At 49.5% G+C, this 136740-nt stretch overlaps 10 protein-coding genes and 1 long non-coding RNA gene across 14 annotated transcripts; 4 read left to right on the plus strand and 7 right to left on the minus strand.

The window, feature by feature from the left end:
• Positions 1–5040: 5040 nt before the first annotated feature.
• LOC117844496 (uncharacterized) lies at positions 5041–6823 on the plus strand. The gene has a single exon (XM_034725194.2). It carries the CDS (start codon positions 5357–5359, stop codon positions 6677–6679), a length of 1323 nt encoding a protein of 440 aa, XP_034581085.1. The 5' UTR covers positions 5041–5356; the 3' UTR covers positions 6680–6823.
• Positions 6824–10002: 3179 nt separating this feature from the next.
• LOC117843054 (salt tolerance receptor-like cytoplasmic kinase 1) lies at positions 10003–11675 on the minus strand. The gene is made up of 2 exons (XM_034723619.2): positions 11047–11675; positions 10003–10950 (listed from the first exon to the last, which is right to left on the minus strand). The coding sequence occupies exons 1-2, from the start codon at positions 11528–11530 to the stop codon at positions 10256–10258; spliced, it is 1179 nt and encodes a 392-aa protein (XP_034579510.1). The 5' UTR covers positions 11531–11675; the 3' UTR covers positions 10003–10255.
• Positions 11676–32776: 21101 nt separating this feature from the next.
• On the minus strand, positions 32777–36422 carry LOC117841397 (trihelix transcription factor GTL1). 4 transcript variants are annotated; one of them, XM_034721753.2, is made up of 4 exons: positions 36394–36422; positions 35691–36109; positions 33499–34843; positions 32777–33406 (listed from the first exon to the last, which is right to left on the minus strand). In XM_034721753.2, exons 2-4 carry the CDS (start codon positions 36074–36076, stop codon positions 33140–33142), a joined length of 1998 nt encoding a protein of 665 aa, XP_034577644.1. In that variant the 5' UTR covers positions 36077–36109; positions 36394–36422; the 3' UTR covers positions 32777–33139. The 4 variants fall into 4 exon arrangements, with proteins under 4 accessions (XP_034577644.1, XP_034577643.1, XP_034577645.1 ...); XM_034721752.2 differs by lacking the exon at positions 36394–36422 and adding an exon at positions 36186–36387; XM_034721754.2 differs by lacking the exon at positions 36394–36422 and adding an exon at positions 36186–36387 and having other exon boundaries at positions 33247–33429.
• A 19572-nt stretch (positions 36423–55994) lies between these two features.
• Positions 55995–58650, plus strand: LOC117864561 (uncharacterized). The gene is made up of 2 exons (XR_004642408.2): positions 55995–56309; positions 57696–58650. It is a non-coding gene; the product is annotated as an uncharacterized lncRNA (long non-coding RNA).
• A 16490-nt stretch (positions 58651–75140) lies between these two features.
• LOC117862491 (homeobox-leucine zipper protein HOX24) lies at positions 75141–76435 on the minus strand. Its single transcript, XM_034745984.2, has 2 exons — positions 75868–76435; positions 75141–75749 (listed from the first exon to the last, which is right to left on the minus strand). Exons 1-2 carry the CDS (start codon positions 76273–76275, stop codon positions 75447–75449), a joined length of 711 nt encoding a protein of 236 aa, XP_034601875.1. The 5' UTR covers positions 76276–76435; the 3' UTR covers positions 75141–75446.
• Positions 76436–80280: 3845 nt separating this feature from the next.
• On the minus strand, positions 80281–85570 carry LOC117839217 (embryogenesis-associated protein EMB8). The gene is made up of 9 exons (XM_034719496.2): positions 85022–85570; positions 84064–84192; positions 83087–83218; positions 82624–82766; positions 82422–82519; positions 82224–82318; positions 81692–81745; positions 80644–81021; positions 80281–80554 (listed from the first exon to the last, which is right to left on the minus strand). The coding sequence occupies exons 1-8, from the start codon at positions 85553–85555 to the stop codon at positions 80794–80796; spliced, it is 1413 nt and encodes a 470-aa protein (XP_034575387.1). The 5' UTR covers positions 85556–85570; the 3' UTR covers positions 80281–80554; positions 80644–80793.
• A 3417-nt stretch (positions 85571–88987) lies between these two features.
• Positions 88988–94202, plus strand: LOC117864570 (ATP-dependent zinc metalloprotease FTSH 7, chloroplastic). The gene is made up of 13 exons (XM_034748704.2): positions 88988–90015; positions 90562–90627; positions 90715–90849; positions 90951–91016; positions 91096–91281; positions 91366–91452; positions 91739–91852; positions 91931–92055; positions 92139–92247; positions 92623–92748; positions 92835–93155; positions 93244–93367; positions 93497–94202. Exons 1-13 carry the CDS (start codon positions 89158–89160, stop codon positions 93625–93627), a joined length of 2448 nt encoding a protein of 815 aa, XP_034604595.1. The 5' UTR covers positions 88988–89157; the 3' UTR covers positions 93628–94202.
• A 254-nt stretch (positions 94203–94456) lies between these two features.
• Positions 94457–95696, minus strand: LOC117864592 (cytochrome b5). Its single transcript, XM_034748723.2, has 3 exons — positions 95241–95696; positions 95050–95116; positions 94457–94946 (listed from the first exon to the last, which is right to left on the minus strand). Exons 1-3 carry the CDS (start codon positions 95322–95324, stop codon positions 94684–94686), a joined length of 414 nt encoding a protein of 137 aa, XP_034604614.1. The 5' UTR covers positions 95325–95696; the 3' UTR covers positions 94457–94683.
• Positions 95697–96622: 926 nt separating this feature from the next.
• LOC117864581 (metal-nicotianamine transporter YSL2) lies at positions 96623–100457 on the minus strand. The gene is made up of 7 exons (XM_034748713.2): positions 99904–100457; positions 99607–99779; positions 98654–98751; positions 98381–98515; positions 98094–98283; positions 97896–98010; positions 96623–97806 (listed from the first exon to the last, which is right to left on the minus strand). The coding sequence occupies exons 1-7, from the start codon at positions 100319–100321 to the stop codon at positions 96872–96874; spliced, it is 2064 nt and encodes a 687-aa protein (XP_034604604.1). The 5' UTR covers positions 100322–100457; the 3' UTR covers positions 96623–96871.
• A 5725-nt stretch (positions 100458–106182) lies between these two features.
• LOC117833663 (probable metal-nicotianamine transporter YSL16) lies at positions 106183–109004 on the minus strand. Its single transcript, XM_072291120.1, has 7 exons — positions 108585–109004; positions 108270–108439; positions 108100–108197; positions 107844–107978; positions 107558–107747; positions 107336–107447; positions 106183–107242 (listed from the first exon to the last, which is right to left on the minus strand). Exons 1-7 carry the CDS (start codon positions 108973–108975, stop codon positions 106311–106313), a joined length of 2028 nt encoding a protein of 675 aa, XP_072147221.1. The 5' UTR covers positions 108976–109004; the 3' UTR covers positions 106183–106310.
• Positions 109005–122350: 13346 nt separating this feature from the next.
• LOC140221681 (uncharacterized) lies at positions 122351–124694 on the plus strand. The gene is made up of 2 exons (XM_072291414.1): positions 122351–123887; positions 124525–124694. Exons 1-2 carry the CDS (start codon positions 122351–122353, stop codon positions 124692–124694), a joined length of 1707 nt encoding a protein of 568 aa, XP_072147515.1.
• Positions 124695–136740: the final 12046 nt, after the last annotated feature.

A 136740-nucleotide genomic window follows, 5' to 3' on the forward strand; every position in this document is an offset into this window, starting at 1 on the left:
GTTTGTGTGTCGCACCCTAAACCAGATTGCTTTTGCAAGGCCGTCCAGCTCAGGAATATTCTCCTCAGGTTGTTGAGCTTGTTCTGCAGCTGCTTGCTACCCAAATGCAACCCAGTCTATTCCCTGAAGCTGCGGTACACATTCTTCCATCCCAACTTAGAGAGGCATCTGTTGCTCCAATTGAACTGGTTCTTCTGAGCAATGCACAAGTCCAGCAAAGTTTTTATCGTGCCCTCATCCCAGCTGGCACGGTTATGATTCATCTGAGTACACAGGAGCTGCAATTATATTGCACCGAAGTACGGATAACCAGGAGGCATACAACTAAACAATCTCAGCATCAATCCATATGTTACTTGCCTTAGCAGTTGTCTTGGCGCGTTTGTGGCGAAAATTGTACGGGCACACCGGTGGGGGAGAGCACGACGAAGTCGATGATGATGCCAGTGTGGGCACTGTTGGTACTTCCTCGCGGTTGGCCTGCTAGTAGGCTTGTATCAGTCGCCTGGAAAGGTGAAAAAACCAAAAACAGGCACATCAATTTAGTTGTAGACAAGTTTGGGACAGAACCAGGTACACATACATTTCGTGCTCATGGTCTCTAGTATGATCAAACATTTCTACCAATAAACTGCAATTCCCAAGGATTACAGGATGAAGAACATGACTACCAATAAAATTCTGCCCAAATGACTGAAGATATTCATCCTAGTACAACCAACCAGTAAGAATTTACACATAACTAAAAACAGCACCCCATTTTTCTACTTAGCACAGTGAAAGCCACCAAAAGGGTCCATGTTTAGTGCAAGGGTAAAATTCATGGTCCTAAGTAGAATTAAGCCACAGATCGATAAGTATAGCAGCAGCAAAGATTGCCCAAATAGTTATGATATAGACGACATATCAATTATCATGACCAGAAACTCTCCCGAAGGAAATCCTAATTCTTCCCCCTCCAATGTCACTGACCCACACCAATAGATCAATCAAACTAGCAACCAAACCGCGGCCCCATGCTTGACCCACCCCAAATCTGCATGAATCCGATGGGGGAGCACCATTACCTGCGATCGAAGGGGAGGGAGGGGGCGACGGACTCGGAGAAATTCCTTCCACTCGACGGCGCGACGACCGACGGGAGCGACATCGGCGGCGCGCGGCCGAGCCTGATGGAGCGGGAGACGCGACGGCCCGCCAGCGGCGGAGAGTAGGCGCGAGCGAGGGAGCGGGTGAGCGGAGGGAGCGGCGGCGGCGGATCCGGAGCGAGCGCGACCGGCGGAGGGGGCGAGATGCGGGAGCGACGGTGGCGTCGCGCAGCCGAGCGTGAGGGAGCGGGCAACGCGTCGGCCCGCCGGCGGCGGAGGGCGGGAGCGAGCGAGGGAGCGGGTGAGCGGCGGCGGCAGATCCGAGCGCGACCGACGGAGGGGGCGAGATGCGGGAGCGACGGCGGCGTCGCGCGGCTTAGCGCGAGGGAGCGGGCGACGCGACGCCCGCCGGGGGCGGAGAGCGGGCGCGAGCGGGGGAGCGGAGGGAGCGGCGGCAGCGGATCCGGAGCGAGCGCGACCGACGGAGGGGGCGAGATGCGGGAGCGACGGCGGCGTCACGCGGCCTAGCGCGAGGGAGCGGGCGACGCGACGGCCCGCCGGCGGCGGAGAGCGGGCGCGAGCGAGGGAGCGGGTGAGCGGAGGGAGCGGCGGCAGCGGATCCGGAGCGAGCGCGACCGACGGAGGGGGCGAGATGCGGAAGCGACAGCGGCGTCGCGTGGCCGAGCGCTAGGGAGCGGGCGACGCGACGGCCCGCCGGCGGCGGAGAGCGGGCGCAAGCGAGGGAGCGGGTGAGAGGAGGGAGCGGCGGCGGCAGATCCGAAGCGAGAGGGAGCGACGGAGGGGGCGAGATGCGACGGAGGGGGCGTATGTGGCGTCAGTGGATGAGGATGGGAGGCGAGAGGCATTTGGGAGCGACGGGCGTCGGTGGAGCAGCCGCTCGAATGGCTTCAGACAAGCGCTCCGAACGGCTGGGCTGAAAAGCCCAGCCGGAAAAAGCCCAGCGCAGCAGCAGCCCACCGAACGGGGTGGTAATATCTACTTAATTCTTGTTTGCTATCAGGTCATCAATTCCAGATGACGCTGCAAGTCCTTGTAACCAAACTGGTCTTCTCCTCTTAATGAAATACGTGCTAAGGCACGGTCGCGAAAAAAAGAATCCTTACTTTATAATGGAGCGTGTGTCACAAACTCACAATTCCAGATATGACAATGCTCACTGCATCAGTAGTGTCACCATGTATCAGGGAAGCTATCTCCTTTGACTTTATTTAACATGGTTGACAACGGGTGGTTTCATCTGTCGGTGGTTATTCGCTGACAGTAATAGGAGTCATGGATGGAGCTTGGGATGGCGATGGCAACCTAAAATTGGATGGGGCTCCTCTGCAGTAATGAGCTGCAGCTTTGGTTTACTGATAGGTGGACCTAACCCATGTCAGTGCCCAACTACATTGTGCAATGAGGAGCTGTTTTCCTAAAATTAGTCAATTTGGGGGTTCGCGGCGAGGGTAATGTAAATGTGCAGCCTGAGGAGCAGGCGACAGTGAGACTGAGAGCTCTGCTAATCTGCCGATGATTGCCTGGTTGGGATTGCGAGGATGTTGGAAGTTACTGTGGCTCATGAGCTAGACAGTTTTGTTATAGGCATGGCGGGGCAACTGCATACGGGGGGCTCCTAACTTCCACAAGCCAGACAGTTATAGAGCTTAGTCCCATCAATCTCTTCTTCTCAATCTCTTCTTCTTTCTCCCAGAATTAAAAATCTAACTTCAACATTTTATAAAAATAGATTCAACATTTTTTGAAAAATAGTTCAACAATTCAAAATAATGAATTCAACATTTTTCAATGTTTATTTCAACGTCCTAGCAACATAGATTCAACATTTTTCAACATAAAGATCAACATTTCAAGAGAAAAAAATCTTCAACAACAACAATAGAGCCGGCGTGCATGGGGTTGGGTCGCAGGCGCGTGGTGGCGATGGGAGAGGCGACCGAGCCGCACGCAGGGGTGGCGGTGACACGCAGCGGCGCAGGGAGCGAGGAGCACGGGTGTTGGATGCGGCGTGCATAGTGATGTGGGAGGCAGTGGTAGGGAAGAGAAGGTAGGGTTAGATCGGACGGTCAATAATTATGGTACGAATCTAACGGAAGCCAAAGAAACAAGCTTCCGGAAAGCTAGATAGGATTACCGCCCGCGTACACATGGATCAATATTAATGGGCCGTACGGCCCGGCCTCACCCGGCCTTATACAACAACAAGGACGCCTTTAATGAGCAAATGGGTGCAAGCTGAGGCCCAACAACTTTAACGAGCCGCTTGCGCGCGGGAGGCCTCTCAACAAACGACCTGGCCCGCGTGCTTGCACTTTTTGTCGCTTTGGGCTAGAGTTCCGTAAAAGAAAAGGCTTAAAAAGGAAAAAAGAAAAGAAAAGAAACGGCATGTGCACCAGGTCCTTGCTCTGCGCCGCCATTTCTTGTTGTAAAGTCTACGGCCTTGCAAATGCAAGTGTTCCCTCGACCAGGGCTGGACCCGGCATGTAACTGTTCGATCTGTACGCTTGAATCCAGCAAACGCGTTGTCGAAGCTGTAAATAGTCACAACTCACCAACCGCCGTATGACATTCTGAAGTAAAATGGCAGTCCACACCCTCTCTCGAGCAGTTTTATTCTCAAAACAACCAGCCATGAAAGAGCTGGTTTGAGAGCAATTGCTTGCCAAAATTGCACTAACAACTGGCCAAATGAAGGCTTCCGAGCAACTCCAAAATCTCCCTTAAAATTGTCCCAAAACTTTATTTAGGGTAAAAATAAAAAAAACTTACCTCCAACAGCTCCTCAATCCTTCCCGTAAAAATACGCGGACGCAAAAAATACCTTCATCACCCCACATATATCCGCGAGTCTGGTCCTTCCCCAATCGCCCCCAACTGCTCCTTCCCACGTTGCTGATCCGTTCTCGCGCTCTATTTTTCCCGTGCGGCGCGGGGCTGGAGAGGCCGGCAAGATCGCCGACGGTGAGGCGGGGCCGGAGAGGCCGGCGGGCGTGTTGGCGGTGTGGTGAGGAGGCCAAGAACCAGAACGGAAACGAGCTGAGCGAGCCATTCCACCCGCCAGCCAAATTCACCCCCTCCCCTCTACCATTTGCAAATCGAAGCCACCCACAGCTCCTACACCCGTCCAGCTACCTCCTCCACCCTCCTTACCCTGCGTCATAGCCTCTGGCTCCGGGGATTGAAGCCCCTGCGCCCACCATTGCCGCCAACCACCACCACCCACCTTCCCGGCCTCCTCCTGCCTAAAGCTCCGGTGAGCTCCTTACCCTAAAGCTCTCACCAGTTCACCATCTCCACCAAGTTTCCGCGCTTGATTTCGCGCTCGCCGCCGAAGTGCCGCCGGCACTCATCGTGGGTAGCTTTAGGGCTAGGGTTTCGGGGGAAGGAGTAGGGGAGAAGGTGCGCCTAGATAAAGAGGAGCTCACGGGGTAGTCACCGGGGTGGGGGAAACAGCCGTCACGGGGTAGTCCAAGGAGGAAGAAGGAGACAGGGTGATTTTGCGAGAGGAAAAGAAGTGTAGGGGGTCCACGCGTTGATGTGGTCAGTTTTGAAGTATTGAGGAGTTTATTATTGGAGATCTGTTGTGGAATGATATGATTTTAGAAGAAAAAATTTTTAGTAGAACCCCCACTAGATAGTTTTGGAGAGATTTTTTTTAGACTCTTGGAGTTGCTCTCACCTTATTGACCAATTAACCGCACCTTAATTGCTATATGGCTGTCTCAAATCTTGCTTACGATCTTAGCCTCTGGGTAGCCAGTAATTCCAGCAGAGCGCACCGTCACAACTCACCGACAACCGCGTCGTCTTTGTCTAAGCTGTAAACAGTCAATCCGCCGTGTGACTGAAATTCTGAAGTGAACGGCACTCCACCGCCTCCTCCCTAATCATCATCATCTTCCTCATACGACCGACTCATGGAACGCACCCAGAAAAAGCTGCCATCACCATGCGCACCGAATGCCACACCGCCTAAACAAAGCCCGAAAAGAAATCGGCCTCGTTTCGTTTGTCCCCTTGCCCCCCGGGTTTCCCGGCGAACAGTGACGCGCCACGACACAGGTGACTGTGTCAGCTGCCAAAACCTCATCGCTCTGGTCTCCGGCCCACAGCTCACTCTCCCCTGTGATCCTTCCCACTCAGTCGCTCAAAGCGAGGAGCCAGCCAACCCCTCCGCGACTTTTAGCGCCGTTCTCAAAGCCAAAGCACGACACCGCGCTAGCTAGCGCTCCTCGATCGATGCGACAATGGCCTCGGTTAGCCGTCGCGTCCTGCTAGCGCTGCTGCTGCCCGTCCTCCTGCTCGCACCCCGGCGCGCGGCGGCGCTTCCCGCGGCCACGTTCCCGGGCGACAAGGCGGCGCTGGCGGCGCTCAAGTCCGCGGTGGCCGCGTCCTCCGTCCCACCCTACTCCTGCCTCGCGTCGTGGGACTTCTCCCGCGACCCCTGCGCGGCGTTTCCCTGCGGCATCCGCTGCTTCTCCCCCGCCGCCAACGCCTCCCAACTCCGCGTCATGGCCGTCGCGCTCGACCCCGCGGGGTACTCGGGCGCGCTCCCCGCGGTAGTCCTCTCCTCGCTGCCGTTCCTCGCGTCGCTGTCGCTCGCCGGCAACCGCTTCCACGGCGCGCTCCCGTCGGGGGTCCCGCTGCACGCGAGCCTCCGCATCCTCGACCTCTCCGGGAACGCCTTCTCCGGCGCGATACCGGCGTCGCTCTTCACCGCCGCGTCGGGGCTCCAGGAGCTCTACCTCTCCCGCAACGGCTTCTCCGGCGGGGTACCGCCGCAGCTGGCGCTCCTGGGCGCCCTGTCGCGGCTGGAGCTGCAGCACAACGGCTTCACGGGGTCCCTGCCGAGCCTGGCCGCGATGCGCTCGCTCTACCACCTCGACGTCAGCGGCAACGCGCTGTCGGGCCCGCTGCTCGCCGCGCCGGGCCTGCTGCCGCCGTCGCTCCTGTCCGTCGTGGCGCGCAACAACTCCTTCTCCGGGCCGCTCCGCGCCGCGGCGCTGGCCGCGCTCCCCGCCGTGCGGGTGATGGACCTCACGGGCAATGCGGTGTCCGGCGCGGTCCCGGGCGCCGCGCTCGCGCACCCGGCGCTGCAGCAGCTGCGCCTGGGGTCCAACCGGCTCGACGCCGTCGAGGCGGCGCCCGACGGCGGGTCCTCGAGCCAGCTCGTCGAGCTCGACCTCAGCGGCAACAGGCTCACCGGGCGGCTGCCGGGCTGCCTCGCCGCGATGCCGCGGCTGGCGGCCGTCGCGCTCGATCGTAACCGGTTCACCGGCGGCATCCCCGACCGGTACGCCGCTCGCGTGGCGGCCCAGGAGGCCACCGACCAGTGGGTGCCGTTCGCCAGGCTGATGCTGCAGGGGAACTATCTCTGCGGAGCATTGCCGATGCAGCTGAGGCAGCTCAAGGAGGGCGGCGCAGTGGTGAGCTTGGCGGACAACTGCCTGCCCAGGTGTCCGCACAAGTTCTTCTTCTGCCAAGGGGCGCCACAGAAGGACCACGCCACGTGTCCTCCCAAGTGCGAGGCTTCGGTCCATCGTCAGGACACTCTGCTGCGGATGCCTTGACTGTAAATCCTGCTATACTACTTCCAGTGTTGTTGACTTACATTTATGATCTCATCCTGCAACTCTACTCGCTTGTACGGATTACCCAAATAACAAAAGAAGTGGTACAAGCTCTGCAGATGAATTGAATGTGTTGTAAACCAATTGCCTGGCCTGTTTGAGGGGGTGTTTGGATCTTTAGTCCGGATTATGGGGACGTTTGGTTCCCTTTGCTTTTTTTTAGCACGTGTCGCATCGAATGTTTGGATACTAATTAGGAGTATTAAACGTAGACTATTTACAAAACTATTACATAAGTGGAGGCTAAACGGCGAGACGTATCTATTAAGCCTAATTAATCCATCATGAGCAAATATTTAATGTAGCAACACATTGTCAAATCATGGACTAATTAGACTTAATAGATTCGTCTCGTCGTTTAGTCTCCACTTATGTAATGGGTTTTGTAAATAGTTTACGTTTAATACTTCTAATTAGTATCTAAACATTCGATGTGACGGGTGCTAAAAATAAGCTGGAGAAACCAAACCAGGCCTAAAATTCATGTCAATATTCGGAGGCTAATTAGGAGGACTAAACATGAGCTAATTATAAAACTAATTACACAGATGAAGGCTCATTCCCGATACGAATCTATTAAGCCTAATTAATCCATCATTAGCACATGTTTACTGTAGCACCACATTGTCAAATCATGGACTGATTAGGTTTAATAGATTCGTCTCGCAAATTAGCCTCCATCTGTGCAATTGATTTTATAATTAGTCTATATTTAATACTTCTAATTAGTATCTAAACATTCGATAGGAGTTTTACGAGCTCCTAAACCAAACGGACCTGAGGCGAATAAAAATGTCCTTGCCAAGAGCCCAAGACTCGGTGCAGATTTCAGACACAAAGTCAACATTTCGTTTTTATGAAAAGGCAGATATATTTCATAAACTAGAAGCAGATGCTTAAATAAGACCTCACAAGTCATAAGTCAGAAACAATGGTTACAAATCTGTTTTTTTATTGGAATGGAATTCCACTGGAAGGCTAGAAATGTCCCTCTTGAATCTTGGACAAAGCTGCTACTCCAAATATTCTTTTAGTAAGAATTCTCCAGATAAATGAACATAACAAAGGGTTTCAAAGGCCTACCCAGGCAGGTTTTGGGCCAATAGAACGTTTTGTTTCCAGTGGCGCGCGCGACAGCTTCCTTGAATAGTCCATCATCTTTTGGGCTTCTTTCCTGGCCCAACAAATTTTATTGTTGTCCTTTTTGAGCTCAAGAAAACCGAACTGGTAAGTAAGACTTCTTTAAAAACAACAAAAAAGGAAGGAAAAAAGAGCATGAGAGTCACGCAGCATGGCCGTTTTCAAGATTCCGCAAACTGTACCACAATTCTCTTTTCGAAATGAAAAACCAATAATGCAACACGCAATCCGTGGCCTCACTTAATATACTAAACTAAACTAACCCGGTACGAGGCTGCCCGCGAGCACACAGCGGAGATCTAACAATTCCCCATGCGGCACGAACAGATGCCTGGAGCTTAAACTAATGGCGCCTCCACGCTAAACCAGCCTGGTGCGAGTGTCACCCAACAAATTAAGCAGCCTAGGAACGCCGCAACACCCATTCCTCCCCAAACCACGTTTGGAGCCCTATTAGTTTTCAGGCTAATCGCGAGACTTCCTCGCGCGACGAGATCTGGTCTCGCATCGCATGTGGTGGGCGATCGAGCGAGAGCATCATGCTGAAAGCCCTCCACCAGCTTCGCCGCTCTGAATTGAAACCCACCCGTCGGCCGTCGCTGTGGTATTCAATTGAAGTGGTCTTCGTCGTGCCAGCCTCGAGCTGCCGTCCGCAGCACGGCGAGTGCAGTGGCCAGTGGGGGACGACGAGCAAGTACCCTTCAGGCCTTCAGTAGTCAGTACACAACAGACGTCTTCCGTGTTTCGTTCCACCGAACCGCCACGCTCCAGTGTTTCAGACTTTGAGGTACAGAAATCCCTGTCACCAGCAGCGCGGCTGCACACTGCTCAGGCTGCCAGGGCAAGACGGCAGGTGGTGACTTTTGCCTCGTCCAATCATTGGACCTGGAAGCAAGACAGTTAACCTCGGTGAGCCCAAACTGATAAACCAGACACCAACTTTGCATCTACTTAACCAAAGCTTAGTAGCTAGTAAGCGTGAGCTAGCAGCAGTACATGCTGCCTGCAATATTGGTTGTTGCAGGGACAGCTGCATTGTACTCCATCCCCATCCACACACAGATCAGTGCAAAACGCAACGCATTCCATGCCTTGCAATTGCAATTTGCGATCTGCGACCAGCAAAACTTAAAGTACTCGTTCTGCCCTTTGCTGCAAGTTGCTGCGGCCAGCCGCTGCCGAACCAACTTCTCCGGCGGGTTTGTTATCGGTTACAATTTGTACGGCTCATCCGTTTCGCGTTGGCCGTGTATGGAGGATTAGCTGTTGTTAATTGGCTTTGCAGGTCATCGTCTCATAGGCTGTTAGTTGGGGTGTCACCGGCAGCAGCAGCAGCAACCCGGCCTGCGACTGCTGGCTGCTGCGCCATTTCCGAGCGTTTTTCTTCCCGTGACCCGGTCAGTTTCGGTGCCTCGCCGATCGCACGGCTCCGTTTTTAAAGGCTGAATGACCCCGCACGCATAATCCAGGTCCAGGCCACATGTATGTGCACTATATACAAGCACACGGCGGCCTGCACCATGCATGAATTCCTTTCTGCCTCTCGTGTTTAAAGAAATATGCAGGTTATAAGGTGCATCAGCGACTAAGACAGAACATGATTTATATAGCTCTAGTTCGTGTTACGCCATTTTAAAACTAGGAGATGATGCACATTTAGTTCTGTTTTTTACAGCTCTGGACGGCGACTCTGCTACCAGTCTGATGACGAAATGTAAAGCGAAAGGACATCAAGCATAAGACAAAAAAAATTCTCCAGCGCAACCACATCAGCTTCATTTTCTTTTTTGAAGAAAACATCAGCTTCATTTTGGCCCATGCCGTGTTTACTTGCGTGGACCCATTTAACAAAAGAAGCAGGCGTTGTGGAAGACGTCCAACATTTTGGACGCTGCATTCTATGGACTAGATGAAAAAACTTCTGAAACTGGTAGCCTATGCCCTATTGCATGCAGTTCCTTCATGGAAATTTAAGCTGCTTGCATGTTACATGCAGACCGATCGAGATCTATACAATTCCTTATTGTTGCTGAAGATCAACTTGACTTGCAATCAACAAACCCGTCTCAAAGTACGCGCAAGATCACGTCACATGTCGTATAATAAACTAAATCCCATCAATCTTCAGCAAAATGGACAAGATCAACTTGGCGATTTGATTAACAGGCCACTACAAACCAACTACAACTACAACCTAACCCTCTGACACAGTGACATCATGAAAATTTTCTACGTGATCCAAATGCTTCAACAACTACTAATCCACTACATTAACAAATTGCTACTAACAAACTACTAAGTAAGAAAACATTATCTTTACCTTCTATCCTCCCTAATAAACAAAGCTACTAGTATTTACAGTCTGCAGCGTACAGCTCATGCAGCCATCTTGCCTGCCGGTTTGCTTCCGGCGGCGGCGATCAGCGCCGTCGTCTTCTCCTGGAGCTCGCGCACCACCTCCGCCATGGACGGCCGGAGCCCGTGGCCGTCGCTGACGCACCGCAGCGCGAGCGCCGCCACAGTCGCAGCCTCGTGGGTGTCGTACTCGTCTCCTAGCCTCCGGTCCACCACGTCGGCTACTTTTCCTTCGGTGAGTGTCGGCCCCACCGCGGCGGCGAGCCGGCACCCCGTGTCGGCGCAGATGGCCTCCCGCCCCGTGAGGAGCTCGAGCAGCAGGACGCCGTAGCTGTAGACGTCGCTCTTCTTGGTGGCGACGCCGGAGCGGAGGAAGTGCGGGTCGACGTAGCCCGGGGAGCCCATGACGGAGCGCGCCGACGCCCTGGACGCCGCGGCTTCCGGGGGCTGGAGCGCGGCGGAGAAGCCGACGTGCGCGAAGCCGAAGTCGCAGAGCTTGGCGTCGAGGCTGGCGTCGAGGAGCACGTTGGAGGCCTTGATGTCGCCGTGGATCACCGCCGGGTCCCGGGTCTCGTGGAGGTGCTCCAGCGCCATGGCCACCTGGAACGCGATCGCCATGCGGCGCGCCCACGGGAGCGCCGCCTTGCCGCCGCTGCCGTGGAGCCTCTCGTGGAGGTCGCCGTTCGGGGCGTACTCGAACACCAAGACGCCCTCCTCTGCGCGCGGAAAGTGAAGAAAAATTACGTTGGCTCCTCGACACTTTCAAGCATCCTCTCACTAGAGCTGATATGGTAACCGACGACGAGGTTTACCTCGTTCGTCGCAGTAGCCGAGGAGGCGGACGACGTGCGGGTGGCGGAGCGAGAGGAGCACGTGGAGCTCCTGGCGGAAGGCGCGGTGGAGGCGCTCGCTGCTGCGCTGCACCTTGACGGCGCCGAGGCGGGAGGAGGAGAGGGAGGCCAGGTACACGGTGCTGAAGCCTCCCTGGCCGATGATGCGGGACGAGAAGCCCGCCGTGACGGACTCGATCTCGGCCCACGCGAACCGCCTGGTCGCCCCGCCCTTGCCGGCCGACACGGACGCGCCGGCGCCCGGCTCGTCCGCGACGCGGGGGTCGGCTCGGCCCGCCGTGACGGACTCGATCTCGGCCCACGCGAACCGCCTGGTCGCCCCGCCCTTGCCGGCCGACACGGACGCGCCGGCGCCCGGCTCGTCCGCGACGCGGGGGTCGGCTCGGCCCGCCGCCTCGCCCTTGTCCCAGCGGAGGCACGGGAGGAGGCCGCACCCGTGCAGCATTCTCGCCACGCCGATTCCGAGGGCGAAGCTAGCGGAGTGGTAGGAAGGAGGTTGGGGCTGAGCTGAGCTGTGCTCGATCTGCCGCGCGCTGTTGGAGCGCCTTTTTGGCCGTGCTCGGGGGGCCAGATCACAGAACGGCTACTGGCACCCGCCGAGTTATATACGACGCCACGACGCGCGTCGCCGGGTGGCCGAGTGGACCTCAACTAATCAGTGGCGCGCATAAAGAAAAAGCGCCGGGGCCGGGCTGGCTGAGGTCCTCCTCCCCGTCGAAATGTGTGATGCTTCCGCGCGCTATCGTCACTCACGCCCCCAATTTTTCTTCTGCCGGAGCGTCACACCAGCATTTCTCTCGGCATGTGTTTCGCACCGGTAAACTATTAACCATAATGCGTTTCTGGCGTTCTGCAACTGTGTCCGGAATGTTGATCTTGCTCGTATTTTCCCTTGTCAGCAGTGGGGACGCACCGGATCGGCCTGTGGGGTTTCGTGGAGGGCGACGTGCTACCGGCACCAAGTTGAGGGCATTTTCCCCCCGCTGCTGCTGCTGCCTGTCAGAGCACCCTTTCCCGCAAGTCATGGCCATGTCGATAACTAAACGCCTGCAGTGGACGAATGACTCTGCAATCTGCATGGATGGAATCCGATGGCAGGCAAAACGTCCCAAGTGGAAAATGTCCGCCGGCGACAGGCGTCCCGCTTTTTCAACGGGCCGGCGTGCTCTCTGCATGCTCCGCTCACTTACCGCCGCAAGGGAGCAGTGAAAGGCACTGTTGCGCGGGCACATGCCCCCACTGAGATTCCTGTAGCCAGATCTCGTAGCGCGTCGCCCCCCCTTTGGGTAATGCGGGGGGAGCTCGGCGCCCATTACCATTCGCGCTAGCTGGGAGAGTATGGGTGTTAGTGATTTGTTAGTGTACGGAAGCACATGTTTTCCGGGGTAAAAATAGAAGTGGAGATCACATTCACACACGGAACTGACCACCGGTGAAGAAGGATATCAGAATATGCAGAGGGTTCAGAAACAGCAGGGGAGGACGCCACCGCCACGCCCCGCACATGCACGCGCTTGCGAGGTTGACTGGCTGGCCGCGAGCACAGCAGCAGGTCAGCAGCTCCCTGGAACTGGAACTGCAGGCGCTGCAATTATATACTCGAGCACCCGCGCCCCACGGTACTTGAACATGCTTTGGGCAGATTGAACAAGTCCACCATCTGGAGTATCGATTTTCAAGGTTTATGCGTGCTTGCCGGATGCCGTGAGACGTGGTTGGTTCTGCGGGAAACCTGAAGTTGCAAATGTGCTGCCGGCCGGCCGGCCGGCTGGAAGCTGAAAAGGAGAGCTAGGCCGAGAGCAGCTCGGGGAATTGCGTGCAACTACTCTGATTGAGACGTGTGGCATGCAACTAGGTTACAATGATCTTTTCGTCATTTCGGGATTAGGATTTGGCTGGCGTGTAATCTGCCGGACTTGGGCTTTCTGCATGGTCGGCACACAGCTTTTTTAAGGGAGAAGCGGCACACATTTCGTTGGTTTCGAGAGAAAGCCTTGTCGTTCCACCGTTCCGGTACTATTTGATTTACGGAAAGAACATGTTCCGAACGAAATGATGGTTAGGTTTTACGATGCCGATCGGCGTGTTATGAATAGTGCTGTCGCTAGCTCGCTCGACTCGGCTCATTATTTGTTCGGCTCGGCTCGTTAGAAATTGTTTGCGAGCTGAGCTAGGCTCGCGAGCCAAACGACCCGAAGCCCAACAGCAGCCCAATTGATCACCTCAAGTAGGCAAGATGCTCCAAAAGTCAAAGCCTACTACCGTGCACAGGATACATACACTCGCACAGCCGCAATCCATACGCCACCCCCTCTCTTGTGTGTGCGCCGTCACCATCCGACGAGTCGCAGCTATCATAATCCCACATCTGCCGCACGGTAGTTCGTGAACGGTCATATATCGCACATGCGACATATAGCTGTATGTCGCCTGAAGGGTATCAGGTAAGCCGTGCAGAGACTTATCCGGTCCAATAAAAAGGTAACCAATCAGGTGCACGTGCTCCCCTTAAGTGCATGAATGCTCACATGCTTTGCCCACGCTAGGGCAGCTCTGCACATGCGTACATGCATGATGCATGTAAAGCTGATTGTGTTTTATTTTTTTTTCTTTTTTCCTTTAATTTATTTTCTTCCAAATTTATTTCTCTTTTCTTATTTAAAATTCTCTTCTATATACTCCTCGGCTATATAATTTTTCTTTTATCTTTTTTATTTTTATTTATCTATTCTTTATCTTGTTTTTAGTTTTTACTCTTCTCTTTCATGATTTACGATCTTGCATATATTTTTTTAATAACTAGCCAAGGGTACTTTCTAATTTTATATTTTAAATTACTCCACTATAAAATTTTGGTTGTTACTTAGTATAATTAGTTGTTCTATATAGTTTGTTGTTCCATATACATTGCGACATAAAATTACATGTTCACTTTATAGATTAATTTCTTCGGATTCATTTATTTTTTTATAGACTGAACTACTCAACCATGTAAACTCGTGGATTACAATGCTGTTATATGCACATAATGTATAATGTATTTGTTTCAAGTGTATAAATTCTTATTCAGTGAGTTAATGTAGTTTGTTCTAGGTCACTAGGTGTATAAATACTTGTTCTATGAGTTTATACAATTTGTTCGAGGTATATACATCTTTTATTACGTAAGTTCATATAATTTGTTCAATGTATACAACTATTTGGGTATGTGAGTTTGTCTAATTTATTCCAGGTGTTTATGTATTTGTTCTTTACTTCCATGAGTTCAAATAAGTTTGGTGAGTATAATTATTTTATTTCATGAATTCATATAATTTGTTAATGGGTACATATTTGAAATTTTTTTCCAATTTGATGTTCATATTCTACTATTTTATCCTACATGATTAAAATTTTATTTTTTTATTTGCAGTATACTATTATTTTTACACTTTTTACATCATACAATCATCCTGATATTCAGTATTTTATTCATTGTTTATAGGGGAGAGATTCAAATGCTTCAATCTATTTATTATGTATGCAACATGTACACACATACTGTATGGAATACATGATGGGTGTATCCTACCTGCGGACTTTCCTGAATCTTAAAATGGGACTAAAACGGATTTAATGTACATGATAACTTCTACCATAACTCTAGGAAGTATTAAATCTTAGAACGAGTTCCTGCCTCCACGAAAGCATGCATCGCTCCCTCCTCTTTCTGTATAGAACTGCCCCCATGCTTTGTGTCCCATCTCCTCCTCCGGTGACCGTACTATCCATCTACTCCTGCACTTCACCGGCGACCTTGTGCCTCAAGCACAAGCATAAGATGCACTTCGGTGGGTCGCGACACTTAGCAATGCGGCGGGTCTTTCGCAAGGCAGTTGAAACACCTCCCTACATCTCTGAATCTTAGATGCTCAAGCCAGTGCCCCTCCACAAGGATACTGAGAAGCTCAAGCCGGCTCCCTCCCGAGGTGAGCATGAATTCACTTATGTAGAGGACCAAGCCTAGACCGGACCGAGGATCTGGCTTTTCGCTCTTCCTTCCTGCTTGATGCTTTGTGCCATACTTGTGACGTCTTGTTATGATGAAACCTTGGCTTGTGGAGTCTTGGCTTGCATGTCATGTAGTCCTTGTTGGGTCAGTAGAGTAGCACGTCCTTGTAATCAATACCTTTACCTTTACTCCTGGAATCCCTATCCTAAAGGTTCGGTGTTGCAGCCTGTACGGGCTTTGTCCGATTTCAATGTCTCCAAGATATCACATCGCAAACTTGGGCTATCCTCATAAGGCAGGGCTGGTGCAATGTATGAGTATGTAATGCGAATAATGCTTGATACACTGGTCGGTCATGATAGAAGCTATCCTGACCCTTCATCTGTACCGATTCTCGTGCATTTTTGTCTTTAGTTCATGTATTCCATTCGTATTTTTATTTTCTCTTGCTGTATATGTACCATGAGAGAGAAGTCGTGGGAAATCTTCACTATTTGATTTGAGATATGACATAAAGTTACTTTTATAATGTACCGGTCCAAGCACATACTATGTTATCTGAATATCTCATTCAAATTTCAAAAATAAATCGTTGCCCCAACTAAAATATTATTTGTTAACTTGATCATCACATGACACACCATTTATGTGCATCCTAGTACCGTAATTGTACATCATTGTGCCGGCATGTTTGCCGTACAACAGTACGCAATATTATGACCTCATCTACTCATCTGTTGTACACATGTTTAATTTAAAGCAATTTGACACCCAATCCAAACACGTACACCCCTGTACACTAGCGTACCAATGACCTTCTGCTTTTGTATAGCTAGGTTCAGATCTAAATAAAATCTTTTTAATGAGTTATAATCATGATTATGTACACTCTACAACTGGAAATTGCACAAAGATAATAATATAAAACAACTCCTTTAGAAATTTCAAAAAACATATACTGTAGAGACCAAATTATTGAGCTATGCACACATCGCGTCGATAGCACGAAAGAAAAAAATCGATCAACCTAGCAAAATAAGTTTATTGAAAGTGTACTATATCTATTTTGATAATCTAAAGCTCAAACATCTTTGCACAATTTTATACGAAAGATGTAAAATTGGTGGAGCACGAGATTACGACATGATATCAACCAAATAAAATAGAAAGGCAAATGTAGAAATCATTGACAAAAACAATGATCCTAAGGTCCTGACCAAGCCCAACCAAGAAGAAAAAGTCCTGGAACTCGAAAGCTCCGAGGAAATCAATATAAATTGTACCTATTCAAAACATTGATTTCCACGGAGTCTTTCTCCTTCTTCAATGCATACAGTGGCTTTCTACGTCTTCAATGTCTTCGAGTTGTCACATCGCTAGCTTGGGCTATCCTCTTCGGGCAGGGTTGGTGCAATATAAGAGTACGTAATGCAAAAAATGCTTAGTACACCAGTCGGTCATGATAGGAGCTATCCCGGCCCTTCATCTATATTGGTTCTCATGCATTTTTAATCTTTAGTTCATGTATTCCATTCATATTTTTATTTTTCTCAAGTTGTACGTGTATCAGGAGAGAGAACGAGTGGGGAATCTTCACTATTTGGTTTGATGGAAAGTAGCTTTTGCATGTGCTTGGCTTGACATAAAGTAGAGATATGACATAAAATTACTAATGTACCAGTCCAAGCACTGAAACTCCCCGTTTAAATTTCAAAAATAAACCATTGCACCAACTAAAATATTATTTGTTAACTTGATCATCAAATGGCACACCATTTATGCACACCCTAGTATCTAATTGTACATCATTATACGAACATGTTTGCCGTTCAACAGTATGCTATATTATGACCTCATCTCCTCATTTGTTATACAAATGTTTATTTTAAAGCACTTTACACCCAATCCAAATGCGTACACACCTAGCCCCTGTATACTAGTGTACCAATGATGTTTTTGTTTTTATACAGCTTAGGTTTTGTTGACGCCAGATTTTGACACGTATGAAATCGGCGTCAGGGAAGGAAGAAATCAGGAGATGCGGCAAGACACAAAGGTCACGGTTGGAAATCGGCCGATTGGTGCTACATTCAAGGATCGACCAATTACCCTTTAAGGGTTCAACTCCGCCTCGCCCGACCCCTGAGTCCTGGGGTTGGATGCGCCCGACCCTCCGAGGGAGGATCTCCGCCTCGCCCGACCTTAGCTCCCAGGGTCGGCGTAGTCAGAGCCCCCGACATGTGGGCCGTAATCGGCTGTCCCTTGCCGATGGAGTGGGTAAAAATCGGCCGATTAGGAGGCTGGAGCAATTGGGCCGGTATGGGCTTGAAGTGGATTATGAAGATAAAAAGGGAGTCAGCCCATGAGAGATTGATGATCAACTCCAGTACGAATCGTACTTGTAAATATTCGTTTTCGTTTAAAATTAGAGATAGAGTTCTAGTCGGTTAAGGAATCGTTTGTAACAGGCTATAAATAGCCACCTTCGTAGATCTGTAATCATCATCAAATTAATACAACAAACTACTATTTCCTCGTACTTACTTTCAAGCAGGCGACTTCGCCAATACTTTTCTTCTTTTCCACGAGTTCGTACGAGTTGGCTGGGCTGCATCGACTTGACCTTCGGTTGATTCTGTAAGTTCCGTTTATCGAGTAACATCTAAGCTTTAACTTCGGGCGCATCGCTGTCGTTTTGTTTAGATTTATTCACCAGTTATTGATATTCACTAGAATTCTAGGTTTTACCTGTTGTTCTAGTTTTATCACCAGTTATCCAGCTAGGAATTGGAACTTTCGGCTTTCCTGTACTTCGTTATTCAATATATTTGTTTTACGTATAGCCGATTTAGATCTGTTCCTAGTGTTGTTACTGTAGCGTTGTTTAGATTACTCCAGCAGTCTTCTTTATTAATGGTGCCCGGTAATCGGCTGCATTATAGCCTATTTCCTTATTACGGCAAATCGGCCGATTCGCTGATAAGCTATCCCGAGATCGGAACCTTAGCCGATCGCAACCTCTAGGATCTGACACGTTTCTTTCCTTGCCAATCAGCAGGTCAGATTGGCTGGCACGCCGCGCGAACCGCACTAGGGCGATCACCTGAACAGGAGTTAAGCAGATTCTCCCGGGTCGTGTGTCCGACGCTGGGAATTCGATCAGCCGATTTCTAGCGCCAACACACTTTTGGCACGCCCGGTGGGACCAATACAACCGCCACTATGTCAAAAGCTGCCGAAGTCTCGGAGGACAACGTCATCGAAGTGACAGAAGCAGACCTCAGGGACGACCAGAAGGAAGAATTGGAAAAGCAGATGGCATACTACCGGAAGACATGTCTGCAATCCTTCAGTCGTACCAGGAGCGGGGAAACTGTCAAAAAGACTCCGTTTCCAACTCCCAGCCAGATCACAATCGCCGAGGACTCGGGCAAGATGTCCGAGATGGTTCAACAATCTGTCTATCAAGCTTTCATTGATCAATCCCTGGTGATTTCTAATACGGTATACAATGCCGTCATCAGCTCCTTGGCCAACGGCGTATCCCAAGGGTACCAGGGGTCGGCATATGCTCCACCTATCACGGCCCCGACCAGGAGTTATTCAAATACACCCTACTCGGCTCCTCAGCCGATCCAAGCTCCAATTGGAGGTCCCGGCACCTCATCATCATCAATCCCTCTGGGGCCTAACAGCGCGCCGTATCTCCAGCCGCAGTCTGTTCACCTGTCCTCCGCGCAGTTGTCTCCTTCGAATTCAATGCCTTGGGGGGCACCATCGGCGTCGGCCGTCCAAGATCAATCAGCCAGCTATGGAAGCATTCCAATCCAAGCACCTTTCCAATCGGCTGCGCGGCCAATGATGCCACAATATCAGTCCGTCACGCCGGAGATGAGCAGGGGGGCAGAAGCAACAGAAGCACTTCGGGGCGTTGCGTCGATCGTGCTATATGACGAAGCCGTCGGTTCACTCAGACAGTCGATCCCAACTACGCAACCAGCCACGTCACATCAAGCGCCCCACATTCTCGCCCACCACCCGGTTATCCCGCCGCCGGTCTACCAACACGTGCCGGTTCCCCAGCCGATAGTCCATCAGCAACAACCAGACTGGACGGCACGCACAGCGGAGGTGATTCAAGAGCAATTCGGTTTAAAACTGAAGATGCAGACCTACACTTACAAGACACCATACCCGCCTACTTATAACTTGCTGTCGTTTCCCCATCGGTACAAAGTTCCTGATTTCACCAAGTTTTCGGGACTGGATGACACCTCAACTGTAGAGCACGTGAACAGATTCATCATCCAATGTAGAGAGGCAGCGGCGCAAGATGCTCTACGAGTGCGCCTTTTCTCGTCATCCCTGTCCGGGTCAGCCTTCCAATGGTTCGCTACACTGCCACCTAACTCAATAATTACATGGGCTGACCTAGAGAGACAGTTTCACAAGTATTTCTACGTGGGGGTCCATGAGATGAAGCTTTCTGATTTAACCAGCCTCAGACAGAGAAGTGATGAGCCGGTATCCTCGTATGTGCAGAGGTTCAGGGAGATCAGAAATAAATGCTACTCCCTAGCCCTGATTGATGCACAATTGGCCGACATAGCCTTCCAGGGTCTCTTGCCTCATATCAAGGAGAAATATGCTTCACAGGAGTTTGAGAGCTTGAGCCAAATCGTGCATCGATTGTCTGGTCAGGAAGTACGCCCCTTTGATCCACGAAGGAACTTCCAGAAGAAGGTGGCGTACTTAGAGGAGGTTGAATCCGAAGAAGAAACAGAGATCGGCCTGGCAGAGTGGGTTAAAGGAAAAAAGCCGATATCGTGTCCGTTCGGAAAGAAGGAACCGGAAGTATTCGGATTTGACACATCAAAGGCCGATAAAATCTTCGATCTTCTTCTCCAAGAAGGACAGATCAAGCTTTCGCCATATCATACGATCCCGTCGGCCGAACAGCTAAAGAAGATGAAATATTGTAAGTTGCATAACGCCACCTCCCACGATACAAATGAATGCAAAATCTTCCGACAGCAAATACAGTCGGCCATCGAACAAGGCAGGCTCAAGTTTGAAGTCCCAACAAAGCCGGCCAAGCCGATGAAGATCGACCAGCACCCCTTCCCCACCAACATGGTTGACACGGGGAAGAACTCACTCCAAACCAAGGTGCTGACATCTGAATCGGCCAAGAAGAGCGGCGCCGTCGACCCCAGAAATCAAGCGCCACCCGAAGACGTCAAAGGAAAATGACGGATGGAGGATGAATACGACGGATCAGGAGAACCACGCAGGCCTGTCACTTCCAAATTTTTGTTTGACAAATATCAACGGCAACAGGAACACTCAAGATCCTGAGAAGAGGCAATGCGGCGGCATGAAGATTACTGGCGATGCCCATTCTTCATTCACAGCTGGGAAAGCAACCTTAGGCTGCCGTCGGCCGATAATTGCCCTGACTTCAATGGCCCGTATTGTAACAATCGACCATTCAGGAGATCTCGCTCCAGAGAAGGAAGGCTGGAGGAACTGGCACGAACAAGAAGACCGGCGCCCTCCAATGCGTGATCGGCTGGGGGGCAGAAGTGACCGATATGACCGGTCGGAAGACAGGCGCGAGCGAAACAATCGAAACGATAGGCCGGGGGGCAGATTCGATCGGCACAACCAACCAGAAAACAAGGTCAGCGTTCACGATCGACTTGAAGAGATGGCCGATGCTCGGGTATCAGACGAGAACCCCTTAGGACGCGAACCAGAATGGGAACGCGCTAGGCCACGGACCAAACCAGTGAACCCCAGGTGGTGCCCTGATGGATTAACCAAGTCTCAAAAACGAAGCATCCAACGTCTCCGCCAGTGGGAACAGCAGGAAGAAGAGCAACAACATACGGTGGACGAGAAAAACGGCAGGTCTCAGGTCTGGCGCCCCAAAAGACACGACAGGAGAGATGACGAATCATCAGCTGACATCAGCATGGTTTTCATACTACCGATGGAATTCATGACTCCCGCCGACCGACAGAACATGTCGGCAATAGAAGAGCAGATGGCACAATTGGCTTTAGAGCCGATGACAGCCACGTTCGAGAAGCCCGAAGACGACAAACGACAACACCTAAAGGCATTGTTCCTCAAGGGGCATGTCAACGGCCGACCCATCACCAGATTGCTAGTAGACGCTGCTGTCAACATCATGCCATACGCCATGTTCCAGAAGCTAGGGAAGAGTGATGACGACCTGACTAGGACAGACATGATGCTCAAGGACTTCGAAGGCAACGTGTCTCCCGCCCGCGGCGCACTCTGCGTCGACCTCACCATCGGCAGTAAGACCCTTCCTACTACTTTCTTTATTATTAATGGCAAAGGGTCCTACAACATGCTACTCGGCCAAGACTGGATACACGCGAAATGCTGCATCCCGTCTACGATGCACCAATGCCTCGTACAGTGGGTCGGTGACAACATCGAGGTGGTCACCGCCAATTCCGCATACAGCGTCACGGCAGCCGATACGCAGCAATGGAGCTGCGAGAATGTCAAGTGCATATCCGGGAAGATATGGGACACTGATTTCCTGAAGGTGTCCGATTTTGGCCTACAGCCGATCCGAGCAGTCGGCTCCGAAGATTCGAACTAAATGGATCAGTTCGCCCGGGAAGATGGAAAGCTAGGACACGGGTTCACGTCGGCCGATTCATTAGAAATGATAGATTTAGGCGATGGCACCAAGCCAAGGCCGACGTATATTAGTGCAAATTTGGATCCGGAATACAAATGTAAATTGACAAATTTATTAAGAGAGTTTAAGGATTGCTTTGCTTGGGAATACCACGAGATGCCCGGATTAGACCGATCTATTGTCGAACATCGGTTACCCATAAAGCCGGGGTATCAGCCGTATCAGCAACCTGCACGGCGGTGTAATCCTAAAATCCTACCTGATATAAAGGCCGAAATAACAAGGCTAATCGAAGCAAAATTTATTCGGCAATGCCATTATGCCGAATGGATCTCCAACATTGTACCCGTATACAAGAAGAACGGAAAGCTCCGCGTATGCGTCGATTTCAGGAATCTCAATCAGGCCACGCCAATGGACGGATACGCAATGCCGACGGCCGATGTGCTGATAGATGCCGCCGCGGGGCACAAAGTTATTAGTTTCATGGATGGAAACACTGGATATAATTAGATACTAATGGCCGAAGAAGACATATCCAAAACGGCCTTCAGATGCCCGGGTCACCTTGGTTTATTTGAGTGGGTGGTGATGACTTTCGGTTTGAAGAACGCCGGCGCTACGTATCAGCGAGCCATGAATTACATATTTCACAAACTTATCGGTATACTGGTGGAAATTTACATCGACGACGTCGTAGTCAAATCAAAAGGACACCAGGAACATATAACTGATTTGTGGCAGGTACTGGAATGCACAAAGAAACATGGGCTGAAGATGAACCCGAACAAATGTGCTTTCGGCGTGTCCGCCGGACAATTCTTGGGATTCATGGTTCACGAACGTGGGATAGAAATCAACCGGAAGACCATAGCGGCCATCAATAAAGCCGTGGCCCCGCAAAATAAGACTGAGTTGCAGTCCCTAATTGGTAAGGTAAATTTTATCAGAAGATTCATATCTAATCTATCCGGGCGTATCCAAGCCTTCACACCATTGTTAAAGTTGAAACCCGACCAAGAGTTCGTATGGGGAGAAGAGCAACGCAAGGCACTAGAAGATATCAAGCAGTATTTGGTCTCGCCACCAGTATTGGTCCCACCTCAATCTGGTAAGCCGTTTAAACTATATTTATCAGCCGATGAACGAGCTATCGGGTCGGCTCTGGTCCAGGAGTTCGAGGGGAAGGAACGGGTAATATATTATGTCAGCAGAAGACTTCTGGACGCTGAAACAAGGTATCCCCCAGTAGAGCGGCTATGCCTATGCCTTTACTTCTCATGCACCAAGCTCAGGCACTATTTGTTATCGGTAGAATGTGTAGTCGTATGCAAAGATGACGTGGTAAAATACATGCTGTCATTGCCGATCTTGAAAGGACGAATCGGAAAATGGATCTTGGCCTTATCGGAATTCGATCTACGATATGAATTGGCAAAGGCCGTCAAGGGTCAGGTTATGGCCGATTTTGTTGCCCAGCACTGCGGACCAGAGACTACCTTCGTGGAACCAGTGCCGTGGACCTTATATTTTGACGGTTCGTCATGTGGGGCAGGATCAGGAATCAGCATCGTTCTCATATCGCCTCGGAGGGCAAGCTATGATTTCTCTCCCCCGATAGAAGCATCCACCACTAACAACCAAGCAGAGTAACGAGCTGTGTTGAAGGGGTTACAATTATTGAGGGAAATCAAGGCCGACGCCGTCGAGATTTTTGGAGATTCCATGCTTATCGTGGACCAATTAACAGGAAGGTCTGAATGCAGGGATGATGTATTAAAGATTTATTACGAGGATTGCCTTCAGCTTCTGAAAGAATTCAAGTCCGCAGTTATTGAGCACATCCCTAGGAATCATAACGAGGATGCCAACATGCTTGCCCAACATGCATCCGGATATCGGCCGATTCAGGGAGCCATGGCTCTAGAGCTCGCGGCCGACGACTGGCGAAAAGAGATCGCCGATTACCTGAAAGATCCATCTAAAAAAGTGGATCGGCGGATACGATTTCAGGCCACAAAATATGTGCTACTAGAAGATGACTTGTTCTACCGGACAATTGATGGCGTTCTGCTCAAATGCCTAGGAACAGAGGAGGCGAAAACTCTGATGGGAGAAATCCACGAAGGAGTATGTGGAGCCCACCAATCGGCACATAAGATGAAATGGATGATTAGGAATAATGGGTACTACTGGCCGACAATCCTCGAAGACTGCTTCAAATATTATAAAGGATGCCAAGATTGTCAGAAATACGGGAATGTACAGCGTGCGCCCGCATCGGCCATGAATCCTATTATCAAACCATGGCCGTTCAGAGGATGGGGAATAGACCTCATCGGACAAGTTTATCCTCCGTCAAGCAAAGGGCATAAATTCATTCTAGTAGCCACAGATTATTTCACCAAATGGGTGGAGGCGATTCCGCTAAAGGCCGTGACATCGGCCGCCATGGTTGATTTCGTAAGGGACCATATCATCTACCGTTTCGGCATTCCCCAGACTATCACAACCGATCAAGGAACAATGTTTACATCAGGGGAATTTGAAGAGTTCACGGCCGATATGGGAATCAAACTGCTAAAACTCTTCTCCGTACTATGCCCAAGCTAATGGTCAGGCCGAATCTTCCAATAAAGGGATAATTAAGTTAATCAAGAGGAACATAGAAGAACAACCGAAAAAGTGGCATCTATGTTTGACCGAGGCTCTATGGGCATACAGGATGGCTTGCCACGGGGCCACCAAGATGTCTCCTTATCAGTTGGTGTACGGTCACGAGGCAGTACTGCCATGGGAATTGGGGACAGGATCGAGACGCACGTCGCTCCAAGATCAGCTGACGGCCGATGATTACTCCTCACTCATGAAAAGGGAACTTGATGACTTGGCGGGCCAACGATTGAGAGCTTTGATCAGTATCGAAGAAAATAAGAAGAAGGTGGCCAGATGGTATGATAAGAAGGTCAAGTTCAAGCAGTTCTCTCCGGGGGACCTGGTATGGAAGTTAGTGCTGCCGATCGGGTCAAAGGATCCTAAATTCGGTAAGTGGTCTCCTACGTGGGAAGGGCCGTATAAAATCGGCCGGTGTGCTCCGGGAAACACTTACATTCTGGAAACGATCGAAGGAGAAGAGTTTACTAGGGTCTTGAATGGGAGATACTTGAAAAGGTACTACCCTAGTATATGGGTCAGAGCATAAGGATCGACTGTAGAATATGATAAACAAACACACAGCCGATACAAGAGAAAATCGCCTAAAGAGAAAACATAATCGTCCAAATCGGCCGATTTATTATTCGGTACGTGACGATGGGTTACACGGCCGACGCAGTACAAGTCGCCCTTAGAACAAAAATAATTAACCACGCTTCTTCTTAAGTTCTCTCTCAACCCGGCCTAGTTCTATCAGAAGACGGATGTGTCGTTCTTCTATGTCTTTCATCGCGGCTTCCGCTTCAACTTGACGGGGAAGAGTATGACTCCGGTCCACTGCCGGGCGTGATGTCCCTGCCACCGCATCTTCAGGAGCAACTTGACAAGGAAGCGGGTGGCTCCTGTCAGCTCGAGGTCGCCTGTGGTCATTACCGTCGAGGAAGTCCCAGATCCGTTGGACATCGGCAGGGACGTGTTCCTTGAGTTCTTCATGATGAGCTCTAATTAGATCCTTGTCTTCTTGTGATAACGGTTTGTCAGAATACACGAGCCCGATGGCTCGTTCGAGTTCAGGACTAAGGCACCGTGGCTGAAAAAAGATGACAATATATAACCGCCGGAGATGAGTTGTTTCAGAGGAATCGAACTGAGAGAAAGACGGAGGCAGGTCCCTTACCTAGTTAACAGAGGAAAAAGAGGAGGACGAAGAAGACATGACCGTAGAACGCACCGACGGCAACAAGTCAGGGAAAGAGAGAACTAAGTTAAACAGGTGCTCTCAAAAGCGGAACCAAGGCCTGTATTTATAAGGGGAGAAAGCATGGATGTTTGGTAAGACGCGTCCCATCAGAAATAAAAAGGGCAATAAATAAGAGAGCACCGCGAAGGACGGTCAAAGGAGGCATTTATATCCGTACAAAACTACCAGTACTTTTACAGATCGCCCAGAAGAGCGTTGATGGCCGCAATCGCTCGACGCCAGATCTGATCGGCCGAGTCCAGGACCCGTTGGTCATCCTCTGCCGATCCTGGGACTTCTGACATGTGGCGGTGGAGTCTAAGGGCTTCGTGAGCCAGATGTTGACTCTCCCGCTTCAAATCAGCGATGACGGAAGGGAGTTCCTGAAGCCTTTTCTCTTCGGCGGCTATTTCCTTGGTCACTTGCTCCATCTCCTTGGCGAGTTCTGCTCTTCGGCGTTTGAGGCGGTCTATCGTGCCAACGATTCCAGGGCGGGAGTCCTCCAGAAAATGAATCCGTTGATGCACCTTTTGAGCCTGATGCTTGTACGAATCTCCTTCTTCACGAGTTTTGGTCAGTTTGGCGCGATTGGCCATATGACGCAGAGCCCTGAAGACCGGAATCCGCATCGACTCGATGTAAGCGGCCGGTGCCAAAGCTTCTTCTGCTTCCTCTGGGACTCGCCCGCTGACGTCACCAAAGAGCTGCCGAATCGGCGAAGCATTTTCTACCAATCGGCCGATGTCCTCTTGAAGAAGGGATCGTATGCTTTCAAGCTTGGCACGGACGTCGTCAGGGACGGAGCTCAAAGTGACCTGACGGGAAGCAACTTCCTCGTCATCAGAAAGTGCGACCGCAAACGAGAAGAGGCTGTTATTAGGGGTGTCCTGTTCCTGTAAAATAGTAAATGAAAAGAGAACAAGTCAGCCGATGGTAGTAGCAAATCGGCCAATTGAGGGCGGGAGATCTCTTACCTCTTTAAAACGGATTTCTTCCAGCTGCGTTTGCGAAATCGTCACCCTCGATTCTGGGACTGGCACCATTGGCTCGTCGGGAGAAGAGGACTCAACGACAATCGGCGCTCTGCTCGGGCCAGCTTCTTGAAGGGTGGCCAATGGTTGATCAGGCAATGCGCTTAGCGTACCGGTAACCTGTGTCAAAGTTAGTAAGAGCGTCATCCAAATACTAGAAGATCGGGTTGAAGGATCGTATACCTCAGCAGGAGGAAGCGCTGGCATTTCATTAGCCGCTTGGGTTACTGTCGATTGCTGAGGGTTCGCAAGGGTAGTCTGTGCAGCCTAATATAAGAGGAGTCAGTATGGAGATAGCGATCAGGAAGATCGGACAGTAGGTTTACCTGCATAGCCTCCACCAATAATGACAAGGCGGCTGCTCCGGCTTCTGTGGCAACTTGAATGTCTACCTCTTCAGCAGTTGGAAGGGTCGGCACGGCCGAAGTTTCTACCGATGTAATCATGGGTGGATCGGCCGATTCTATGCGAGCACGCACTCGGCGACTGGTCTTCTTGACAACTTTCTTTTGCGCCTGTTTCACTCGGCCGGCGATGTCGTCTACAGAAGGGGCATGATAGCCGATGAGGGGGAATGTTGTGTATGGATAACGATCCTCTATCGGTCGATCACTCCGACTGCGTTTTGGGGGAGCGTGGCTTTCAGACTGGATCAACAGCAAGAGTCAGTATATATGTGTAAAAATAAGGGAAAATGAAAATCGGCTGAGCAAAAGAAGAATACCTCGGCGTTCGGATCGATGTTGGCTGGATCCAGGAGATTGCAGTATACTGATGCAGAGGCACAGAAGAGGTACTGTTTCCATTCAGCCCATCATAGTTTGAACTGTTGAACGGCGAAAGAAGCCACTATCCAACCGGTCAGATCTATGGTGTCAGAGTCTGGGATCCGATCACGCAGCCGATTATAGTCGAGGCCCTTGGTGAGTTCGTCTCTGAACTTTGCCCGGCCGGCGAAATAGGCATAAATTGGGAATTGACCCATGCCGAATTGCCGTGCTGCGACGGAAGGGTTGTAGAACTCATAAGTAGGGGCATCTTTTCCCGAGAAAAAGTTTGCCGGTAAGATCCCTGGTTTGATCAATTCATCTGTAAGGTCTTCATCGAATCGGCCGGTGGTTGAGTCAAAACAAGAAGGGAGCTCAAAGATCGGGTCATCCCTCTGATAAGGGAACCAACTGGTTGCGTCTTCGCTGAAACCATTATAAAAACACCAGAAGTATTCGACCACCTTGGTAATAGAATATGGGCAACCGGAAAAGGCCGATGCCGCTTCGCCGAAGGACGTACATCGGCGTCGGACAGTGGGATTTTCTGCCGATTCAATGTTGCGGAATGTCATGTGCTCCACTCGCTGCTGAGAGATCTTGGTCATGTACAAGTTAAGCCACAAATTGATAAACCACCAGGGTCCACCAGGGTTTCCAATCGGCTCCCCTTGGGATAGTTTAACGCCGATTTGGTGCAACGTATGATAAGCTGCTCCCAATAGGTGTTTTCCAAGGGGAATAGAGGCCCCTGTCGATAATGCCTCGGACGGAGCCTGCGTGTTGGTGGATGGACCGGCTGCTCTCCCACAGAAAAAATATTTCTCTAGCCACATCATCAGGAAGGCCGTGTGCTCTCTGTTCTCGACTGATTCGGCCCTTTTGTTGCATCTGATGAATCCCTTCCATCCGCCGATTCCCTTGGTGTCCAGCCGATGAGATGTCGTGGCCAAAAGGCGAAAAGGGGTGTCTGGAGAGGAAATTTCAAGGCCGGTCAACAGGACCACATCGGCCAGGGTGGGAGTCATAGGTCCGTGTCCAAAGAGGAATGCATTGAGAGCGTCGGACCAGAAGTAAGAGGCTGCTATCACTAATGGCTCATTCCTTTCCATTTGGGACAAAGATAGATCAATGCACTGGCCGATTTTGCGCTCATCCCATTGGACCCTCTTAGAGGTGGATATCCGCTGGTACCATTCCCTCCAGCCGGGGGTTTCATTCGGCCATGACCTGAAGGTACCTGACCATTGATCTAGGTCCATAGTTGATTGCTTAAAAGGGATCCTATGGGTTTCCAAATTGATTAGGTCGGTTGGATCTGGGTTTCCCATGGGACCGAGGCAGATAAGGCCGGGAGTTTCTGTAAGGCGAATGGTAATCTGATGCCTAACCACCCAAAAAAGGAAAAAGGGGGGTGCGGAAGTAAGAATAGATCTAAAATAAATGCATTATTGTTATGGAAAGTTTCGGTAATGACCTCCGGGATGAAGCTTATCGTAGTCGGCGGGATCGCCGGTGGAGCTGCAAATGATGAAGCCGCCAATGGGATTTCGGTTGGAGCCCCAACTCCCACTGATGGAGTTCCTTCTCCCGTTGATGAAGTTGCTGCCATTGCCGTTGGAACCTCCGCCGGTGGGGCCAGCTCCGGAGCTTCGGGCATTGGTGAAGTGCCTGAAGGTGCCGCCATTGGAGAAGTAGGGAGGAATGTGGATGGAAGGAGACGCCGGGGAAAAGCTGGAAGCTAAGGAAGGCGCCGGAGGAAGAAGAGGGCCCGTGCGCTAAAGAAGGAAGACGTGAGCTCGTAAGGGGAGTACGGGACGTGCTGATATTTAAAGGTGGTCTGAGAAGGGGTAAAAGCGGAACTTTTACCGCACCGGCGTTTAGATTTTTTCGGGAGGAGTGGTTGTCGTGGGCGCCCATTTCGAAAAGATTGCAATCATCAGGCTGGAGACCGCGAAACGGAAGGATATTTTCAATGCGTTTGTTTCGGAAGGGAAGTTGAAAACAATTTCGAAGTAAAGACTATGTTTTACTCCGAAACTGGGGGGCATGTGTTGACGCCAGATTTTGACACGTATGAAATCGGCGTCAGGGAAGGAAGAAATCAGGAGATGCGGCAAGACACAGAGGTCACGGTTGGAAATCGGCCGATTGGTGCTACATTCAAGGATCGGCCGATTACCCTTTAAGGGTTCAACTCTGCCTCGCCCGACCCCTGAGTCCTGGGGTCGGATGCGCCCGACCCTCCGAGGGAGGATCTCCGCCTCGCCCGACCTTAGGTCCTAGGGTCGGCGTAGTCAGAGCCCCGGACATGTGGGCCGTAATCGGCTGTCCCTTGCCGATGGAGTGGATAAAAATTGGCCGATTAGGAGGCTGGAGCAATTGGGCCGGTATGGGCTTGAAGTGGATTATGAAGATAAAAAGGGAGTCAGCCCATGAGAGCATGATGATCAACTCCAGTACGAATCGTACTTGTAAATATTCGTTTTCGTTTAAAATTAGAGATAGAGTTCTAGTCGGTTAAGGAGTCATTTGTAACAGGCTATAAATAGCCACCTTCGTAGATCTGTAATCATCATCAAATCAATACAACAAACTACTATTTCCTCGTACTTACTTTCAAGCAGGCGACTTCGCTAATACTTTTCTTCTTTTCCACGAGTTTGTACGAGTTGGCTGGGCTGCATCGACTTGACCTCCGGCTGATTCTGTAAGTTCCATTTATCGAGTAACATCTAAGCTTTAACTTTGGGCGCATCACTATCGTTTCGTTTAGATTTATTCACCAGTTATCGATATTCACTAGAATTCTAGGTTTTACCTGTTGTTCTAGTTTTATCACCAGTTATCCAGCTAGGAATTGGAACTTTCGGCTTTCCTGTACTTCGTTATTCAATCTATTCGTTTTACGTATAGCCGATTTAGATCTGTTCCTAGTGTTGTTACTGTAGCGTTGTTTAGATTACTCCAGCAGTCTTCTTTATTAATGCTGCCCGGTAATCGGCTGCATTATAGCCGATTTCCTTATTACGGCAAATCGGCCGATTCGCTGATAAGCTATCCCGAGATTGGAACCTTAGCCGATCGCAACCTCTGGGATCTGACACGTTTCTTTCCTTACCAATCAGCAGGTCAGACTGGCTGGCACGCCGCGCGAACCGCACCAGGGCGATCACCCGAACAGGAGTTAAGCAGATTCTCCCGGGTCGTGTGTCCGACGCTGGGAATTCGATCAGTCGATTTCTAGCGCCAACAGGTTTGAACCATAAATAAATTTTTTCATGAGGTATAATCATGATTATGTACACTCTAGAAATTGCACAAAGACAATAATATAAAACAATCCTTTTGAAATTTTGAAAAACATATGCTGCAGAGACCAAATTGTTGAGCCATGTGAACATCGGGTGGATGGCATGAAAGAAAAAATCCATCTACCTAAAAAACAAAAAATCCATCCCGTATCGACCCTGGCGACCGCGGCCCGATGTTGGTGCTCGATGCTCAGCCATTGGACCCTCAGCGTCCTGCCATGCTGCCGCCAGGCGTGCGCTGACCCGCGCCACGCGAATTTGGCCATCAGCGGGCGCGCCGCTTCCTTGCCTACGCCGGAGAGAGGTGACGGGATACGAGGAGAGAGAGGGGAGATATTCAAATGCTTTTGAAATCATCAAGAGGAGTGATATAACGGATAAGGCGGGGGAGATTCTTTAGTACCAGTTGGGAGCTCCAACCGGTACTAAAGGTCACCCACCTATTAGTACCGGGTGGAGCCTCCACCCGGTATTAAATGCCTTCAAGCACATTAGTATCGGGTGGAGGCTCCACCCGGTACTGATGGGTGACCTTTAGTACCGGGTGGAGCTCCCACCCGGTACTAATGGAGGTCATGGGGGCTTCTGGGTAGACCTAATACTAATGCTCACATTAGTACCGGGTTAAAAAAATAATCGGTACTACGGGCTAGGACCAATGCTCAGTTTTTTAGCAGTGTAGCTAGCAATCCATCATGGATCAAAAAAAAACTTCTATAAATGAACTTGCATGTCTTGTGCTCATGACTCTCTTCGTATCTTAGACACCCATTTCTTGTTATTTTAGTACAAACACGTTAATTTCCGCTGGGCAATGCAAACCCCAAAAATTTAATCCAAGAAAGTAGAAATCATTCATGTCACACATTTATGAAGATATTAAGTTCCAAGAATCAGAGTAGGGGGTATGCAAAAACCATGAAAATTTGTTCAAATATTGGAAGTAAACGTTTGTAATCTAAGACATTCTTGAACATGTCTTGGCCTCAACTATGGCGTTCTTGAACAAGAGTTGGAAATCTGACATTCTTGAACAAGAGTCGAGGAAATCCACAATTTTAATCCTTATTGATCTCATTAGAAGCACACTAAATTATCCTGGCAGAAAGTAAGGACCTAATTTTCTAATAGGCTTTCAAACTTCAACTTCTTGAAAGCAATATTGCTAAAACATTCTCTGATTGACTCAACGTTTCTTACTAGGCTTGACGACTGAACATTTTCTATGAGAAATATTGTTTAAACAGATTCATTTGCCTCAACATTTCTAATAGGATTGTCGACTCAACATATTTTTTATTTTTTACAAATTAAATATATTCTGTGATGGGCCGAGGTGTTCGGTGCGACTGTGAAGCAGGCAGCGGTGACGCGACGAGGGCATCTTGGCATCGGCTCCAACCTTGAGCATGGCGGCGATGAGTGTACAAGAACAGGGCCAGGACCAGGAATGATCAGATTAATACTAAATGGCAGTGCTAGTAAAATTTTTCAACATTATAATAATGACTAAAATACCCTAATGAACCAATGGTTAGATTTTCTACGTACTTACATACTACTCCCACTAAAGAGCTGTATAGGGTACTGTAAAGGTGCTCTATTCTAAACAGAACTCCCAATTCAGGAAAATAATAGGCTTCTGATTCCAGCACGCTCTTGAGCTGCTAGTTTCAGGATGTGATTGCTCACCTAAACTTCTGTCCTGTTTTGCCACATGTTTGAAGAATCGAAGTACCTTCACTTATGTACCTGTGAATGCATCGGATCACTAGAATGAACTGCACTACAATTTGTGGACTCCATAACCATCTCAGAGAAACAGGCATTACCACTCATGCGTCATGGCTCATGAGAACCAATGTCCCTGATGCACATGAGTAAAGAAAGGACTGCATGTAACCAAACACCCAGTGAGTGGAACTCGATTCCAGTTCACAAATTCCATGCCAATACCTGGGATTCAAGCGGACCACAACAAGACCAGAAAGATAAGGCCACTTGTGGCTGAAGCGAATGCCTTCTTGGACGATCCAAATTACTGACCAAATTGTATCAGAAGGGAATACAGAGAAGACTGTCACATGAATGTACAATTGTTAGCTAAAGTATAACATAACCTATGGTAAGAAAAAGAAAACTTTTTGTTTAGGCGCCTCTGCTACCTCTGTTCTTCAGTGTTACTCCTTGTCCTTTTGTCTTTCATGATTGGATACTTATTACAGAAATAAATCAACAAATGGTATTCGGATGGTGCCAGGATCACCGGCAGAGCAGAACAAGTATGATGGTGATTATGAGCCGGAAAAGGCGGTGATGCACTGGTGGTCTGGTGCTGATCAGCTGGCACCGGGTCCTGCAGCATTGCCGTCTACTGAACGGCAAGGAAGGTGCTGCTCGTTGGACCGGCTGAATTCGCCGTTGCCGCAGCCGTCGCTGGTGGTGCAGTTGCGTCGCCACTGCTCCCGATCACAGTAGGCTTCTGGAAGCTCGTCTTGTACTTCGTTTTGTCTTCATCGTTGCCGCCTTCTTCAGTGTAGTCGCCTCCCATGTCGTTGTCGTCGCTCTCCGTCTCGTCTGCTCCGAACTGCTGCTGCAGCAGCTGCACGTCTGTTTCTTTCATGTTGTCCTCTGCCCTCTGTGCAACGTCAATTCTGAATCCTGATTAGCATGTGCGCAATTAGTTGATTTCCAAGAATGGAAACCTTTACGGTGAAAGCTCGACGTTACCTTGTTTTTGTCGCCGTCATCAGGCACGGTGGTCGCGGGTGCCGTCTCGCCGTTGTTGCCGGGAGGACCTTGCACGTTTCCCTGTCCATCATTCTTCGACTTGCCAGCGTCGTGGCAGCTCTTCCCCTCGAGCTCGCGCGGGTTCAGGTTCGGATTCTCCAGCACCGTGACGGCGACGGCGGCCGTGTACGCTCCCGGCGCGGTGCTGATGCCTCCGCCGGCGAAGCGTTTCTTGCGGTACATGGCGTCGAGCTGGTGGAAGTACGGGCAGGTCTTGGAGTCCTCGGGGCGCCTCTTGTTGCTCTCCTTCACCTTCTTGTAGTACTTGTTGATGTTCTCCCACTTCTCCTTGCACCGCTTGGCGCTCCGGTGGTACCCGATCCTCCGCATTCCGGCGGCGATGTCCTCCCAGAGCGGGCCCTTGGCCACGACGTCATGGTACTGCTCGTCCTTCTCGGTTCGCAGCTGGATCAGCGCCTGCACCTCCTCCTTCGGCCACCGCGACGGCAGCGAAGACCCGCTGCCCTCTCCTCCAGCCCACGCCCGGGCCTCCTCCGGCTTGGGAGGCGCGGGCACAGGCTGGAGCGAGGCGTCGTGGCGAGGCGACGGCGGGGTGCGGTCGGGCATCGGCGCGGGCACGGGCATGGCGACGGCGATCGGGGGAGGGAGGCGCACGGGCTCCCCCTGCTGTTGCCCACCGCCGATGCGCTGGAGGAACGCGATCAGCGCGGCGTCGCGGGAGGCCGCGGCGGCGCGCTCCCTGGCGAGCTGCTCCCGCTCGTGGTTCATGCGGGCGACCTCCTGCCGCCGCCACGCCTCCTCGCGCGCCGTGCGCTCCGCCTCCCACCGCTCGAGCGTCTCCAGGAACACGCGCTGCATCGCGTCCTGCTTCTCCGTGACCTGCTTCATCATACCCTCGAAGATCGCCATCATCTCCCTGTCGTCGCCGCCGCTCTCGCCCTTGCCGCGGCCCGCCTCCAGGACACCGTCATCCAGGTCGTCGTCCGACTCGGAGTCGGACTCAGACCCCGACATGGACGAGAAGCTGAGGTCCGGCAGGGCGGAGCCGCCGGGAGGGCCTAGCTGTTGGGTCGCAGGGGTCGCCGTCCACGCCGCCATTGTCCTCAACGGTTGATGATCAGCTTGCACCGTGGCCATACCCGTGGCCTGCTGCTGCCGCTGCGCCGCGGCGTGGAGCGCCTCGAGCTGCGAGAAGAAGCGGTAGCTCTTGCCGTCCTGGCGCCCGGCGCGGGCGTCCTTGGTGCGCCTGTAGTACTTGTCCACGTTCTCAAACTTCTCCTTGCACTTCTTGGCGCTCCGGTGGTATCCCAGACCCGCAAGCTTCCTGCAAAAACGAGCCCCAACACACAACACGGCCGATGCACCTGTTAGCTCTTTCTCGCGTTCACGTCTCAACCAAGGCGAAGTCATGAAGTGGTGATGACTTCGTTGTATGTGCCGTGCGGAGAAGTATCTTTCATCAAAGAGAGTGGAACGGATGGGTCAAAGCTCGTCATCATTCGTCCTCTCACTCCGCTCGCTGAAAGGGACCGGACATACGCGGAAGGAATTGGAATTTGGAAGCGGATCGGAGGCATGTAAAGCGACGACGGAGAGGGAGAGGCATCAGACATCACCAGTCACCAGTGCTTGGAATCAGCAGAGATGTGTTGATGATGTCAAGTTGATGGCATCGTGTCCGAGGAATATAAACTAAGTGAGGTGGTGACGACAGCGGCCGGCGGCCCGGTGCCGGGGTCGTCAGCGAAATGCTTTCCTTCCTTCTTCCCCGGAAAACAATGAGCGCATCGATGGAAGTGTTTTAAAAGGAAGAGAGGAATAGAAAAACTGTGCAGCTAGCCTGCAGGCTGCAGCTGCTGCCATACTGCCATGTCTGTGCTGCTGTTGCTCGCACAATCACGCCGCGGCACACGGCTGCCCGGGCGCCGGGATCCTTATCGTCCTGCGCTTCACTGCACCTACCACTTCACTAGGCTCCAATCTCACATAAACCGGGGAGCATTACGCCAAAGGCGCTGGGGAAAAAAGCAGGGGTAAAAAGATGACAGGATAGCTCGCCATCGTTTCACCAGCGACGCCGGACGGCGAGGTGAATTCCGTGAAACCGTTAGCCGCATTCCGCTGCAGGCGAAAGAGAGAAGAGAAAAGGGAATTACGGCTTGCTTTCTCACCTGGCGACGTCCTCCCAGAGCGGCGCTTTGAGTGGGGCGTTCCGGAAGTCGGCGTCCATCTCCGTCCGGATCCTGATGAGCGCCAGCGTCTCCTCGCGCGGCCACCGGTGGCCGCCGGACCCCGACGCTCCCACGCCGCTGCCGCCGACAACGTCGGCCGGCACGTCCTCCTCTTGTAGGTTGGCCACGGCGCCAGCGCCGGAGCCGCCCGCTGGCAATTCCTCGAAATTGGCACTCGGCGTCGTCCCCGCAGGCTGCAGCTGCATCGGCGGCGGCGGGATGGCGGTGGCAGACACGAGCCCCGTCGGCGTCGGCGGGAACGGGGCCGTGCCAGCCGTCGGCGGGGCCGTGTACGGGGACCCGGCGCCACCATGGTGGTGCAGCATGGCCACCAGCCCACCACCACCACCTTTCCTTCCCTGCCCAAAACACGAAATTCAGTTGATCTGCCACCTCGCAAGACCTAGGCAATAGAAAATTGCGGCATCACTTAACCAGTACTGCGACTAGCTATAGCAGCGTCTCTCTTGTCTCCGGCCTACAAGTACGTACTACCAACTACCATTAGTCTAGGAGAGCAATTCAGGCACCGAATTGGGGAGAATTCTTGCTTCCACACCCATCTCTCTCAGTCCCCGTTGCCCTCCCGTCTCTCTCTAGTCACAGGGAGAGTGAGTGCCACGAGGAAGGTTAGGGGACTTACGGCGCCTCTGGACGGCTGGTTATGACGGAAATTGGGGGGGGGGGGGGGGGGGGGGGGGGGGGGGGGGGGGGGGGGGGGCGCTGTGCAGCTAGGGGAGGAGGAAGAGGGGACGGTGGTGAAAGGAATGGGATGGGGTCATGGACAACTGGAAAGGGCAAAAGAGGGTGGAGGGCAGGCAGAGAAAACCAAGAGCCTCTACAAAGGGGAGGCTGGGGTATGGTACATGTGTAAACTCCACTAGATACTAGTGCTTTAGGATTTCTTGTATGTATCTCCCTCACAAGATTTGCGAACTTTGTAAACAAGATATCTACGCATTTTATAAAATCTTAGAGATACGGAATGAGATCTTAACTTCTCCAGGAGTAATTGTACGTGCATATCAAGATATATATTTAAGCTTGAAGACATAACAATATCGGCATTTTTTGCCCATTGGATTCCCTTCATAAATGTTAGGGCTAGGTGTGCCTCTGCGGGAGAAATTATGTATCTCCACGTGAGATAAGCAACTTTATAAAATATCGTCATTTTAGTCAACCATTTATTCAATAAATATTAGGGATAAAAAACAAGTCATTCCATCCCCATGAGTAAGTATAGGTGCCTCCCATAGAAGATATCTGAGTTTCAAGAAAAATTCTTTATATTTCATTAATTCATATGATTTACTTCTTATATGTTGGAGATAGATAATGTGTGCTATATGCCCATATCTATCTTGCATAGATACAATTTCATTGAGAAAGAATATTCATTATGATTGAATCTATTGATATCACTTTTTCTGTCTCTTAAAAAGAATAGAAATTTTCAATAAGAAACAAATAAACATGCTTCAGTAGGATCCATTTCAATATATATACAATGATGAATCTTACATGTCTCCTAACTCGAATATGCTTAAATGCATCAAAATATAGAATACATTTAAGTTTTCGCCACTTGGATTATTTCCATTAATATTTTTCTATTAGGGATTTCATAAGTCATTGTATATCGTGCAATTAAGTTGGTACTACAACGATTATTGTGGTAAACTTGGTGATATGATATCAGCAAGGTAAAACTGTACATATTTTGTGAGAAGAAAATATTTAGTATTATGCTCATAAAAACTACAGGAATATACTAGTCGTGAGCCACTATGCCATAACAAGCACGTCTATGCTTGATTAAATACATTTGAATGCACGATTTGTTTGATGCACCAAAAAGAGTGCTAATAGTTAAGATGGAGAATTTTAGACCTTACAATTACCATAAGTATCCTTGTTGCTAGGAGAGTTTGATTCTTATGAAGGATGAATAAAATCATCCTAGTCAAAAGTTTAGATTTATTCACCTGATTGAAGACGTGCAAATATCAATGCAAACTGATTATTGGGTATCTATATGTTATAAGTTGAATCCAATATAAGCAATATATATGTGGTCGTTAGTGTGTGGAGCTAAATTAGAGAAGTTCATAATTATTTTTCCATTCTAAAAAAAGAACACAATAATGTATTATAAAACTTTAAAATAGATAAGACTCTCATACATATTTTAAATGTGCGAAACCATTACAATACCCTTACATATGATTTCTTATTTGAAAAGTATGATTTTTATTTTTTCGGTGTGGCTACTTCTTGATATGTTTAACATAACTGAGGGATAAGGTATCCGCGGGTCCCCACCGACCAGGATACTGGTCGGCCTGACAAGTGAGCTCCGCTCGCTCGTGGCGTGCGGGCAAAGGCATGAAGACGTGTGGAGTACAAGCTCGAAGGCTGGGCAAACGGATTCTACCCGGATATTGCGGGATATGTTGTAGTCTGACTCAGATTGCTTTTCAAGTAACAATCGACTAGGATTAGATCCTATCCGACTTGTAACCCTAGGTCGTCAGCCTATATAAGGCGGCTAGGGACACCCCCGGGGCTAACTCAACCCAACGCACATCGACTCTTTGCATCCCATACCAGCAATACAATCCACCAGAACACAGGATGTAGGGTATTACTCTTCGGAGGCCCGAACCTGTCTAAACCTTGTATCTCTGTGTTACCATTCAAGTTCTTGGTCTTGCAATCTCCCTTGCCTACAAATCTACTACCTGGGCAACCCCTGGTGGACTGCCGGTCACTAAATCCGACAATAACAATGTAGTGTTATGGATATATATGCACATATATCGGTGAAGGTGAGTAGCCTTGAACAAGAATGAAATTCTCATTAAACATTGAGCTACTACTGGTTCGTTATTTTCCAAGCCACAATAGATAATTCATCATTTTTCTCACTCTTAAATGATGATTTTCTTTTTCATAATTGTCCATTTAGAAATAAACACTTGATAGTAAGTCTTAAAAATTCAATGATACGTTGATGAATCTATTAACTTCCGGTCACATTAACACATCATAATTCTCATCGGTATCGATTGCGTCAGTGATGTATATGAAATCGGAGTACCCATGAAACTTTACGTAGACTACGGGTTCGTTTGGTAGGGCTAGGGCTGTGGCTGCTGAAACGGCTCCGACTGTAGCTTCTTTAGTGGAGCAGCTTTTTTTAGTTCCGGCTTGTCTGGTTGGAAAAACGTTTGGCAAAACGACTTCTCCTAGTAGTTTAAAATGGATAAGAATATGAAATGTCCATGATGCCCTTCTCTTTTTTCTTTCATTTTTTCTCATTTCTTCTTATTCTTTTTTCCCCTCCCTTTTATTCTCATCTTATCTATTCATCTCTGCTGGCTGGCCATCCATCTCTATCCTTTCTACTCCCCGCCAGTCGTCTTGCCTCCTGCTGGCTGCCTCACCCTGCCGTCGTCGAGCTCTCCCCCACCCGTGACTCATCCATGCCCCAACTTGCTCGCGTCGCCGTCTGCCTCCATGCACCCACCAGCCAACTCGCCCCCACCTCCATGGGCAAACTAGGGAGTTTAGCCCTGGGAGCAGGATGGAGCCGCGGGGAGCCCATTTTTTAGGCTCCACCTCCATCAATCTGCTCCAATCACCGTATTTTGCGGGGCTCCGATGGTGGAGCCATTTCTTCCCCCACCCCTTTGGCAGGGCTTCACCAGAAGCCGGTGATAAAGCCGGTTGGGAAGCCCCGCCAAAGGGGCCTACAACTCTCTATGACTAATGTTTCTATTTTTTAATTAGTAAGGGGCAAAACTACTCAGTAATAATGATTAAATTTGGAAGAAATCGCACCACTTTGGTCCAACAATGATAGGCTATGTTCCTAAGCCCTAACAAAATAATATTAATGAAAAGAAAAATTTGGAGGAACATCGATATATATGAAAAACGATGTTCCTAAGCCCCTTCCCTAGGGTCTCCAATCCCTAGCTCTGACATTCCTGCGATGTAGACGATTAACAGATTGGGCGTGGCACTGGCATAGTGGGTGGCACAATGAACCTGCACTCCTCCACCTGGTCATCTTTGTGTCAAAGAGGCTTCACGACACAAAAAGAGACACCGCGAGGTCTACGTTGAGTGACAATGCTCCCCGTGTGCCGGCCGCTGCTAAGCCTCTACCACCTGCCAAGAATGCACCCAAGCCGCCCTGGTCGTCCCTAGCTACAAGCCATATTCTATCCCTCCTAAAATGCAAGACATTATGAGTTTATCCAAAGTCAAACTTTTCTAAGTTTGACCAAGTTTATAGATGATAGTATTAACAAACATCACACCAAATAAATAATGTATCAAAATAGATTTCATAATGAATCTAATGATACTTTTAGATGTTGCTATTATTATTTATATTCTTTATATTTTTGACCAAACTTAGAGAAATTTGACTTTAGATAAACTCAAGATATCTTATATTTCACTATTTCACGATGGAGAGAGCAGTTTTGTAACGACCTCAGTTAAAATCCTTCACGTTAATCTTAATCCGAGTCCCTGATCCCCTGTCTCAGCTTTACCGAGTCTAAGTGCTCAACCTCCAGTTCGGTCCCGACCCCTGTGATCCGACCCCTCCCCGCCGTTTCCCCAGCCCCAACCCCGCCGACCCCAACTCACCCGTCGGATCCTTCCAAGTCCTCCCAACAGTCTCCCTCAATCTGAGCTGTGGACCAACCGAAACTGACCGGTGGACCCACAAAGATCTTTCCCCAGATCTCCCGCGGCAGACGCACTCGAGTTGCATGCCCGCTTCAGAGTTTCTCCGCCGCGTGGCTCATCTTCTCCGACAACCGCCGCTCCGCCTCGTCGCCGGCCACGACTGGATGGATTCTCGTGCCCCCTTCCCCAATCGCAGCGGAAGCTCCTCTGCTACCCTTTCTGCAGCACCTCGCCGCCCGCGCCCATCATCACCTCGCTAGACCCCTGGCTGCAGAGCCCGATGCCGCCCGTCTTTTCCGTCGCCCCTCCACAGTCGCGCCGCCCCGGTCCGCGCTACGCGACGATTCCTCCTCCGCCAACCCAGACCACGGCCGCGACAGCTCCTTTCCCGCCCTGTCAGAGCTCCGCCCCCCACAATCTGTTGCTCCGCGCTCGCCCGCGCGACCGCAGCCGCCTGCCTTCTCACCTGTGCGCCCTCGTTTCTAGCGCCGTTCCCCCGGTCACTTCCATCAAATCCACCGCACGACGACGCCCGCCTTCGCCAAATCTCAACCACCGGCAAAACCGCGCCTGCGCCGCCCCGCCTCTGGTGCCCAATGACCGCTGGTGTCATCCCCGAAGCCCTGCTCCACCGCCCTCGTCGCTCAATCGCCGCCCCGGCAGCACACTCCATCGTTTCTTCCCCGGCCTTCGCGCCGCTTCCCCCTTCTCTCTTCCGCGCAGCTATAAAAGGGGAATGTCAGGGCTCCGCCGGAGTTCCCCTTCGCCATCGCTGCCCTCCCACCTTGCTCTCTGCTCGTCGCTCAAAACGCCACCGCTTAAGCTCCTGAGGAACTTTCCCCTCCGCTCAACACCGCCTTCCCCAATCCACCCAGCCACTTGCTCCTCCGCGCTGCGCAAACGCTTGCTTGTGGTTCACAAGAAGCACCGCCGCCGCTGGAACCCATCGGACCTCGCTGCTGTCCGAAGCCTTAGTCCTTCCGCCCAAGTCTGCTCCTTCCCGACCCCAAGCTTCACCTGTAGGACGAAGGTAAGCTGCCGACCCTTTGTCCGTCTCGTCCGACCCCTTTTGTCCGCCCGACCCTGTCTGTTTCACCGACCCTTTCTCCGCCTCGCCCGAGAACTCGGCTATATCTTTTTCCTTGAACCAAGGGTATATGTGTAAAACTCGGGGACTTCTCTGCGTTAAGTCTGAGGACCCCCAGCACATCTTTTCCTCTAGATTAAGGGTCTGATCATAAGTTCCTTCCCATCCAACCCTCATATCTTGATCTCCACCAACTCAAGCGAACCTCCCCACCCTTCTGTAACTTGCCGCAAGTTTCTGGGCTCAAACTTGCAAGTGTTGCTGTTGAAATAACCATCTAAATGCTAACCCATGCTTTGCATTCGTGTAGAGCTGTGTCTCGCCGACGGCTTCTACGAACTGTGCCCGGTGCTAGAGGACGAAGCTGCAGCAGAGCTCCCGCCTCCAGAAGCCGAAGTCGTCCAAGCAGAAGAGCAGCTTCCCTCCTCATTGTTCGAAGGCAAGCCCCGGATGCATGAATCCCCCTGTGTTTTACCAAACTTGTGCATGCCTTCTTTATCATGCTTGTGCATTTACGTATAGGAGTTGTTTGGAACCATAGATGCATGACTTAGATCCCTTCATCTGAACACTAGCTGTTGGACCGAGTAGATGCTTTGCTTAAATAGGAAACGGTAAAAGCCGAGTGATTTCCTGTCACTCGCGAGTTGTAGGAGTTGGTTGTTCCTCCTCTGTTACAACTATAAGGACAATGGACGGGGCAAGGTGTTGGGTAACTCTTTGGTGGTCGGCCGATCGCCCCGTCTATCTATGAAACTTGTTAAGGCCCGACAGTGGTGGTGTTCGTGATCAAGTGTTTGAAAGTACTAATCTCATACCTAGTATGGGATGGGGAAGCCTAGTACCTGATTGAACTAGGGCGTGGCTTATACCCCTGCTGTCCCTGGAACGAGGTTCCCATGGTGCATTATGTGGGTGCAAGTGCGGTCACAGTACGGTAGAGACCGGGACTATGGAGCATTGCATGCCAAGGGAAGTTTGGACCTGACACGCGCCTGGGAATTGATGGGGACGGCCGACACAGGAAGTGACCCTTGTGGTGCGCGGATGTCGTGAGATTAGGTCCGCCATGCATGGTTAAGAAACCCGAATCGATCCGTCTGCCTCTCACAGTTTGAGACTGCTTGATCGCTATGTCACCCTGAGTAACAAAGGAATCTGATGATAACATGGTCTTGATGAAGATATATATACCTGTTGGTTGGTTCTATGTTTGCTTAGAGTAAGTTGCTAACTTAGATCGGATAATGAACTTAGAACCTGAGCTAAAACTTGAAAGTAGGGATACACCTAGCGCTTTTGGTAAACAAACCCCTCAGCCAAAGAGTCTTGCATGTCTAGAAGTGGTGGAGTAGCATACTCCCTGTCGGTTACGTCTTGTTGAGCTTAGTAGCTCAGCCTTGTTGTGGCTCCTCTTTTTCAGGTGAAGTTGCTGCTCCTGAGCCATCCTCTGTTGGCACTTGGCCACCCCAACTCCCTCCGGGTTGGACGGTTGAGTGGGATCCCTCCTCGGACGGCGAGGAGAGGGATCACTGACGTCCCGGGTGGCCTCACCAGGGATGTCCGACCCCGACGATGTAGCTTCCGCTTGTTGTTTACCTTCCGTTGTTTTCTTTCAGAACTTGTTAAACCCTGATTTGCAACCAAGTGTGTATCAACTTGTAAATCTTTGGTGGACCTGCTGTATTCTCTGGAACCGCTCACCTTCGTGTGAGTTTGCTAATTCGGTCCTGTTAAGTGGTTAAATCGGATGAAATCCGACGGCACTTCGTGTTAGCTTGACTAAGGCATGAGTGTCGCATATTAGGCGACTTAACCGTACCTTAATCAAGCTAATCCGAAGTGGATCCGCCACAAGTTTCTAAGTGAAGAGTCGATTCTCAACACCAAGGGAGCTCTAGAGTCTGAACTGGTGCCTCTAGATTTGTGCCACGACACATGGAGTAAAACCGAGTTGCACAAACCAAATGCAGGAGAACATGGACTAAGTACTTGCAAAGAAAGTCGCATGTTGCACATCGCCATGGTTCCATCAATGTCGGTCACCAAGAACCATTGTTGTAGGCACCAATTGCTAAGCAAATGCGAACATATATACGTTGATTGCTAGGCTAACACGAACCCTCATTGTAGGAGCATCTCTTTTCATAATGTGTCTTTGTCAAAGATTCCTAGATATTCCTTGAGACAAATTTCCATACTATATGCAATGTGCTGAATTCGAAGGCGAAGAATTGTGTACGACTCGTTTTCCTGCTCCAGTAGGTCTTGATGCTTGCATAGGAGCACCGAGAGGTGGTTTTTAAGCATTGTAGAAGAGATTAAAATTAATTACCTAGCTCACAATTCTTGGAACAAAATGTCTTCCTCGGCCACTGCATCCATTTGCACGTTCTGTATCTCATCTTAGCATTAGATGTTATTTCCATTGTTTTGATACTTCTTCGGAGCTACCAAGCTAATTTTCTCTTCATGTTGTATTTTAGAAAATGATTATGCCAAAGTTTTGAAAATATGGCGAACACGATGCTGCGGAGTTGCGCTGCACAATCCGCGCTTGTTTAATGAGCCAAACGCAATCATGGAGCAGCGAGCGGATAGATGGCCGGATGTGATCTGTCAGAGATGCGTGATCCAAGGAAACGCCCCGCTGCAGGCGCAGGCGGTACGCGCGAGCAGGCAGGGGACACACGTACAGAAGTCAGAAATGTATGCCCGGCCCGGGCACCCCGTCCCCGTCCATCCATCGCTAGCGACACCGGTGTGGGGCAAAGAAACAGGGGTGGCCGGAGGGGGGGGGGGCGCACGGCAGGCGCAGCGAGCAATCAATAAACGGGCACCGGCGCCGGGCGCGCGCTGCCAGCGTTCGCCTCTCCGAGTTGGGATTTGCCGGTTCCGTGCACGGATCGCTGCTCGCTTCCTTCACCTGGCGTGGCCTCGCCTCGCCGAGCTAGCCGCGGTGCCGGGACCCGGCCAGGCGGCCGGCCAGCCGGGCCAGGGTCTGCTCCTCTCTGTCGTCGGTGCCGATAAGAATTTGAAGTCAATCAGGCTGGATCACTGCCAGGCCAAGGGTCCTGTTGAGACAGATACAGCGTCACTCGGCGCTGTTTGCGTTTCCATGCGAGAGGAGGGTTGGTTGGCGCTGTGTCTGTACATCGATGGGACTATGTGTCCAGAGTTTGTTTTGCAAATTTTGGGATCCGTAGGGTGCCAACAGAAGAGCAATGGGCCATAATCATGCAGTGCCGCAACGTCTATGTCCACGCATCCTTGAATGTTTCGCGCCTGCAATGTACTGGACCACTGCCTCATTCTTCCTCCCAATGCTTTGGACACTACTTTGCTGGTCCTAGACGTACTCTGAATCTCTGATATTTTATTTTCGTTTCCATTTTCTTTTTCCTTTTTTTTGTGCCGATGCAGGAGGCTCTAGGCCGTGTCCGCTTATCAGGAATTCCAGGTTCCAAAGTTTCAGGAAAGAGATCATTGTCCAATAGCTAGAGAGCTTTGCATTGCCAAGTTTGGTTGCTTAAAGCAAATCCGCAAAAGCCTGCGTCGCTGCGTGTGTGACGAGATGACGAGCATGAGTGGTGTCTTACAGTTTGACAGCTTTGTTCTTCACTTATCTGCCAATTACGAGCATGAGAGCTGTATCTGCCACTATCTGCCAATAAGGATTCTGAAATTTAGGTTTTGTTGGAAGTATGGTATCGTTCCCCCAACCGTATTCTCCAGCATGAATATTAGAAGTACGATCATCCTCTCTACGGCCAGCAGCTCGTTACGGAGAGCATCACATTGCACACACAATTCCAGTTGCGGCGGCCACCACGCACCGTACGTTTGCCTTGTTTTCGACATCGCCAAGCTCTGACTCTGTGAGTCCACGTACGTTCCTTTGGAGCAACACAAAAAACCCAATCATTCACTCCGGACAGCGAGTTAATACGCGGGCATAAATCGCTGCACACGTCGGGCGTGAACCCAGTCTCGGTCGAACCGTGCCCGTGCCGTAAAACGGTAAACACGACGAGCCGACCGGTCGAATAGCCTCACGTGGTGGTTAGTACAACGGCCTCCGGTCCCCTCCCGCGGGCGCACACGTACACGTCCCTACGCACCACCCGGTGCCGTCAGAATCCGAGCGATTCCTCCCAGAAAAACGAGCGCCGGCTAGCCGCCTCCCCATATCCACATGGGAAAGGCTCCGGACTCCGGAGACCATGCACAGCGGGAAGCTGCGCCGTGCCTCCCCGGCGCGCGCGCGGCGCGCGGCGCTGGCAAGGCGATCTTGGTCCTGCAGGCTCCGGTGAGGCGTGGGTGTGGCAGCCTTCTAACGTAGTGGCGCGCGCTGCCTGCCGACGACGGCGATCCTCGGCAGCGCGCGGCCAGCCGATGCCCATATCCAGCAAGAGGGTGGGTGTGATTTGACACGCTAGTACAAGGGGAGATAGTAGGGGTCCCCCGGCCGTGGACACGAGCAAACGTTGGCGTCTGCGGCAGTGCAGAGCCCGCCGCGCAGCTTCGGAGTGAAGGCGCAGCAGCGCAGCACGTTGCGTTGGCTGGCGCTCTTCGTCAGGTGCAGCCGTGCAGGCTGCCAGCTATTCATGGATCAGATAAGGGAGGGCCCGGGCCGGCTCAAGCTCGTAACCATTAACTAGGTTATGGCATGTTGCCATGGTGAACAATTTACTGTTTAACTTGGAAGTGGAAGCGGCCCTGCAGGCAGGCAAAACACATCCTGGCGCAGTGAACGGGAGCATGGAACACAGCAGTTGTTCCGTTCGTAAGCTGTTGAAGCTACTGTTTTACAGTCTTGAAATGGATGTGCAATGGGGGCGGGGGCAGCACGGCCAGATCACTTTTCAAAATTTAAACTCGTGTTTGCTGTGCTTACCACATAGCTATGGGCCGAAGAAACAAGGAATTTGGGCCCCCTCCCGGCATAAAGAAAGAGGGTTCGAACTTGATTTCCTTTCTGCAGCATAGTTGGGCCTTTGGCTAGGCCGAGAGAACTTAGACTACATAAAGGCTTCCCTGTTTTTATTGTGTAGCCTATAGATACCACATCGGTGAAGTAGATGGCGATATACGAACTGATAACTTGGTCCCAAACATTATTGATACCTCGTGGCAGGCGTGGTTAGCAACATCAAACATTGTCAATGATTTCAGAATGATATTGTTATTCCTGGAGCACACTAAATGATGTGCTTAGCTTTTTTTTGCCTTGTCCTCATGGATATGTGCCATGGATGTGTGTGTTGTCTGTCACTACCTTGCAGTCCACCAAACCCTGCAGTTTGACTTGTGTGGCATTGCTTCTGAAATTAGCTCTTATGCTTCACCAATTGGACTCCCGAGCTTGCCTTCTTTTTTATTATTTCACCTAGTTGTTGCTGCAGCCTGCAGCCCCAGTTTACTTCGATCTTGGACCTTAAATCCTTAATGGATTGAGCATTAATTGTAGTTAGAGGAAGTGAGCCTAGCTCAATTAGTTAGAGTGGAAGGTGTGATCGTGCACTCTAAACACGCCACAAGCAATACAGGCTCGTCTGATCTTTCATGAGTTAATTATAACACAGACACAGTAATCTCATTGTTGCTTTGAAGGGACTGGACTCAGGGGAGGGCGTTTCAGCCCTATTCATTCCACCTCTTTTAATCTAATAAAGCGATTTGTATTAGTTACATGGCAAATTTGATTAAGAAATAATATTGCAGCTTCTTAGTATGTACCCTTCTGTCCCATAAAGACTATTCGTTTAGAAAATTTTAGATAAGATAGTAGTAATGCTAAAAGTCCAAAGTACCCCTAATAACTTTTCTTAATTGGATGGATTCCCGAGTATAATTAATTATGCATGGCTTGCAGTAATTGTCGGACCTATTAGCCTTCTTTATTTAGCGAGTCTGGCTCAGACATCCATGGTGGGAGTAAATGATCGATTCGTTAACCAGATCAGAAGGTATTATGAGGGTATTTGTTGGATGGTCTGAAAGTTATATGAACACTCTTTGTGGAACAAGTTTTTGAGGCTAAACAAACAGTCTTTTAGGGACGGAGGGAGTACATAGTAGCATAACCAACCAAATTGCCTCTGCATTAATCCGTTCCTCATGAGAAGGAAATGAAAATGCCAATGATTGCCTTTGCATATACTCCGTAATATATAACTGCTTAAAACCCTTGCCTCTCTCTGGAGGAGCTATTTGACCCAGAGTTACAGCACTGGAGATCAAGAATAAAATGCACCGCCAGTCCTTAAACTTGATAGGAAGTGTCATCCAGGTCCCTGAACTCTGAAAATGTACATTGAAGTCTCTAAACTTGCTAATCGGTTCGTGTGAGGTCCAAATCTTCGTTACCCGCGTTAATCCACCTATGTGGCATGCTGATTGTACGTTGATGTGGATCTGCTTATGTGGGGCCCACATGTCAGCACTCTCTTCCTCACCTCTCCCCCCACCTCTTTGTCTTTCTCTCTCTGCAGCGCCTGTCCAGCTGCCCGCACCGCCCCCTCCCTCCTCGAGCCGGCCCCTGCCGCCTGTCGTGCCCCGTGGCAAGGTCAACCGGCCGCTTCCTACGACGTGTAGGAGAACGAGGCCACAGGCGATGCACGCAGCGGCGCGGAGGGCCCTAGCTATTGTCCCAGTGGCCCGTCCGTGGACCATTGGTTGCCAGCCCATGGAGGCGCTCAGCCTCTGGCCCGACGGCGAGCAGCTCAACAACATGGCTGGGGAGCGGCACTGGTGGCGACGGGTGGCCCGCGGCGGAGCGGCGTGACAACATGGCTGGGTTGGGCGGCCGGTGGCCCACGGCGGAGCGGCGCGATAGCATGGCTAGGTTGGGCGGTGGCTCGTGGCGTGACAGCATAGCTTGGGGAGGGTGCTGGGTGGCGGCGGCCCGCGGCAGAGCGCGCACGATGGCATAGCTGGGGAGCGGCATGATTTCAACGAGCAGGACCGTGAATCGGAGTTGGCGTGAACGAGCTTCATGCGGCGGTTGCAAATCAAAGTGGTCAGCAGTGGGAGAAGGGCTTGGGTTAGCGTCGTGCGGCTGCCATCCTTGCGAGCTCCACTGCTGTGGAGGAACCGCCCAAATTAAACCGGCTTAAGTGCACTTAACCATTCTTTAAACAACTAGTCGGGTCAACGTGCACTTAAAATGGTGTAATCTGACGGTCCATCGGGTCAAGCTTGATTCTATCACTAATCCCTTCGATCGAACCCATATGCACAGAGCTCACGCGATAGTGAGAACAGATGATACAACAAAACATTTGATAACAACATAGAGTACTCATTAACCGAGTACCAAATAGGTACACACAAGTTTTGGAACAAGTTTGAAGTTTGCAGCGGATTACAAATCAGAGTTGGAAATAAAATAGCTACAGCGGAAGTCTAAGCGATACGATGACAACAGGTACATGGTGACATGGGTAGCCCGTCCGCATGTCATCCGTCCAAGTACTCCTTCACCTAAGTACTCTTACGCCGAGTTTGGAGACCACTTGACTGACCACCCCTCGGGTAGAGGACGGCCGTCCCAAGGTTGACCGGCAACTAGCTCAAACAAGTCAGCACTAAGCCCTAAAAATCATCAACAAAAGCAAGGCTGAGTATACTAATACTCAGCAAGACTTAACCGACCATGGACTATACTTAACCAACTTCTAATATGCAAGGCTTTTGGCTGAGGGGCTTGTTTTGCCAACAAAAGCAACTAAGGGTGGATCCTTACTTTCAAGTTTTATCCTTCATTTACAATGAACTAGATTACTCTAGATGAGCAACTTTGCAAAACTTTTTCAAAGTAAGGTAAACAAGTAGCGAGATAACAGCTTAACAGAGCATGTTTCCACTTCTTTCATTCCACTTCTTACTACGATGTGATGAAGAGACCAAGATTCTTTTAACCGAGAGCGGTGGCAAATCGATTCAATTTATAACCTTGCAAGGTGGACCTATACACCCGGCATATGACTTGCCCCATCGAGCAACATATGACAAACGGTTCCCTTAAAGAACGAGGGCATTTGAGAACCCCTGCGCCCCTCGAGTACTAATCCCCACCGGTACCTCCCAGGGCCTGCCATGAGTTACAGACCAGTACACAAATAGGGATCATGACGAACTCAAACTACCATTGCGCAATAAGGTACTAGGCTTTACTAGTTTCAACTACCTATTACTTCCAACAGGTGCATAGTATAGTTCAAACTTGATCAGCACGACCACAATGAATGGGGTCTTAATCGACATGGGCGAAGTGTAACCAACATTCAAGACTTTCTTCTCTTTGTGTCTCCGTCCAGTCTCCAATTCTTCCGTCTTTCAATTCCAGTTCCGAGTAGTTTTTTCCTAAATCGAGAGGTCTTATGTCCCGTGAGTGACAGGAGACCACTTGACTTTTATCGCTCCTGATTAAGCATGGCACTACTCGTCCTACACATACTAGTATTTGAGCCTGGGAATCCTAGGGATCGTGCAACTAAGGTTTCATTCAACTCCTAGAACTTAATGCAGTAAAAATTAGTACTCATAAGACATGGTAGTTTTGAAATTATGGGTTATGCTTCGAGGCTTGCCTTCGGAATCAGCTTTGGGCTCTTCTGTACTCTGGTGTAGTCCTTACGGCGCTTCCTCTGAAGAGGCTTCGAGCTGCTTACTCTCGGACACGGCCACCAACTCGTAGAGACCGTCCACTAAAGGATTGTCTACACGACGATGCATCTGTATGAGTTGAAGGAAATATAAGATACATGCACAGCATACGATTTGAAAAGTGCAACAACCCAAAACACTGGATTAGAAACCACGGAAACACCAAGACTCTGCGCAACTCAACTGCCTACTGATTAACCTTGAACAAACGGTAGAAGGGTCCTTCGACTACTCTAACTACCTTCTCTGTACTCTAGCACGACCTTAGACTACTCACGACCCTCAGAAAACAACTCGGTTGGTACCCAACCGACTATAAGCGACCTTGAAACAACTCAGACACACTCCTCCGACTACTCGTGGCTTCGAAACTACTCGGAGTACACACGTCCGGTGGTGCTTGCACACAGGTGACGTCGTGGGACACTTGACTACCCGAAAAACCTAGAAAACGCAACGCCTCGATGAGAGCTTACCTAAAGACTCTGTTTTGGAGAAGAAGGGGCTAGAAAGGGTGGAACGCGAGGGTGATGGCACCATCAACACTTCACTTCTTGGCTCCAGAAACTCTGGTGGCGGTCAGTGAGGTTGGAGACTAACTGGGAGTGTCGGCGAGGTGGGCGACGGTGAATCGAAAGTTTGGAACGGAGCTTTTGAGCGTAGCTGGTGGAAGAAGAGTTCGTTCGGCTTGCTTGTTCTAGCTCTTGGCCGAGGAAGAGTGGAGAGGTGAAAGGGAGCGGAAGAGCAAGGCCTTCTTGGGCGGGAGCTATTTACAGGGAACGGTTACCCGTTTGCTCTGGCAGTCCGTGGTGGTGTCAGGCGCGTGCGGTGCGGGGTCAGCGCTACAGTGGAGGAGTAGTGGCGCGCAGAGGCGTGGGCGATGGAGTGGTTGGTGATGGGACGAGGCGGAACGGCGTGCGGTTTCAATCACGCGAGCGCTGACTTTCGGCGTTGGATGGAACGATGCGCGGTGCGGCATCCATCGGGCGGAACCCATTGGTTCGAACAGAGGAGTCCAAAGAAGGCAGAAAGAAGGGAGGATGACAGGTGGGGTCATGATTTTGGAAAAACCTCAGAATCAAAACTCGAGTCGGGAGAACAACCAACAAAAATTTGAAAAATCCCATTTTGTTAACAAGAAAAGATATTGATGCAATGCCATGATGCTCATTTTGCTTAAGTGAAGTTGTTTAACCCTAACTTAACACCTAGGGTGTTACAGCTGCTGGTGCCGGTGAGAAGGCGGATTGCACGAGCTCAAGCATCGCCATCAAGGTTCTAAGGTGGAGCGCTGCCGCCGACGCCGAGGGCCTCGTGGTACCTCCGTGTCCCTCATCGATGCTGGGACTGGAGCAGCCTCACCCGCCGCAACCTCCCACCCCTCTGCTTTCTTGCCTCCAAGCGCTAGCCCCCTCCCATCATCCTCCCCTTTTCTTCTCCGCCTCCTCGGAAGGGTCCGGGGGCAGCGGTGGCCGGCGGAACGAAGGCCGACGGCTGCGCGCCGGAGAGGTAGAGCAGCGTGGCCAGCAGACGACGGTAGCTTAGGCCTGAGGTTGAGCGCCACCGACTGCCGCTGCCGAGGGGCTCGAGTGCCTCCTGCCAAAGATGCAGATCTCGACGACGGAAAAGGAGAGAGCTGACATGTAGCCCCACATGTCAGGTCCACGTCAATGATTAGTCACAGTGCCACGCAGGCAATTTAACACATGTTACGTTGATTTGGAGGTTACGTGAATCAATTAGCAAATTCAGGGATTTCAATGTACATTTTAAAAATTTTGGGGACACAGATGACACACTCTGCCTAGTTTAAGGCCGGCCGTGCATTTTAGAAATCAACCTTGACGAGGCCGTAAATCGGTAACTTACCGGGCAGGTCAACTAAAGTACAAAAGGCTACTAAAAAGTTCAGGTCCAATTCTCTCAAGCAGTCAGTCGGTCGGTCAGTCAGTCAGTCCGCATTGGCCCCTTTCGTGTATCTCGGTATCAGCTCCCTTTTCAAAACCTGCTGCCTGCCAGTGCCTCCGTAGACCAGTGGCCTTTCCCATTTCCTTTTGCAAGTGCCACACGCCAAAAACTTCAGAAACTTGGTCGTGCGTACTACCCGTACTGGCCTACGGAGTACTTGTCTACTTTAGTATGAGTATTGGCTTGTTTATTGTTTTTGCAGGCAACAGAAAAGAGTAGAAAACTTTATTTTACAAGAAAGAACAGCGAGCGAAAACGAAAGGCGCTTTGCTGTCAGTGGATTGCCGTGTAGGCACAAGCTGACATTTGAAGTGGTTAGTTCGGCTGATGTAACTGCGGCTTCGACGTGTGTTCGCTGCCATTGGGTGCCTGGGAGGTGGTTGCACGGTTGAGCTCTTCTTTTAATCTGATGGCGTCGATTATTTGTGCACGTCGTCTAGCACTGGTTTACTTTGAACTGGAGATAATGTACATAGATGGTGCCGGCCAGACGCCCAGACGAGTTTTTGTTCGTGCTGAGCTAGCAGCACATTGTGGGTTTGTAATTTGTCTGTGACCATGTGGAGCATTCTTCCTGAGTTTTTGTTTCGTGCTGGTAAAAAATCCCGGTCGTTTCGTACTCTATCACCACTCTGGGCCCTGGGCGGCTGGGCGAAAAATATGGGCTTGGATTACTTTAAGGCCCGCACAACCACGGGAAACAGTTTGGGCGACGCGACGTTTACGTGCTGCCGCTTTGTCCGGCCGCCCCGCGTTGACGAAGGGGAGGCGGTGGAGCCCGCCGCCGCGCGACGGCGACCGCTGCTCCTCTGCGGCCACGGCGCCACACGGCGCGCTTGCTGCCCCCCCGTGTGGCCTTCCCCTCCGTCTCCAATCCCGGTGCGCGTTTCCTCCCAGCACTTGCACGCGCGCACGGACGATTCGGTCGCCGGGGAAAACGCACGGACTCGTAGCAGCGGCAGCAGAGGAGCAGTGAGGACACGGCGTCGCGCCGGGGCACGGGACGCGCGCGCGGGGGTGGCGATGCGATGGCGCAGAATAACCGCGGGCAGGTGGGGACGGCGTGGAGCGGGCGCGGCGGGAGTGGGCGGGGCGGGGCTAGCATGCAGAGCCTGGGCGCCCCCGTGCCGGCCCTGCGCGGGACAGGCCCTGACCTCGTCACGTCTCCTCCACTTGTTCGCCCCGGCCCCCGAGCAGAGAGAGCCAGCCCTGTGACTGAGCGGGCGCACTGCACGGCGCGCCACACGGATCGGGACAAGCGACTTGACGCGACCCGCGCGGCCGCCTCTGCGACCAGGTCGTGGCCTCGTGCCGTGGGTGATCTGATCAACGGCCGGCCGCCTCATCTCTCATCTCCATGTATTGTATTAGTTGTTGATGCTGCTGCTGATTAGCTAGCAATGCAAGTCGCACGTATGTACGTTCCGTTTCTGAAATAACTCCAATACTTCGTATCGTAGGTCCGATCCACGGCATGCAGTGGTGTCAGCGTACGTGCCACCTGGCAGCGCCATCGAGCTCGAGCCCGGCCATTTAATGCGCGGGCCGGGGCGCGCGGGGGCAGATCGACAACGTTGCATGGAGGCCGGGACAGGCTACCGCTCACGTCGCTGCATGGATCGCGTCAGTCGGATCGATCGGAGAGCAGGGCCAGGCAGGGATCGAAATCAAAGCAAAGCTAGCTACCCCCCCTGCGCCTCTGTACGTACGTCAATTCAAGGCGAGCGCATGTCTCAACGCACGTACTGCATACTGCACTGCCAAGTAAACAACACATGCAGTCGAGTCGAGTTGTGAAATCAATAAGCTAGTCGAGTCGGGTGTTTGATTCTCTAGTCCCTCCTAAAATTCTTTCACAAATATTTAGTACTAATTAGAAGTATTAAATATAGACTAATTATAAAATCAATTGCACAGATGGAGATTAATTTGCGAGATGAATCTATTAAGTCTAATTAGCTCATGATTTGACAATGTGATGCTGCAGTAAATACGTGCTAATGATGAATTAATTAGGCTTAATATATTCATCTCGTGAATTAGCCTCGTATGTGTAATTAGTTTTATAATTAGCTCATATTTAGTCCTCCTAATTAACCTCCGAATATTTGATGTGACATGAATTTTAATCCGGACTAAAGATCCAAACACCCCCTAATCTCTTTCAGAAAAAATATAGCCAGGAACCGAATCTCGTTAGCCCATAGAAACCCTATGTTCGGCCAACGCAATCGCTTTCCCGGTTGCCTACGGGAGAGGGAACGAGCTTGATGCCCATGCCGGGACAACCAGCTACCGCAAGCTTTGAAATTCAACGGAGATCATGAAAGACTGAAGAGTCCATGCTGATATTGGTGCCACACTAAAATCGTGAAATACAATATCTTTCTGCACATCGCATTGACGACGCAGCTGATCTGACGACCCATACCCCCACGCCAGGTCACAGTCCAGCTCGTCCTTGTCGCTTTGGACAGCGCGACTAGCATTCTACGACGTACTCCACTGGACACGTCACACGCATGTCTCCATTTAATTTGCAAGCTCTTCCCACTCCTTCCCTGCCAATTTTGAAATTTTAGACGGCCACCGTAGCGAACTTCTGAAAACGGAAAAGCTAAAACTCATCCATGCATTTTGGAGGTCAACCACACTTGAATTTCAGAATTTGTATCCATGCCTTGTACTATCCTTTCAACAAGGGCTTCTCCAATATAGAAAACTGGCTATATATGCATCCACTAAATCTTCTTGGTGGTGGTGTGTTCTTCTTGATCGAAACAAGATAACTAATCCTGATAGTTATAAATGGCATCACCGCTTTATGTGAAAATGATTTTTTTATATAAGTCAAACACACGCGAACTGAGTGTAGCTCAACTATTAAAGTTCCTTGTCGTGAAATCTGCTCACTAGGGTTCAATTCGGGTCCTCGACTGATCTTGAATCTGAGACTTTCTACACCAAAAATATTCTTTTAAATGAAGGGCTATTCTTTTAGTGGTAGGCGATGTGCCCGTTGACAACAAGGTGCTAATGGTGAATTCGTCAATCTCAAGGATCTGCCGGCTAAGTCTTTTGCAGGTGCTCATAGGGGTAGGGTTGCGTGTGTGTATTCATATAGATGAGTGTGCGTGCGTTTATGTGAGCATTTGCGTTTCTACTATATTTCAAAAAAAAGTCACACACACATATATACACTTCACGCGCACCACATGAGCATCTACACCAAAGGTGTCTCCTATTACACATCCAAACAAGATTGGAGGTCTACCCTCACTTTGCAAGGCGCTTTCTATTATTGCGTGCTTTTGCCTTACACAATCATCTAAGGTGGGAGGTGGTAAGTAGAGTGTGTGAAAATTACAGCACTAATTTCAATTTGTTAGGCATAACAAATCACAGAATCAATTAGTTCATATATGAATTTTCTTGTCGTAAAACTAAATTTGTTATATGAGCTAACTTTTAATGGAGCGGGCACTAAGTAGATAATATTCAATACATTTTTGGGACATCAATCAAATAGCAAACTCAGCCCAACATACTTTAATTCATTGGCCGGCTGGGTGAGAACCAAACATGATTTTTCACCAACTTTCCGGGACCTCCATTTGCTAAGTGTTCGATATCGCTAACTGTAAACATAAAGCTGGTCCACACTAGGACCGGGTTAGCTCAGCTTTTCATCACGTTGTTCATAAAACGCCACGTCATTTTTGCTGGTTTTGCTGATTCTGAACCCCCCCCCCCCCCCTCTCTCTCTCTCTCTCTCTCTCTCTCTCTCTCTCTCTCTCTCTCTCTCTCTACCCCACCTCTTTATAGATACCAACAGACCATCTTCCTCGCCAGCTCTGGCCTCTGGCGTCTCCCCCCTTGAAACAAGCCGAGTCATGCGGGGGAAAGAACAGGAGGAGAGGAACGAAGAACAAGAAGGAATCGCAACAGATCGGGAAGAAAAAGGTGGGAGCTTTCTTACTTTGAGGGGAATGTTGTCTGGCTCGAGGTGCGCAGAAACCTGGTGGAGATCTCATCTCGATCTAGGTTGATCTCGGACCAGGCTTCATTCCCCTCAAGTAGAGCTCCCCGTTCCGCGTCGATCCCTCTTGTTCTTGCCTCCTATGGTGAGTTTTCTTGGGCATCGATCTAGCGATTTGCTCTCTTGCCGGTCTGAACATCTGATGCTCTCGCGGTCTAAGTTCTGTCTGCCGCTAGAACCATGCATGATTAGGATATGATTATATCGGCGAATGTTTCCGCGTTGTGTTGGGTTTCGTGCTGTATAGCATGCAGCAGATTGGTGTAATCATGAGGATTCTTGACTCTGAATACCTGCATGCTTTCCCTCCTCTTTCTTTAAACTATGGCATGGCATCTCGGTTGCAGTTGTGGTCTTTTCCCCCTGCCCACTTTTTCCGATCTCTAATCTGACAGGAGAAAGACGGGGAAAAAGTTTGTGTATCATCGATGCCTGCCTTTTACATGAAGGATCTTCTTATCTTCTCTTTTGATCCGTACTATAGCGTCTTTACCTTTCTCTCTCCTAGACCTAGCTAATCTCTCTTTTCATCTCAAGAGATTTCGTTAAATCCCCATCTAACGATAGTCATATTACATCAATCTGTATAGCTATTGCCATATCTCCTGGATATCTAAAGTTATTTCTCTCATAAATTGATCAATCCTACAAGTGCTTCTAGTTTCCAAATTTAATTCGTCTCACAAAATTAAAAGCAATGGATAACATAAAAGATATACTGTGTCCCGATGTTGTTTTCTGAGTGGGGAAGACGAAGGAGCATACAACTTGTTCACCTTTTTACGTGAGCTTATATGTTTTCTTGATGCGAATAAATACTGCCATCTACTAACATCTATGGTGGATTTGTTTCTTCGGAAGGTCAGGCCAAAAATTAACGTATAGAGGTGTGGTTCATGAGTAGTTGTCTCCTTCCCTTTGTTTCCTCATACATCAAAGCAGGACACATGCTGCTGATCATCCTGTCGCATGGGGCTAGCTCCACACAGATATAACTTTACAATTCTACCTCCATCCATGTGCTCTATCTTCCAAATATGTGCAAAGTTATTATGAAACATTCCATGAATGTGTAGTGGTAGAGCCTACATTCAACTACATAAAGGTAGAGCCTACATCCAACTATACAAAGGGCTATTGGATCAGCGATGTACGAGTGCTCTCCTGCATCGCTTATAGTGTTAGTAGGAACTTATAACAACAATCTTGCATATGACATTGTATGTATTATCTGGATATTGTAATAATGGCATATTGAGATCTTTTAAGTGAAATTATTTCCTACAACTTCTTTGAAACCAAGGATGGGAGAAGGGCTTAATAAGAAATTGCTTTCCTGATGACTCACTTATATGATACAGAATGTTCAAAACACATGTTCATGAGTCATGACGGCACCCTATAAATGGTTTTTGCTTAAAAATTTCTCTTATTCTATGTATATATCTGAACAGTTACTATTCTTGTGCAGCTGTGCTTACACATGTGGGTACATATGCACATGACTGGTATGTTAATTCACAAAGGAGGCAGTATATATACTTTTTTTAATATATGCAGCTGGCTGATGCAGGTTAATGCACAAAGGAGGCGGATTTTAATATATGCAGGTAACTTCTTGTAACTTGCAAGGCACAACCAGCTGGTTAACTTATTTTTTACAGGTCAGGACTGAGTACGTTTGAGGTTTGAGTTGAACAAATTCACGTGCACTGTTGACTAGCAGTGGTGTCCTTTTTGAAGAAGGGACAGGTAATGCTGCAGTCTTATGTAGATCCCTAATGTCACAAGTTTACTGTTGGAGATTATGTCTGTGCATGCAAAAGAAGTAAAGCAAGATCAGTCCATACAGGATTTGTATTCTCATGACTGTTTTAGCTGGCGTCAACTTCACAAGTTGTAAAGCGCATGTGATGCATGTCCACATGTACACGGTACTGCAAACTATATATAGTACTGATCATGCAGCCAAATTACAAAAACTGAAGACGGAAATGGTCACAGCATTAGGCAAAAAGAAAACATGAAATCAAATAGCTAGCGGATGAGATGGTTCTTGTTTATTTGTCTGGATACGCGAGTCTAACTTTCTTTTGAGATGACACTGCAACTTTAGAGGCGGGTTTTGGAAAGTTGAAAGTTCCTTGTAGAGGCTACGAACCAAAAGGCGGCAACAACAATTGGATCGGAGAAGCAGTTGAGCAAGACAGCCACGTGCATGCGATGGAATTATCCCTTTTAAGTGTGTGCATCGAGTACATTATCTTGTGGGAGGATGTGACTTGGGGGCAAGAGATAATTAGGTCGGTGTACCAAAACCCTAAAGTGAGCTAGGCACAGCAATGGTCTAGGAGTCCTTGCTGTGTACTAAAATAGCAAAATATACTCCGCTCCTCAGTGGAATGGGAGCTTCAGGCCTCGTCCAATTGACTTTCTTCCTCCATTCATGCCAATTTACCTCTACATCATGCATTTTATTAAGCTTCTCGCTTCAAATAGATTCAGAACTCTGGGTTGAGAAAATAGAGTATCCTTGGCTCATGCTCTACTGGTAGTAATTCTGAGAGGTTTAGGTCTCTCTTACCTAACACTTCTGATTCATAACTCTGTTGAGTTGAGAATAAGTTGCAAATTTCTCTCTTCTCTCTCTCTCTCATGATATATATATATATATATATTGATATGATTATACAGTGAAGGAGAAAACAAGAATGAAAACATGATGGGAAGACACGGCACTGGGCACTGGCATACCAGCATTTGACAGAATATACAGTGTCCCATCTTATCTGCAGTAAAGAACTAGCGTCCTGTGATTGTATATACCAAGCAAAAGAAGTTCTTTACGACTGTATACGACAGCTCGGTTGGCAGGCATCTGCTATCGGTATCGGTAGTACTACACCTACACACTACTCCAAAGAAAACTCCAAAGAAAGGGAACAGTATGTCTTCACGACACGCCACGGCTGTTCTTTCTGTTACTTTTGCGGGAAAGCATGGCGCATATATTTCTCCTGTTGAAGTTCAGTAAAACAGGTCGTCCTCTGAAAAAGAATCTCGGGAAAACAGCTCATCCTATACCTGGTTAGGATATACTCCTACGCACCTAATCTCCTTGACTCTTTAACCAAACCAAAGGAGACCGTGGCTTGTGCGCTGCTACTACTACCACATCCCCCCCGGCTTCCAAATTCCAAAAGCTGGACGTGTAGCTGCGAAAAGGCAGGTCGATGGAAGCAAAATTCCAAAGAATGACCACAACTCCCTCCTACTCTCCCATCGAGCCTTTCTTGTGTGTCCCTCTCAAGCTTTCACCTCACTGCTTGCTACTGTTTCCCTTGCTCTCCAGAGGGGCCGGCCGGGAATGGCGGAAACAAGGAGCCAGCTTTTCTGTGCTTATCTGTTGCACTTTGCTTTGGCGTCCCTGTGCTGCCGGTGGACCACCGCTCCGCTTTGCTGCAGATGCATGGCCGATCGATGCCCACTCCATGCGAAAAGCCAATTTGACAGTTCTGCAGGGTCTTGGCGTACCACACTCCTGATCGATAAGTGTGCACTCCTGATCGATCAGTGTCCATCCTGGACGAGCTACCGAGAGCCCTGGGGAAACCATGCACTCGTTTAACTGTTTGTTAGTCAGTCAGTGGGCACTGAAGGTATGTGCAGTGTTTTCATGCGAGTTTATCCTCCATTTTCCTGCAATCCTAGGAACTATGGGCCCAAATGAACCATTTTTCTTCTTGTGTGTGTGTGTGAGGCCACGTGATCCATATGAGTTACATTCAGCCCCCATATGTACGATGATGCTCCTCCATCGAAGTGAGTAACTAGGCCTTGAGTAACCTGGCCCATTTATAAAATGAAGTGTTTCCAACTTTCTAGCCCACCAAGGAGCAGTTGCCTAGCAAACGAACGGGCCGTGGTGTGGTGACAAATTAATGTCGTGTGACAACAGGTGACAAGAACGCATGCGTCTATTTTCGCATGGAACTCATACGGGAAATATAGACCCCTGTATTGTTCTTTTAGCTTTGTCGAGTTTGGTTAGGTGTGCATACCAGTAGATTGATTGGTCAATGGAATGATGAGAGTCCAAGTTTTCGCCTACGAGTTTTAGACGGTGAAATGACAAAAAGCTGCCGAGCCCCGATTCGATTGTTTTCAGCAATAACTTCAGTCATATCAGAGAAAGTGGCATATAAAGCGAGAAAAGAGCTTTCTGTCAAGCGAGGAGATCAGGTGAGAAAGGCTATGCGTCCTAACAACATCACACTCACATCGATCAGCAGACGTGATCTGTCGTTTACGAATTGGTTCCGCGCGTACTGTGCATGATATTTGACATTTTGACAACAGGGAAATCGCAAGAGATATGTTTATATTAAAGTACATCAACAACCCGCGCTATTGCACCGACTAATATATTACAAATTTATAAAAAAATTACTGCTCATGGATAATAATCAAATATTTACCTTTTCCTATCTAAATATTCTAAAATAATATTTATATAGATATGTACTTATCTTACTTTGTTGTGATAGTTTTATTAGTAAATACTGTGTACATTTTTTTTATCCCCATTCATATTTTTTTTATTTTACATGGCACCTTCACGCATATCTGATATGTGCTTAATTGTACCTTAGTTGGAGCTATGTGTTTAATGTGAAGGTTGCTGTACTTATCGCTTACTCCATACATGTATGGTCTACATGATGACATCGTGCATATATAGCTTAAGTTACTACATTATGTATTAAGAACAACATAAATAGATAATTTGGATCAAATAGTGGTGTACTTTGGGATATTTTTTGTATTAATGACATATGTAGGTTATTTGGATTTAGGGGTTACTTTGGCTTATTTTTAATAATTATATATTTGGATAATATAGATGAAAAATAATGTATTTAATGTTAATTTATTATTATTAGATATCCTAGCTTATCAAAATAATAATAGAAATATAATATAATTTTGTAAACATAAGTTATGATGTTCTCTATTACCCTCACAACATTTTAACTTAAAATTCCATTTTTGCATTGACTTTTGATACGTTAATGAGCAAAGTTAAAAAAGGTTTGATCGACTACAATCCTCAAATGACATACATCTAGAATCAAGGAAGTACACAAAATAAAAGGAGAAAAACCCTTGAGACATGCCATATATAACAACAGCCCAAGACTTTATATCATTCTCACGTTATGTTATTTAGTCCCCGCATACTTTATTTCCCTTATAATCTTTTTCGATGAATGCTGTATTATGCCAAGTGTTTTTGAAGCCTTTCGCCGCCCATATTTAGCTGAAGGATCAATGTCGTCATCCGCAGTCCAGTTCAAAACTCCGGTGAAGTCTTTGATAAGACTAGGGATCAGAGCTTTGCGGTTAAGCCTTGGGTGAATGCCTGATAGAGTCAACAAGCGGGTTTAGAAAGGAAACCCATCTGGCAGGCTAAACAGATGGCGGTAGACAAGCCGGCAAGGACACAGGGTAGCAGCCTGGCAGGGGGTGATCCATGCTGAGGTGGGTAGGGTTGAGATGGAGATGACGGACAAGCTAGATGGCAGTGGCGGCTTCCACACAGGTGGCTGTCGATGTGGCGCTCTAACAAGACCCCTACTCGCCGTGCTAGGGGGCTTGAGACTTGAGAGGTCAGTAGAGGTAGTAGAAGAGGCATCAGCAGTTGAGAGGAAGAGAAAGATCTGTATGGGGCATTTTGGATCCCCTCCAAACAGCCACCAAAATCAAGTGCGGTGTTGGGGATCGTCCAAAAACAACACAACCTCGAGCGCCGTCACTAAGCAAGAATAGCTTAACCTCGCAACATGTCGGTCAAGATTCGAAACTTGTTAACCTCGCTAACTCTGGACTGACAATCTAAACTCATCTAACCTCGCACCTTCTTTGCTATTTTGAGACTTCGAAGCTAATAGCTATTAGTTGATAACTGAGCTGCAATTTAACTTACTCTCGAGTGTTCGAAGCTAGTATTGAACACCGAGCTTTCAACTCTGCTTTTTACTCAGGATTGGAATTGGATCAGGCGTCACGAGGTTAAGCATTTCTCCTGGGTCAAGGATGAAGGTACGAGGCTAAGGACTTCGCCCAGCTTGAGGGTGGCGGTTCGAAGCTTAAAACTTGATCCGACGCAGAGAAGAAGTGGAGATGAAGGTGTGAAAAGCGTGACTGCATAAAGGCGTGACAAACATAACTACATGAAGGCATGAGAAGCGTGACTACGTAAGAGAATTCAATTTGTACACGCTACCCTAATAACCTTTATGTACGATATATCCTAGGAATGTAGTAGGTGAGAAAAGATATTTTTAGGGTGTAAAGTGGCTCATGGGTCACTATAAAAGGGGGAGTCCTACCCCGTTGTAAGGGGGACGGATGGTTTTCAAGAAGTTACAAGTATTTTTCCGTTCCACCTGTTGCGCTCGAATTCCTTTGAGACTAATAGGACGCCCACCGTAGTTCTCAGTCACAAAGCAACCCACGATGCCACCACAAAAGAAGAAGAAGACCACCTGTTGCGCTCGAATTCCTTTGAGACCAGCAGGGCACCCACTGTGGTTCTCAACAACAAAGCAACCCACGACGCCACCACAAAAGAAGAATAAGACCACCGAAGGTGAAAGGGAGCAGGAGAGACAGCTCGTTCCTATTGATCAAGACAACATGTACACTCTAGAAAAATTAAAAAGAATCGAAGCCAGCTTAAGAACAAGAAGTGAGAAGAAAAGAGCCGAGGCGGAGACCTCGAGCCAAGCACAACCAGAAACAAGCACACGAAATGATCCGCTTGGGGAGACGGAGAAAGAGTTGGCCTCGATGCTAGAGCAGCTCGAAACGCTGAAAAAAGAAAAGGAAAGATTCGCTCAAAAGCTGCAGGCACAACGACTAGCGGCTAGCAAAATAGCAAAATTAAATGAAGCAAGAAAACAGCTAGCAGAATTGCAAGAGGAGCTGGATGAGCCGCAATACTTGCATACCACGTCACCACAACCACCACTTCCGGGACAGCAGCATGTCATGAATGACACACCTATCCTGCACACAAATCCCAACCTCGTTGGGCACAATGTCCCAACGATGACAAATACCTACGTAACAACAGACAAAAACTCTCCATTAACCTTGGACTTGCAAACAGCTCTATGGCCTGCAACTTACAAGGCGGTCATATTGCCAAAATTCAATGGGCAAAATGACCCTCGTCAATTCCTAATGAGCTACGAGGCTGCAGTAGCATCTGCTGGAGGGGATGATGTGGTTTTAGCCATGTCCTTAATCATAGCCCGTGAAGGAGCAACACTGAATTGGTACTTGCTACTTCCACCACATTCAGTGTACAGTTGGATAGACCTCAAAACCAAGCTGATACAAAATTTTCAAGGTTTCCATCAGGCAGCTTCAGACCCGAGTGACCTATTTCATTGCATCCGGAAAGACAAAGAGCTCCTAGCCAACTATGCCAAAAGATTCGTGCAGTTAAAGTCGCAGACTCCATATGTGGATGAAAGTGTGGCCATAGCAGCCTGCATTCAAGGGCTAGCACCAGGCCCAACAGCCTCGCATCTAACAAGAGAGAAGCCAAAAACCACGTAAGCTTTGTTCGCTGAGCTGGAAAGGTATTGCAGGTCAGATGAGGATCACAAAAAAAGAGTGATGGAAAGAAACCGCCAAAGGCAAGCCGAAAAAGACCAAAATTGGCAAGCCTCAAGATACAATTACATGCAACATCAGCACCCATACCCAGCTCAACACGTGCTGCCAATCGAGAGTGCTCAATCCTCACAACAACAAAATCAAAGTAACCACAAGCAGCCTCACCAGCAACAACCGCCAAATTATGGCAATGGACAGAGGGGCGGTTATGCTGGAAGAGGAAGAGGCCGAGCCAGAGGGCCTCCGAGGCCACATAACCAGAACAATCAACCTCGAATGTTTTAATGCACTTTTCATGGCAAGCAACTAGACCATGCAACCGACTTTTGCCCAGAAACAAAAAAGATCTTTGAAAGAATAGCTGAAGAGAAAAGGGCTGCCGCAGCACCCAAAACTACCCACCATACCTCTTTCTGACCACAACAGCCATGCTTCCCAAACACTAACCTCGCAAACTTTCAACCTACCATGATGTGACAACATTCACTACACTTCCAACAACAAACTCAGCAAGCCTCGCAAGCTGCGAGTTCGCGCCTTCTCAGCCTCTACACGAAATACCACTACCCCCACCAAACCTACCAACCAAATACCTAAAGCCGAGCCTAACAACACATAGAACAACAACCCCAAAGCCTTACCCACATACGGCATGATAATGCCAATATCGGGAGGATCCTCACAACTCGAGCACACAGAAACTAGTCCAAACGCCCTACCCACCTACGGCATGACAATGCCAATAGCCTAAGGATCATCTCTTGAGTTTGAAAACAAAAGACAAAAGCAAAATTACTTCAGGCAAGTAAGTACCATCATCCCTGATGGACCACCAGCTAAGACAGAATGGGCACACATGCCCATCTCCTTCACAAAAGAGGATTTCAAACTAAAGATAGCCTCGCATAATGATGCGATGGTGATCGAGGTTATAACAGCTGGGTGGAAAATTGGAAAAGTTTTACTCGATAACGGAAGCTCAGCGAACATCATCTTCACAAATACATTTAGAGAAATGAAAATTGATCCTCACCTACTAGAGCCAGCATAAATGCCATTGCTTGGCTTCAGTGGAAGGCCGATTAGAGCCTTGGGGAAAATATCGCTTCGGTGTCATTCGGAAACCTAGACAACGCCAGAACAGAATGCATAATGTTCGACGTTGTCGAGATGTACTATCCATACATCGCTATCCTTGGTAGAGGGTTCATCAACAAGTTTGACGCAGCAATGAGGCAATTATTTCTATGCATGAAGATCCTAGCCTTGAAAGGGGTCATCACAGTTTATGGCAATCAGCAGACTGCTAGGAACATTGAAAAAGGTGCAACCCCGGGCCAGAAAAATGTGCACCATTTAACAAGTCCCAATGAGGCTGAACAACAGGAAAAGAAAAAGTGAAAGTAAGCGCTGACGGCGAAACAAAAAGAGTACTGCTAGATGATTGTATTCTAGACAGAGTTGTGATAATAGGGGCTAACCTCGAGCCCGAAGAAGAGAAAAAGCTAATCAAGTTCCCAAATAAAAATAAGGATGTCTTCGCTTTTTCTGCAAGTGACCTGCAAGGGGTCGACAAAGGTATAATTGAGCACGAGCTTGAAATAAAGAAAGGTATGAAACCAAAAAAATAAAAACTCCAAAAAATTTCAGAAGAAAAAGCGCAAGCGGTAAAATCAAAGGTCCAAAGATTAATTGATGCAAATGTTATACGCCTAGTCATGTACCCAGAATGGCTGGCTAACACAGTATGAGTCAAGAAGAAGAATGGTAAATGGAGAATGTGTATAGATTTCATTGATCTAAACAAGGCCTGCCCAAAAGATGACTTCCCATTAGAAAGAGTTGACAAAGTAGCAGACAATGCTGCAAACAGTGAAATGTTGTCACTACTCGACATGTTCTCAGGCTATCACCAAGTCCGAATGAAGAAGAAAGATGAGGAAAAAACAAGTTTCATAACTCCATTTGGAACTTACTGCTTCGTGAGAATGCCTGAGGGGCTCAAGAATGCGGGGCAAACCTTCTCAAGAATGATAGCAATAGTCCTATGCAGGCAACTCTGAAGAAACATCCTTGCTTATGTGGATGACATTGTTGTAAAAAGTGACAAACGAGATAATCACATCCTCTACCTTGCAGAAACTTTTGCCAACTTGAGAGCAGCAAATCTAAAGTTGAATCCAGAAAAGTGTATCTTTAGAATTCAGCGAGGCAAGGTTCTGTGATGCCTAATCTCAACAAAAGGCATTGAGGCTAATCCGAACAAAATCCAAGCTCTTGTCGACCTGAAAGAACCAACCTCAGTAAAATATGTGTGCAAAAGGTAACAAGGAGAATTGCATCTCTCAACAGGTTCATCCCAAAAGCTGTTGAATGAAGCTTGCCCTTTTTCCAAGTGTTGCGAAGCTCCAAGAAATTTGAATGGGGGAGCAATAGAGCAAAACCTTCGTGCAGCTAAAGGAATACTTAACAAACATGACAAAGCTATGCCCACCCGAACCAAGGTCCCCTTTGCTTCTATACTTGTCAGCCTCGAATTTAGCAGTCAGTGCCGCCTTGGTCCAAGAAAAAGAGATCGATGGCAAATTAAAACAAACACTACTTTACTTCACATCAGAGGCACTATCAGGCTCAAAGCTGTTCTACTCGGAGTTGGAAAAAATTGCCTATGTTGTAATCATGGCAGCACGCAAGCTAAGGCATTACTTCGAGAGTCACAGAATAGTGGTAATCACCAATCAGCCGCTTCACGATCTCTTCACAAACAGGGAAGCCTCGGGAAGAATAACAAATTGGGCATCAGAGTTATCAGAGTATGTCGTGGACTTTAAAAGAAGATGCACAATCAAATCCCAAGTCCTAGCGGACTTTATAGTAGATTGGACATCCCCATGTGCTAGCCAAACTGAGATCGGGATCCCTTGGATCATACATTGTGATGGGGCCTGGTGTGACAAGGGGGCTGGGGTATCTGCTATCATCTCTTTACCATCGGGCGTCAAAATAAGATACGCTGCAAGGCTTGATTCCACAAGCAAAGCAAGGTCCATGAACAATACCACCGAATATGAAGCATTGCTCTTGGAGCTAAGAAAAATGAGAAACTTGGACCAACAAGTATTTATTGTAAAGATGGACTCGAAAGTAATTCAAGAACATGTTGAAAAAAATAGCAAGGCTAGAGAGCCGGAACTTGTCAAGTACCTGACCGCGGTAAGAGCGATGGAAAAATACTTCAAGGGATTCACTGTACCGCACATCCCGAGTGAAGAGAATGATGAAGCAGATAGGCTAGCAAAAGCACCAGCACAAAATCAACCTATGCCTCCTGATGTATTCTTCGAAGCCATCTGTACGTCATCAACAAAAGAACCAGCCTCGAGGGTTGTGAATGCAATAACCAAATTTGACTGGAGGGCTACAATCATGGCCTATCTCAGGGGACATTTCGAGCCTCACGACGAAGCCAAACTAAGTAGAATGAAGCAAAGGAACAGGGGTTACGCAATAGTCGATGGAGAGCTGTACAAATCTAGAATATCATCTCCTTGGCTAAGTTGCATAACCATAGAAAATGGAAAAGAATTGCTAGCTGAAATTCACAGTGGTTTCTATGGTTCACACATTGGAACCAAGCCTTGGTGGGAAAAGCCATAAGGCAAGGTTTTTACTAGCCTACTACAATCCTCGATGCTCGAAGCTTGGTAAGAAGGTGCGAGGCTTGCCAGAAAACAGCCAAGCAACAAAAGGTACCCTCACTTCCAGTACAACTCATACCGCCAACTTGGCCGCTACAAAGATGGGGCATGGACTTGGTAGGACCACTGCCAACCGCTCAAGGGAACTACAAATTCGTGGTGGTGGCAGTTGACTACTTCACCAAGTGGATCGAAGCTAAGTCATTAGCAAATATAACCTCGAGCTCTTTGCAAAAGTTCTTTTGGAAAAACATCATCTGCAGATTCGGAGTTCCTAGAGAACTAGTAGTGGACAATGGAAAGCAATTTGACCGTAATGATTTGAAGGAACTCTATGCAAGCATAGGCACTAAAGTAAAATTTGCCTCGGTATATCATCCTCAATCAAACGGAGCTGTAGAAAGAGTAAATGACATAATCTTTTCAATCATAAAAAATATGTGTTTGATCAAAAGAAAGGAAAATGGGTAGATCAGCTCCCAAGGGTAATATGGTCCCACAACACCACAACATCAAGAGCAACAGGTTTTACACCTTTTTGACTCTTATTTAGCTTTGAGGCAATGACGTCTGAAGAAATCAAGAACGAAAGCCTGAGAGTGCTGAAGATCCAGGCTAACTCAGATAATGAAGAAATCAAAAAAGACATGATAAAGCTTGACATACTACAAGCAGCAGAAAACCTTGACAAGTATCAACAGGAAATGAGAAAGTGGAGAGATAAGAAAGTGGTCCAAAAAGAAATCAAGGTGGGAGACCCAGTCATCAAGAAGAGAAAAAACTGGGAGAACCTTGGGAAGTTGCAAGAAACTTGGAAATGGCCATATGTTGTCACTCGAAGCAACAGGTCCGGATCCTTTTATCTCGCAGACCATCTTGGAACAGAGTTACCACATACATGGAATGTGGACAACTTACGCAAATACTACCCTTAGTCGGCACATTTAGCAAAGCCTTCGACTTGTGAATCTATAAACAATATTGAGGGCACAAAATTTGCCTTATCGTATTTAGTTTTTCGCAAACGGACCGTAGTCTTTTCCTTGTTAGGGGGGCTCCACACTAGAGGCAAAGTTTTTAACAAGGCAGATCCATGTAAACCTTTTACTATTTAGTGAAATACAATTCCCCCTATGTCTTGCGATCATCAAGCCTCAAAGAGGCTACTAACTTGCGTTTGTGCACAAGGAAATGCATTTATAATGCGATGGAAACTTGCGTTTCTATGCAAGATCTACAGTAAAAAAACAACAAGTTGCGGAACCTCGAATTTCTGTACGATGGAAACTTGCGTTTCTATGCAAGATCTACAATAAAGCAACAAGAAGTTGCGGAACCTCGCATTTCTGTGCGATGGAAACTGATCTACAGTAAAGCAACAACAAGTTGTGGAACCTCGCATTTCCGTGCGACAAAAACTTGCGTTTCTACGCAAGGACTTGCGTTTCTACTCAAAGTCCATAGTGAAGCAACAACAAGTTGCAGAACCTCATTTGTTTCCAAGAGACGAAAAAGTGCGTTTTTGTTCAAGTATGAGACAAAAGCAAAAATAAAATGCAAACATTCGAACCTCACTCCCATATGCAACGAAGAAATTCTATCCAACCTTGTAGGTTAACAAGTGTCATGAGATTAATTTTTATAAAATCAATCTAACCTCGAAGATCCAAAAGCTCTACAGTCGAAGTAACCAAGAGTTGCAACTTCGACCCAACCTTACGTTAAATTTTTAAGTCAACAAAACTTAAGAACAAATCTTTGTTGACTTATCTGCAAGTTACCCAATCTATAACTTAACTTGTAATTAGAAAGACACTAACCAACATTCTTAACGCAAAGGGATGAAAAGAGCGGGGGTGACGTTTTTTAACAAAAAAGCTCTTCATATGAAAAATATTCTAAAACAAAGATACAAAAAAAATTTACTACAAACAAACATCATAAAGCTTTAGCTGCCTAAGTAAAACCCTCGCACAAAGGAATAGGGGGGTGACATTTTTTCAAAAAAGAAAAACGGTGCTCATTCCTTTATGCTATGAGTTTTGCTAAAAATCCGAGAAGAGTTTTTATCGCATAACAAACTCTCGAGCCAAACATAAAATCAACCTCGAAGCAAAAAAGATTCACAAGGGATAGTATATGAAACAAAAATAGGATAACAAGCACAAATAGTTAGCAATGTTAAAACAGCTAAGGTTAAATAAGCCATCATTTACACCAAAAGTTTACAACCGCTAAATTTTACAGGCACCAAGTGTTTCATTTCATAACCTTAAAACACTACAGCAGTCAGTTTTTTCATTTCTAGCTTCGAGCACTATTCCTCGTGTCGCCCAGAACCATTAGCTTTACCTTCATCTCTCAAGCCCTCTCCCTTGGCCTGTTCAAAAGCGAAACAGTATCAGTTAGAAAACAATCGGAGAAAATATAAAACCAAAACAAGAAAGATAAAAAGCCCAAACCTTCTCAAGATGATCTTGAGCAACTAGCCTCGCATGGGCGCGCCCAGAAGCAGCCCAAAATTGTTTATAGAAATTTCTCTTCGCAACTCTAATATTCTTGGACATTTCTTGTTCTTCAAGCTCCGAGGCTAAGGGAAACTAACAGCTACGTGCCCCAAACTTGAGAAAGTTAGAACAACCCTCATTCTCCAGCAGTTTGAGCATGCCCTCGATGCAAAACGAGGCAGCATAGTCGCTAGCTCCAGTTATAACCCCGGGTAAATACTCGAACTTCTGGTCCATCCAATTGAACATCTCCTTTGCACCCTTATCGGTGGGGAAAGGAAGAGGTTCAGCGCCAAACTCTGCTAAAGCCGCTTTATACCCATTGTAAATATCTGTAAACCTGGCCTTGAGCACCTGTTCCGCTCCATCAATAAAAGCTTTCTGTTCCTCGAGGTTCTTGGCAAGCGTATGAATCATTGTGTTTCTTTCTTCACAAGCTTTATCATTTTCGGCACAAGCCTTTTTCAAAGACGAGATGGTTGTTGAGTCCTCCTTTATAGTACTTCGAAGCTTCTCCAAAACGTCAATATTATCTTGTGAATTTTTCTCCAAGCTCTCCACCCTCTGAACGAGGTCACTACATATTTTCACAAGCAAATCCTTATTCTTCTGCAAGTCAGCATTGGCCTCAGAAAGAGAAGTCTTGAGATTATTTAAGGCACTATTTTCCTTCCTCAACCTCGCGACTTCAGTCTCGAATTCCACAAATCTAGTGCTACGGTTGAGTGTGTCCTTCTCCCTCTCCTTAAGCCTCTCGATAGCTACCTTACCAGCAATTACAACCTAAAAAACAAAAGCAATGAAAACAAATAAAAAATCGAGAAAAGGGAAAAAATTGATGAAAACATAGAAACCTTAATAGTTCCAAAAATAATACCTTATATCCGAGGGTTGCTGTTATCCTGACCATATGATCAGGGTCAAAACACCGCAAAGATTTCTCATATTTTGTCAAAACGAAGGGCACCATATAGGCAAGCAAGCAAACAAAGAGTGAACAAGACAAGAAACAACCAAAATACTAACTTTAAGGATCAAAAGCGCTGCCCCGAGCATCATCTTCAACAGATAGCTTAGCTGTTGTAGGGACTTGAGGAACTCTATCATTTTCCTCTTCTTTCTTGATGCTCTTCTCAAGAACCTCATCTTTGTCGGCCTTAGCCTTGCCCAAGGCTTCACTTGCTGTCTCATCTACAGCATGGAGTGAGTCCTGAGTACCCCACAATACTGGTGGATTATAAGGGTCGTCATCCTTACCTAGCCCGAGCACATGAATAGATAACAATTTTTCTTTAATATTGGTGCCAAAAGCCTGGTTGTAGCCAGCAACAAATGGAGGCAAAGTGGAACTTTCGGGTAAAGGGTCTACTCTGAGAAGTAACGGGGGCTCGCTATATACCTCTCTAGCTGCGTCAACAGTATTTTGAAAATCCATCAAAAACTTAATAGAGGCACCGCTGGAATCAACAAGGCCTAACTTAGTCAAAAATTTGACAATATTTTTATCTGGCTCAGCAGGCACTGGATTAGGCTTGTCTGTCTTACTAGCAGCAGCAGCCTCGAGTTGCACCTCTTTCAGAAGAGACTTAGCCTTAGTTTTAGGCACTAAGACAAGGTCAAAGACAAATCCTCATCCAAAAAACCTCATTTTCCTCTTCATCCATGGCGCTGACAATTCTAGCCCCACCAACTGATAATTTCCTGGTCTTATTGCCAGCTTTCTTCAACTTCAGACCAGCAAGAGCATCAGCAGCCTCAAGTTTTGGCATTGTAGCTTCTGGCTTAGCCTCGGGATTAAGATTTGCGGGCACAGAGCTCTTAACAACCCTAGGTTTCTTCCCAAAGATGCTCACCTGTTGATCATCAGAAGAGCTTTGACCGAGCAAGCCTCTCTTTTTAAGAGCCTCGAGGATGGAGGTTTTTAGATTTCTTGCTGACCTCGTTCGCAAGCTTAGAGGCCAAGTCCTCAGATTTCTTCTTCTTCCCTTTGCCACCATTCCCACCAATTTCAACTGAGCCAGTCAAGCCAGCCTCATGCATCCGCTTGAAGGGCTTATGAGGCTTGGCGTGAGGCTCGACCTGAATACCCATCTCAAAAAGAACACGGTTTACTCAGAGACCTGTGTAACAAACTTGTGAGCAGACAAGTACTCACTCTCATGATAGGGTCCAACAATATCCACAGCTCGCCTTTCAACCTCGTCAACAAAAATGCCGGCGTTAACACTCTCCGACAAACTCAATCCAAAAATAGGGTAAGGGACTGGCCTAGGGTACCACAATACAGACTTCATCACGATTTCCTTTGGTGCCCATCCGCTAGAAAGGTGCTAAATGTCTACCGCCAAAAATTCCTCAACCAAAACTCGCCCAGCAATTGACGAGAAGGCAAGGACAAAAGCCTCTTCACATTCTTGGAAAGCTTTTGACCTTAGGAATGGAGGAGCAGTTGTAACGTCCAAAGGCGACAACAAGGTAAAAAATAGATAAAACGACTGACTATAGCCATCAGATATATCCATCTTAATATAGAACCAATAGTAGAGCCAGTCGTCGTCCCATCTATTCTTTTGCGCCGAAGAAAGCTCAACTCTGGTAATTTTCCTGTTTTCGTTTTTCCTTTGAGTCATGAACATGCAACAGTCAAATTGCGTTTTAAAAACGTCATCCTCATCATCAAACTCCACTCTTTTGTTTTGAACATGAAGCTCAAATAACCTCGCAAACCCATCAACATCGATCGCACCTCCAAAAGTATGCTAAACCCAGTAAATTTGGAAAGTTCAACGAAAGAATTAGGGGTAAGCTAGTGAAGTTTGGCATTGTGTCTTTCTAAGATCACAGTCAATGGGAAACCACAATCCAGCGGTAAAGAAGTCCCTAAATACCACAACCTTGCCAATTTGCGGTTTCGGCACTACCTCATCACCAGGGGGCCTAGCAACACCCTCGGGAAAATATCCTTTACTCACATAGAAATCAATAGTATTATGTGAAGCCAATGATCGCCCAAAGCACAGAGTAGGAGGGTACTCGTCCTTGCCAGCCATTAATTCCGATGGGTCAGCCTCTACGTTTGAAAGATCCTCCGCACTATCAATATCGGAAGAAACCAAAATTCCACCAGCCTCGCCAGACCCTTGTCCCTCAACAACGTCGTCATGTAACCTCGTTTGTTCCGCTTGTTCTTCGGAAGACATCAGCTTCGTAGTTTGCATAATCCGAGCTAGCTGAAAAGCACACAAGCAGAAAATCAAAACGAAATAATAAAACAAGAGTTAAGCGAGAATGAAAAATTAGACAACATCAATACCTTTGAAGCTTTGAAGATCAAGGAAAACAGCATAACAAGCACGGATGTTAAAGCTCCAAGCTCGCAGCGCGCAAAGTAACAACAAGGCGCGAGGGTAATCCAAGGCGACTCGCACCCCCACCTTTTATAGGCACGCTAACGGGCGCGAACAGGCATCTCGAACCTCGAACCGTAGCCGAAGTGTTAAACAATCAAAAGTCAACATGAAAGGCGCAGAAAGTAACCATTGGCTCATCTCTCCTCCGACCCTCGAGGGTGACTTTTTTGGTAGAGCGATCCTTTGTCACGGGTTCGGCCCGTCGAAGTCGACTCTTGCCCACGAGAGGATACTGTTGGGGATCATCCAAAAACTACATAACCTCGAGCGCCGTCAGTAGGCAAGAATAGCTTAACCTCGCAACATGTCGATCAAGATTCGAAACTTGTTAACCTCGCTAACTCTGGACTGACAATCTAAACTCATCTAACCTCGCACCCTCTTTGCTATTTTGAGACTTCGAAGCTAATAGCTATTGGTTGATAACTGATATGCAATTTAACTTACCCTCGAGTGTTCGAAGCTAGTCTTAAACATCGAGCTTTCAACTCTGCTTTTTACTCAAGATCATAACAAGATCAGGCGCCACGAGGTTAAGCATTTCTCCTGGGTCAAGGATTTAGCCACGAGGCTAAGGACTTCGCCTAGCTCGAGGGTGGCGGTTCGAAGCTTAAAACTTGATCCGACGCAGAGAAGAAATCCCAAGGTTAAAAGGAGATGAAGGCGTAAGAAACGTAACTGCATGAAGACGTGACAAACGTGACTACATGAAGGCGTGAGAAGCGTGACTACGTAGGAAAATTCAATTTATACACGCTACCCTAATAATCTTTATATATTGTATATTCTAGGAATGTAGTAGATGAGGAAGGACATTTTTCGAATGTAAAGTGACCCATGGATCACTGTATAAAAGGGGAGTCCTACCCCGTATTGTAGGAGGACGGATGGTTTTTAAGTTGCGAGTGTTTTTTTCCGTTCTTTGAGACCAACGTGCGGATGAGCTTGTTGTCTCTACTTCGCGCAGCAGGCCGTATTCTTCCGTCTATACGTGTAGTCCTGCATCCCCGGAGGGAGTAGCTACCACAATACTAGTATGTGATGAGGTGGCAACCCAAAAATTCGCCGACGGGAATTATTCCCGGGAAACTCGTCGGAACATTTGCGTACTTGCGATTCGCTCCGGCGTCGCTTTCGCGTCCGGCGAGTCGTTTCCACCACCCATTTGGCCGCCGGGCCACGCATCCAGAACGTTCCTAAATTCTCGCCACCTCCTCCTCTCCCCGTGACAGCGCCGGCGCATCTTTTCCTCCCTCTCTTCCTTTATCTCCCCCCGCCTTTGCGCCCCCCGCGCAACAGCGCCGGGGACGACGAAGGGAGGCGTGACACGACGAGTGGATCGGCTGCTACCTTCCAAAGGAGCGACAAGGAAATCCGGATCATCTCCTGTGCCGCCGACAGAGACCCTGTCCCCCGGCGAGCGCGACACCTTCCTCGCTCGTCCCCGGCGCGTAGCCGTCGTCCTAATAGGTGCGGGTACGAGTACGACGACGAACGTGCTGAACCGGTCAATGGCCTACATGGGACGGCGACGAGCAGAGGAACGTCTAGAACATGCGAGTGCAGCCAGCAACAGCATCAGCACGCAGAGACCACGTCTGACATCCGGTCGGGTTCTGAAACATGAATCCTAAAAGTGCTGAACGCCGTCGAGGAGTCGACGGATCGACCCGTCGATCCCCGGTGTACAATGCACGAAGCTTTGATCGTTACGTGCCCCGGCCAGCCGGCCGCCGGTCGGAATCTGAATCCCCGGTCTGGCCAGTTTCCTGTTCTGTTCCCGCCGATGTCTCCCCGGATCGATCAGCTGATCACTTGCTACTCTATTAGCTAGGAGTGCAACATGAATCCACTGGTACGCTATCATACAGAGACATGAGTACACGAATACTACAATATCCTCCTGCATCGCGGGGGTTCATGCGACCGCGTTCCACTCCAGCAGCGGCCATGTATCCCACAGGTCCGGCGTGGTGCAGAAGGGATCGGGCAGGCCCCCGTACGCGACGTGGTCATCGTAGCAGTACTCGGCGGTCGCCGCCGCCGCCGATTCCTCCGAGACGTCTACCGCGGGCGTCACGGCGCCGTCGTCCTCCACCACGCAGCTGGCGCTATTAGTGTTCCTCCTGTCGTCGGCCGCCTCCGCCCCGTTGACCTCGCAGCTGCCGCTCTGCTGCTGCTGGTCTTGCCGCCCGTTCAGCCTCCCCTTCAGCTCATCCAACTGCGCGCATCATCATCAATCCAGCAGACACCGTCAGCAATTAATCGGTCAGTCAGAACCAATTGGAGCGCGCGGCCGCGCGAGGGATCGTCGGAATAATGGATGGGAGTAAAAGTACCTGGGTGGCGAGCGCGACCTTCTCCTGCCGGAGCGACTCGACGCGGGCGTGGAGCGCGTCGTACTGCGCGCGGAGCGCGGCGTAGTCGTGCTCGAGCTGCTTGGAGCGCCACCGGGCGCGCTTGTTCTGGAACCAAATGGCCACCTGACGCGGCTGCAGGCCCAGCTCCCGCGCCAGCTCCGCCTTCTCCCGGGGCTCCAGCTTTGCCCGCCGCGCGTGGAACGTCGTCTCCAGCGACCGCACCTGCTCCTCCGTGAACCGCCGCTTCCTCTCCCCGCCGCCGCCGCGCCCCGCGCCGGCGGGGTCGTGGTCCCCGGCCACCATCAGCTGGTGGTGCATGAAATGGCCGCCGCCATCCTCGTACGGGTGCCGTGGCGGCACCACCATGAACTGGCAGTCGCGCTCCATGCCGTCCTCTCGGCCGATCGATCGAGGAGACGCCCACACGTCTCCGCTCGCTGTCGCGGCTCGCCGAAGCTTTGCCAATCTGGCTAGCTCCAAGTTACTTCTAGCGTTCTACCAGGCGCCAGGCAGCGCAGTCGTAGTAGCAGTGGAGTGGCGCTCGGGGCACGGCGCAGCGGCTCTTATACCGTGCTCCGCGGCCGGGTCCGACCGGCGCGATGCTCACACGTGGCGCCACTCCTGGCGGTCGAGAACATGTAGGGCCCTCCGGTGGCTTGGCGCCGCGTCCAGGTGTTGCGCATCGGGCCGGTCGCCTCGCGCCACCCCCCGCCCCGATCGATCAATCACCCGCATGCACGGACGGAATGGTTATCCGTCTCTAGGCCGGACACGTGGTGCTCCGACAGGGGCTGGAGTGCGCGAGCTTCCATTGGCATGGATGGCCAGGTTCCGGCAACAGGGGATGCGAGTGCGAAGCGCGTAGGTGGACTGGGCCGGGGGGCAACGTCGACGTCGTCGGCGGGACCGCGCGGGCGGCGGGGAGCTTCTCCGGAACGGGACGCCGAGGTGGCACGGCGCGGCAGGGCAGTGTGGGGGTACTCCTTTTTGTCACGTTGCGTGAGCGCGCTGGCTCGCGTGGAAGGCTGCCGCCATCGTTACGGGGTATGTCTGGGTGAGGGGTCGCTGTACTCCTTCCAGCCGGAGCCCGGCCGCTGGCGGGAGCCCAACACGTCGCTGTTCGGTGTTCAGTTCCTAACGCATCTCCTCCTCCTCGATCGGGCCGCTGAAAGTCAGATGAGCTTATCGGCGTGCTGTGTTTACGTGTCCCGCGAGCCGCTCCGCGTCCAACAGATGGTCGAACCGCCGGCGCGCGTGCTCTCGCTCTCCGGTTCCGGCAGTCCCTGTACCCGTGCAGCTGTTTTCGCTCTGGCCCGTGACGTGAAGCCCTCAGCTGTTTTCAGTACGTGCCCTGGAGTAATTCGACGGATCCGGAGCTGATGGTCACGGTTTGGACTAATACGGTAAGGAAATCCATATAGTAAGAACGAGCCGAATGCTAGCGCACGCCTAGCTAGCTCCAGGGGAGAAAAAAAAGGAGAGAGAGAAGAACTGCCGAGTTTCTCGATCACGACTAGCTCGAGAGAATAAGAAGTGGCACACGTGGCAGGCGTTCATGTGCTTGCGCTTGTACACATCCATTGCCGTGCAGGTTAGTTTTAGTGTCGTCATCAACGGGGTTTCAACCCTTGTGAAGTTCAGGCAAGTTCCGGCACGTGATTCGCGCACCGATCAGCCCCCCTGCAGCTGAGCTCGGTACTATGTTGAGTCATCGCTCACGTTAGCGCTCGAGTTAAAATAAGAACACGCTGGTTCAGGCCTTCGCCGGAGCCACAAATTTCCAGGCGACGCAACGGCAGCCACATCCCACAACGCCACCACCAAACCGCACCGGTCTGAACTCGGTGCCAGCCACCACCCAACGCCGATCCGTACCGACGAGAATCTCCCGAGGTCTTGCAGTTTTTTTTTAAATTTAGGCTCCTTTGGCAGAGGTTCGCCTGCGGCTTTTCCACCAGCAAGCCCTGCTAAAGGACCATCTACAAAACAGCTTCGGGGAAGAAGCCCCTCAGAACCTGCTCTCTAGAGCCATTTGATGGAGGAGGAGTCCAAAAACCGGCTCCTCACAACTTCTTCCTGTCGTTCCCACCTTTGCCCTCGGAGAGCCCGTGGGTGGAGGTGAAGAGCGCGGCCTAGTTAGAGACGGCAACGGCAAGAACGGGAGGTGGGGGTGAGCTACAATGGAGGTGTAGCACCCTGGTGGCGGCGGCACAACGCGGTGGAGGCGGCCTGGCGACGCGGCGCGGTAGAGGGTAGGGACGCGGTGGCGCGGTGGAGGGTAGGGGTGTGGAGGTGGAGGCGCGGTGGAAGAGGAGGCATGGAGGGAGGTGAGGTGCGGTGTGGAGGAAGGAGGTGCGGGTAGAGGATAGGGAAGAGGGAGAGATTTTTTAAGGACCGAAGAGAAAGGGATCGAGAAGGAAAAAAGAAAAGAGAAAAAATAATGAAAAAAGAGAAAAAAATAATGGGAAGAAAGGAGAAAAAGAAAAGAAAAAAAAAGACTTATCCATGTTACACAGCTAGGAGAAGCCGTTTTGCCAAATATTTTTTTAACTAGACAAATTGAAGCTAAAAAAATGCTTCGTCGGAGAAGCTGCAGAGCCACAGCAATCAAGCAAGTAAGCAACGCAAGCATGATGACCCCCAGCCCCAGGCGTATAATTTTTTCGTCGTACGATGCCTTGCGCGACCGAGCTTGTAGCCCCGCACGCCGCGGCGCCGACACCTGTGCCGCCTCCGAGGTCACGGCTCACGAGCAACCTGCGTTAAGGATGACCTGTCGCCGGTGAGCCAATGGGTAGCGCCGATGATTTAGCTTAGTTAATTACTCCAGTCCACTCGATTAAGTATCCGGCAACCGCCGCCGGGGCCCGCGCGACGACGTCGACGGGCCGCGGCACGCGGCCGCGCGCGAGTGGCGAGGAGGCCCGCGTCAACGTCGAGCGCGCGCCCCTCGTGGTGGGGGGTGCGGTGCGGTGCTGGTGCGCTCGTCGACGGCGGCCAGGGAGCCCCGGGGGAGCGGTGCGTGGACGGAAGCTTTTTGTCACCGCTCGGCTTTTCGCATAGCTTTCCGTTCTTCCTTTTGTGCAAGTGGTAAGCTTCCAACCAGCACTTGGCTGGGTGCACGCACTTCGGGGAGGATCATAATCTGCACGATCATTGGGAGAAGTTGCAGCACGCATCTTGCCAAGCATATCTGATATACAATGTGATCTATTGATGACACGGTTGTGCATATCGTCCATTACCTTGGAGATGTGGTGCTACAGCAACTTCAAGAGCCTGCTAATCTTACCTAAATATTCTTTTAAGGAAAAAAAAGAAGAAAAAATGAACTCCAACCGTCCACTAAAACCTTCCCTAATTTTTTTTGACGCTAAAAAACAGCCTGCCACCGCGTATATCTTAACGTTAGCGTTCCTCCCCCAATCCCGATTCCCGCGCGGCCCTTCCCGCGTGCGCAGGTCGAGCGGCAAGGCGAGGGGCCACGTGCTTCGCGCAGTATGCCTATTGCGCCCTCTTTTGGAACTTCAGCAGCGAGACGCGCCCGGACTAAGCTGTGAACCTGTGTATGGCGCTCGGCCTCGGCTTCCCCATCGCCGCCACCCTGTACATGGTCTACAGCCCGCTCGGCAGAAAGGTCATGCTCCCGGCATCCACCGACGATGAGGATGCCGCGGCAGTGCTGGACGAGTCTAGGGTCGTGAACGTCTCCTCGCGGTACAACAATGGCAGAGCGGCGGTCGCCAAGTCGGAGTGGGCCGGTGGGCTGCTCGACCTCACCGACGACCCGACCCGACGGTGGTGGCGCTGTCCCTGACGTGCATGTTCTGCGTGTTCGGGTGCATGTTCTGCGTGTTCAGGTGGAACATGGAGCGCATGGGATTGGGGAACATGTACATGCACGTCTTCACGTTCGCGCTGCTCTGCGCCGCGCCGGTGCTTGTCTTCGCTGTCGCCGCACTCAACATCCACGACGCCGCGCTAGGGTCCGTCATCGGTGCCACGGTGGTGGGGAAAAAAGCAACGAATTCTAATATGCCCAATATGATGACATGGCCTGTTTTAAAATATTGGGAACTATTTATTTGCGATCTGCTGTGGATTGATATGTTTTTGGGGAAAAAAATTTGGAAGATCCCCCATAGTTTTGAGGAAGAATTGATATGTTTTTAGGGAAAAAAATTTGAAAGATCCTCCAATACATAGTTTTAGGAAGAATTTTTTGAAGTACTCTTGAAGTTCTCTTAGTGCGTCTGATAAGAACTGCATACTCATGAATATCTGCATTGGGGAATCGTAAAATCTCCACGCTCCATATTGGGGGATAAAACGTACCATGGGGAAAGTATAACTAACGAATAAAAGGATAGGAAAATGTACAGTATGCGAATATAAGGTAAAGTTCAGGTTTGCCGACGAAAATACTTCAATTGAATCGTCTTGAATCTATGTAACAGACTAACAGTAGCTTAATCCAGCAATAATGCAATATGTATGGCAAATGAGGCTCCCTTCGACCGGGGAAAAAAATTCTATGCTTTCCAATTGAGTCTCAACGTTGATTCTTTGAGCCAACAGTTGAGGAATAAATATTGTTTCCAGACCTCTGAACCACAGCCATCTTCCTTTTTTAAATACACAAATCTCGCAACACAATAGACGTGACCTGCACAAGCAGAGTAGGCAGAGCTAAGGCGTAAATTACTGATGGAAGAACACCAAAATACAAATTTCGATCAAAATTACGAGACGTACCTCTGTCATCGAAGAGACATATAGCAATCCCACCAGTAGAATAAACAAGCTAAATAACCTAACTATTTGCATAATATAAGATACATTGACAATGGGAGCATTCTGAGAAGGGAAATAGTACTATCTTTGCCTTTTCAAAAAAAAAAGGTACTATCTTTGTACATGCACGGTCAGATGGGGTGCTGATGCCTCTGAAACACCCTGCTGCTCAAAGGATATGTCATTTTTGGTACTGGAGTTCTTTTCGTTCTGAAGATATTCTAGATATTCCATAACAATTGGGTCAGTCCAAGGACACCCAAATGGAGCTTCATCACCCGCTACCCATCCAAGATGGCCACCCTTTGGTGTTACTATAAGTAGGCAGTTCGGATTTGCCTGAAATAATAGGGAACAAGACTCCTTTAGTCGATTTTTAGTTCTATAATGCAAAACCAAACAAGGAACCAATTGATAGAACAATTACAGCTACCAGCTTGAACTGTGACATGTAATTTCTCCAATTTTGGCACACACCTCTCAAGTCACAGGTCATTCTACTTCCACTAAAGCTCATTAGCCCCATGACAGTTGTTAAAAGACCAAGGATCTGGATTATTGAACTTACCGCAATCAACCTGATCTTATCCTAGGTCCAACATTGGTCATGTTATTTATAATGACTTTTCGAACCGACATTATTTTGTTATGGTTAATCTGTCATTATAACATGACACAAACTACCAAAGCCAATCACTAATCTTTTGTCAATGTATGTATGGTTAATGAACAGAAATTTCCACATCAGATCTCGTAGATCCCAGCTATAGTTCTCCCTTTAGCCACAAAATAAAGCATCGGAAATGTGCATTAAACAAAAGAAGAAGAAATATAAATACACGAGTGACAAAGTTGCACACGTACATATGCAGTATGCCTGCAATTTTTGATTTAAATGAACTCAAGGGGCCATATCTCATGGGTTAGAGTGATATATATGCAGGGCTTATTCAACATATCAACAACGAGTCATTGAAGAAAAAAAAAAGGTGTGAACAATAGTAAGTACCTTGATATCTTCTCTGGGAATTCCCCTAGATGGTGCAATTGGGTCATTATCCGCCTGCACATAATTAAATTATTATTGAAGTTTATAACATAAAAGACATAATTTTACTTTCACAATGCATCAAATAGACAAATTCACCATTGAAATGGTTAATTCTCCTCCTTGCTACAAAATATTATCATGCCCACTGCTTTGTAGAGTTATGAGGACAATTTTACCATAAAGTCAACGAACTTTATATCAATCAGGCTTCTAAATATGCAAGACAGGTTTCTCAAGGTTTTATTTCAATGGTAGAACCAAAAGGACATAAATTATTTCGTTCAAAAAAAGGACATAAATTAAACTGCACTGCAATATTCTTAATTCATATAGTTTAATAACTTTGAAAATTTAAGTTGTAGTACTAAGTTAATCACATGATCTTAAACTAAGCAATGAAGTAGCTCTGACACTTAATTCACTGTATCTGCTGCTCTTAATGTAATATTGCCTAGTGAGGCACACAAAATTGAAAGAGTGAACGTTTCACCTGTATGCATAATAAGGGTATGCAAACATTCTTGATGGAATCAGAGCTGCTTGAATTGGAGTAATAATCATCCACTGACTTGAAACCAAAAGAAACTGCAAAATGAAAATGATTAGAGTGTGCTTTGAGTGTGGGGCTGAGCATAGGGAAATTAAAGAAATTACAAATGCTAAAGTTCAGGTAGATGCTGCTGCAAACCTCGGGTTAGCCCCTCATCAAAATCTCTAACAGTCTTTGCATTAGCTGCTTTGGGTATATCATATTCACCCTCCATATCTTCGAAAAGGAGTGCATGCCTAAAATTTGATCAAGCCCCTAAAGATCAGCTGTTAGAATTCATAAAAGTAGTGCAAATGTCAAATGTCATCAAGATTTGAGGAGACGTGAACAAAATTTGTACTTCTTAAATATAGTTCTGAGAGCATTTGCCAATGCTCTATCATAGACGTTATTAAACCCTTTGTGGAAATCTTCATCGGCAATTACCAAGTTAAATGGATTGCACAAGGAGACTGCACCAGATAAAGGGCACTTATCAGTTTCCTGAAAAAATAAGCATAGAAAGGTAAGTTAGATGGTGGCAATAGATATTTGCGATCCAACCTACATAGTTCTATGCAGAATGAATAAGAGAAAACACAGAGAAGTATCAGGGGACAAAAAGGGGCTGATGCATATGAGAGAGAACTATCAATCTTTTTCCGTTATGCTCTAAGCAAATAAGTGCATATGTGAGTTAACTATTAATCATTTTTCAAGAAAGATGTGCATGATGCATAGAACTTCAAGTGGAACTGAAATCTTGTAAATATGACAATGCAAAGACTTGTTGTAGACTGCTTAACAGTGGGCGAAGAACTCACCTCGCCAAGGTAGCGCACAAGAATATTTGCTCCAAGAGACCAACCAACAGCATAGACATTAGATTGGGGATAGCGGCCCAAAACAAGATCAATTACTTGGCGGAGATCCCCAGTAAATGAAGCAGAATAGAACTGTGATAACAGAAGTGTCAGTCAATATATGTTGAAAAAACATAAAGTTATAATAGAGTTTCAGGCCTCCTTTGTTTGATTTGCTACTTTCCTCAAGAAAGTTTATCCATTGGAGTTTGAGCCAAGGCCCTATTGTAATAGATGCTGATTAACAATATGCATATTGCCGCTTTATTGTTATGCATCATGGTGGAGCTTAGAATGTTATGTCAGCCAAATAGGTTCAACAACATAAGGTGGCCTATTTTACTAGGGTAGTGAGTAGCCACAAAATGGAACATAACCCTTCAATATTGAGCTAGAAAGTAAGTTGCTGTTAATCATACAATTCAGTGTCATTTATCATTTTTCTACTTTTCAGTTTGAAACCCCCATTCTGCCAGGTTTTATGGTAAGTTAGTTCACTCCCCATGTAGTTTCTAGCTTCACCCCCAACCATCAGCAAAAGAGCACACAGAAGCAATGAAGTATAGACTACAATTATCACACCTGAACACCAGATGCAGGCCCAAAAAATATTTGGATAAGCTTGCATATATGAACTGGGGCAAACCTGCTTGCAGGTCACAAAGGACATGATCAAGTTAGGAAGATGGTGTCCACTTTCCATTTCTGTCTAGCCAGAATGAAATGAGTGTATTTACAAAGGTTCGATAATCAATTTATATTGGCTGATAGTTTTCGCCTCATTCAATCAAACCATGTAAATGAGATCTGAACACTTCTCCTACACTAGTACCGAAAGGAAAGACATGGTCCATGCATACCTTCCATTTGATGTATGGATTATGGGAGCTACATGTAAGCTTACCATACTAGTAAAAAAGGATAAATATTTGAAGTACCTGGGGTGTAGTCACAGGACTGTCTGCACATCCCCGGCTATTAAATACCACAACACGCCATCCCTTGCTTCTAGCTCTCATAAGCATATGCCTTACATACGTATCATCACTTCCTCCTGTTAGACCAGGCTGCAAAGGCATAGAACTTACATTAGGCTACAAGCTAAACGAAAATGACAAGAGAACTTTTCAGCCACATCCTTTTGCTTGCTTCAGGAGAAAGTTATCTTTGGATCATTTAATTTCATTTGTATCTTATAATGAAATATAATCATAACTCAGTTCCAAACAATTATGGCAAGTAGTATCCTCATGTCCTTAACAGGAAGAAACCTGCTGCTAATATGCTAAGACTCCACATTAGAAACAGACTATGCAATTGGAACCTAATGAACCTATTAGATCATTGCAGTACTACATTTTCAGATCCATATTTCCATGTACTACAGCAGTAGAGCATGTCAGCATCCTATTTCAGTGAATAACCTAAACATATACAAACTATGTCAAAATTACTCAAAATTAAACTGTTACTGATTTGCTTGATGATACTCAATACTATCATTGTACGGCAACAGCAACATCAGATGTCAACTAAGTCATCGCTAACATACTAGGCATGAGCTGTCTGATAGATAGATATAATCATAAACCCCGCAACCTCCTTTTACACCCCTCAAATGAAATGTGCAGTGGATCTTTTGCAGCCCCTTCCACAAAATATACCCTCACCACAGAGAAATATTGGCTTTAGCTACATTACGCGTTACTGTTGATTTAAAAGTATGTGCCCATTTGTAGCTCTTCAAAAGCTCGTTAGCTCAATTCCAAATGATCCTAGTCTAAATCACAGACGCCATTTGTTGGCGCATAGCAGAGTGTCCTGGGCTCCTGGCGCACTTCCAGTGTGTCCAGTGAGGCAATGCGCAACGACGCGAGCGGGTAAGGAGGACCGTACCAAGAGTATGAGCACCGGCGCATCCCTCGGGAGCGTGCGGTCGTCGCCGCAGACCCAGTCGAGCGCGACGGCGCCGTCGTCGGGGGCGCGGAGGCACTCACGCCGCAGCTTGACGGCGGGGAGCGACCGCGTGAACGCGGCGAAGATGGTCTCGACGTGCCGGTTCGACGCGAGCACGGGGAAGGCGCGGTACGGGGCGCGGAGGCTGGCGAAGCCGGAGAGGAGGCCCCGGCGCGCCCCCGCGATCTCGAGGGTCGAGTGCGGGAGCGGGGGCGCCTGGGCGTCCTCCCCGGCGCCGGAGCTCGGGTTCGGGGCGGAGGCGGCGGTGGAGGACATGGCGGCGGCGGGTAGGAGGGAGCGGAGGCGAGGGGCGAAGCGGCGGGTGGAGGCGACGAATGGGGATGGCGTGGGCGCGGCGGCGGCCATCGGGTTCGTTTCCTCTGTCCACTCGGACTCCTCTGCTTTTCGAGCTGTCTCGTGACTTCGTGAGTGTGTGGGACAGGTAGGAGCCATGAGGATTGGTGATTGGGTCATCGCCACGTGGCAGAAGATAGAGGTGCTGTGGGTTTGGCGACCTCCATATTCCATAAGTGAAACGAAGGAAAGGGATGGAGTCATATGTCTCGGAGCATGTCACGCATATGGAACATGTCACAGGGAACGTGTCACGAACATGAAATCTGACTCACGCTAGGGTGCACATTTTGTTCGTGACATGGAGTCAAGACTCACGCTAGGCTGCGCCTGCGCATTTATTTCGTGACATGCTGCTCGTGGGCTCGCCGAAGCCGAACCGGCGTTTTCATTTTTTTATCCATCATACCTTTTTTTGAGCTCGAGTGTAGCATTGCAAATTGGCCATTTAGATTCGAGCTTCTGTCGCGAAATGAACACTGCCTTCCAACCTAGTCTCACGGATGCGTTCACAGAAGTAAAAAAACTGAGTGTACGTTCATTTGTTTGAGCTTTTGAGTTTGTGTATTCTTTACAGCAAAATATAACTAGTTCTGCATATATTTCCACATGGCTCGCTATAGCTACAAACAGCTCAAATAAAATGTTGCATTTTCTTAAATACTCCTATGTTAATGCAAATAATTATGTACGCCTATCTCTTTTATTTCACACTAAAAGCAAGTTTATTTTCCTTGGGTGTTTGGTTCCACCTTGCCAAACTTTAGTTGCTAAAGTTTAGCAACTTTTAGCCGCTAAACTGCCAAACACCCTTGCTAAAACTTGCTAAAGTTGAGTTGCTAAAGTTTAGCACTTTAGCAAGTTTTTGGTTGCTAAAACTTGCTAAAAGGTGAGCTGGACAACATATACCCCTCATTTATTGCTTGTCTCCCCCCTCCTGCGCACCAATAGGTCTTTTTACAGCTCATTAAATACCTTTTAGCAAGAGTATTTAAACAGCTTTTGCTAAAGTTTAGCAACTAAAATTTAGCAAGAGGAACCAAATAGACCCTAAGATTTATCTCAGAAGGTTCTTAGTGTTTGACTTTATTCATTTCCATATTTGGCTAATGAACACAAATAGAAAAGGGATAGTTGGTAAAAGCTTACGAAGTTCACGCCTACGCTCAAACTATGGTCCTAGCCAAATAATAGACGAATCATCATGGGAACCGTCGAATAAGGGGGTGTTTGGGAGGAGGGGGCTAAACTTTAGCCCTATCACATCGGATGTTCGGATACTAATTAGGAGAACTAAACATAAGCTAATTACAAAACTAATTGCAGAACCCCTAGACTAAATCACGAGACGAATCTATTAAGCCTAATTAATCCATCATTAGTGAATGGTTACTGTAGCACCACATTGTCAAATCATGGACTAATCAGGCTTAATAGATTCGTCTCGCGATTTAGCCTAGGGATTGTGTAATTAGTTTTGTAATTAGTCTAGGTTTAATACTCCTAATTAGTGTGCAAACATTCGATGTGACGGGGGCTAAAATTTATCCCCCTCCTCCCAAACATCCCCTAAAGCAAACTTTTTTTTTAAACACAATATTAGACGCATACACTCATATACCCATTCCCTAGACACCTGAATGATACGGTGTAAAATATTTTGAGATTGACTTAGGGGGTGTTTGGCGACTAAAGTTTAGTCCCTGTCACATCGAATGTTTAGATACTAATTAGAACTATTAAATATAGGTTAATTACAAAACCAATTGCATAAATGAAGGCTAATTTGCGAGACGAATCTATTAAACCTAATTAGTCCATGATTTGATCATGTGATGCTACAGTAAATATATGCTAATCATGGATTAATTAGGCTTAATAGATTCGTCTCGCGAATTAGCCCTCATTTATGCAATTGGCTTTGTAATTAACTTACATTTAATACTCTTAATTACTATCTAAATATTCGATGTGACAGGGACTAAACTTTAGTCTCTGGAACCAAAACACCCTCTTAGTCATATCGTGTTGATAGGCATGTTGTCTATAGTTGAAAGAATAATTTGCTGAAATATAAGTAGCTATGCTAAATTGAAGATTCAAACCTAAATGAAAAAGGTTTCTAAAAAACAAACCAACTACTCGTATAGTAAGCATTTGATGCTTCAATAGAACAGTTGAGCAGTTGCAAACATCGAATAAAGTATCAATCTTCAATTGCAATAGGATAAGCGCTCTTATCTCGTCTCGATTATAGAAGTAAACAATATTCTTGTTTGACAGTTTGGCTGAAAGTTTCAACTGCGCCTTATAAAAGTGGCAAGAGCATGGTTTGATTTAGCTTTGAGTCAAAGTCAACAATAATTACCTTAGACTCAGTCCAATGCGCTTTGTACGACCTAATTCTTCACATTGTGTCTGTAGATTTTTATTAACCCATGCACCCATGATCTACAACTCTACTCCCTCCGTCAAAAGCTATGTGTCTACAAAGCCAAGATGAATAGTAATTTGGGATAGAGGGAGTAAATCTCTGTACCCTATTATAGCTAGATATACCATTCAAAATGTAAGACCAGCCTAGAAATGATACGAGCAATCATCCAACCATGCTTCGTGAGTGAAAACCAAGCTCGTTGAAAGTGTCTCCTTTTAGCACGGCTCCAGCTTATATTTGGAGTTTGTATGTTGAAATCAAAAGCCTTGAAACTGTTATCTCTAGTCTAGAATCGAAAGTAGCTCAACCAAACAACTTTGGTGTAATAATCCAGGTCCAACAAATATTGGAGCTGCAGACCCTACATCACGGCTGACTTTGTGTTATAAAATCTATGAAATCATATACGGATACTGAAACTTAAAATCAAATTGACTCTATATTTTTTCCCTTCTACAAGACTCTAGACTAGGTACGATGTACTTGAAGTAAGTATACGAACAAAGTGGGCCACGGTGACAAGAGAGGTGTACGCTAGGCCAACGGGCTCTAAACTCGTAAACAATCTACAGCCAATCTAAATTCACACGTTCCTTTCCAGATCGGAATTAAATTCAATAATTTTTGTTGGCTGCAGGAGATACGCCCAAATTCCGTAGCCGTCGTCCATTGTTTCTGTGGACACCATAAACTCGACGCGCTGCGCCATCCGACGCGCCAAATATCTCGAGTGGCCCACCTTCTGACAGGCACCCCCTACTCTCACTGACAACTCGGTGGGCCACAGCTCGTCCCCACCAATCCCGTTAGGCCGTTACCCCGGCGCCGCGGCTCCGTGCGATATCTCAAACCAAACGGATAAGCCCCGCCCGCCCACGGTGAAACCCGCAAGCAAGGAAAGGTTCCACCGACGGTGGGCCTGAGCCCAGCTTTACTCCTGTGGGACCCATATGTCAGCAACAGGCTAGAAATACTGGTAGGTGGGCGTAGGTTTCGCATATGGAGTTTCCTTAACAACCCGGCGTGACGGCGTGATATACGTGACTAACGGCCACACCCTTCCTTCCATCTCTCCCGTCTCGCCTCGTCTCGTCTCGGCCTCTTCCTTCCTCTGTTCCTCATCTGTCTCCCCCCCCTCGTCTCCTCACCCCGACCCCCGCCCACCGATTCCTCCACGCCACGCGCGCGACAGCGGTGGAGCTGGACGAGCTCCCTGGCGGTGCTTCTCGCTCAACACGCACGCTCCCAGGCCTAGGGTTAGGGACGGGGCTGCCTTCCTCCCCGCATGGCGCCCGCCGCCGCGGAAACCCTCGCCTCGTTCCCAATCGCATCCCCGTCCCGCTCGCTCCTCCGGCCCCTCCCCCGGCGACCCGCCGCCGCCGGGAGAGGCGCCCTATCGTTCCGGATATCCGCCGTGCCGCCGCGGGGCCTCGGGGTGGCGCTCGTGCACCGCCGCGGGCGGCGCTGCCCGCCGGCGGCGCGCGCGAACGTCGAGCGCGACGGCGACGGAGCCGCCGCCTCCGGGAATGGCGAGGCTTCCTCTGCCGGAGAGGGTGACCGGGACGCGTCTGCGGAGCCGGGGGGCGACAGCACCAGCACCAGCACCACGAGCGCGGCCGCGACGCCGCCGCCGCAGCCATCATCGAAGAGGGGGGAGAATAAGTGGCGGCGGAAGCTGCATAAGGGAGGCGGCGTCGGGCGGTGGCTGTGGGAGCCCATAGTGCAGGGGCGGGAGATGGGGTTCCTCCTGCTCCAGCTCGGCTTCGCCATATTCGCGCTCCGCATGCTGAGGCCGGAGATCGCCCTGCCTGGTTCGGAGCCCCGGCCGCAGACGACGTACCTCAGTGTACCGTACAGCGACTTCCTGGCGAGCATAGACAAGGACCAGGTGAAGAAGGTCGAGGTGGACGGTGTGCACATCATGTTCCGGCTCCGGCCAGAGGTTGAGGCCCGTGCGGTGAAGCAGATACCAGCGCAGCGTGGAACAGATGCTGTTGCTGATAATGCTGGAGTTTCCAGGAGAATTGTATTCACGACCACTCGACCAGTGGATATAAAGACACCATATGAGAAGATGGTGGAGAACATGGTTGAATTTGGGTCACCGGACAAGAGGTCCGGCGGCATGCTTAATTCTGCCCTGGTAAGGCACTTATGCTGAAAGATATTTCTGATACAATGCAAACTTTGTGCCTTGAAACCAATTTAGGAATAGTATTAGTCTCACCAGATTAGGAGTTTTGAAGTTTGTGTCTAAGCATGTAAAATAACAGAGATTAGAGGCACAGAGATGTTCTGAGCTTTGAAATTGATAGATGAATTCGATAATGATCTTTGAAGAGCAGACCATATGGTTATGTTTTGTCTGTTGAAATCACATGGATTCTAGTCAGTATAGATATAACCTTAAATATAGCGTGAGCATTTCAACAATTTTCTTATTAATTATTACAAGCCAGCATATCACATCCAATGTTCTGCCTCACATTGTACATAAAAATCCTCACACAACTGGGCCTACTGGATCAACTCTTCAAAGACCATTATCAAATTCATCTATCAATTTTGATGCTCAGAGCATCCCTGAGTCTATAATCTCTGTCATTCTACATGCTGTATTCTTCAGGTTTAGATGTGTAGCTCTCTCTTCAGTTGGTACCTTCGGCCTAACTACCTATATATTTTGCAGGTGGCTCTTATTTATGTTGTATTGATTGCAGTAGTTTTGCAGCGGTTGCCGATAAGCTTTTCTCAGGTACTGATGCACGACTTAAATCAATCAGCAAGGGCATTCATTTAGTTGCACTTATTTGTAAGTATCTAATTTCTTCAGTAAACTCAGCATTCAGCAGGTCAGCTGAGGAATAGGAAGAATTCAAATTCCAGCGGAGCAAAAGTTTCCGAAAGTACGGATATAGTTACGTTTGCTGATGTGGCTGGAGTAGATGAGGCAAAAGAAGAGTTGGAAGAAATTGTGGTATGGATCCTACAGTTTGTTGGTAGTACATGCAGCAATTATGTGATCTATCTATTCAATTAAAGAGAAATAAGCTGGTTCTATACTCACTTTTTGTTCAGGAATTTTTAAGGAACCCAGAAAGATATATTCGTCTTGGTGCTCGTCCTCCTCGTGGTGTCTTATTGGTTAGTTGTGCAATTGCTTTTGGCAACACGACTATTTCGCAATTGTGTTTGTTATCATGATGTAATTCTTTTTCTATAGGTGGGTCTTCCAGGGACTGGAAAGACACTCCTTGCAAAAGCCGTAGCAGGGGAAGCTGAAGTCCCATTCATAAGTTGTTCAGCTAGTGAATTTGTGGAGCTATATGTAGGCATGGGAGCAGCTCGAGTACGTGACCTATTTGCTAGGGCCAAAAAGGAATCACCGTCGATTATTTTTATTGATGAGGTAATCTACACATCCAAGATACGATCTAGCTTCATGTGTACTGAAATATATGCTAACCCCTTTCTGTTTGACTTGTCTTGGTAGATTGATGCCGTCGCAAAAAGCCGTGATGGTCGATATCGCATTGTCAGTAATGATGAACGCGAGCAGACACTAAACCAATTGCTCACGGTAGGACATTGCTCTTTCTTATTTCTTGAGTGTTCACTAAATTAGCTGCATCACAAGTTGGGACCTGATCAAAGCTTCTTCTCGTACCTTTATTGACTGATAAACGATTCTATGCTCTCAGAAAAACTGAAAAGCAGAACCTAAGCATATTAATGGATTTTGAGCCACACACTACCTCGCTACTTAGAATACTGCTTTATCGTGCAATATAGATTTGTAGAAACTAGAAAGACTAGGAACACTATTATTATTGGTTTAGCTACTCTTAATTTCGGGGTTTCCCCAGGAAATGGATGGATTTGACACCAACTCAGCTGTCATTGTACTGGGGGCAACAAACCGGGCTGATGTATTGGATCCTGCCCTTCGGCGCCCTGGGAGATTTGACCGTGTAGTTATGGTTAGTTTCCCTTCTCAACAACCTATAGTGCTATTATATTCATATCTTTGTCTGATGTCATTAATGTCTACATGACAGGTTGAAGCTCCTGATAGGTTTGGAAGAGAATCAATTCTTAAAGTTCATGTGAACAGAAGAGAGCTTCCTCTTAGTAAAGATGTAGATCTAGCCGATATTGCTGCAATGACAACTGGTTTTACTGGGTAAAACATATTCTACCGATTTCTGCATCTTAACCTTGTAGAACTTTCAAATTGACATGTTATATATTTTTTATCCTATGCAGAGCAGACCTTGCAAACTTAGTAAATGAAGCTGCTTTGTTGGCTGGGAGATTAAATAAAGAAATAGTAGAAAAGGTCGACTTCATCCGTGCGGTTGAGCGCTCTATAGCTGTATGTTGTTTTTCCATCTCATCTTTTTGTCAATTGTTTTGTTCTACATAAAGCACTTGAATACTATGGAATTGAAATTTCCTGTCCGGACTGTATCATGCTTAAGATACAGTATTCTTGTTTCCCCTGTCTTTATTAAATCATGCAATGTGCAGAGTTCTGCAATATGTTCACTATCTGGAAAGAAACATGAATTTGTTTACTTCTCTGCCTATTGCATTTGATATGTCAACATGTATCTATCTATTCATGTTCAGATTTTTTGAAGGAATTATCTTCTGTTGATGTCCTCTCTTTTTCGATATTCTAGATGCCAGTCATGATAATTCCTCATGATGTTGTGCTAGAAGCTAATTTTGAAGCTTATGTTATCAGGGAATAGAGAAAAAACATGCAAAATTGAAGGGTAATGAAAAAGCTGTTGTTGCGCGGCATGAAGTTGGCCATGCACTCGTTGGAACTGCTGTAGCAAATCTTCTGCCTGGGCAGCCACGTGTGGAGGTTTGAACTTAAGCAACTACCGCCTCAGAACAGTCTGAGAAAAAGATTAAATTTGACTAACTTTTTAATGCTAACTCCTTTTACAGAAATTGAGTATATTGCCGAGATCAGGAGGTGCATTAGGCTTCACGTACACCCCTCCCACCACAGAGGATAGATATTTGCTATTTGTTGATGAACTACGTGGCCGTCTGGTAACACTTCTGGGCGGGAGGGCAGCAGAGGAAATTGTTTTAGCAGGACGAGTTTCTACTGGTGCGCTTGATGACATAAGGCGTGCTACTGACATGGCCTACAAAGCTGTAGCAGAATACGGTCTTAATCAGCGTATTGGCCCAATATCAGTTGCTACACTGTCAAATGGTGGGCTAGATGACTCGGGCGGTTCTCCATGGGGAAGGGATCAGGTTTGCCTCAACTTTTCCTGCATCTGCAAGTCAAACTAGTAAGCTACCATTTTCAAGTACCGAGCTCAAACTTGAAAACTAATGGCAGGGCCATCTAGTTGACCTCGTCCAGCGGGAAGTAAAATCGCTTTTACAATCGGCACTTGAAGTAGCTCTTTCAGTTATTCGTGCTAATCCTGCAGTTTTGGAAGGACTTGGAGCATATTTAGAAGGTAAGTCACCCAATTATCTGGATGCCTCTACATTACGGCTCTGCCTTGTGCCATTTGAGTTGCCTCATCAGATAAAAATTAAAACTAGTTAGCACCTCATGTAACTGCTGGTTATCATACCTCTTTCAGAGAATGAGAAGGTTGAAGGCGAGGAGCTTCAAGAGTGGCTAAAGTCGGTCGTTGCACCAAAAGAGTTGACCTCTTTTATCAGAGGACAGCAAGAGCAAGTTCTTCAGCTGGAATTGGAAGCAGGCTCCTAGCATCAGGAGTATACGTTGGACTCCTAAAATTAATTACGTAACCAAACTAGCTCTCTAGCTCAGCAATCAAAACATACTCGCCGAGTTCCAAGGTATACAATGAAAAGCCTACATGCTGGGAACAGACCTGTGGCCTCGTGGTAGGCTGTTTAACCTCCCACCCACCCGGGCTAAGTCCTACAACTGGCTCGGATGCCCTCCTACTCAACCAATCCAGAGCTTCAAGACAATTTTCAGAAAAGGAAATCTAGAGGCCGAAGTGGTGATGTATATATCTATGGTTGCGGTTCCTGGACCCTTGACTACAAAAGATTCAAGAAATTATTCATATTGAGTTGTAACGCTGTAACATCAACCTTTCGAATATTGTAAGTGATTCAGTTTCACATGTTGTTCATAGATTAGGTGGGTGTTACACATGTAAAAGATTTTTTCCTCTAGGTCCGTACTGAAAGATTTTTTTCCTCCTTTACATACCATGTTAGAAAACATCAATAGGTCATTACATATATGGACTATGGTTCCTGTATTGATATACTTTTTTCAATATATGCTGCGGGGCTTCAATTCCATTATTTTTGGACTTTTCAGCCAGACATGTTTTCCACATTTGCATAATAGATGGTAGACACCATTGAAAAAAAAATATCTTTACAAGTGATTTCATTTTGAAAAAATAGAAATGCGATTCCTGAAGTCCTCTCTTTCTGAAGCAAGAGGGCGCATAGTAAGCTTCTTGCGGAAAATCTATTTCTTGAAGCTCCATGTTTTGAAGGGATGAACGACCAACCTAGCACTTGTTTCTGAAATCGCTAAGAACAGCGAAAACTTAACCGGGAAGGAAATTATAATTATTTTTACGAAACCACGAACACGTAATTATCAGTGCACATCCTGTTCGATATACTTCCTCACAATACGCAGGAATTTAAATTGACAAAACGCACGCAGCGGTTGTGGTGAACACATCGTCCCGTTCGCACCAACCACTCGAACTTCCGTATGCTTCCAAGAGGCGGCTCGGCGGAACCAACGACGGCATCTTGCGCTTCCCATCTACTCTGCCTTGGCCTTGCCGTAGCTCTGCATCGCCAAGGCCAGCGTCAGCAGCAGGACGGGCACGGCGAGCCGCAGGAGCGTCGCCCAGGCGCCGGCCGCGCTCGTCGCGGCCTTGTCGGGGCTCGCGTCGCTGGCGTAGGCGTAGGTGAGCTTTGCCGGGACGGTGGCGGCGTCGACCTCGCCGATGCAGTACTGCGGCATCATCTCCTTGGCGGAGTCGCTGTGGCCGATGTCCACGAAGTCGGCCGTCGCGTCCTTGCCTGCGCGAAACGAGGACCGCGGCGGCGACCGGCGGGTGACTGAGTTTTCCTGGGCGAACACATCAGCTATCCACCCGTGCTGGAAAGTGAAGAGGGTTATTACCGGTGCACGCGAGCAGGACCTCGTCGCCGCCGGGGTGCTCCTCCATGAACGCCGTGACGTCGTACACCTGGCGAGAACATGGCCGGTCAAACCAGGAGTCACGCTTCGCTCCTTTGCTCGGGGTCAAGCTTCAGGTATGGCATCGGGACGATTTGGTAACTCGGAAGGAGGAAGATCGATCGATTACGTACCTTGCCGGCGATGATGAGCCAGCAATCCTTCCGGACGTTGTGCTTCCTCACCTCCTCGAACGAGTACATCTTCCCTCCCGCCATCGCGACGTTCCGGGATCACTCGATCGAGGACCTGATCGAGAAAGTTTTCGTTCTTGAGGATTGAACGGAACCAGTTCAGGAAACTGGAGTGATATATGCTGCTCCGTTCCGGCGCGAGGGATGTCTGCTCGAGCTATCCCATCGGCTGCAGCGCGGCGCCGGTGCTGACTAGATATAGCCGTCGCGGCGCCAGTCATCTCACGTGTTGGCGCGGTGCGGTTCGGTGTTGACCTGGGGCTGCGGCAGGTCGCATGTTCCGCTGCGAGGCTCACACGTGTCAGGACCTTTGGGGCCGGGCACGCGAGATCGTCAGATCGGCGGAAGGCCATTCGAACGAACTGGGACGGCAAGTTCCCGGCTCGTCGCCATTTACTCCACCGCATAGTCAATTGAGCAACTCAGCATCACACCCACCACCACATTGTGGTCTGACCTATCATCGCGTGAAAATGGCAATAAAGGTGACCCGATCCCGGCTTTGAGAGGGAAAAGGAAGAGGGAGAGAGAGAGGACGACCGGGCCCGGTCGCACGGTCTTCGTCCGGCACGAGGTGTTTCCACGGGCGAGCGCGGCGCGGACGGCGACGGCCGGCAAAGTGGCAAAACGGCGGCGAGGAGGACGGCACCCTCCGTCGGTCAGTCTTCTAAGTTGCGAGTCGCGTCATGCGATGGGAGCGAAGCCAACGGTGCACACCATGAATGGCAACGAGACCTCCGTCCGATCGGCCGCCGTAACTCACGATCTCGCCTTTACGAATTGAATAAAGCGGAGTCCGGTAGCAGTGTCCCGGCAGGGGAAATGCCCGGGCAATGCAAGGGCCGGCCGGAAAAAAGCGGCCAGGAAATGCACGGGGAAATCTCGCCCGCCTTGTGTAGCACGGCGGCGCGAAAACCAGGGGCGAGGAGCGCAGTTTGCAGTTATTCTCTGGTGTTTTGCACATACGTCCACACGCCATCTGCTCGTGCAGTTATTCTCTGGTGAAGCGAGGTCGGAATTACGTCCGGGTCTCTCCGGCCGTTTCTGGACGGAGTAGGTGGAAAAGAGAACTGAACGTTACCAAATTAACACAGCGCCGCCGGCACGAAATCTTCAGATGAACGGCCGATAGTGGAGGAGGTCAGTCAGGAGGACGAGTGGACGGCAGACTGAAGGGTATCGATAGGGATGGTCGGATGGATGGGCTTTCATGAACAGTTCAGTAGTGGCGATGTGTTCACACTTATTAGGCGGAGGAGAGAAACACGTGTGAGCTCTAAGAATTCTGATTCAAAATCTGTGAATGAACTGCAAGGTTGTGCTACTCTGTAAATGCTGCACAGGTTACCAACAGAAATCTGATTGAACACAGCATATGTACTGACTTGCGGACAGTGCCTGCCATCTGTTTAAGGTCTGTCTCCGCTGAAAACACAAACATGAGTTCAGCTTCATGCGACAACAGGATGTGGAGGCACACGCATGCGACAAGGCCATCCTATTCACTCATCGACCAACGCAACGATCCTCACCGCCGCGCCGATGCATCGCTCCAGCCATTCTCGATCGCCCTAGCTTCCGGGCGCGAACTTCATGCAGATCGGCGGCTTCACCTTGGCGAGGGAGAGCAGGGACGACGGGAACGTCCATATCCCGTCCCCGCAGATGAAGCCCGACGCGATCGCCGGCACCAGCAGCGCCGCCTCCTCGCCGTTGCCGACCTTGCGCAAGGCGAACACTACCAGGCTCCCCACGCACATGTCGACGGCGAAGTTGGCGCCGACGAGGAACGGCACGGCCATCGCCGTCGGCAGGGGCACGCACTCCCCGAACCTCCGCGGCAGCAGGTCCCTCGCGACATTGGCGAGCACCGCGAGCGCGAAGAAGCCGACCGACAGCTCGAGGCAGTGCGCCGGCAGCGCCGAGATGCCCTCGACGCCGAGGACGGCCATGTTCCGGAAGATCAGTGCGTAGGGGGCCTTCCAGTACCCGTCCGGGTTCCCGACGTCGAAGGCTCTGAAGAAGAGCATGAAGGTGAGCGGCGAGATGACGCAGCCCATGGCGGTGCCGATCACCTGCCCCACGAGCATGGATCGCGGTGACGTCAGCGTCAGGTGGCCCGTCTTGAAGTCGTGCATCAGCTCAGCGGAGACCTGCACGAGCTGCTTCACTATCCCGCAGCCAACGAGGCCGGCGATGACGCCGTTGTCCTTCCCTCCCCAGGCTGCAAAGATGAAGAGAGCGATCTTGCCGTAGTTGTAGCTCATGTTCATGTCAGTGAGCCCGGTTCCGTAGGCGTTGGAGAACCCCAGCACGGGAGCAAGAACATAGGCTACGATCACATAGTACCACTTCACCTGTCGGAACATTATTGGTATGGCAATTATTGCAATGATGCTTAGCAAGGCATATCCAGTGTATGCCAGCCAGTTTGGGATGGAATCCATATTGAACACTTCGTCGTGCTTCGACATGTCATCTACTGCAACAGTATCCTCATTTTTCACTGCAATTCACTCGCTTAGCCTCAGATGAGTGTTTGGAATAAAAGCGAGAGGTCAGTGACGAATAGTGGCTTTCTCAATGCACATTTACCTTTCTTAATATGTTTGTTGTTGGACCGTTCATGTAAACTATTAACAGTGATAACCATGACTTTGGTGAAGTGGTAGAGACCATCTCCCATGATCAGAGCTACACACAGGAAGGACTGCACCAGGAAAACATGAAAGTATTCTGTAAATACTTAGGACATGTCTGATTTGAATGAGCAGTAAAAATTATCAAGCAGACCTTGTAACCAAACAAGCTTGTCATGCTGCTCTCTGGTACATTTGCTGGGTACCAGTTTCCCTTTTGTTTGCTGATGAGTGGCCACAGTATCCCCCAAGAAAGTATAGCACCAAAGAGGGCTGAAAGGTTCACAAGGTGTGAGCAGATCATCCCCGCACCAACGTATGTGAGGCTGAAATCGAAGAAAAACCTGACAGCCAAAGAATTCAAAATTTAAGAGATTCCAACACGGATGGTGAATCAGTATGAAGCGGTACTACAATCAATAGAGTAACAATTGGGTATACGTTTGTTTCCAAGCCTTTAGACCAAAAGTTGGGAATTGAAGAAATCCACAACCCTCGCCACCTGTGTAAAACCATTGAAAGAAGCTCCATAGGAGGCTGACCGTGAAGCACCTCAGGAATCCATTGACTTGCTTCCTAACATGGAAGTTAAAAGAATAATACCGCTTCTGAATTCATTAATTTTGTTTTCCTAAAATATTGGCTGGAGCTCAGCCTATTCACTTAGGGAGTGAATCAACTGGTAATTAGCACAAAGTGAATTCAGTTCCATACTTTGCATTCTCTTCTCCTTTGGGTGTGTGGAATCCGTTTATAAGAACAGCAGTTGCAGTCCCACTTGGATAAGTCAATTTGTAGTCTATGATCAGAGCCTGAAATGTTATGCAAATCATGAGATGCAACATACAAATGAAAGAAAACAGAGGTTTGTGATCGTTTTGCTGGGTGAACCCAGCCTAAAAGATGAGTAGGGGCATTGCTTAGTGACTGGGCCTCCACATCTTTCCGAAAAAGAGCCCAAGTCGTTTGAAAACAAGAATTTAGGTGGGGCATGTGCCGCCACTGGACCGTTACTCGCCCACAAATGCAGGCAATGAAGTTGTATTGTAGGGCACCATTTTTTAAAAAAGAAGGAAAACAGTAAGGGAGACCAAAAGTTGCAAATTATGAAATGATGCTAAGGAATGGAACAAGGAAGTGGTCCTCTTATTTGCAAAATTGCAAGGTACTATGTCTGGTCTATCATTCCAAAAATGACACTTAGGCTTATTCATGTCCTGATATCCAATAAATTGACATTCCTAGTATGAACAGAGACACTATCCACAAACTAAGTATCAATACCACAACATGTGCAGCTATTCTAATATTAGAAGCTGCAGATCTGGTTAAGCCATGCTCTTTGCAAACTATGAACAATCTTTGTTGCCTTTCACTATCATTTTAACTCTATGAAATCTAAGTTCTCCCTATTGCTGGCTCCTTGTGTTCTTTTTTTTTATGGATAACTGGCCCCTTGTTGCGTCTCAAACAAGAGGGTAGTTTCTCCTGTTGTTTTGTTCCCTTTTTTTAACCTGTTTTCTTACCTATTAAAATAATGTACTACCACCTCTTCTGCTATCAGAAAGCTAATCTGGACAGAAAAGATTGGCAATGTACTTACTGTCCTAATGATCCATTTAGATTTGGGCAAAATTTGTGGTGAAGAAGAAGAACAAAGGAGGCACCTTTCTGAGCGGGAGCAAGTTGAGGAGCCCAACGAAGCTAATCGCGAAGAGGAATCCTGTCATCCACCCGACGCCGGGCTCCTTGTAGCTCCCCGGCGCGTTGCCCGGCGTGTTCACCCCGGCCAGCTCGTACGTCTTCTTGTCCAGAGCCAGCAGCGACGATCCAAACCCACCTGCACAGCACCAACCCCGATTTTTATATGTGCATCAACAAGGGACACGTGAATTTATTAATAAAGGACTCGGCGTGGATAACGAAAGAAGAAGATAGGAGAGGCAATTGGGATGGGAGCGCACCGCCGAAGGCCATGGTGTAGCACGCGACGGCGCAGGTCTGGACGACGGTGTTCTCCTGGCGGGTGAAGGGGCGCGGCGCGCCGCTGATGCCGAGCCGGGGGCGGAGGCGGAGGCGGCCGAGCGCGCGCGTCCAGCCGCGGAGCGCGAGGAAGGCGAGCAGCGCGGCGGAGACGTTGAGCGTGGGGATGATGCCCGTGGTGAGCGCCAGCTTGAGGACGATCACGGTGTAGACGAACCCAATCAGGAGCGCCGCCACCAGGCCGCGCACCGTCACCTGCTCCCGCCACGGCGGCACGCGCTCCTCCCCACGTCGATCCGCCGTGGCTACGGGCTCCGACTCCAAGTCCTCGGTATCGGCGACGCACTTCTCGATCTCTGGTGGCGACGGCGCCCCGCCCCGCGCGGGAGCGGCTTCCATGGCTGCCGGTGGCGGGGAAGAAGCGGAACTAGCGAAGCAGTAGCCTGAAGTTTCGCCCCTTTCTATACAACGAGTAACGAGGAAGCCAGGAAGGCTTTGCCTGGCCGAAGTTAGCTGAGTCAGGCAGTGAGCTACTGGTCAGGAAGCAGCCAACCCAGCTAGGCGGCTCCCAGCAGAGGCTAGACCTGAGCCAACCTGCTGCAGAGCTATACAAGGTACGTGCCGTGCGCCCGTGCCACCTCAATGCGACTTGCTTTCGATTTCAGCAAAACAATGACACTGCATCAAGTCCTTGGAAGATTTGCCAGTGGATTACTCTTTTTTTTCGGGCACGAACATTGCTTGTGTGCCATTACACTTCTGAGACCAGGCACCACTCTCTAATGCAATAGAACAAGTCGCCCAAATCTGATGTTACTCGGTGAAAGCCTTAAAATTTTCGAATGAACTTAGTTTTGAGGTTAACCTAACTATATACGGACTATGGTGGGAGCAGAGAGTACCAGTTTAGCGCTACACCCTCGTAGGCTCTAATCAGAGACTTAGCCAAAATCACAGCATCTACTTCTACTGAGGCTATCGCAGCTTCATAGATCATGAGAAATTGTCGAGGGTCATTTTGCCTATTAAATTTTGGCATCGAGATTGGTTTGTAGTTTGGGGACCACAAAGCGGTTGCAAGCTTATAGATAGTGGGGATCTTGGGTCGGTTGCCACGTAGGCACCTGCTATCGCTGGCATATTGCGCCCAACTAAGCTCAGGTTGCTTGCACATTGCTTGTTAGGTTTGCTACATTTTGCTACCTCAGGGGTTGTGGTTGTGAATTATGCAAGTACTGAAGCTCATCCAACTTGACGGGTCCCTATACTAAGGGTACCCCATGGGAGGTGCTAAAGACTCCAAGCGCGTAAAGAAGCCCAAGGCCAAAACAACACAGAACACCCTGAAGGCGGCCCATATGCCACCCCGACCTATCTCCCGACCTCCCGAGGTCGGACACGAGGGACCATCGTCCACTGTACCACACGAATCAGGGGTGGGACCTACGTGGGGCCTAGAAAGTGCTCCACCCACTCTCTGACCGAGGGAGACCGGCGCCGCACCCCAGCGCATTAATTGCAAGGCATGGTGCTCGTGGCAGCTCCACGCCAACCTATGTACGGGAACACGACTGGCTAGGATGAGCCGACCTCTATCTGGAGATCCAAGGGTGAGGTCACACCCTTCGGACTGTACCAGAATGACCTGAGCGGAGGCCACGCAGCCCGTACACACGCACAGGCGTCTGGACGTCATCATGATCCACCTCTTCGTAATGGCCCATCGGGGTTAGGGTAAAGCGCCCACAGTAGGATTGGTACGCCCGACGTGCAAGGCGGGACCCAGGACTGGACCTCATAGCGTCGGGTGGCCGTGAGGGCGCCTAATAGGTCGGGGAAAGTTGGGATGAGCAGCACGCCTCATCCCGACCGCTGACCAGAGCCCGCCTAACTGCTCCAACTCTGGATATTAGCACCAGTGTCCGTCCCGTTCTCTGCCACGGGGTTGGCGGACGGGATGGAGGCGTGCCCTGGTGCAGGCCACGCCGCACGTAAGCACTCGATGCCGCATAGGAGCAACCCTACCGACTGTGCGGACCGAAACCGACGAAGGAGGACAGGACAAGAGGACCCCACGGGAAGGACCTCACATCGCCAGCTTGGGCAATACACCACCGACCATCCCACGTCTCCTGACCTCCGAGGTCGGGAGACCCCTTCTTTCTCCAAAACTATCACTCGACCCTTGGCCTATATAAAGGGAACCGAGCCTCCTTTCTCCCTCTCTCGATTCCATGACACACACACACACACACACTTGTCGCACGCCCACTTGCGAGCATCCCGTTGTAAACCCCAGTGCACTCGAACCAAGGAACACGACTCCTGCCAAAAACTGGACGTAGAGATCTTCCCGAACCAGTATAATTCCTTGTTCTTGTGTACTAGTGTTGACGGTTGTTAGCACGCCAATTTGTGAACCACAAGCGTACTGATCAATTGTAGCTCTTCCCTTAGAGTATTCCCCCAAGGTTTATCAATTCGTGGAACTTATAGCACAAGGTCTATTTCAACTAGCATTGTTAATTAACTTCGCGTTTATGAAAAATTCAGATCCAATCTACTAAGCATGTATAGACAGATAACACATAGGGCAAAGGTAACCAATCTAGAGCAACATAGACTATGCATATGTTGTAATTCTGAGCATGGATAGCAAAGCAACACAGATATGATCTTAGTAAAAAGCATCTTTAAATCTGCACCGCCGGTCCAGATCCCGAAACCCCCCCACCTTACACAAGAAAGATCTTGTCACGATCACCTCTATCAGCGCAAGCAGGTTAAGGGCATGATCATAAGAACATGTCATACTCATTGGTAGATCAGGCATGCAAATCTAGTCACCATGACCACAAGAACACCCTAGGCAATCTATTATCGATTCATAGATTGAAAATCAAGCAAACCCGATAAAGCATAAAACCATCAAAGGAGGTACTTAGATCGCTAAGAACATGAACACATCTATTACTTCACCATGAATGATTGTACATCACAAGATCACCACCGGGTCCTACGTTGATCTTGGTGACTTCTAGCTCCATGACTCCAGCATGATCTTCCTTGCAGGGTGATCACGCCGGTAGAGGTTCACCTACGTTAGCCTCCGACAACTGCACGACCCTCGGCTCTCCGGAGAGGTGTCCCTCAAGCTCCTTTTGCTTCTTTGCTACTTCATGTTGAGTACGTCGTCTTGGATATCAGGCTCAGTGGATTTTTGGGGGTATTTATAGTTCAGAGAGCGCGTGGCAAAAATTGGAAGGCGAGGGGGCGAAGGAAACCCAAGGCCAATTAGCCTGGACCTTTCTTTTGGCCCCTCGCATCCTGCTTCGTCTCCAAGTCTCCCCTGGTGCTCTGGAATCTTCTTTTCACTTGCATGTGGGCCTGGCACGTCGATAGCTTCAGGATGAGATTGATATTCAATGACTTTCCAAATCTACGCTTGATCTTCTTCGATTCCTCTTTGATCCCGAGCTGGTCCTTGCCATATCTTCATAAAATTAGCCTCTAAGTAACTTCGGAGGATTGCTTGCCAAAGATGGGCACTAGGGGGCACCAGAGGGTGCCAGGCCGGCCTGGGCTCCTCTATGTCGATCGGCCTAGCCCCTTCCTGGGCTCTTTGATCTTCATCTTCGTCTAGTTCGATGCTCGTTCAGTGCTATATCCAAAAATATGCTTTTAAGCCCAATTTCCTGCAAAAATACAACATCCTTCAAAATACGTTGCATATATGAAAAATGATCGGTTTATTAGGTGTAATCAATAGTTTAGGTATTAAATTTATGTCATTATTAAAATAGACAGGGGTAAAAGTGTGTCAATAACGAGCATCAACAACTAGCCATTGGAAGTGAGGAGAGAGCGGTGTATAATCACTAGTCGGTGGTACGAAGCACCAACACAACTCTTCTTGCAATTATGTGAGTTGTTGTTTTGCTTGATTCAACCTCGCTACTTTCTAGGCTACTTGGTGTTGCACTAGTAGTTATTCAACAAGCTTTTTCTTTTGCTTGTTTTAATGTTTCAAGTTGCCTTAATACTATGGCTAACTCTTTCTCACCTACACCGACTTGGTCATTCCTTGTGCTGGGCTCAGGTTGTTCTGGATTCGCAGCCTTGGCGTTAGCTCTTTTTTTCTCGCTCCTTGTTCTGAGGCTGGCTTCAACTCTCTTAAACTTCTCTCTATCATTATTATTCTCTTGTTCGAAAGCAACAAGGCTCTTCTCCTGTACTGCAGGGTCATCTCTCTCACTCTCGGTGGCTCCCTGGGGTACGACTTTCTTTTTCTTTGATTGTGGTATCATGGGTTGTTTCGTGGCTAAGAACATGGTAGGTGCCACTGTTGGTCTCAAATAAATTTGATACCGAACAGTGAAAGAATTACTTTTGGAGGACTACTCTACTTTTCCATTTAAAAATTTAAAAAGTGATCATTCTTTACAATGAGGTAGCGCTCTCCTTTTACGGTAGGAGCCAGCCTACTTTACATTTCGAGAATACTCTTACTCAACTACTACGTTCCTAAAATATGCCGTACAAAAAGATCATCGGGGTCACGTGTTCAAATCGAACTTCTCCACGTGGTTACATTTCTCATGCCACACACCCTCAGAGCTTCTTCTGCGACTTCCCGCTACATGATGATACGACTCCCGAGGCTTGTGGCGAATCTCGTTCACTCGAGGTTGCATCTTTGGTCCGTCTTGTGGAGATAGCCTTCGTGGTCAATCTCGGACGGCCTACAGTCTGCCTTAAATCCTGTAAGAGAAACAAAGATAACCAGACTAGTGGTTGCTATCAGTTCTAAACCAATCGAGGGTTAGTATTCGGTGTGCTCTCCAATTCCATTACCAGGTATAAGCCTCGGGACTTTGGAGATGCAAGGGTTCCTTGCTATTCCCTCCGTCCAGAAATGATAGGCGTATTTTGATCAATCAAAAGTTAAACTTTACAAACTTTGACCAACAATTAGTTAAATTATAAGCATATTTAGTATATAAATTTTGCATCAATATATTTGTACTTAAATTTATTTTGAGATGACATTGAGTTTTTAGCGATTGACATTATATTATAAGAGAAATTAAGAGTCAAAATCTACTTTGAAAGACTTTTCCCCAATTTAAATACGCCTATCATTTTTGGATGGAGGGAGTATCTTGCTTTTGCCTCTGGCCTGCAACCCACGAGGATTATTGCCCAGTGCTTAACGCGTATGTTCGAGGGTTACGTTCGTTTTGGCGATCTCCAACAACTCACTACTTCCTCCGTTTCAAATTGTAGGTTAGTGCAGGTCATTTTGACTCTTCTAGATGCATAGTTTTTATTATGCACTTATGTATACAAACATTTATAAACCTAGAAAAGATAAAACAACCTACAATTGAAAACGGAGGAAACGGAGTTAGTAGATCTAACTATTTTAGTGTTAGTAGATCTAACTATTTTAGTGATGGTGGGAATAGACCAGGTGCTTGATGGATGTAAATGTAAATAGAAGCTATCAGAAATAAGTGAGAGAGTAGCTGTCACTTTCTGCAGGTGTCTGACATGGTACTTTGACAATCTACTAAAAACAAAGGAGGAAGTAGATGTTACTTGCACTTTCAGTGTAGGTGTGACATCGTACAACATTTAGAGCAAGGTTTTATAAACAAAAGAGGGAATGCATGTCACTGTAAGTGTAATGCAGATGTCTAACATGAAAGAACATTTGATAAGCTATTGGAAACCAGCGAGGAAGTGCATATCACTTTTATTGTAACTGCGTGACAACACAGAGCGTTTTTGACAATCTTTTGGAAACAAAGGTGGGAGTAGACATCACCAAAGCATAGGCATCTAATACCACAGATATTTTGACGAGTTTTTGGAACAAAGATTGACTGCACGTCATTTTTAAGGGCAGGTGTCTAAAATCGATGGGTGTTTTGTCAAGCTTTTGAAACCAAAAGAGGGAGTAGATGTCACTTTTATTGTACCTATTCTAGTAGTGTTTTTTGGCAAGCTCGTGAAGGGGGGGGGGGGGGGGGGGGGGGGGGGGGGGGGGGGTACTGTGTACGGTGTACCCTTATCCACCATCTTTTCTCGGTGTTCACTCTTGCAAGGTTCTTCATGCATGTTAATCTAGATGCATGAATACTAGAAAATATTAATTAGCACAACATCATATGAAAGTCCCTTTTGTCACAGAGACAAATTCATTGGCAGGTGAACATTTTCCCCTTTTAACTGGATAAGTATGCACGCATCCCAAATTTACAACCCATCATTTCCTTCAAATTCAGACACTTTCAAATCAATATTTTCTTCCGATTCAGACACTTTTAAATCAACACCCGAACCAAGGTGTGAATTTCCGATGCATAACAAGGAGTCCATTTATCTAGCTTCCAGGTGTGAATTTCATACAGATCGGTGGTTTGATCTTGGCAAGAGAAAGCAACGACGAAGGGAACGTCCATATGCCATCACCGCAGATGAGTCCTGATGCGACCGCCGGCACCAGCAACGTGGCCTCGTTGGCGTCAACCCGGTGCCAGGCAAAGACCACCACGGTCCCCACCACCATGTCGACGGTGAAGCTGGCGCCGACGAGGAACGGCACGGCCATCGCCGTCGGCAGCGGCACGAACCTCCCGTACCGTGGCGGCAGGATGTCCCTCGCCACGTTGGCGAGCACGGCGAGCGCGAAGAACCCCACGGACAGCGGCAGGCAGTGCCTGGGCAGCGCCGAGAAGCCCTGGGCTCCCAGGAGCGCCATGTTGCGGTAGATGAGCGCGTACGGCGCCTTCCAGTACCCGTCCGGGTCGCCGACGTCGAACGCCCTGTAGAAGAGGAGGAAGGTGAGCGGCGTGACGACGCAGCCCATGGCCGTCCCGACGGCCTGCGCGGCGAGCATGGACCGCGGCGACGTCAGGGTCAGGTGCGCCGTCTTGAAGTCGTGCATGAGGTCGGCTGAGATGAGCACCAGCTCCTTGACCAGGCCGCAGCCGACGAGGCCGGCCACGACGCCGTCCTCGCGCCCGGCCCACGCCGCGAGGACGAAGAGCGCGAGCTTGCCGTAGCTGTAACCCATGTTGATGTCCGTGAGCCCGGCGCCGTAGGAGTTGGAGAAGCCCAGCACGGGCGCCAGCGCGTACGCGACCACCACGTAGTACCACCTCACCTGCCGGAACATCATCGGGATGGTGACCACCGCGACGACGCTCATCAGGGCGTACCCGCCGTACGCCAGCCACGCCGGGATGGAGTCCCGGTTGAAGACCTCGTCCCGCCGTAGTTCGTCGATCGCCGCCGCCTTGTCCAAGTCGGCCACTGTATCTCGTTTTGATTAGTGCTGAATATTCAGGTATAAAGAAGGTAGGAATTGTATTTTTTTTTTGCAGTCTCCATTTCTGCTACCTCGGCTGTTGCTGCGTCTGAGTTTCGATCGTTCGTGCATGCTCTTGGCAGTGATGCCGAGGACCTTGACGAAGTGGTAGATGCCATCGCCCATGATCAGAGCAATGCAGAGGAATGACTGCACGGGAGAGCAACCAAAATGGTAAGATGTTCTGCAACATATCAACACTGCGTATTCTGTGCTTACTCGCTTGAAGAATTCAGGTGAAGTAGTATCAAACAGCAAACCTTGTAACCATACAAGCTGGTCATGCTGCTCTCCGGCACGTCGGCCGGATACCAATCCCCCTTTCGTTTACTGATGAGTGGCCACAGAATTCCCCAGGAGAGCATCGCGCCGAGGAGGGTGGAGAGGTTCACAAGGTGCGGGCAGATCATCCCGGCGCCGACGTACGTCATGCTGAAATCGAAGAAGAACCTGTTGACAGGCACAGCCGACGAACGATATAGTTCACAGAGATCGCCATTTTTGCATGATGAACTAGTACGACGAGCGTGACATGAAGGCTATTACGATTGTTTCCAGGCCTGAAGGCCAAACGTAGGGAAGTGAGCGAATCCGCAGACGCTGCCACCGGTGTAGAACCACTGGAAGAAGCTCCACAGGAAGCTGATCCCGAAATACTTCAGAAATGAACGGACTTGCTTCCTGCAGTTAAGTGTCAGTCAAATCATTCAGAATTTCGATTCATTTCTTCCACACAGATGCATACTAATCAGCTCCGTAACACCGATTTAAGCATCGAAACATAGATAATCTCCACACGTACTCTGCATTCTTGTCTCCTTGAGGGGTGTGGAATCCGTTTATAAGAACAGCCGTTGCAGTCCCGCTTGGGTACGTTAGTTTGTAGTCGATGACCAAGACCTGTGAATCAAGTACATTTTCAGCAGTCATTTTCTTTTCAGAACAGGATTCAGAGTCTGTAAAATGAGGCACCTTTCTGAGGGGAACCAAGGTGAGGAGGCCGCCGAAGCTACTGGCGACGAGGAACCCGGTTATCCACCCGACCCCTGGCTCCTTGACGCTCCCCGGCACGTTCCCTGGCGTGTTCACCCCGGCCGCCTCGTACGTCCTCCTGTTCAGGCCCAGCATGAACGACCCGAACCCTGCGCATTAACACCACCGCCCACACCAAACTCACCGGTCACGACACGTCACAAAAGCGGCAATGACGCGCGCGCGTCCAAGCGGCCATGGCAGAGCAGGGCAAGCGATCGAGCGAGCTGAGCTGGCAGGTTTTTTGGCACGTACCGCAGAGCCCCAGGGAGTAGCACGCCACGGCGCAGGTCTGGACGACGGTGTTCTCCTGGCGCGTGAAGGGTCTGGCGGCAGAGGAGCGGATGCCGAGGCGGGCCAGCGCGGCCGTCCAGCCGCGGAGCGCGAGGAACGCGAGCAGTGCGGCGGAGACGTTCATGGTGGGGACGAACCCCGTGGTGAGGTTCAGCTTCATGACGATGACGGTGTACATGGAGCCGATGAGCGCGGCGGCCACCAGGCCCCGCACCGTCAGCTGCTCGCGCCACGGCTGCTGGTGCTCGAGCGCCGCGGCGGCGGCGGGGGACGGCGCAGCCTCGGGCGGCTCGGGCTCGGGCTCTGGCCCGGCGTCGCCGACGCCGATCTCGCCCGAGTGGTCGACCTCCATGGGAGAGTGGCGAGAAGAAGAAATATGAAGTGGTTGTGGCCGCGGCCGAGCCATTACATTAAAAGGGCAATCCTTTTGGTCCTCGGCATTTGCAAACTTTATTGTTGGAGACGAGATGACGTAGAAGCAAATTTATTAAAAGAACGTAGGATACCCTAGAAGAAACGAAATACAGAAAATGTTCATTTCCTCGGAAGGAGACAAGATTTGTGAGCCTGCACAGCCGCAGGCAGGCTTGTTGCAGGGGTGTGGCGTACTAGTGTACAGTTGTTCCAAAACTGAAAGCAAACATGTCAGACGGTCAGCATTTTGTACTTCGATCCGTCCTATAGGTCGTTTTAACTTTTCTACGTACCTAAATATAAATGTATATCTAAATGCCTTTAAATATTTTTGAACCTAGAAAAATTAAAATAATCTACAATTTGAAACGGAGGGAGTAGTTTATAGCACTCTTCCCACTTATAAACAGTGGTGGAGAACGCGTAAGCTCTTAAGTCTGAATGTTAGCAGTAGTGTGGAGACTGAAGACATGTGACATGCCATGCATTTATGGACGTTAGACTTTTCCCTCTGAAAGTGTGGAGTTTACCCTAAGAAACCTACCCAAAATAAGCTAAAAGATATCTGATCTTGTCGATACTAAGAAAACGTTTGTTCCTAAAATCTCCACTACTCATTTCCTCGCTCCATATGGTATGTTCGTACAATACCATTTTGTTGTTGAGCTATGTTCTTTAGAGTATATTATGTGAACTTAGCATATCTGTAGTGACATGCTTGCAACTAATTTTGCATTTGACCTTTTTTTAAGATATGACTTGACATATCTGCACTAGCCCATAAATGCGTGGGTGGTGCATTGGCAACTGTATCCATCTAGGGGGATATTGTCGAGATGATTTCATTATATCTCCATATTTGGGCGGTCGGTGTGGATGTTGTTTTTCTTTGAAAACAATAAATATTAGTAGGTATTTCAACATATCTCGAGTGTATTTACACCATATTTGGTTTATTGAGGTATTATGACTTTTCATGTCTGTATGAGCTAATGTTGCACATAGCAGGTACGATAGAGGTGACCTATCTTATCTTTATAAAAAGTTGTTATCTTTTTTTCTCCATTAGAAATACTAAGGGCGTCTCCAATGGTACAAGTCCGCTGATACCTTAAAGCTGATGTGGGTCCATGTACAAGGCAACTTTGAAGATCGTGTCATAAGAAAGAGTTGTATCGAAAAAATGAGCGAGACTTAGTCTCGTATTTTTTTCATTATTTAGTGAGAAAAAATTAATCATAAACTAGACCATTCGAGACTCCCTGAGACCAGTGGGCTTGTGGGTAGGTTTGGCCCATTGGGCCCTTGGCACCGGTTGCGGCCTTGCGAGGGACTGTGTCATGGCTACCATCACCTCCTCTTCCTCGGTCCAAGGCAGTTGCCGTGGCCGCAGCCGTAACCTCGCAAGCTGTTGGTGGGAAATATTAACAATCCCCTAAAATACCGCTCAAAGAAGCAGACACGAAGGCCCGGGCCCACCTAAGCATGATCAAAGCTCCACCTCGCCTGACCGCGGCCTCAGGGTCGGGAACGCCCGACCTCCCTCGACAAAGCTTCCGCCTCGCCCGACTGCGGCCCCGGGGTCGGGGGCGCCCGACCCCTCGCCACGAAGTTCCGCCTCGTCCGACCCTAAGCGGAGGGGTCGGGCGCGCTGGGGCCCCCGGGGCAGGCACCCCCCTCGGATGCGGTCCAGGTGGGCAAGACAGACAAAATCCTGTGGGTCCCCCCGTCGGCCTCGCCATAAATGCGCCGCAGGCCTGGCGGAGGGAAGGCATGACCGCGCTCCTCACGCAACCCGTCGCAAGTACCCGTGCAAGACCGTACTGCGCAAGCTACAGTGCCGGCGGCTGACTCCCATTCGCCGCAGGGTACTCATGGCTTGCGCCGGCCGGAGCGGAGGAGAGACCGGCCTGTCCTCGGGCCCCGCGCACCCTCGGGTCCCGCGCGCTCGGCAGTAAGGATGTGACGCCCTCTCTCCGGGAGCCGCCATCCGAACGGTGGCATCCACCGTCCTCCCCAACAGACACCAGGATAACGACGGAACGCCTTCATCATGACCCGACGCCTACGAGTGTCGAAGGAGCTATCTGTAGGATGCAACGACAGTTGGCACACGGCCGCCTTCCCCTCCGGCATGCACGCCGGCGTTCGCCAGGGGCCGGCGGAGGCGTCGGGCGCCTAGGAACTTGCTCCTCCTTCCTGCCGTATTTTTTACCATTCTACGCTTTATTCTTTACGGTCCTCTTCACCCGATCTTAGCTGTAACTCTGGCCACCCCCCTTGCGATATAAAAGGAGGAATCCAGGGCCGGAGGGGGGATCGGCTTCTTCTCCCACAAGCCACAGCACACAACGACTCTCCCTGAGAGCACAAGCACGAAAGAGACTTGGGACCAGTCCCTCTCTCGTCGATCTGTAACCCCTACTACAGAACCCCGCGTGGGCAATACGAGCATCCTCGATACTGGACGTAGGGCTTCCCTTGCCCGAACTAGTCTAACCCGTGTCTCCCACGCCACCACCTGAGGCTTTACGCGCATAAAAGAAATTCACTAGTCTAAGTCTTGATCCGCCGATCTTGACAACGACAGTTGGCGCGCCAGGTAGGGGACCTTTGCGCGTACATTCCCAGCCTTAGATGGCCAATTATGATAGTAGCTTTGCTCCGGGCTCCCTGATCTGATTCGGGGGCCTGTACTTCCTTGCCACCGGGGAAGGGATCAAGCTGATCCCTGTCCTCGTCTTACCCGCTCGCTCAGCCGCCCCCGGCCCCGCTGCCGGGACGGCGGCAAACGGCCGCTCGCCCACTGGAAGGACCTCATCAGGGGGACAGCCCTTCGGGCTACGCAACGCCACGGGGGCTTACGGACGCCTCCTGGCACGGTCCATGACTGCGTCGCCCGCGAGCAACGAGCTCATAGGCGCGACGAGGACAATCTCTGACGCTGGCTCCAGCAGCGGGAGTCCCCACCCCTCGCGCGAGTGCCTTGTGGTCGACGCGCACTCCGAGGGATCCAACGGCAATGATGCCGAGGGGAGACAAAGGGCTCCCCCCTCGCACGCCGCAGCTACAACCGGAGCCTTACCAAGGGTCCCGGAGTGCTCTTAGCAACCAGAGGCGCGCATGGGCGCCCGCCAAGAAGTCGAGCACCCCCACCACGAGGGGGGAGCGCGACAACGGGCGCGCGACGTTCAGCAACGCATCTGCGCGGACGAAGAGCGTCCGCAGCTCTTCGCCCGCGCTAGCCAAAACGTCGCCGCCGCGGCGGTGTTGCTCCGACAGCTCCCCGAACCAGCGACGCCCGAGGAGCGACGAGCACGCCAAGAGATGCGCAACCTGCTCGAATGCGCCGCCGTCCAGCAGGCGGAAAGTTCGGCGTCCCGGCGACGTGGGCAGAACGCCAGCCGGGCGACGCTCGACGCGCCCCCGGAAAGGCGGGGGGAATCCGTCCATCAGCCCCCTCTAGGGGCGACTCAGGCCGCGTCCGCCCGACAGACTCCACCACCCGCGGGAGGCGAGGCTCGATCCGTCCACCAGCGCGTCGGCCCCGTCCGCGACGCCTGCGACACCCTGAACGCGCGGAGACGTTCCCGCGCGGACAGGGAGGACGGGGTGGATCGAGGCTACCACGTCCACCGTGGCGGGCGCTACGACAGCGGGGAAGACCGCAGCCCGAGCCCCGGTCCGGCTGGGCCCCGGGCCTTCTCTACGCGCATCCTAAATGCGCCCTTTCCGCCGCGCTTTAGGCAACCCACGAGTATAGCCAAATACTCAGGGGAGACGAATCCTGGAGTGTGGCTCAGCGATTACCGGCTTGCATGTCAAGCCGGCGGGGCGGATGATGACCTGTTTATCATCCGCAACCTACCCCTCTTCCTGGTCGACTCCACGCGAGCTTGGCTAGAACATATCCCTTCGGGACGCGTGCGCAGCTGGAGCGACCTGAAGTAGGTTTTCATAGGAAACTTCCAGGGCACGTACACGCGCCCCGGCAACTCCTGGGATCTCCGGAGTTGTCGCCAGGGGGCGGACGAGTCCCTCCGGGATTACATCCGGCGCTTCTCCAGAAAGCGCACCGAGCTCTCCAACGTCGCTGACGCCGACGTCATAGGAGCCTTCCTAGCAGGGAGCTCCTGCCGGCCCCTCGTCCACGAGCTGGGGCGCCGAGGCCCGCGAACCACGGAGGAGCTCCTCAATATTGCCACTAGCTACGCCTCTGGCGAAGAGGCCGTCGGAGCGATCTTCGAACGCTCCAAAGGCAAGGCGAAACGGGAGGAGCATGCCGACGAAGGCACCTCCAACCGCCAGCAGAAGAAGAAGGGCAAGCAACGGCGTGAGGCCCCCCTCGTGGCCACGGTCGAGCGCAAGCGAGGGCAGCCGCCCCCCGAAGGCACTCCCGGCTTCTTCGACAAGTTGCTCGAGGGACCGTGCCCAAACCACGAGTTCCCCGTGAAGCACGCCTACAAAGACTGTAACCTCATGAAGAGATACTTCGTGGGTAATCCGGTGAAAGGCGACCGGAAGCAGAAGCCCGATGAGGAAAAGAAGGGCAACGAAGAGAAGGAAGACGGCTTCCCTAAGGTCGACGGCTGCTTCATGATCTTTGGCGGCTCCGCAGCGTACGGCACCAAGTGCCAGCAAAAGCTGGAGCGCCGGGAGGTCTACGCGGCCGAGCCTGCGACTCCGGCCTTCCTCGACTGGTCCGGGCCGGCCATCACCTTCGATAGGTCCGACCACCCTGGACGCGTCCGGCATCCGGGGCGTTACCCTCTCGTCGTCGACCCCATCGTCGGCACGACGCGCCTCACCAAGGTACTCATGGATGGGGGCAGCGGCCTCAACCTCCTCTACGCCGAGACTCTCGACGCTATGGGGATCGACCGCTCCCGCCTCCGTCCCAGCAAGGCACCTTTCCATGGCGTCGTGCCAGGGAAGCAGGCGACGCCTCTCGGGCAAATCGACCTGCCCGTTACGTTCGGGACCCCTTCCAACTACTGGAAGGAGGTCCTCACCTTCGAGGTGGTGGGGTTTCGCAGAACCTACCATGCCATCTTAGGACGGCCGTGCTACGCGAAGTTCATGGCAATCCCCAACTACACCTACCTCAAGCTCAAGCTGCCAGGGCCCAACGGGGTCATCACCATCAGCACGACTTTTCAGAAGGCATACGAGTGCGACGTCGAGTGTTGCGAGTACGCCGCGGCCATCACCGTCATGAGCGGCTCGGCGGTCCAGCTTGCGGAGGCCACCAAGGATCGGCCCGACTCCAAGCAGCCGAACATCTCCTTCGAGCCCACCGAAGGTATCAAGGAAGCCCCCCTCGATCCCGGTTGTTCCAACGGAGGGGTTGTGCGGATCAGTGCGGCCCTATCCCCCAAATAGGAAGGTGCGCTCGTCGACTTCCTGTTGGAGGTATGCCCTAGAGGCAATCATAGAGATGATGATATTCCATTTGTATCCATGATTTGTATATTGTGTTCATTGAATATCCATTAAAGGCTACTTGAATTGATTTGCAATTATGTGAATTGTATGTGAAACTCTTTACTTGTATGGTTATTCTAAAGTTATCCCTAGTCGGAGTTCATGTGAGGACACACATGAATATTAGACTAGCACATGTATTAGTTGATGACTATGTTTCACAAGTCATGGACATGGAGATGTTGAACTAATAATGTGGACACATGTGGAGACATGTGGTAGGACTGACCCAACACGAGAAGTAGTTCTCTCTTTAAACAACATATACGCTTTGTCCTTAGACCTGAGATTGTCGCATGTATTCTAGATGTGGATCGACCTACTTAGGGGCTATCAAACGCTACGCCGTAACAGGGTAGTTATAAAGGTAGCTTTCGGGTTTGTCAAGAAGCATGCTATGAGACATGGTCAATCAAGATGGAATTTGCCCCTCTCTGATTGAGAGTGATATCTCTGGGCCCCTCGAGTGATCGGATCCGAAAATGCATGGCCATGCTACGTACGGTTAAGAGTTAACCTACAAAGGGATTCCGAATCACAGGATCGAGAACGAGCGGTCGGCTTGAAGCTAGACCAAATATCGTGAGGCAAAGGGAATAGCATGTATATATATTGTGATGGTTCGTCTGATATGATCTTCGTATGCGTATAGGAGTTGGCACGTCTTGCTAGAGGCCGCTACCGACTATTGGGCCGAGTAGGAGTACTCGGGCCATGTCTATACGTATCCGAACCCATAGGGTCACACACTTAAGGGGCTGGAAGCCCAATTCGGATCTGATCCGAGTTGGATTAGGTTTAGGAGTACTAATGGGCCTCGGATCCAGAGGCCCATCAGGAACCTCTATAAATAGAGGGGTGGGGGCGCCCTAGGGTTTACAGTTTTTTGGCGAAACACACCTGCCGCGCCTCCCACGCCCTCGCCTGTTGCAACTCGCGGATCTAGCAGTCCGGCTTGCGACGCTTCCTCCCTACACGTGTGGATACCTTGGAGGTGTTGCACCTGCAGCACTTGGACGAGCCATCGACGAGCCGCCGACGAGCCACGACGAGCCGACGACGAGCCGCGGCACCGGAGGCGATCTTGCTGTGCACGTGGATGAGCTGCTGAGGAGCTGCTGGACGTGATCGACTACGTACGACTACGTGATCGTCTTCACTGCATCGACGCATATCTACATCTTCCGCACCAGTAGTGCGTCGAGTGGTAATCCCGTGATCCTTATACGGCAGTTCTTCCTGGTTATACGCGGTAGAAATTTTGTTTTGCGCTAGTGTAGCCTACCTCGTATCCCAACAGTGGTATCAGAGCCGTAGCTGCTTAGTTTTGGATTCGGGATGTGTGCATATGGAGATATGCGAGTTCTCTGTTTGATCTATGTCCTGATTTCGTGCCCTTGCTGCATTGGTAGTGTAACGACATACTCCTACCGGTCGGTTTCCGCCATCGGAGTTAAGTGATACACGTAAATCCAGTTGCAGTGAGGGAAGATCAATATGATTGGTCAAATCGAGATCCAGGGTCATACGCCAGGCGCATTAGATGTGCAATAGTAGATGGGATCTACTGCCGGGGTCGGGATTTTGCCGTATGCGTATGCTTCGGTAAATCAGCCGTAACTTTTCGGTACGATCTCGGATCGGGGCGATTTTTATACGAAAATTGATCTACAGAAAAAGTTACACATGAAATTCAACCGCTTCGCCATTTTCGGCGAAATTAGATTCCCCAAATTCGGCTTGGAAGATGGAGTTTCGGACCTCCGAAGTTTGGAACGTTAGGGCGCCTAACTCTGTTTTGCAGGATGTATGTATGTATCTTGTGATCAGTATGGCCCCCTTGTGTATGTGATGCATGTGTGTAACTCATTCGTGACCTGCGTGTCGCGCGTATGGCAACACGGCAGGAGCCATATGTGTTGTCACTTTATTATATTTAATGGTCTGCGTACCAATCTGTGATGATCCAAGCAACTATGTAATCTTCATTACTAGATTCTTTACTAGCTATTAGGCGTAATAGCATGCTCTAGTTCTTGGAGGACTCATCACCAGGAGGATGGTGCACATGGAACATGGAGATGGAGATCACCATGGTGAACAGGTTCTATGGAGATGGAGATCACCATATGAAAACGGGCCATACTGTGTCACAAGCTGTGTGAATGCTATTCTGTTTATGTTTTACTTTCTGCATGTTGTGATGTTAGAAGTAGAACGATCCCTCACAAAGTTTAAGTTAGTATGCCCTCCCAACTAAAACTTGCACCGTCCCATGTCTTGTACAATTAGTGGTGGGTCTATGAAATTAGGGTGCCACTAGTTTTCCTTGACTAGACGGGTTTGTGTCGGACACTTACACGCATAAGGGTTGGTTTGCTTAACAAGGTTATCTTAACGGTTAAGGACCTTGGGGCATAAAGGTTGGGCGCCGAGACATAGAGATGTCACCCAACAACAGGAGTCATATGTGATATGATTAGCAAAAGTTGCTTACCGATCTACCTCGTTTGCTAGCGGTGATGCTAAAGCTCACTAGTAGACTTGTTAGTTGTGGATCCTGAATCACTAAGTTTCAATAGAGGGATATTGATTTTAGTGGGAGTAGATTCTGTTAAAATAGTTTAATGTAATTTGCTCTATCATGGATACGTTTGTCTTAGTGTATTTTGCATTACTTTTGTTGTAGATTAAATGGCACCTAGCAACACCACCACATCGTTTGCTTTGCGTTCGGTCCTTGAGAAGGACAAGTTGAATGGAACAAACTACTCGGATTGGATCCGCAACCTGAGAATTGTTCTCAGGGCTGAGAAAAAGGAAGATGTTCTAGACAACCCACTACCAGAAGAACCTGCTGAGGATGCACCCGCTGCTGCTAAGAATGCTTACAAGAAAGCATGTGATGCTAACCTCGAAGTAAGCTACCTTATGCTTGCTTGCATGGAACCCGAGCTGCAGATGCAGTTCGAAACAAACCATGAGGCGCACGATATGATCGTGGCGCTTAGAGACATGTTCCAAACACAGGCCAGGGCTGAAAGGTTCAATGTGTCTAAGGCCTTTGTTGAGAGCAAGCTAGCAGAAGGCGCAGCAGTAGGACCATACGTAATCAAGATGGTTGGTTACACTCAACGGTTGGAGAAGCTAGGCTTCCCACTGGGCCAAGAGTTGGCCACTGATTTCATTCTTTCGTCTCTTCCGCCTAGCTATGGGAACTTCATCTCGAACTACCATATGCATGGGACGGAGAAGGGTCTGAATGAGCTGTGTGGTATGCTCAAGACAGCAGAGGCTGACATCAAGAAAAGCACTAGTACCAGCCATGTGATGGCGATACAGAACAAGCCCAGCTTTAAGAAGAAGGGCAATTCTTGGAAGAAGAAGGGCAAGGCTGGAACGTCCAAGCCAAACCCACCGCCCAAGATTAAAGCTGGACCTGGACCTGCTCCAGACAAAGAGTGCTTTTACTGTCATGAACTTGGTCACTGGAAGAGAAACTGCAAGCAGTACCTAGCTTCGTTGAAGAACGGCAGAAGTAAGAGTACTTCTACCTCAGGTACGCTTGTTGTTAATGTTATAGACAACATATTTCTCGCTGATACAGTTATTAATTCTTGGGTACTTGATACCGGATCGGTTGCTCATATTTGCAATTCGATGCAGGGAATGATAAGAAGTAGAAGCGTGGAAAGAGGAGAAGTTGATTTCCGCGTGGGCAATAATGCAAGAGTTGCTGCTTTGACCGTCGGGACGATGCAACTCCACCTCCCGTCAGGATTTATTATGGAGTTGAATAATTGTTATTTTGTTCCTAGTTTAAGTCGAAACATTTTGTCTCCTTCATGCTTGATGAAGGATGGTTATTCATTTGCGAGTGAAAACAATGGTTGTGTGATCTCTAAGAATAATATGTTTATGGCTTTTGCACCCATTGTGAATGGATTATTTGTTTTAAATCTTGATGGTTCACCTGTCTGTAATGTAAGTGCTAAAAGGCCTCGGCCTAATGATTTGAGTCCTACCTACTTGTGGCATTGTCGTTTGGGTCACATAAGTGATAAGCGCATGAAGAAGCTCCATTCTGATGGACTTCTAACTTCGTTTGATTTTGAATCATACGAGACATGTGAGGCTTGCTTGCTAGGCAAGATGACCAAGACGCCTTTCACAGGATTTCCTGAGAGAGCAGTAGACTTGTTGGAACTCGTACATAGTGATGTATGCGGACCAATGAGCACGACGGCTAGAGGAGGATTCCAATACTTCATAACTTTCACTGATGATTTTAGTAGATATGGCTATGTCTACTTGATGAGGCACAAGTCTGAAACCTTTGAAAAGTTCAAGGAATTTCAGAATGAAGTTGAAAATCAGCGTGGCAAGAAAATTAAGGCCTTACGATCTGATCGTGGAGGCGAGTATTTGAGCCACGATTTTAGCAATCATCTAAAGAGTTGCGGAATTGTTCCACAACTTACGCCGCCTGGAACACCTCAGAGAAACGGTGTGTCCGAGCGACGTAATCGAACTTTGTTAGACATGGTTCGATCAATGATGAGCCAGTCGGACCTACCATTGTCATTTTGGGGATACGCTCTAGAAACAGCAGCTTTCACACTAAATAGGGTACCATCTAAATCCGTAGTTAAGACACCATATGAGATATGGACTGGAAAGGTTCCTAGTTTGTCTTTTCTAAAGATTTGGGGATGTGAAGTGTTTGTCAAGCGACTTCAGTCGGACAAGATCACACCCAAGTCGGATAAGTGCATTTTCGTGGGATATCCAAAGGAAACTTTGGGATATTATTTCTACAACCGATTAGAAGGCAAAGTGTTTGTCGCTCGGAACGGGGTTTTCCTAGAGAAAGAGTTTCTCAAAGGAGAAAAGAGTGGAAAGACAGTGCATCTTGAAGAAGTTCAAGATGAGCCAATCGGGCAAGAATCAATGAGTGATGCTAACGTAGCAGAACAAGTTGAGATACCCATGGCAAGAGAAGCACCGCCACAACCACAAAGGTCAGCAAGGCTCCGCGAAATGCGAGAAATATTATTGTTGGACAATGATGAGCCTGCGACATATGCAGAAGCAATGATGGACCCAGACTCCGAAAAATGGCAGAGTGCCATGCAATCCGAAATAGAGTCCATAGGAGACAATCAAGTTTGGAACTTGGTTGACCCGCCTGATGGTGTTAAAGCCATAGAGTGCAAGTGGATCTATAAGAAGAAAAAGGACATGGATGGAAATGTTCACATCTATAAAGCACGACTTGTCGCAAAAGGTTTCCGACAAGTTCAAGGTGTTGACTACGACGAGACCTTCTCGCCCGTAGTGATGCTTAAGTCCATTCGGATTATTCTAGCTATAGCTGCATATTTCGATTATGAGATATGGCAGATGGATATCAAGACAGCTTTCCTGAATGGAAACTTAGCTGAGGACGTGTATATGATACAGCCCGAAGGTTTTGTCGATCCGAAAAATGCTGGAAAGGTATGCAAGCTTCAGAGATCCATTTATGGATTGAAGCAAGATCTAGGAGTTGGAACATTCGTTTTGATGAAGTGGTCAAAGGGTTTGACTTCACCAAGAACGAAGAAGAGTCTTGTGTTTACAAGAAGGTTAGTGGGAGCTCTGTAGTATTTCTAATCTTATATGTGGATGACATATTACTGATTGGAAATAACATTCCTATGCTTGAGTCCGTAAAGACTTCACTGAAAAATAGTTTTTCGATGAAGGACTTAGGGGAAGCGGCATATATTCTGGGCATTAAGATCTATAGAGATAGATCGAGAAGGCTTATAGGTTTGAGCCAAGATACTTATATTGACAAAGTGTTGAAGCGGTTCAGCATGGAAGAGGCAAAGAAAGGGTTCTTGCCTATGTCACATGGCATACATCTCAGCAAGACTCAGTGTCCTTCTACTGCTGATGAGCGGGATCGCATGAGTAGAGTTCCATATGCCTCGGCTATTGGATCTATCATGTATGCAATGATAAGTACTCGCCCAGATGTTTCATATGCGCTAAGTATGACAAGCAGACACCAATCTGATCCAGGTGAGAGTCACTGGACAGCGGTGAAAAACATTCTTAAGTACTTGAGAAGGACTAAAGATATGTTCCTCGTCTATGGAGGTCAGGAGGAGCTCGTTGTAACAGGTTACACTGATGCTAGTTTCCAAACCGTCAGAGATGATTCAAAGTCACAATCAGGATTTGTGTTCACGCTAAATGGTGGTGCTGTTAGTTGGAAGAGTTCCAAGCAGGAGATGGTGGCCGATTCTACGACAGAAGCCGAGTACATCGCGGCTTCGGAAGCCGCGAAGGAAGGTGTTTGGATAAGGAATTTCCTCATTGAGCTTGGTGTGTTCCCGAATGCGTCCAGCCCATTGAATCTCTACTGTGATAACAATGGGGCAATTGCGCAAGCAAAGGAGCCAAGGAACCACCAGAAGAACAAACACGTAATGCGGCGATTTCATCTCATTCGAGACTTCGTTAACCGGGGTGAGATCCATAGTTATTTGAACCGGACCGGACCGGCGGTTGGACCGGTAAAAGACCGAACCAGGGCCTAAACTGGCTCGGTTCGCTTAAAAGATCGGCCGTGCAATCGGACCGCTAAAAACCGGTGGAACCGGCCGGTTTTTTATGGAACTAGTGAACCGGCCGGTTCCTATTGAACCGGACTGGTTCGATTGTTCACCAAAATGCCCCTCTATCAATTCAGGGGAACCTTATCTCCATGAGGGTAAAAATGGAATTCTTCAATTTTTAGGGTTAGGCAGTAAGGCAGCAGAGAGAGAGACTCGGCCAGCCAGAGGAAAAATCGCACGGGCAAAATAGCGGCCGGCGGCGCTGCACGCACAGCGGCACAGGCGCCTGGCGGCCGGCGCACGCCGCCCCTTCGGCCTCCATCCGTTCGTCCCCAGCAAGGCAGCAACCCAGCCCCAGGCCCCCAGCCCCCAACAATCCCCCGTCCTCCCCAAATCCCCTTGGCGCCGGCGGACCGGCGGCCGGCGGGGCGCCGCGCCACCACGCCTGGCCGCCTGGGCGCCGTTGCGGCGGGCGAGTGGGCCGGCCGGCGTGCCACCAGGCACCAGCCCACCACCAGACCGGCGGGCGGCGGCACCACGGCACCGCGCGTCCGCGCCTGCGGGCCGGCCGCGCCTGGGCGGCAGAGCGGCGGACCGGCGGAGGGCCGGCCGCGCCTGGGCGGAGCGGCGGACCGGCGGAGCGCCGGCCGCGCCTGAGGGCTGAGGCCCTGAGCGAGGGCAGGCCGGCAGGCAGGAGCCACCGAGCCAGGAGTCCAGGAGGCAGGAGCAGCCGAGCAGCAAGCCAGGCAACCAGCAACAGCAAGCCAATCTTCATTCTTCAACAATCGACAGCAACAAGTTCTGAATTTCTGATCTACCATGGCTAATGGTTAGTATTCACTAGTCACTACTCACTACAAATTAGTATTATTGCTTATTATTGCACAAAATTAGAGTAGGTATTAGTATTACTGATTATTGAAGTACTGAATACTAATTAGTCCTTTTTTGCACTTAACATTCACAGTGGATTCTTCAGACACTCCCAATAGCGCAGCACCTAGCCAAGAGGTTGGAACAGAAGTAAGGACAAGAAGAAAAACTGATCCGGCATGGGGGTATTGTACACAAGTTACTGAGGAAGGAAAAAAGAAGATCAAGTGCATGTACTGTGACATGATTTTGAAAGGAGGAGGAATCCATCGATTCAAGGAACATCTTGCCAAATATCCAGGAAATGTGGCTGGATGTCCAAAGGTTGGTCCAGAGGTTCAACATGCAATGAATCAAAGTATTGAAAATTGGAAAGATAAGAAAAGGAAGCAGCAAGAGATCTATGAGGAAGAAAACCCGTATGGGCCTGACCCTGGAGATGAGGAATCATATGATGTCTCTAATACTGATGGATTCCCAACTCGGCATGGTCCTACTGCAGCAACTAGAGGAAGAAAAAGAGGCATTGCTACACCTAGTATTGGCAAGTATTTCAAACCTAGAACTGGCCCAGGGGATCAACCTACAATAAAGAGTGTGCTCCAAGGAGAAGAAGTCAAGCTAAAGACTGATTTGTGTATGGCAAGATGGTTTATTGATGCATCACTTCCATTTAATGCAAGTAACTCCATCTTTTATCAGCCAATGCTTGATGCTGTGTGTGCATATGGTTCAGGATACAAGGGGCCAAATTTTAATAGTTTGCGTGGTCCATTACTTGCAAAGTGTGTTGAGGAAACTAGAAATTTTGTTGATGGATTTCGTAAAACTTGGAGGCAAACTGGTTGCACAATTATGGCTGATGGATGGACTGATAGGAAGAGAAGGACCCTCATCAACTTCTTGGTGTATTGTCCTAAAGGTACTATCTTTCTCAAGTCAGTTGATGCCACTGAAAGTTCCAAAACTGCAGAGTTCTTGTTCAGATTATTTAGAGATGTAGTGAACTTTGTTGGTGCTGAACATGTTGTTCATTTTATCACTGATAATGCCTCAAACATGGTTGCTGCTGGTAGAAGATTAGAAGATGAGTTCCCATCTATTTATTGGTCCCCTTGTGCTGCCCATTGTTTGAATTTAGTATTATCTGACTTTGGCAAGGAAAATTTAGTGAAGACCACTGTAGCTCATGCATCATCTATTACAAAATATATCTACAACCATTGTTATCCATTATATCTAATGAGGAAGTTCACTAAGGGTCATGAAATTCTTCGGCCAGCGCAAACTCGTTTTGCTACAAATTTTGTTGCTTTGCAAAGCATATACAAGCACAAGGCTGATCTTCATGCAATGGTTGTCTGTAGTGAGTGGACTAACTCTGCATATTATAAGGATCCACAAGGGAAAAAATTTACCAAAGCGGTGCTAGATCAGAACTTTTGGAAAGATTGTGCTGTTGTCTGTCAATTATCAGAACCAATTGTTAGGGTGTTGAGAATTGTGGACAGTGATGAGAGACCTGCAATGGGCTATCTATTTGCAGCCTTCCATGCTTCTAGAGAGGAAATTGAGAAGAGGTTTCAGAGGAAGAAGGACTTAGTTAAGCCCTTTTTGGAATACATAGATGCACGATGGGATAAACACTTTGATAAGAATATTCATGCTGTCGGCTTTTGGTTCAATCCTAATAACCAGTATAATGATCAACTAAGAGAGAAATATAGTTTCACTACTTCTGGAGTTCTTGATATCATTGAAAAATATGCTGGGAAAGATATAGCTCTTCGGAGTTCTTTGACAAGAGAGATGAGAATTTTTAGAATGGGAGAAGGTGATTTTGGACGTTCAACTGCTATAAATGATCGACAACACATGCTTGCTGGTAACTATGCTTTCATTATATTGTTGTCTTGTAATTTTCTGTTACATTTCAGCACCTTTAATTTTTTTTTTCTTTCACACAGATGAGTGGTGGCAAACCTATGGCTGCAGTGCTCCAAATTTACAAAAGCTGGCCTTGCGTGTGTTAAGCCAAACTTGTAGTGCTTCAGGATGTGAGAGGAACTGGAGTTTGTTCGAGCATGTACACAGCAAAAAGAGGAACAGACTTGAGCATCAGAGGCTAAATGATATTGTTTATGTTCATTGCAACTTGAGATTGCACCAAAGGTACCTTTTTGTTTTGCTTCATTACAACTTACAACAGATGCCTTGCTGTTCATTTTGTTTCTATAAATAATACATGATTATATTCAATTTTTCCTACATTAGGTCCAAAAAAACGGTTACAAATTATGATCCAATCAGTTTGGATGAGATTCGAAAGGGAAATGAAGCATGGACAGTAGAAGATAATCCACCACGTCTAAACTTGGAAGAGCTAAATGAATTCCGTGGTGAATTTGCTTCTTTGAGTATACAATGTAGTGATGGTAATATCAAGTGTTCAAATTATTTATTTTCAACAATCAGCATATATGTTTGCCTATGCTAGCATTTAACTTGATAATGTTTTTCAGATTTAGAGCTAAACTTGGATGAGGCTGAGGCCGATACAATGGAAGAAAATGAAGTAATGGCTGCTGTCAACGAAAATGTGCTTGATGATCTTGATATTGCATTTGATGAAGGTTTGGAAGCAAGTCCGAGTGCTGCAGCTGAAGTTCAAGATTGGGCGCCATTTTACTAGTTGTTGAGTTGTGGCTTTGTGAACTTGTCCCTGTTTGTGACTTTGTGTGGATGTGCATTGTGGAATGTGGACTTGTGGTTGTGTACTTGTGTGGCTGTCTATGCATTGTGTGGCTGTGTGCATTGTGGATGCCTATTGTCAAGTTGTTTGAATTTGCGAACTTGTCCCTATTATCAACTGTCAAGACTCAAGTGTCAAGTTGCTGTTTGAATTTGTGATTTGCATGTTTAACATTTGAATAGTTGAACTTGGATATTGTCCCTATTGTCAAGTTGTTTGAATTTGTGAACTTGTCCCTCCCTATTGAACTTGTATATGTAATTATGTATTAATCATGGCTCGTATATTCGACCGGTTCAAAGGTATCTTTGGCCGGTTCACTTCTCCGGTTCAAAGTTATCGAACCGACGGTTCAATCGGTTTTTAACGGTTTGACCAGTGAACCATTAAACCGAAGGTCTCACCGGTTCGATGACCGGTCCGGTCCTAATAACTTTGGTGAGATCAAGATATGCAAAATACACACGGATCTGAACATTTCTGATCCGTTGACAAAACCACTCCCGCAAGCTAAGCATGATGCGCATGTAAGAGCTATGGGTATTAGGTACCTTCTAGATTGACTCTAGTGCAAGTGGGAGACTGTTGGAGGTATGCCCTAGAGGCAATCATAGAGATGATGATATTCCATTTGTATCCATGATTTGTATATTGTGTTCATTGAATATCCATTAAAGGCTACTTGAATTGATTTGCAATTATGTGAATTGTATGTGAAACTCTTTACTTGTATGGTTATTCTAAAGTTGTCCCTAGTCGGAGTTCATGTGAGGACACACATGAATATTAGACTAGCACATGTATTAGTTGATGACTATGTTTCACAAGTCATGGACATGGAGATGTTGAACTAATAATGTGGACACATGTGGAGACATGTGGTAGGACTGACCCAACACGAGAAGTAGTTCTCTCTTTAAACAACATATACGCTTTGTCCTTAGACCTGAGATTGTCGCATGTATTCTAGATGTGGATCGACCTACTTAGGGGCTATCAAACGCTACGCCGTAACAGGGTAGTTATAAAGGTAGCTTTCGGGTTTGTCAAGAAGCATGCTATGAGACATGGTCAATCAAGATGGAATTTGCCCCTCTCTGATTGAGAGTGATATCTCTGGGCCCCTCGAGTGATCGGATCTGAAAATGCATGGCCATGCTACGTACGGTTAAGAGTTAACCTACAAAGGGATTCCGAATCACAGGATCGAGAACGAGCAGTCGGCTTGAAGCTAGACCAAATATCGTGAGGCAAAGGGAATAGCATGTATATATATTGTGATGGTTCGTCTGATATGATCTTCGTATGCGTATAGGAGTTGGCACGTCTTGCTAGAGGCCGCTACCGACTATTGGGCCGAGTAGGAGTACTCGGGCCATGTCTATACGTATCCGAACCCATAGGGTCACACACTTAAGGGGCTGGAAGCCCAATTCGGATCTGATCCGAGTTGGATTAGGTTTAGGAGTACTAATGGGCCTCGGATCCAGAGGCCCATCAGGAACCTCTATAAATAGAGGGGTGGGGGCGCCCTAGGGTTTACACCTTTTTGGCGAAACACACCTGCCGCGCCTCCCACGCCCTCGCCTGTTGCAACTCGCGGATCTAGCAGTCCGGCTTGCGACGCTTCCTCCCTGCACGTGTGGATACCTTGGAGGTGTTGCACCTGCAGCACTTGGACGAGCCATCGACGAGCCGCCGACGAGCCGACGACGAGCCGCGGCACCGGAGGCGATCTTGTTGTGCACGTGGACGAGCTGCTGAGGAGCTGCTGGACGTGATCGACTACGTACGACTACATGATCGTCTTCACTGCATCGACGCATATCTACATCTTCCGCACCAGTAGTGCGTCGAGTGGTAATCCTGTGATCCTTATACGGCAGTTCTTCCTGGTTATACGCGGTAGAAATTTTGTTTTGCGCTAGTGTAGCCTACCTCGTATCCCAACACTTCCTCCGCGCGAACAGCGACGTCTTCGCGTGGAAGCCCTCGGACATGCCTGGCATCCCGAGAGAAGTCGCCGAGCATTCCTTGAACATCAGGGCCGGCTCCAAGCCAGTGAAGCAAGGATTGCGCCGTTTCGACGAGGAAAGGCGCAAGGCCATTGGCGAAGAGCTCCAGAAACTTCTGGCGGCCGGGTTCATCAAGGAAGTGCGCCACCCCGAGTGGCTGGCCAATCCTATCCTTGTACCAAAAAAGAACGGGAAATGGAGGATGTGTGTCGATTATACCGGTCTCAACAAAGCGTGTCCAAAGGACCCGTTTCCTTTGCCACGCATAGATCAAATAGTCGACTCAACCGCCGGGTGCGAGACCCTCAGCTTCCTCGACACATATTCCGGCTACCATCAGATCGCGATGAAAGAGGCCGACCAGCTCGCTACCTCCTTCATCACCCCCTTTGGTCCCTACTGCTACGTTAAGATGCCGTTCAGCCTCAAAAACGCGGGGGCTACCTTCCAGCGATGTATGCTGAAGTGCTTCGGAGATCTCATCGGGCGGACCGTTGAGGCCTACCTTGACAACATCGTGGTTAAATCCAGGAGGGGTGACCAGCTCGTTCCCGACCTGGAGCTAGCCTTCGAAAGGCTGAGGGATAAGCGTATAAAGCTCAATCCCGAGAAATGTGTATTCGGAGTCCCAAGGGGCATGCTATTAGGCTTCATCGTCTCCGTGCGCGGCATCGAGGCAAACCCGGAGAAGATAGTGGCCATCAGTGACATGGGGCCAATCCGGAACATAAAGGGGGTGCAGCGCATCATGGGATGCTTAGTAGCTCTAAGCCGCTTCATCTCGCGCCTCGGCGAGCGAGGTCTTCCTCTCTATCGGCTCCTGAAGAAGTCTGACCGCTTCGAATGGACCAGCGAGGCCCAAGAGGCACTTGACCGACTCAAGGACCTCCTGACGAAGGCCCCGATTCTAGTCCCGCCCACCGATGGCGAGACCCTCCTGCTCTACGTCGCGGCGACCACCCAGGTGGTTAGCGCGGCCCTGGTGGTGGAACGGGAAGAAGAGGGACACGCTCTCAAGGTGCAACGTCAGCGAAGTCTTGTCCGAATACAAGACACGATATCCACAGATCCAGAAGCTCGTCTACGCCATCCTCATCACGAAGAGGAAGCTGCGTCACTACTTCACCTCCCATCCGGTAACGGTCGTTTCATCATTCCCGCTAGGTGAAGTAATCCGGAACCCAAATGCTACGGGGAGAATCGCGAAGTGGGCGCTTGAGCTCATGGACCAGGGTATCACCTACGTCCCCCACACCGCCATCAAGTCCCAGGCACTTGCCGACTTCGTGGCCGAATGGACGGAGGTTCAAACCCCATCGGCGCCAGAGAACCAGGAGTGCTGGACGATGTACTTCGATGGGTCACTGATGAGGGCCCGTGCCGGAGCAGGCCTCGTCTTCGTCTCTCCATTGGGCATGCGCATCAGGTACATGATCCGCCTCCATTTCCCTGCATCCAATAATGTCGCTGAATACGAAGCCCTCCTCAACGGGCTCCGCATCGCCATCGAGCTGGGTATCCGTCGGCTGGACGTCCGGGGCGATTCCCAGTTGATCGTCGAACAAGTCATGAAGGAGTGGAGCTGCCACGACCCCAAAATGGCAGCCTACTGCAACGAGGTCCGTAAGCTCGAGGACAAGTTCGACGGGTTAGAGCTCAACCACGTCGCAAGGCGCTTCAACGAGGACGCCGACGAGCTGGCGAAGGCGGCGTCCGGCCGAATGCCCATCCCCGACGGCGTTTTCGTTAGCAACCAGGTGAAGCCTTCAATCCGTTATCCGGAACCGGCAGGGGTCGGTGAAGCACCCCCAGCCCTGGGTTCGGGACCCGAGCCAGGGGAGGTCGGCGACGCGCCACCTGTCCCGGACCCGAGTGCCGCTGTTTCGCCCGACTCGGCCCCGGGAGCCGATCCGTCCGACCCCGTGGTCATGGAAGTCACGACAGACCCCGCGGTGGGGGCCGACCCCCCGATCGACTGGAGAGCCCCGTACCTCGACTACCTTGTCCGCGACACGTTCCCGGCAGATAAAACAGAGGCCCGCAGGATCGCGCGCCGCGCCAAATCCTTCACCATCATCGACCAGGAGCTCTACAAGAAAAGTCACACGGGGATCCTCCAGCGTTGCATTCCGATCGCGCAGGGAAAAGCGTTGATCCAGGATATCCACGCCGGAGCTTGTGGTCACCACGCCGCGCCAAGGACACTCATTGGCAACGCCTTCCGACAAGGTTTTTACTGGCCAACCGCGGTCGCGGATGCTACCCAGGTAGTCCACACATGTGAAGGATGCCAGTTCTTTGCCCGCCAAACTCACCTGCCCGCGCAGGCATTGCAAACCATCCCCATCACGTGGCCGTTCGCGGTCTGGGGGCTGGATCTCGTCGGACCCTTCAAAAAGGCGCCCAGGGGCTTCACCCATCTGCTCGTCGCTGTCGATAAGTTCTCCAAATGGATCGAAGCAAGACCAGTGGCGCAAATCAGGTCCGAGCAAGCGGTACAGTTCTTCACCGACATCATCCACCGCTTCGGGATCCCAAACTCCATCATCACCGACAACGGCACACAATTCACCGGGAAGAGATTCCTCCAGTTCTGCGACGACCACCACATCCGAGTGGATTGGGCGGCAGTGGCGCACCCCCGCACGAACGGGCAAGTCGAGCGAGCCAACGGCATGATACTCCAGGGTCTCAAGCCACGGATCTTCGACCGCCTTCAAAGGTTCGGCGGACGGTGGGTTGCGGAGCTCCCCGCAGTCCTCTGGAGCTTGAGGACGACCCCCAGCCGGGCGACGGGGTTCACCCCGTTCTTCATGATCTACGGGTCAGAGGCCATTTTGCCCACCGACCTAGAGTACGGGTCGCCGAGGGTCAAGGCATACGACGAACAGGGAATCCAGGCGTCACTAGAGGACGCACAAGATCAACTCGACGAGGCGCGAGACGTAGCCTTACTACACTCAGCTAAATACCAGCAAGCCCTACGGTGTTACCACAGCCGAAAGGTACAAGGCCGAGCCTTCAACGTCGGTGATTTAGTGCTCCGCCTCGTCCAGGACAACAGGGGTCGGCACAAATTGACTCCCCCATGGGAAGGCTCGTTCATCGTCGTGCAAGTGCTACGGCCAGGCACCTACAAGCTGGCAACTCCCGACGGGCAGGTCTTCAGCAACGCCTGGAACATAGAACAGCTAAGGCGCTTTTACCCATAGCTCTTATTTCCAAGTTCTGCATAAGCTTGCCTTTAATTCCGTTTTTCCTTTAAGCTCAGGGGCATCCGACCTTGGCCTCGTTCCAGGGCCGCATACCCCTCGGGGGCTATCAGTTTTGTTCTTCTGCGAAAAAAGAAACCCCGAGCCGCCTCGGTTCAGGCCTTTTCCTTCAAGCTCAGGGGTATTCGACCCTGGCCTTGCTCCAGGACCGCATACCCCTCGGGGGCTATCGGGGGTCCCGACCCCAGCCGCTTGGTGCCATCTAAACGAAACGTTTTTTCTTTTTCAAACCGAACACTCCCTTTCTAGACCTTTGGGCGCAAAAAAGAGAAGGATGCGTGAACGGTACTTAGGCAAGTTTGATCGGACTGCGAAAAACCCTACGCACCAGCGGCTACGGCACCTTCGCTCATCAAAACTTACTGACGTACCCGGCGACGCATCCTAAGCTTTCGAGCTCAAAGGAACAGTAAAGGGGATCGGGATTTTTCACGCAACAAAGTCATAGAACAGGCCCGTATGGCCAACGCAAAACGAGTTCAAGACTGACATATTTACAACTTTTGGGCGCCAGCCCGTTACAGCTAACTTGATGAGGGGTCGGCAGGAGGGACGACTTCATCTTCCAGGAGCTTCGCAAGGGCCTCCGCCGGCGCGGTCCCTGCCGCGTCGATCCCGTCCAGCTCAGCTTCGGTGTAGCCGGCGGCGTACCCTTCGCTCATCCCAGCAAAGTTGATGCCGAAATAATGGGAGCCGAAGACCCCGAAGGATCGCCGCACGCCGATGTGAAGCGCGTCCACGGCGATCTCGCGGTGCCGACGACGTACCCCGAGGACACGAGCCGGTAGAGAGCTCGACCCCTCCTCCGGAGCTACGCCAAAGTCGTCGCAAACGACGCGGACCGCATCTCGCAGGGCGCCGTGCTTGCCGCGCTCCGCGTCGAGCAGACCCTGCAACTTGGCGATTTCACCTGCAGAAACCATCCAGAAAAGCCAACCAAGTCAAAGAACAGAACACAAACAACACGGGAATGCGGGAACGGAAAAAACCTCACCGTCGGCCTGGGTCTTCAACTCACGCTCCCGGTCGGCCCCTCGGGACACGGCGGACTGAAGTCTCTGCACTTGCGAGCGAAGGTGACCGGTCTCCGCGCGGAGGGCTTCACGCTCCCCCCTCAGCTGTGCAAGCTCCTCGGCGTCACGGCGGGCCCTCTCAGCAGCAGCTTGAAGCTCCTCGGCATCGCGGCGGGCCCTTTCAGCGACGGCCTGGAACTCCTCGAGGTCGAGGCGGGCCTTCTCAGTGACGACTTGGAGCCTAGCCTTCGCACGCCGCGCCTCCTCCAACGCCGCCCGCTCACGCCCTTGCAGGTCGCGAATGACCCCCTGGGCGGCGTTGATTTGCAGGGACAGGTCCCTGGTGCGCTCCCTTTCAGTATTAAAGCAATCCCAAAGACCCTGCTGCCGCCGGAGGAAATCAGATTTCCCTCGACTGCCCTCTTGGAGAGCCTGCAAAGCAACACGTCGTTAAGGCAAAAAGCAAAAGGGAGGTGCTGATCACCAACAGTAGGAGCAACATACCTGGCTGCCAGAGAGGACGGTGTTGCCCAGAACCCCCAACGCTGAAGACAGAGCCGCCTGGACGTGGGCGATGCCGCCCTGCACCGCCTGCCACTTATGCCACTCGGCGGCGGCGTCCAGCGCGAAGAGATGCCTCGGCGGGTCATCGCGGGGTGACCAGCGAAGGATGGACCCCCTCCATGCCCTGGGAACGGAGGAAGCCGAGGCCGAGGCAGGGGCCGCCCCTGACGCTGCCGTCAAGGTCGGCACCATTGCACTAAGAGCCGCCGGGTCTACCGGCGACCCAGGCACCTGCACGCTCGTCGCCGCCGAGGCCGCCAGCGGCATCCCAGTGGGCCCCTCCACCTCCGTCGCCGGAGCCACTCCCACGGGGGTGATTGGGGCGGAGGTCCCTGCCTCCGTCACCACTGCCTCCGCCGCCGCCGCGCTTCCGGGTGCAGGCGTTCCCTCCGCCTCTGGTCCCACCACAGCTGCGGAGGCATCCGCCCTACCTCCCGTCGCCGCCGTCCCCTCTGCCTCGTCGGCGTTGAGGTCGATCACCTCCCCGGCCTGAGAACCCGGGAGGATCGCGCCTTGCACTGTAGGGACGACGGGGGCGACCGAGGGCGGGGTAGGGTCCGCCCCCCTGCCGCGGCTGACGCCGCCGTCGCTCCGCCAGCCGCCGCCGCAGGGGCCACCTCCGCGGAGGGGTCCGCGGCCTCACCAGGGACCCCCCCGGAAGAAGCCGACAACCGCAGCGCCTTCTTAGGCGCCAGCTACAGGGTGAGGCCACGGGGAGCAGTGCTGCACATCGATAAACGGACGTCAGCAGAAACGGACGAAAGAAGAGGCGAGGAACGAAGCGCAAGGAGGGCCAACTTACGTTCTTGAAGCACAAGGGCGGCGCGCGCGCTTCGACTCGGAGCCCGACGCCGACCCCGGGGCGTCCGGCAACGGCCGCTTGTCACCGCTTTGCTGCTCTCCGGCAGCAGGCACGGCGGTGGAGGCAGGCTCCACGGACCTCCGAGGAGCGCCCTGAACAGACTCCTGGGGAGCGCCTCGCGCCGGATCCGAAGCTGCGGCGGGGGCAGGCTCCGAAGACCCCCGAGGGGCGCTCCGTGTCGACCACGGGGGGGCACCCCTTGCCGACCCCTGGGGGACGTCCCGCGCCGACCCCTGGGGGGCACGCGCTGTGCTAGCCCCTGAGGCACAGCCCCAGGGCCTGGAGGAGCCGAAGCCCGGGCGGACGCCTCCCCCGCTTCACCTTCCGCGGCCGTCTACGGGGGCGCCTCCTGAATCACAAGGGCGCCCGATTGAGGGGGAGGGAATCAGCTCCTCCTCCTCTTCGTCATCTTCCTCATCTTCATCCTCTTCATCATCATCATCGTCGTCGTCATCGTCGTCGTCGTCCGACACGACCGACCCCCTCCGCCGCCGCTGGAACTCCTTGGCGGCCTTCTTCCGCTTCTTCGCCGTCTCCTTGTCCTTGCGGTGCTTCTGCGCCTCGATATGGAGACAATTGCGAGTTCGCCGCTCGGCATCTTCCGGCACCGGCGGAAGCGAGCCCACGACCCGAGTTAGTGGGCCCTGCAAACGCAAAACAGCTCCGCGTCAGAGCAACGATCGTAGGACATAAATGTAACAACTCTACCTAAATTAAGTGCTTTAACTCTAAACCAGTGAGAAATCCCTGAGTTAAGAAGTGAAATAACCTTTTTAAGCCTAAGAAGCTCTCTTTTGGAGTTTGTTTTTTTTAAAGCTTGAAATTCTACATCTAAACTCACGTTTCTGCCCAAATAAGAGTTTTAAAACTTTTAAATTGCAACAACTTTTGTTAAAGGCACCTTGACTAATTCAGAGTGGAAAGGAGTCAAAACAGCAACCCAAGCCGACCTTCCTAAAGGACCCTAAATATTTCTTAAGTCCTGAAATTCGAGTTTCCTCCATCTTTGCAAGCTTTCATCTCCCGTTTTCCTATCTGAGCTCGAGTCAGAGCCTTAATAGAAGTTGTAGTACCTCAAGAGTATTCCAGCTTTGTTACTCTGACCCAGATCCAAATCGGACCCGATCTTGTTCAAAATCCCGGTCAAAGTGAGGTAAACCAGACAGCTCACCCCGGATGCTTAGAAATCCTAAGTTTGGAATTCCAGATTTTTGGCTAACTTTGGCCGGATTTATCTTTGAATCCTTTCACAATCTGAACCGACACCTTAAACAAAGTTTGAAGAGCTACCAGAGTTGAACAAGTTTGTTTAAGGGAGTGTTGGGTGTTGTGTTGAAAGATTCGGAGAAGGATCGCTCCAAAGCTGGTCTGGCTTGCTGCCTGAGGGGAGCCTCGACGCCCGCGCGCCCGGGCATGTTCGCTCGCGCGCCGCGCGCCGCGTGGCCGCCGGCCACCTGCAGCTCGCCGTTGCCCTATCCCCAGCGCGACAGCGACCGGACGAGAGCCACGGCGCCCAACCCGCACCCGCGACAGGACGGAGCAAGCGCAGGGCCAGCCAATCGTCGGCCGAGCGCAAGTCGCCTTCCCGCCTACCACGGCTCTGCTCCGCCAACCCGGTTCCGCCCGTTCGCCGAGAAAGCTGAGAGGCCCCCGACGTCCCGCGTCTCCGCCCGCTCGCCCAACCCCCGCGGTAGCCTTTCCGCCTCGCCCGCCCGACAAACCGGAAGCCCCAGACGCGCGCCGCCCAAGGCCAATCGCCGCCAAAGACCATCCGGAGCTCCGCCTCTTCTGCCCAATGGCGTCGACGGCCAATGGCTGCCTCGCCCGAGCACTCGCCGCTCCCGGCCTTATCTTTTCCCCACCGGAGCCCCGCCTCGACCCTCCGCGCCACCCCGACCCTATAAAAGGAGACCCCCTCACCGGCAAGGCCACCTCTTGCCACCGCCTGCACCTGCGCCGCCGCTTTCTCCTCTGCGCCCTGCCTTCTCCTCTGAGCCACCGCTTTCTTCCCGCGCCGCCGCTAAGCTTCCGTGGAGCTCACCCCTTGCGCCACCACCACACTCCGGCGACTTCGCCGCCACCCGCAAGCCGCTCCTTCCAACACACCAGCCGCCCGCTCCTCCGCGCGGTACTAGAGCTTGCTTGTGTCCACCAGAAGCACCGCCGCCGCCGGACCACCGTCGAAGTCTTGCCGCCACCCAAGCCTTCGTGTGTACAACCTTTCCGCCCCAGCCTGCTCCTGTTCGGCCCCAAGGCTTCACCAGTAGACTTGGAGGTAAGCTACTTAACCTCCCTGTCTTTCCGTCTCGCCCGACCCTTGTCCATTCGGTTCGTCCGACCCCTGTCTTTCCGTCTCGCCCGACCCTTGTTCGTTCGGTTCGTCCGACCCCTGTCTTTCCGTCTCGCCCGACCCTTGTCCGTTCGGTTCGTCCAACCCCTGTCTTTCCATCTCGCCCGACCCTTGTCCGTTCGGTTCGTCCGACCCCTGTCTTTCCGTCTCGCCCGACCCCTGACCTTTTTCGTTTCACCCGACCCTCTGTTTCGGTTTGCCCGACCCCTTTTCCTTTCGTCTCGCCCGACCTTTTCCCGTTCGCCTCGCCCGACCCCGCCAAGTTCACCGACACTTTCTCCGCCTCGCCCGAGGGCTCGGTTGTAATTCTTTTTCCTTGACCCGAGGGTATCGGTGAAATGTTTTCGGGGATTCCTCTGTGTTGAGTCTGAGGACCTCGGTACGGTTTTTCCTTAAACCTGAGGGTCAGACCCTAAGTTTTCCTCAATCCGACCCTCTCATCCTGCTCTCCACCAACAGAAGTTGACCTCCCCCACCTTCTCTGTAGCTTTGCTACAAGCGTCCGTGTCAAAACATGAGTGTGTCGAAGTAAACATCTAAAATGTTTAACCCTGCATTGCATTTCCGTGTAGAGCTGAATCTCGCCGACGGGACGTACGAGCTTCATCCAGCACCGGAAGAAGACCCCGCCGAGGAACAGCTGTATCCCGGCGAAGGAGAGCCCGAACCAGCGCAAGACCCCGAGGACCCGCAAGATTTTTCTGAAGGCAAGCCCCGGTGCATGAACTCCCTGTTTTACTTTCATGACACTTATTGATTACTTGATTGCGCATTTACGTTTCGAGGAGTTGTAATGGAACCTTAGATGCATAACTTAGTACCTTGTTTTTGAATACTAGTTGCTAAGGCCGAGTAGTTGCATTGCTTAATAGGTTTCGGTAAAAGTCGAGTGATTTCCTATCACTCGCGAGTTATAGGAGTTGAATGTTTCGGTTTTGTCGCAACTATAAGGACGACAGACGGGGTCAGGCTTGTGTTGGATACTTGGTGGATTGCCCCGTCTGTCTAAATGAAAATGAACTAAGGTCGAAACGTGTCGGCGTTCGTGATCAAGTGTTTGAAAGTACTAATCTCATACCTAGTATGGGATGGGGAAGCCTAGTACCTGATTGAACTGGGGCGTGGCATACCTTCCAGCTGTCCTTGGAACGTCGTTCCCATGGTGCATCATGTGGGTGCAAGTGCGGTCACAGTGCAGCATTAGGCCGGGACTGTGGAGCATTGCATGCCAAAGGAAGTTGGCCCTGACACGTGCCTAAGGGATCGATGGGGACGGCTGACAAATGAAGCGACCCTTCGTGGTGCGCGGATGTCGTGAGATTAGGTTTGCCATGCATGGTTAATAAATTCGAATCGATTCGTCTGCCTCTCACAGTTTGGGACTACTTGATCGCTATTCTGCACTGAGTAAAGATGGAACAGGATGATGATTTTAATCTTGATGTTGTTAAATAATTGTTTGGAAACCGTGTTTGTTTAGTATAAGTTGCTAATCTAGAATGGATGAAGAACATAGAACATGAGCTAAAATGTTGAAAGTAAGGACTAACTTTAGACGCTTTTGGCAAGAAAACCCCAGAGCCAGAAAGCCTTGCATGTCTAAGTCTCGGTCGCGTCCTTCCGACGGGTCAGTCTTGCTGAGTACTAGTTGCTCAGCCTTGTTGTGGCTAATCTTTTTCAGGTAATGTCAGTAGCTTGGGAGTTGGTACCACTTGGCCGACCCAGCTTCCTTCAGGCTGGACCGTCGAGTGGGATCCTTCCTCGGACGGCGAGGGAAGGAATTTTTGATGTCATGATCGGCTCCATCATGATGTCTTGTATTGACGTTTAAGCTTCCGCTAGTTTTAATGTAATCTCGGACCATGCAAAAATTTCGGTTTGAATTTCCAAAACTCTGATGTAATAAATTG

This window comes from Setaria viridis, chromosome 1 (assembly GCF_005286985.2).
Source record: "Setaria viridis chromosome 1, Setaria_viridis_v4.0, whole genome shotgun sequence".
In the NCBI taxonomy this organism is placed as follows: Eukaryota; Viridiplantae; Streptophyta; class Magnoliopsida; order Poales; family Poaceae; genus Setaria; species Setaria viridis.

Coding starts and splice junctions, on each gene's coding strand:
- LOC117844496 (XM_034725194.2), top strand. CDS start 5,357: ATGGCCTCGGTTAGCCGTCGCGTCCTGCTAGCGCTGCTGCTGCCCGTC.
- LOC117843054 (XM_034723619.2), bottom strand. CDS start 11,530: ATGCTGCACGGGTGCGGCCTCCTCCCGTGCCTCCGCTGGGACAAGGGC. Junction 10,951..11,046: donor CGGCTACTGCGACGAACGAG/GTAAACCTCGTC, acceptor TTCCGCGCGCAG/AGGAGGGCGTCTTGGTGTTC.
- LOC117841397 (XM_034721753.2), bottom strand. CDS start 36,076: ATGCTGCACCACCATGGTGGCGCCGGGTCCCCGTACACGGCCCCGCCG. Junction 34,844..35,690: donor CTCTGGGAGGACGTCGCCAG/GTGAGAAAGCAA, acceptor TCGTTTTTGCAG/GAAGCTTGCGGGTCTGGGAT. Junction 33,407..33,498: donor ATGACGGCGACAAAAACAAG/GTAACGTCGAGC, acceptor GACGTTGCACAG/AGGGCAGAGGACAACATGAA.
- LOC117862491 (XM_034745984.2), bottom strand. CDS start 76,275: ATGGAGCGCGACTGCCAGTTCATGGTGGTGCCGCCACGGCACCCGTAC. Junction 75,750..75,867: donor AGGTCGCGCTCGCCACCCAG/GTACTTTTACTC, acceptor TGATGCGCGCAG/TTGGATGAGCTGAAGGGGAG.
- LOC117839217 (XM_034719496.2), bottom strand. CDS start 85,555: ATGACCCAATCACCAATCCTCATGGCTCCTACCTGTCCCACACACTCA. Junction 84,193..85,021: donor CGCCGGTGCTCATACTCTTG/GTACGGTCCTCC, acceptor ATGCCTTTGCAG/CCTGGTCTAACAGGAGGAAG. Junction 81,022..81,691: donor TTCCCAGAGAAGATATCAAG/GTACTTACTATT, acceptor CTATTATTTCAG/GCAAATCCGAACTGCCTACT.
- LOC117864570 (XM_034748704.2), top strand. CDS start 89,158: ATGGCGCCCGCCGCCGCGGAAACCCTCGCCTCGTTCCCAATCGCATCC. Junction 91,017..91,095: donor CTCCTCGTGGTGTCTTATTG/GTTAGTTGTGCA, acceptor CTTTTTCTATAG/GTGGGTCTTCCAGGGACTGG. Junction 93,368..93,496: donor ACTTGGAGCATATTTAGAAG/GTAAGTCACCCA, acceptor TACCTCTTTCAG/AGAATGAGAAGGTTGAAGGC.
- LOC117864592 (XM_034748723.2), bottom strand. CDS start 95,324: ATGGCGGGAGGGAAGATGTACTCGTTCGAGGAGGTGAGGAAGCACAAC. Junction 95,117..95,240: donor GGCTCATCATCGCCGGCAAG/GTACGTAATCGA, acceptor TGTTCTCGCCAG/GTGTACGACGTCACGGCGTT. Junction 94,947..95,049: donor GGTCCTGCTCGCGTGCACCG/GTAATAACCCTC, acceptor CGTTTCGCGCAG/GCAAGGACGCGACGGCCGAC.
- LOC117864581 (XM_034748713.2), bottom strand. CDS start 100,321: ATGGAAGCCGCTCCCGCGCGGGGCGGGGCGCCGTCGCCACCAGAGATC. Junction 98,752..99,606: donor ACTTGCTCCCGCTCAGAAAG/GTGCCTCCTTTG, acceptor ATAACATTTCAG/GCTCTGATCATAGACTACAA. Junction 98,284..98,380: donor CTAAAGGCTTGGAAACAAAC/GTATACCCAATT, acceptor TTTGGCTGTCAG/GTTTTTCTTCGATTTCAGCC.
- LOC117833663 (XM_072291120.1), bottom strand. CDS start 108,975: ATGGAGGTCGACCACTCGGGCGAGATCGGCGTCGGCGACGCCGGGCCA. Junction 108,440..108,584: donor CTACTCCCTGGGGCTCTGCG/GTACGTGCCAAA, acceptor GTTAATGCGCAG/GGTTCGGGTCGTTCATGCTG. Junction 108,198..108,269: donor CCTTGGTTCCCCTCAGAAAG/GTGCCTCATTTT, acceptor CTTGATTCACAG/GTCTTGGTCATCGACTACAA.
- LOC140221681 (XM_072291414.1), top strand. CDS start 122,351: ATGAATCAAAGTATTGAAAATTGGAAAGATAAGAAAAGGAAGCAGCAA. Junction 123,888..124,524: donor TCGACAACACATGCTTGCTG/GTAACTATGCTT, acceptor AATGTTTTTCAG/ATTTAGAGCTAAACTTGGAT.